Raw genomic sequence first — 134,857 nt, 5'->3', positions numbered from 1 at the left:
TTTAAAATAGAGCCAAGTGGCATTTGCCGAGTGGAGGTCACACGTGTACTGTAGTTCCCGGAAAATCCACACCTCTTTAACTTTGGGAATTTCAGAGCTCCCCTGAACCAACCAATCAGAGCTCAACTGCCTTAGCCAATCAGGGCTCAGCTGCACTAAGCAATCAAAACTAAGCAAATTTGAATCCTTCATTTGCATAAATGGACCTGATTGGGAACCTGGGCAGAAACTTTTGCTGTAAAACTGAAACTTCCCTTTGTTGTCTGGAACACATCTTCATTTTTCTCCAAAGGCTGTGTCTCCCTGGTTTGCAAACTATTCACTGGAATTAAGTCTGTTTTCCTCCTAATTTTTTTTCAGAGAGCTTTTGTTCACAGGAAGTTCAATCCATCTGCTTTGCAGGGGTGTGACTCTCCCAGGGTTTCTGTGTTCACTGTTCCTATCTCCCACTGCCTCTTTATCTCTGAGCAACAGACCCACTGCAGTCTCCCTTTCTGTACTGTTAGGGCTGATGCCCTCCACACACCAGGCCAGATGCATTCACGCACCAGACAGTGATTCCAAAAGCAGAGGTTGGAGGCCTGGTTGCTAATGTTGCCTCTCCTCATAGCCAGCATCTGGTGAGGGCCTTCTTGCTCCAGAGGGGAGGAACATCATGTCACATGGCGGAAGGCAGAAGGGCAAAGACGCAAAAGGGGGCCAAAGTCACCCTTGGATAAAAGCATTAATCTCACCCTCTAAGGGTCCCACCTCCCAACGCTGCCACAATAGCAACCAAATTTCAACATGTGTTTTGGTAGGGACAAGCATTCAAACCATGGCATGGGGGAAGCTCAGCTGGGGCAGCAGTGGTGACCAGAACAGGGAGGCAATGCTGGTTCCAGAATCTCACAGCCTTTGCAGCCCTTGGCCCTGGTTTGGGCACCCAGACTCTCTCTGGGATGAACCCTGAGGGCCAGGCAAATGCCTATTCTCTGTTTAAACAGGCAAAGGCCCACCCACTGCTCACAAGTGCAAGAACTTATTGCCAAAATAGCCCCTCATCTCAAGGCTTGGGCCTCCAGATACAGTCAGAGAGGACCCCACTAGACAGCTTGGACCCAGGACTTCAGGACAGTCCCCAAGGCCCATGCTCAAGTTCACAGTTTTCTAACCCAGGCTTGGGGGCCCAGAAGAACAGATAACTAAGAACAAGAAACATTGACAGAAAAAAAAATAACCACTTCAGCAACATTACCATTCCGCAGCACCCCTGGTGCAGGCCTCTGCTTTGCAGCCAGTTTATCTGAGGATAGTGCTCTTCACACCCACCGCTACTAAGTGGGAGTCTATGAAGACTTGAGCTTGGAAGAAGCCGAAGGACTTCTCTGCATGTTTCTTTCTCTCTGCCCAGCTTTGAGACACTTCACATAAAAGACTCTATAAAAATAAATTGTGGAGCATCCAATCCCAATAAAAATCCCAGTGGAGGCTGAAAACTATTTTAAAGGGTAGAAGGACATGCACTTACCTTGTTATGAATTCCCAGCTTCCTAGTCCCTGAGCCTAGCAGATGGCAGACGGCCAATAAATACTAACGGATTGATCCATTAGTGGGCTGCTCACCTGTCTGCAGCTTCAACAAGCCCATGGCTCTTCATGCACACACTGCCAGGAGAGAGAACCCGTAGGCTTTGACGGGAGAGAGCTGCTAATTTGGTGGGAGAGCCTGACAAACTCTTGAAAATAAATGTCCTGCCTTCTACTTCCAGCCCTAAAAACTTATTAACTGTAAAATAATGATGTGGCAGAAAGCGAAGGACAAAGACTGCCAAATTCTGAGAGAACCTGGATTCCTGCCTTTCTATCCTTCTGAATCACTCCTTGGTCTGTGCCAAGGCCTGTGCTTTGCAGCAAGAATACAGATGCCTCCATGGTACTGCATCATACTAGGTGGATGCATACAGAAAACACCTTCTTTGTTCCTTTTCAATGCCATTCAAACTCAATGCCCAGATGCATTTCTTTCCTGGTCCTGTGCATATAAAATCTCGGGCTGGTCCATAACTTTGGACACCTAGAATATTCCCAGTTCAGGGTAAGACTCCCTCTGACTTATCCAATTGCTAGGCTCCCTTCTCCCGCAGGCCTGGGTAAGGGGCAGCATCAGTTTCTCCTTTCTCCCGAAACTTCAAACCCATGCTCTACCCTCTAGACTCAGTGTCTGGCACCGCTGCAGCCAGAATCCCCCAGCAACAGGCCCTCTGAGCTCGGTCGATATTTTCAGCTGGCTGTTTCTCCTGAGAGGCAGTCTTGTGGTTTCTCAGGAATTCCCCTGCGGGAAATCTCCAAGTACAACTCCATTGCCTGGGTGATATTGCCTCTGGCCAGCTGCTTATAACACCTTCCCTTAGCTGCTCCAGGGCTATCGATGTGTTTATGTAGTTTGTGCCATGAAAAGGTACCAGACAAATGTGTAAGTGGAGGCTAAATTGCAGGCATGGTTTTGTGCCCCCAAAAGGGGGCTGCTCAGGGGAAGGAAAGGCCACCTTTGTGTAATTCATCAGCCACAGGAAGGTGCCTTTTGTGATTATCCCTATTGCGCCCTCTGGTTGAGCTGGGACTCTGGCTCCCTCTCTGTTTGGGTCCACATCACCCCCTGCAAGTTTTATGCAGGCCCCAGGCTGTGTCCTGCCTGTAGGTCTACTTGGCTACGTAAGAAGGGCGTCCACGCCATTGTCCTGACATGAGGATTGGCAGTTCACTCCTGGGGCAGGGGCAGTCCTCTTTCTCTTTGCTCTCCCGCCAGACACGTTGCAGCCATCACCTCTCGCCATTATGTTGCTCGGGCACATTCCAGACACCAAGCCCTTGCATAAGATACATGTCAGATCCTCTACACTATTTTCATAAAGTCTTTCTCATGTAGCTGGAGGTGAAGGAGAAGCACCTCATGCCTTTTGCCCTGAGGAAGGGAAACAGGTGTGGAAGAGGAAATGCCATAGGGTTCCAACAACTCTTTACAGAGGAATTTTCCACTCCTGGCCTCCTTACGTTAAGGGCTATGTGTGGGTGATCACCCATGCTGCTGGCTTGCCAGAGGGGTGACTCCTGAAGCATGAGTAGGTGCTAATCAAATAAGAAGGGACAGCAGGCTGTGTGGGCATCTCAGGCTGGAGCAGCGCAGGAGTGCGGCATATTGTAGGGCACTACCGGGAGCTCCATAGGACTGCGAGAGAAAGAGAGAGTTTGGAGATGGTCGAAGAGACGGCATTGGAATTGGAGAACTGGGTTGTAGCCAGATGCTGGGCTGTTTTGCATGCCGTGCTATGAAATCTGAACTTTAGCCCACAGGATTAGCAATCCAAAGATCTTAAGCAGCAGAATGCGTGTTCCAATGTGCCTGAGCACGCTGTGGTTGGGTGCGGGGCGGAGAGGCGCCGTGAAAGTAGAGACTTCTTTGGTGTGAGCTAAGATGTGCTAGGCAGTGCTCAAAGCATCTTCCACTCAGAGTGAAAGAATCTGTCACCTTTGTCTCATTGCTCAAAGTGGTTCCTAACACAGCCTTGAGAGCCATTCATTCTCCTTGGTTTATGTTTTATAGTCTTTTATAATGTGGTCAGTCAGGTGTGGCCACAAGAGGAGGCCCAGGAGAAGCTCAGGAAAACAAAATCTGTGACCCCCACAGGTCCTAGAGGCAGGTGGGGCACCAGGCAAGGCAACATGGGGAGTTATAGCAGGTGGGCAGGAGGCAGCACGCCACCTGAGCACGCCTCTGACACACAGACTAACCAGCCACTGTCCTCTAGCTGGCCCTGACACTGCAGGAGGCAGCATTCCTCTCCTTAGTCGTCCCAGGGCTCCTACCAGGCAATAGAAACCACCCCTAGAGCCCAAAGCCCCCTGAAATTATTCACACTAGCCAATCCTAACGGCCTGGCCTGCCGTTCCCAGGGAAACCCCAATAAAGGCCGCAGCCTAAGCATTCCCCTGCTCCTCCCTTCTGCCGCTGCTACGCTGTCCACCCCACAGGCCTCCTGTCTCGAGGACCTGAAAGTGTAACGGCCTTTGTCTTCCTGAACCTCTCCCGCGCCTCCCCTTGCGGCCACACCTAACTGACCGCGTCATAAAGGCATGCAGAACCGCCTGCCAGGTGCTTAGGGAGGCAGCATGACTGAGTGCGAAGGGCAGGGGCCTGCGTACCCTCAGTACCACTATTGTGAGCTCAAATTCTTGAAATTCTCTGGGCCTCAGCTTTCTCATCTATACAAATGATGCTCACAATGTATGAGTCAGAATAAACCGGATTATGCTGCTACGATAGATAAATCCTGAATCCCGGCCACTTGTAGCAGGGAAAGTTTACTTTCTGCTCTCCGCGCATAGCCAGTGTGTGTCAGCCGGCAGCTCTGCCCCCTCTCCCCGACCTGCACACAGCCTGATGGGGCGCTCCCGCCTCTGATCACATCAGCATCACTGTGGCAGATGGAAGGAGTGCTCGGGGGGTCCTACGCCTGCAATTAAATGCACCGGCATGGAACTGGCACGCCTGCCTCTGCCTCTGCTCACAACTCGGGGTCAGAAATGACATGGCCCTACTCCACCACAAGGGCGCCCTGTGTGACCATCACAGGTAGCTACCCCGCAGGGCTACGGAGAGAGTTAAATGTGGTTGTGACACAAAGGGCCTGGCACAGAACTTGCAACCTGGCAGGTTCTGACAAAGCTCTTCTAGGAAGAGCAGCCTCTGCCCGCAGCTGTGATTAAGACTCCCAGCTTCTCACTGACAAGTGTTTTAGGAAAAGTAACACAGCTAGACATCAGGCCTTCCATTTCAAAATCCCTTCAATATAGTGAAAGGAAATTTGGAAATTCCAGTGAAGGGAAACCTGCTGTGGAAACAGAAATCCCAAAGATCAGGATCGACAGATGTCTCTATCTTCGAGTTACAGACAGAGAGGGCCCTCAAGCACAGAATTTGGGGAAGGCAGTTGAGAATCCCTGCGTGTGCTAAAAGGCCTTCAGCTGCAAGTAACAGACGATGCAGGTCGGGCTGCCTTGTGAGTGAAGCGTGAGCAGGTTGACTGCCAAGAGCTCCAAGTCCCACTGCCGGGCAGGGCTCCAGGCTGGCTGCTTCAGCAGCTGTTTTGTCAGCAAAGACCCCAGCTCTCGCCTTCTTCCTGCTCTGGCATCTGTAGCACTGATTTCATTTAACTTCCTTTTAAGACTGGTTCTTCTTAAGGCCATAGAAAGGCTCAGAAGCTGTCCGGTGGGGTGAATAAATTATTGCTTCTGGACAGTTTCCCTAAAGATGTGTGGGGTACTTTTCTAAAAGTCCTCACAAAATATCTGTGTATTTCACTGGCTTAAAGTTAAACAATACTTCTATCACTAGCAAGGGGGGTTGCCCTGAAACCAACCAGGCCACCCTGGCAGGAAGGAGGAACGGATGCTGGATGGACAACTCATGGTCTGCCTGTTTGAGGACCTGAGCCAGAGGTGGAGGGTTCGAAAGCTGCTGATCTTTAGTAGCTTCTCATCAAAGAGACCGGATGACTTGGAAGAGCTTGACTGTCAGCCAACGAGTTTCATGAAGAACCCAAGGGGCGACCTGGTGTCCCTCCCTCTCCTGCTCCCCTGCAACCACGAGAGGTGCCCATGCACGCTCTGCTTCCGTTTCTCCCTTTGTGAGTCGGTGCTTCACTGGACAGCTAGCCTTAGGGTGCGTCCACAGAATATCTTGCAGATGAAGCCATGTCCTAGCACTGCTTCAAGGCCTTAGTGACTGCATCCCTTGTGGTGGAATTCAGCATGATCCCGCCTAAGGGAACATACCCCTCTGGAATGCCTCCTATCCAGATGTACCTCAAATTCAAAATGTACAAAACCAAACTGATCACCAAATGGGATATTCTCAGTTGTCCCCAACTCAGTTGATGACTTCCCCCATTCCTTCTCTGGAATCGGCAGTGGTTTCCAAAGTGGGCTCAATTCTCGTCTCTCCCACACCAGTCCTTCCTCCACTCCACAAGCCAAACCCATCTCTGTGAGTTGAGTTCTGATATAACAAACGCCTGCTGAAAAGCGGAGCCTCTGCGTGGGCAGTTGGCCCCACCCAGCCCTCAGCTCCCCTCCTGCCCCAGCCCCCATGCTCTGCCTGCGGCCTCCTCCCTGTGCCCTTTAATGCCAGCGCCGCTCCTCCCAGAGGAACGCCTGGCTGCCCCATCCAAGGCCCTCCCCTCAGGCAGGGTTCATATTTCCTTTGGGGGGGGGAAATCCCTGCTTTCCATACATTTACTTCTATACTGTCATTACAGCGTCAGTTCCGTTGGTCAGAGTACTATTTCATGGGTTTGTATTTTACTCCCTCCCCAGGAAGAAATCCTCCTCCATAGGGCAGTCACCGTCCACGTTCCTCTCTACCACCGGGCCTTGCCTGCAGCCTGCTATACAGTAAGTGCTCAATGAATGCGTGTCAGCTGAAAAGGGGCAAAGACATGGAGAGCAGTTCCAATTTTCCTCCTGCTTATTTTTCTCCAGATTATTTGACTCTGCAGTAGAGTCCCGTATTCTGCAGCAGTTATGTGTAGCTGAGGGATGGAATTTGTTTAGATACTGTACTTGGTGAATAACTGCTACAAGGGTGGCAGTGAAGGCACTGCCCCTGACTGTGTCGAGGGGCCCTGGGGCTGAGCACTCGCGCTCCTGGTCAGTGCGTCTGTAACTTGCCGTAGACCCTGCCCCGTTCGTATGTGGAGCAGCCCTGGCATGGTTAAACCCGAGCTGGGAAGCCCACTTTGTTTTTAATTAAACTGTTTTATTTTGAAATAATTGTATATTCATTTGCAGTTGGAAGACTTAATACAGATTATTTCCTTTACCCAGTTCCCCTCAGTGGGAACATCTTGCAAAACTGTAGTACAATATCTCAACCAGGATATTGACATTGATATAATCCATCCATCTTGCTCAGATTTTCTCAGTTTTATTTCTGCTTGTGTGTATGTGTGTGTGTTCAATTCTATGCAGTTTTATCACGTGAGTAGGTTCACGTACCCACAACCAGAGTCAAGACAGAACATTTGCATCACTGCCGCCCTTTCATGCCTTTTCTTCAGAGAGAAAAAGAGTGACTCAGACAAACGGCTGTTCCCAGCTCAGTCTCCCTTCCATCCCAACCTCCCCTCATCTCAGGGGCCCTCCCCATCGCTCTATCGCTCGCGTCACTGCCAGAGCTCTGCCCACCCCCTCCTCCATGGAAAAATTGTTGTCTTCCATGAAACCCATCCCTGGTGCCAAAAAGGCTGGGAGCTGCTGCTTTGCTGGATGTGTGGTTGCAGATACTTTATCCCAGTTTGTAGCTTGCCTTTCATCCTCTTAACAGAGTCTTTTACAGAGCGAAAAACCAACTTGCCAGTTTTTCCTTTGATAGGTCATGCTTTTGGTGTCAAGCCTAAGAACTCTTTGCCTAGCCTTGGAGCCCAAAGATTTTCTCCTATTTTTTCCTAAAAGTCTTACAGTTTTACATTTGCATTGAAATCTAGGATCCATTTTGAGTTCTTTTTTATATAAGGTGTAACGTTTAAGATCAATGATCATTTTTTGTCTATGGATGTCCAGTTTTTACAGTACCTTTTGTTGAAAAGCAATTCTTTCTCCATTGAATTTCTTCTGCACTTTTGTCAAGTATCATTTGGGGATATTTGTGTGGGTGTATTTCTGGGTTCTCTATGCTGTTCTGTTGATCTATGTGTCTGTCTCTTTGCCAGTACCCACACTGTCTATTATGGGATCTGTACAGTAAGCCTTAATATTGTGTACAGTGATTCCTCCCACTTGATTCTACTTTTTCAAGATAATTTTAGCTATTCTAGGGCTTGTGCCTTCTCATATAAATTTCAGAACATATTTTTATTTATATAATATTATGAATATAAAATAAAATTAATTTCAGAATAAACTTGTCTGTGACTACAAAATATCTTGGGATCTTGATAGGAATTGTGTTAGTCCTATAAATTAATTTGAGGAGGATCGACATCTTTGCTACACTGAGTTGGGAAGCGCACTTTTGCACTATAGTTTAGTACTGAACATGTATGTGATTTAGCCACTTCATACCAGTGTGCTGGCCCATAATAGGAGCTTAATAAATATTTATGGCCAGGAGGAAGGATGGGAAGGCCAAGTGAAGTCTTTAGTAGTCTGGATCAGTGGGCCTCAAATCTGGCCACACGAACGACCATCTGCTGAGCTTGATAAAAGTACAGATTTCTGGGCTTCATCCCAGCCCTGCTGATTCAGAATCTCCAAGGGTGAGGCCAGGGAATCTGTATTTTTCACACCCTCTATAGCTGATCTCAAGTGCAGCCAGGTTTGGGAATGTAGGATGTAGAGGCCAAAAATGGAAGCAGGGTGCAGGCAATGAGCTGAGTCCTGAATTCCTGCAGGAATACTCTTTTCTTTCTGACAGTTGCCCTGGAATAAAGCTAGTGGTGGCTGCAATCCTGTCCACCTAAGACAAATTAACATGTTCTTCATGAGCTACGGCTCAAAATGAGTATGGGGCCTGGGGGGAGCAGGGCAGAGGGGGGAGCTCTTTCCTATAAAGAAGAGAGCCAGATGCATTTTGAACCTGTATCCACCCATTTATTTTCCAAAGAGGAAATAAGCAACCAGTGTTCAGCAGAATGCAAGCAGTTCCAAAACTGTAAATACTGTTATTTAATCACTTCATTGCATACTTGATTAATTCCCTAATCTTGAGGCCTGTGAAACTGTGTAATAATACACCAAGGGAGCTGGCTTGACTGTTGAACAAGACTGTTCAAATCCCTGGAAACCTCTTTTTCATTAACAGCATAAGAAGCCAAATGACCTATAAGACTTTTATGTTATGAAAAGAACAGGAAAATGAGAAACAAAAGCACATAGAAAAGAGTTCATAAATTAGATCTTAGAGAGCAGGCTTTTTTAAAACCTTTGTTTTCATTTGGTTACTGTTTCTTTCTCTCTTTTTCTGTCTTTCTCCCCGCTCCCCCCCCTTTTTTTTTTTGTTCTTTCAGTCTCTTTATTTTCAATGTAAAATTTATTATACAAGTAATAAAAATATAAAAGTAAGGGAATTTTTAACAAAATAAAGTATATCGCCCGATCCCATCACCCACACACTGGCAAGTTCTCTGCCCTTGCTGAACTTCCCCACGGTTCCCGGTGCTTCTCCTCGTGCTCTTCTGTGGTCGTAACCAGCATGTAATTTGGAGTTATTATACCACACACTTTACTAAGGTGTGACTTCTTTGTAGTTATTTTATTTTCTTATGCCATTGTGCCATAATTTTCTTTAAAATTACTATCGTCTAAGTCCTTTCAGCCATTTCTAATTTGTTGTTTCTATGTAGAGCACTGCAATGAACATTTTTAAATAAATCAGTTTTTTTTTTCTTATTCTGGATTATTTCTTTGGGATAAATTCTTACGAGTAGCATTGCTGGATTGATTGAAAATAAGAATTTTTTATGGCTTTTGATATTTCTGAGTGTACCAGCTTCAGCCAAATTGTGCCAACATTGGATAGTTTTTTTTCAATTTTGTGAATGTAGTGAATGCAAATCAGTTTATTGACATTGCTTTGATTAGAATATTTTCTATGTTTGTCTACCATTTGTATTTTAATTATACACATTGTCTATTGAAATCTTTTATTGACCTATTATAAATTATAATAAGCTTTCTAAATATTATAGATATTAATCTTATTTTATTTTATTTGTTGTTATAGAGATGGGGTTTTGCTATGTTGTCCAGCCTGGTCTTGAACTCCTGGCCCCAAGCAATCCTCCCACTTTGGCCTCCCAAAGTGCTGGTATTACAGGCATGAGCCACCATGCCTAGCTACAGATACTAACCCTTATTCACAATTATACAAATGTTTTCCCAATCCATTGCCACTCTTTTTACATTAGTTTTGTCATTATTTTTGTATGTAAATTTAAACTTTTTTAATATTGTCAGCTTTGTAGTTTTTTGGTTACGATTTTTGTCAATTGCAGTAAGTCAGAGGAAGTATCATTTATCATTTTAGATCTGGTAAAACTAGAACCTTTCTTCTACCAGTTTTTCTCTGATGTGTTTTTTTAAAATACATAATTTTAGTAGAGGAAGTGAGCTTTGAATCTAAATCATTTTTCCAGCTCTCCCAGTTGTATTTACGAAGTTGTCCTCCCTGCCCCCCAGTGAGACCCCGACTCTGCCACGTGTTCCCCGTTACACAGCATCCAGTACGCTCCTGGCCTGTGCTCCAGCAGCACTGCTGCCTCTGTGCATTTGCCAATCCCACGTGGTTTTCAGTTTTCTCCTGCTATTGGCTATATGTCCTAATACCTGGTAGTGCTGAATCTACCACTTCGCTCTTCTTTCTTTATTAGATATTCCCATCTAATTTTTCCTTCATATAATCTTTAATAATCAGGTGTTAAGTCCAAAAGGAAAATCCTTTTGAAAGAACTTACAGCTATGTGGAGTTGTATAGGAAGGATACAGAAAGATATCAAAACATATTATCCTTATGGCCTTGGAGCCAAACCCCTTCACAGCCTCCTTCCAGGAAACTGGGGGCACTTTGATGATCGTAGACACTCCTTTGTCCATTGAGGAACTAAAACCTGCACACTGGAAAGTCACATCTGCCCTGGAAAGTTGCACCACGTGCCGGTGCAGCAGTGAGACCTCGCCCGCCTGGTTTGTCTCGATGGAGGAGGTTGGCTCTCGGCTCCTTTGACGAAGGGAAGCTGCCCCCCCACACGCCACCCCACTCCACACACAAACCTTTGCTGGACATAAACCCCCAAACTGAAAAGAAGTCATGGTCACTATTAAAAATGAGTCCCAGAAATGACAGGCATGATCTTCTTGAAGTTAGCTCTTAAAAAAACGGGGTCAGGCCCCTGGGCCCACAGGCGTCCTTCCCGGTGGCAGAGCTGGTGGGTGGATTCTCGGGACCAAGGTAATCTGAGGATTCTTCCGTCAAAAGGAAGTCCATGCAGAAACCCTCAGTCTCTGCCGCAGGAGACTGACTCACTCCGCGTTCACCTAGAACAGTAAGCGGGTTTTGGTGAGCAGCACAGCCATCTGGCTGGCAGCCTTCCCTCAACAGAACCGCTCCATCCCCTTCTTAATCCTCTGGACCACAGGTGGTTTTTAGCCTCAAAAAAGAGAAATATTTTGTGAGGAAAAAGTAGGACTCATGGCACTTGATGGAAGATGCGTGTGTGATACAAATTCACGTGGAAAGACACATTCTGGGGAAATGTAAAAAGGCACCAAAAGTAGAATCAGACAAATATAGTGTGAGTGTGACTCCACCCTCCCAGCTGTATGATCTTGCACAAACCAAACCCTCTAAGCCCATTTATGAAAGCAAAATAAGAATACCATTCAAATTGATGTGGGGATTACAGCAAATCACTTATAGAAATTACCTATGCACTATTACAGTCATAATGTCTAAAAGGACCAAACAAAATAATGTGTGATGCAGGTTTAAAGGATGCACTACTCCATCCACAGGCAAAGCCCTCTTTATATCCTCTGAGACTTCTCGCTACTTGCAGGGTGAGTGAGACCATATACACAGCAGAGCTCCTCAACCTTACGGGCGTTATGGAAACTTCTGGAGAATTTAAAGAATGTTAAGAGCTGCTTTTCCAAAGAGAAGAACACAAGTCAACATTGTAGATATAGGGTCCGTGGAGGCAGCGAAGCACATCTGGGGGCTGCAGCAGGGAGCCCAAGCTGCGAACTCAGACCTTGAGCATTCACACTTGCACACCCACCCTCTGTCTGCAGGGGAGGGGGGAACCTGCTCTCCTTTTTGCGCAGGATAAGTGACTGGGACAGGACGCTCCCTCGCTGCATCCCAAGCCATCATCCACAGCTAGGGCTAGTCAGTCCCCCCAGTTCCTGACACCCTCGCCGTAGGTGAGCACTTCTTCCCACCCCACCCCACACCTCATGTGAGGGTGCAAGTCCACCTGCCTAGTGCCTGCGTCCAAATGGAGAAAACCAACAGGAGTGAATGCGTAAAAACGTTGTACCGGCTCACTGAAGTAATTTCCCCCTTTATGATTTATGATAAAAATTGCTAACATTTTTCAAGTGCTTACACTAAACATTTGGCACGCACTGTCATCTAACCCTCGCAATGACAGCATGAGGTGGCTTGATGATCTCCATTTGGCAGTCAGCTGCGTCATAGACAGTTTAAAAGTCATTTTCTGAGACCTCCCAGCTAGAGAGGGTCGGGGCCAGGCTTCCAACCTGAGCCTCTCCGACCGCAACGGCCCCCCTCGCTGCTCCACTTTTTGCCCCTGGCTCAGAGGCGCTGGCCCCGGATCTCAGTGGGACATTTCATAAGCACTGACTTTTGTGGTCCCTGGTTGCTTTACGGTGGGCCCAGAAGATTGCTCAGCCTTCTTCTTTCGACTCCCCAGCCCCGAGGAGCCCCTCCAGGAAGACTGCCCCCCACGTATGGGCTGTTCCTTGCTTGTTCCACGCTCCTGGGAATCCACAGTGCGCTCCCAACATGGTTGGTGTCTCACTCCCCATAATGGCTGTGCACGGTTTTCAAAGCCTCTGAATCGTCCACTCTGTTAACTTGCTGCTTCCTATTTCAGATAAGAAGCGGCCCTTTTGTGCTATTTGAATTTCAGATATTCACTCTCCTTATCAGATTGCCTGCCACTGTCCTCTGAGGATCCAGTTTAATCATTCCTGGTGACTGAACTTCCTCTTACACAGCCAGGAACGTGGAGCTGGGACACAATGGGATGAAAGTGAACGAGCGTGTTTTAATTATACCTGACTCTTCACAAACCGACATCTTGGTAAGTTTCAATGCACTGTGAAGATGTGTTTACAGGAAAGTTTCTTGCACATTTAGCAGTTTTTACATATACTGTAGGTACTTTAACAGAATGCTGGGCATTACTGACATGTGGAGAATTTAACCTCCTCCCCGTCTGACAGTTTCTGTTGTGCTTACTCCCCCAGCGTCGTCCTCAGTGTGCTCTGACCCTAGCCTGGTGACCCGGGCCCAGCTCCTGGTGCATTAAAGCTTGGCTTTCCTAACACTGACCTATACCGAGTGGCTCAACAAGAAGGGTCCTGTTACCTGACACCAGGACTCTTCTCTGAAATAGCTCCAGCCCAGAGGCAGGCGGGAGCGGAAAAGGCGGGAATCCGCCCTTGACGCAGCTCCCCAGAAGAGAGAGAACAGGGAGAGCTGTGTGCCCACCCCATGCAGGGGCTGCACAGGCGGGCGCTCGACACGTGGGCCGTGGAGTGGGGCACCAACCGGGGACTGAATTCTGACTGTCACTTACTTACTGGGTGACCTTGGGAAAGCCCCAGATGTGTCATGTGTGAGGAGGGTGCTGACAGTCCCCATCTTGTGGGGTCATTGTCATGGAGCATGGACCATGGTAAGCACTCTGTGAAAATGGCCATGACAGTGAAGCAAGACCCCCAAGGGGATGCAGGGGGAACTCAGTGACACCCATGGACTGTCATCCCAGCCAAGGTGGACTGAAAACACTGAGCCCCACTGGAAGAGCTCAGCCACAGCCCAGCCAGACCGCGTGACACCCACCTGAGGGCACCGTCCTCCGGGTCCACGGGCTCCTCTAGGTCTCCCCACTCTCTCTCGCTCTCGTCAGACTCTTCCGGAGGCGAAGGCTCTGGGAGGGTGCCCCAAGAACAGAACTGTGGCAAGGGAATGGTCCACGAATCTGCCTCCAAACACTCTCCACAGGGCAGCTGGCCTTCGGCTGTGGAGCTGGCGGTAAGAGAAGGGGTTCCAGGTGGATGGCACGTGTTAACTTCCTCATCGTCCCTGTCCGGTTCAGGACTAGAAAACAGAAACCCATGCGTCTCCAGTCTTGATCAGAAATCCCTTGCCTGGCCTCCCCCTTGCCTCCCAGGCTGCTCGCCATGACGCGCCGTGAGACCCGGCCAGCAGCCTGCGAACGGCTCTTGCCAGCGACTGCTCTGGGCACCAGGAAGCAAACAGAGAATAAGGCCCAGCCTCTGTCCTCGAGGAGCCCCAGGTTCATGAGAAGAAAGATCAGTAAACAAATGCCACAGTCCAGGTAGTGCGCCATGGCAGAGGCAGCGCAGAGCCCCGGGAGCAGGGGGAAGACGACGGGCACTTGCCAGGGGGCACTGCAAGCAGCGCAGCGACCCGGCTCTAGGACTGACTCTTCACATGGTGAGCAGAGTCGGTCAGACCACGCACAAGTTTATTGACTTTTCTGGAACCTCAATTTTCTCATCTGAAAAAGCGGGACGGTCAAGAAGCTTACAGGATGGCTGAGAAGCTTAAGCTGCATAATTCTGATACAGCCCCTCCGCGGCCGGGTGCAGTGAGTTTTCAGCACACGGAGAGCTGTGCTTGCCGCTGTGACTGATGGCCGTTTCAACAGAGGAGCTGGATGGAAAGGGCCGGGGAGGGGGTTGGGAGCGACTGAGCAGGCGACCTTCAAAGCACTTTGTGCAGAGATCAGGTCCTTTTCTGAGCGCTGCAAACATGCCTATTTAGAGAGGCAGCCAACTGGAATGACATTTACTCCCCACGGAAGGACACAGGAGGCAGACGAATGGTGAAGCTCATTATCTGGCAATGCAGCCGCAGGCGCAGCGGTCAAAGACAAGCGTTCGGGGGGCTGCCAGGATCGCCACACACGCCTCTTGATTAGAAAGAGCAGCCGGGGCAGGCACCGGCATTTCGCACAGCGCTGCAGACATGCAGAGAGGGTGCTCAGAAAATATCTGGTGAAAGTCTGATTAGAGAGGATGAGAGGGAAAATCTAAGAGAAGAGCACAAAGATTTAGCTTTTTACCCAAACACAGGGATCCTGGTTGATCAGCCTTGTCCTCCATCCCCCCACTCCCCCCCACGCCTGCAAATCAAAGCGCTGGCTTTGTCAAGTTCCGCTGCCCTCCCTTCCCTTTCCCTAGCCCTTAAAAAACCAGCTCTGGTGCCTTCCTATAGCTACAAACCCCCAAACCCCCAGAGAGCCCGGCCCCTCCCCAGTAGAGCCAGCCAGAGCAGTGTCTGTCCCAAGCTGAGCTTCACTGTGACAGACACATTATTTCTGCTCATGAGAGCTACAGGGTATGTAAGAGTGCCTTTCATATAAATATATACACACTTGTGTGTATAAAAAAGAAATTATTCTGCAAGAACTAAAAAGGAACACTCACTTTCAGAAAAAAAAATTTTTTTAATTGCTGAGCATTTGGAGGGAAAATTGGTTTAAAAACTTGGCTGAATTGGATAGGAACTGCATTTTCTTGTAAACATAGGAAGAAAAACGTCCACAGAAGTTTTATCAAAGAATGGGCAATCCGGCCCATTGCCCAGGCTCAGGCCTGCACCCCTCAGCAGCAGCCCCTTCCCCCACCCTGAGCGCACTGAGCCCTGCTGCGGAGCCAGGTGGCAACAACGTGTGCCTATCGGCCACCCATCGCAGCCACCTGACTGTCCACGCCTCACCTCTCACCACGGCTCCCCTCCGCCCCTCCTAACATGCTCCCTGCTCTCTGGTTTCCATCAGGGGCTCCAGCTACCGGCTCTGCCCAGACAGAGACCTGGGACGCCGCCAGCCTGAGGGGCAAGCGGCAAGGCGGACTGTCCTGAGGTGGTTTGGTGGTCCCGATGGTGATCCTGGCCACCACCCCCGCTGTAAGTCAGGGAGACAACTGACTTTCCTTCTGCCCTTCAGCCCACCTGCCACTGGGCTGCCCTTGGAAATCCCACCTGGAGCCGGACTGTGGGTGCAGGGAAAACGTGAACAGGCTCAGGGAGGCCGTGTTTGTCCCACAGCAGAGACTATTTCATGGAGGGGGCAAGACTGGAGATTTGGGAAATTTGATGAAGACAGTGACATTGCTTTTACAGCAAGTCCTGATGTTTTGGCAGGTGGATTGCCAGGTAAAGAGTCAGAGTCCCTCACCCTGGGCCCAAGGCCAGCTCAGGGCATCTGGAGCTAATGCAGAGGACTGTCATCAAGACCCTGAAGGGATCAGGGTGCTCGGAGCTCTCTCTCAGCCCCTGGGTACATGCAATGACCTCAGCTTCCCCTTGTCCTGGTTCCCTGCCTACCAAGCTATGTGACAGAAGGAGCCTTTTATAAACAGATGGTACCTAGAGAAGAATCGAGACCCCACATGGGCCCCCTGCCCAGCCACCTCCCCAACACAAGCCAACTTGGCCCCAGAATGAGGATCCCCACCAAATCCTGCAACCCTTCAGCAGCCACTTTTCAGAAGAGGAATCCCAGTTCAGCTCGAAGGTCAGTGGAATCCTTCTGAATGTGCTGCTGGCTACTGGATATTTACTGAGAAAAGACACTGTGCCCAACTTCCCTGGACAGCTGTCCTTTAAAGATGTGGACCACCAAAATCAATCTCCACCTTTCAGGAAGACAAGTCAAATTAGCAGACAGAATTTCAGGCTTAAAATATGAAGGTGGCCAGGTGTGGTGGCTCATGCCTATAATCCTAGCACTCTTGCTGAGGCGAGAGGATAGCTCGAGATCAGCTGTTTGAGACCAGCCTGAACAAGAGCAAGACCCTATCTCTAGTAAAAATAGAAAGAAATTAGCCAGACAACCAAAAATACATAGAAAAAATTAGCCAGGCATGGTGGCGCAAGCCTATAGTCCCAGCTACTCGGGAGGCTGAGGCAGGAGGATCGCTTGAGCCCAGGAGTTTGAGGTTGCTGTGAGCCAGGCTGATGCCACGGCACTCTAGCCCGGGCAACAGACTGAGACTCTGTCTCAAAAAAAAAAAAAAAAGTATATGAAACTGTTGTCGGACACTGGACAACAAAGAGATAAGGATTGTGACCCCTGAAAAAAGAAAAACAAATTAGGTAAGCCCTATCTCCGCCCTGCCATCTGGCTGGGGGTTCTTTCCAAAACACTGTGTAGAATGGACCACACCAAACACTAAAGCGCAATAAAAGAAAAGAATGGGGAAGGAAAAGTAAAATCTAATCTTCTCCAGGAACACTCTGGGTTGTTAAGGTGCTGACAGCCACCTGGCCGTAGGGAGTAGCCACCTGGCAGATGGTAAGTTGTGGCAATTTTCTCGGAATTTCAGTTGATAGGATTTGTTCTTTTTCTGGAAATAGCTCAGAAACAGGAAAGAAAATGGACTTGTGGTGAGTTCCTATTGTGTGTTGGGCTCCGCAATAGCTCTCTCCATGTGTTATTTCTTTTGACCTGCACAGCACCCTGTGGAATTGTCATAGTCCTTGTTTATGTTTGGAAGCTTCAAGCTCAGGGAAGTCAACACTCCAAGCTACTAGTGAGCGGCCAAGCTGAAACCAAGCTATGTGATGGAGATGTCTGTGCTCCTTTTCTTTTAGACCGCAGAAGGGTTTGACTCACAAATGCCAGAAATGAAGAGGCAGTTGGCCAGGGCAGCCACCTCTGAACCGAGCTACAGACATTTCTAAGTGGGTCCGCAAAGAGCCATAATGCCACTTTGGAATCCTAATTCTGACGCCAAGCAGGTGCTGGGGGAACTGCATTCAGCAGTGGCTGAGCATGCTCCGTGCTCTTCCCTGCAGGGGGCAGTCACCAGCCACGTGTGCAGCACATGCAAGCTCACCTGCTGGAGGACAGGCTGGCATGGTTTGAGTCTGTCTTTGAGAGAGGAGGAAAGATTCCTCAGTGGGAAAGAGAAAATAAGGTAAAAATAAAGCCAGGAACTGTGAGCAGGCAGAACACTGTCATCACCAGAACCGCCACACGGAGGCAAGTGTGTGGGCAGGTGTTGGTCACTGCAGGGTCCAGTGCTGAGGACGGCAAGGCTGCCGCCCATGACCGCGTGGACCGCAGGGGGCTGCGCAACCAGCAGGGGTGGTTACAACAGGCTGAGGATTCAAGCCTCCACTGGAATGTTCTGGATGAGCCCTCAGGACTCTTGTGTGACTCAAGGAAGGGGAGGCCCCCTCCAAGAATGACAGATTTTGGACATCTGGCATACCCTTGCAAGTAGGAACACTAAGCCAAACTTAGTTCAATTCAGAAAAACAGAATGTGATGTTTCTTGCAAAAAAAAGTGAATGACAAAAAAAGATAGGAGGATATAGGTGTAAGGACTTGCGAGTAGAAGACATAAAGAGGTAGCTTTCTCCTCAGTATAAGGAAGCACTTTCTGATCAACAACTAGATCATGACAAAATGGGTCACCTCAACAGATAGCAGGTTCTGGATTTCTGGAGACACTTGAGCAAAAGCTAGGACCCCCCGTCTTCAGGGATGTTACGCAGCAGATTCCAGCGTGGGGTATAAAGTTAGAGTAGACCATGTTTATACTGAACAACCTGATATTCTGTGAGTCAGTGAATGAAGCAGTGACTGCCATGCTAATAATTAATTTAAGATACCATTTTTAATAACTATTGACTATATTAGATTAAAGGCACATGGCAAGTCAAGTTCCTGGCTTGTACCTAAACCCAGAGCCAATTTATAATTCAGCTTTTAGGGTCTCTATTCATTATTCCAAACCATCTGGCAGTAAAACCTTTAAAAACCCAAACAAATGTCCCTGTGCCTGGAAGGAAGTACAGTTCTTTTTGTATGTCCTGTAAGATCATGCTAATGGTTGTCCTTGGATGAATATCTGTAGGTTACTTCCTTTATCATTTTATCAAGTGGATCAATTACTGCCTAGACTGCGATTGTGAGGAACTGTAAGTACACCTGTGTTTGCACATTATCAGCCAATGACAATGAGTATCACTGATGAATGTGCTTGCCCACCCTGTTCTACTTTGCAAACTATAATAGTTTTGTTTGGCTGGTACAGTTTTCTTTTAAAAATTGTATCTGGGCGCTTTCAGGGAACATATGCCTGGCTCCTGTTTGTCGAAGCTCTCATCGGGCCTAACTGTTCTACGCACCTGCTTCATACTTCACAGGGATTATTGTCTCTATGGATCTGCCCTGGTCAGTCTTCTAGAATGACCACCCAGTAAGAGCCATTTAACCTCAGTGGCTTTATATAATGTCAAACACAAACCACTGTGTGCCTGCCTTGTGCCCAGGCATTGGGCTGGCAAATGCCTAGAAGCAGCACCTCACTTTGCATTTGTGCCCCTTCTTTCTGCCCCTAACGGGTTTCCAAGCACCTTGAGTATGTGTAATAAGTCCTTGTCCAACTGAATCAAAGAGTGTATTTTCCATCAGAATGGGACTGAGAACTAGAAATACTTACAGGTGGATGGGCACAAAAATGTAGACTAAATTAAAAATGGCTATTAAAATGAATTTTTCAGTCTGGTTTTTAAAGATACAGATGTGTGGGGTTTTTTTATTAAAAAAAAAAAAAAAGGTGGTGTAGCCAGGCATGGTGGTGTATACCTGTAGTTCCAGCTACTTGGAAGGCTGAGGCAGGAGTATTGCTTGAGCCCAGGAGTTCTAGTCTAACCTGGGCAGTATAGCAAGACCCCATCTCTTAAAAAATAAAAGCTGATATCAACAATAAAGCATTATATTAGCAATAGAAATGAGGATGCATACAAGAACTTCTTTCCTACTACAATGCTTTAAGAGGCCATGAAGGAGGTATGACAAATGTTTGTGTGCTGGGAGAAACCCCGAGGCCTGCCATCTGTAGACTCCAAGACATACTGGGGACAGTCATGGTCTGGGTACGGTTTGCTTCTCCAAAAGCTCAGAAGTTGTGGTTACAGCAGCCCCAGACATTATGCTTCTCTTGTGTCTGCCTCCCCTCCAAATGCCTAGAACCGTGCTGGGCACAGTAGCATCTGAGCAGATTTCTTGATTGCTTGAGTGTCATTTCTAGCAATGAAATGCATACAATTTATAAACGTGGTGATTCTTACCTTCCAAGTCTCCTGATATCACAAACTGAATAGCAGTTTTGCCTGACATCCTTTTCCAAAGAGGTCGCCAATGTTGATGCGTCCCTTTGCTGGTGAAGGTTGCATAAGTGAGGGTGGGAATCCGGAGGACGCATCAGGGAACTGGCCCAAGGTCTCGCTCTGTCTTGGCCCCATTGCACCTCCCTCATGGCCTTTTGGGAAGACTCCGGCCTGAGACCCAGGCCTTCCCCTGCGTCTGGGGAGGCACTGTCCCTCCAGTTGTCCTCTTGATCCAGGCTGGGGCTCCGCTCTGAGTCGGTGCCTGTTGCCCTGGTGAATGCTTTGTCAGCTGAGAGTATGGGTGTCTATGAAAAGAAATGCTAATTATTACTGGCTCCATGGTACACACTGAGCAAAATCTAAAAGTTGCTTCTTTAAAAACTAAAAAGCTTTTTTTCCCATGCTATGGTAGATCAGAGCAGTGACAAGATGGGCTTTGAGGTCCGCCTACCTCCGTTAGGACCCCCAGCTCCTCCACGTGCACCCACTGGGCCGGGGCAACACACTGGAGCACCTTACCTTGGGGACAAGGAAGCTCTCAATAGATGTGAGTGTTATTTATTTTTTAATGAAAAATATTTGCAAAACTTAGGCAAACATGAAAATGGGAGACAAATGTGAAAAACAATGACTCTTATCCTACTATCCAATAAGAGATTTTTTTTAAGTTTCTTTGTCTTCATCTGTCACGACTTGCCTGCACACACCCCCACCCCGATGCCCTTTCGTGGGTCTCCTCCCGCTTCTCCAATCAGGCTCCATTGACCTGAACTGCTCACATCCCCGTCGGCCTTGCAGACTCTGACTTCGATGGCCCACTATGACCTGCTGCCACTGCTCAACCCTCTGTAGAAAAATGGTCGAGTTTCAGTAGAAAACCATTCATCACCTACAGCACAACCTTCTAGCTTATCTGATTCCAGCCGTATTCATTGTTCTTGAGCTATTTTGCAACTCTATAAATAAACATGTCCTTTGAAATCTCTTTTGAACTCATTTTAACATCTGCCTGGCTCCCTCATTGAATGAGTTAAATGAAATCTTTAACATGTGTTCATTTTTATATCTGTACACGAGTCATGATTTTGCCTTTTCCTGAAAATTGTCTTTTAGCACTTGCATCCTGTGACCTCCATGCCTGACGTGATGGAGCACAGGGGTGGGCTCCCACAGCGCCCTCCCCTACCGCAGAAGAACCTTTACCTTTGACCCCAGCCTAGCGCTCTCCTCACCTTTTGGATTGCACATCCCCTGCCATGAGAGGAGCACACCCCCAAATGTGCACATTTATGCAATTATAAATCATAAACACTACTGATTGACTATGGACATTATAAAGGGATACCAAAAATCAAAACCTGAAATGCATGAGATAAAAAAATAAGGGAAAGGGCATGGTTTGTCATATTTTCACACTCCTTGGGGAGACCTCCACAATCTCATTTTTAACGCTTGCTCTCCTTCCAGCTCTTCACCCGCCGACTCGCTCCCCCGCCATCCTGCCCCTCTCCAAGGCTTCCGGTCCGTGCACCGGCTGCTCTCCCGTTCTCACCACTTGCCCACCACGCACACCCTCACTGTTCCTTTCACTCTGCCGAGTTCCCTGGGTCTTGCCCATGGGTGCTCCCAAACAAACCAGAAGACCCGGAGCTCCCGCCCCTGCTTCCTCTCTGCCTCTGTCGTACGGGTACGGTCCTTGCAGATACTGCGTTTTAATTTTAGTTCTTACTGAAAACATGAGTGGACCTCACGCCTGCTTCTGAGGCTCTGACTAGATTAACCTCAAATGGATGGCTGCAGATGAGATGTCACATGGGCACACAAGACTTCCAGATCAGCTTTCTCTATGTCCTTAGTAAATTCAGTTTTCTACCTCCATGCTCTCCAAATTATTTCTCATCTTCTCTCCCCTCGAGTCTCCAACAACTCCCCCCACCCCCCGAGCCTTGCCTGTTATTTCACAGTGAGAATGGACACGTTCAGATGAAACCCTCCATCTTCCCACAGCAAATCCCACCGACCAGCCGCAGCTCTGCCCCTGCATCACCCTTACCTACCCACCACCCACTTCCCGGCTCTAGTTCATGGTAGACTCTCAGATGAGTGTCTCTTCTCAGTTTGCACTTCTGCCTCCTTTCTCATACCCACCCCAACAAGCCTTCTGTCCTCACCACCCAACTGGAAGAGCTCTAAGCAGGGTCTCCAGTGACCTGTATCTTTCTAAAGCCAAAGGACAATTCCCTGTCCTCGTCTCACTATTTCTCTTAGTAACGTTCAACAAAACGGCCCCACCTCCTTCTTGAGAGCGTCCTTACTGGTTTGTTTACATGGAGTTGACCGTGAACTCCAGCCTTGCCTGGTTTCCCCACCACCTCCCAGGCCTGCTCTTCTCACCCACTCCCGTCTCTCTGGGCCAGGCCTCTCAGGGTTGGAGTGCCCCACGCTGACTTCTCAGCCCTCTTCTCCACTTTGTCTGTACTTGCTCCCAAGGTGATCTCACTTTTTCTGGCCCTGACCTCATACCTATTCTCCACAAACAACTGCCTAACAGACGCCTTCATTGGATATACTATAAACATTGCAGTTTTGCACAATCTCAAGTACTATTGCTTCCCCTCCATGCACCCCAAACTGCCTCCCTCCCTGTGAGCAGTCCCTCTCTTGCTAGGTGGTACACCGTTCATCCAAGGTTTGCTCACACCACACCTGGTTGCTGTCTTTCCTCATTCCCATATCTAACCCAAAAACAGTCTCATGGACTGCACCTCCCAGACACAGCCCAAATCTGACTCCTTAACAACAGTTCTGCAGCAGCCTGAGTCCAAGCCACAATAGTAACTCACCCAAATGACTGCTGGCACCTCCTGCGGTCCTCTCTGTAGCGTCAGCAACCCGAGCCATGCGGGCACCTCCCTGCTTAACCCTCCACCACGACCCCCAGCCCAGAGCCTTCCCATTGCAGCCAGGGTGGGAGCAGCAGAGCTATGGCCTCCAAGACCCTGCGATTGGCCCCTGCCTACCCTGCAGCTGCTCCCCGCGTCCACTCTCCCCTTCATCAACAGCAGTCCAGGCACACCTGTTGCTTTTGTCCCTCAAACCCCCATGTTATTCCTGTCCCAGAGCCTTTGCAGTCGCGGTTCCTTCTGCCTGGGATAGCCTTACTCCAGGTGTTTCCCTGGCTGCCTCCTTCTCATAACTGCCCATTCTAGCTATGGGCTAAATGCTCACTCCCCGGAGCTACTGGCCCTTGGTCTTCGATCTGATCACCAGAGCCACAGAAACAAATCAAAATCCCTCTTCCACATGGACGTCAGGTGGGCTCAGGGAAAGTGGGCCCCCCACACCTCACCCCAAACCCTTCCCACTAGCCTCCTCTGGGCTCTCCTGGACGGAGCTCCTCTCCAAGACAGGAGGACTTTTCCCTGGTATCTCCTAGATATCTCAACAAAAACACAGGGCCCGAGCCCCTTGGCCTGATCTTCATGTGCGTGACATGTGGCCCTGTCTCACCTGTTCTGTCACTTAACACCGTTGCCATCGTCTACCTTCTTTTCCAAACCAGCAACTTTCGGGCACCTTCCCCATAGCTCATCTCTCACCAGAGTCTGTATCAAATGACCTCTTGGAGTCCAAGCGTCAAGAGGATCTGGGTCACCAAGTCCCCTGTGCTGTCCCTAGTGACTGTCACCCTCAGTCACGATAAGTGCTCATTTTTATCCACATCTTACAGACAAGGAGTCTCATGGCCTAGAGAAGTCGGGCAGCTGCCAAGGCCTGTGCAGCTGAGCAGGGACAGGTGACCCAGGTGCCCGCCCAGATGCCCCTCCAGGACTGGGCCCTCCTCCCGCTGCCGGGAGGGACAGCTGCTGCTGGCTCCCAGCCAGCCCCTCCCCAGGAGCTGCGCTCAGCTCAAGCGAGCTGCACTCAGCCAGAGTTAGGTCCCTTCCCTTGGGGCAGCCCACACCCCAGCACTGGTTGACGCGGGGTCAAAGGCACAGGCTCTCCTGCCTCGCTTCAGGCCAGCTCTGAGGGGCCATCCCAGCGCCAGAGCTCCCTGTGGGCTCCGCGGAGGCCCCGGCTGCAGTTTCAGGCTGACCTCGCCTTCTGCCCAGCCCAGCTGCCCTCACTCTCACAGGCCATGTTCTCTATAGCCTGCCCCACAAACCTGCGCTCGGATCTCTGCCGCAGAGTCTATTTCCTGGGGCTTTGCAGAGGCCATGGTGATAGGTAATTTTATGTGTCAACTTGGCTAGGCCATGGCACCCAGATATTTGGTCAAACATCAGTCTAGATGTCACCATGAAAGTATTTTTTAGATGTGGTAAACATTTAAATCAGTAGACTCCAAGTAGAGTTTATGACCCTTCATGATGTGGTGGGCCTCACCCAGTGGAAGACTTTAAGAGGAAAGACTGGCCTCCCCCAGGGACGAGGGAGTTCTGCCTCCAGACTGTCTTTGGGCTCAAGCTTCTGCATCAGTTTTTCCCTGGGTCTCCAGCCTGCTGGCCTGCCCTGTAGAATTTGGACTGGCCAGCCCTTGCAATCACATGAGCCAGTTCCTTAAAATAAATCTTGCTCTCTCTCTGCGCACACACACACACACACACACTCACTCCTAGTAGTTCATTTCTCTGGAGAACCTAACTAATACAGGCATCAAGGTAAAACTCCCAAACGTTCTGTTTCCAACGCCTCTTTTCTCTGCACTAGACCACACATGCCTGTTTATGCTTTAGGAGAGTGGATATATATCCTGTTTTCCACTTCATTTCTCAGAATGGAAATTCTTATTGGAAATTCCCTTGGTCTACTCTCCTGGCTCCCGGCTCCCCCTCTCTTGTACCTGGGCTACCTGAGAGCCTAGCCTTGAAGTTTCACAGCCAAAGTCTCAACATAGGAACATTTACGGGAAGACCCAGATGTTGGTGAGGCAGAAGCAGGGAGGGGAAGGAGGCCGACTGAGCTTTTGAGGTCAGCTCTTCCCTGCCCCTGTGAGCGGAGGAGGCACTGCACCCTGCCTACGAGCAGTGCTGGGCTTCTCAGGTCCCAACGGACGGGAAGGGGGTGCCGGCGGGAGCCGGGTGAAGAGAACAGCAGACGCTGCATCTTACCTGCCGGCCCTGCTCCATGTCGGGCAGCGCCCCTGGAGGGGGTCGGCAAAGGAGGAGCGTGACTTCCTGCGGGGCCCCACGCAGTAAATGGAGCACCTCCTACGAGAAGCCAACATCTGCAGTTAGATCCGGGCTGACATCACCGGGGTCTCCTCCTCCGTGCTCCCCACCATCTCCCAGGTGCTGGCTCCCCTCCCTCCACCCTGATCCATTTCTCAGCTCCAGAGAACTTTCGGGAACAACACTGTGGACCTGGCTTCCAAAAATCCAGAGAGCCAAGGCTGGTGGCCTGTGGCTCCCACAAAGACGATGCACAGATACTGGGCTGGAAACGGCCAGGATCTGCCCAGGGCCTTTCCAGGGCAGTATCTGCCAACAGCAATGCCTTTTCTTCGGAGAGAGAAAGACTGACTCAAACAGATGGCTGGTCTCGTCTCAATTTCCCTTCCCTCCCCCCCTCCCCGGTCTCAGAGGCCATCATCATGTAGCCCCACCACCCCAGTCACTAAAACCTGGCACGTGGCTCTGAGCGTCCTGCCGTGGCTTGGCTTGGGCTCTGCGAACCTCTCACCTGTGACATTGCAGTGACCTCCTCTGTGCCCCCTGCCTCCTCCAGCGTCACCCACCTGCCTTCCCCCACACCGCCCAGGGTGGTCTTTCCAAAACGCAGATATGATCAAGCCCTGCTCCTGCTGCACCCTCCTCACCCCTGCTGGCTCACGCTGTCCTCAGCATTAGCTCCGAGGCACAGCACACAGGGTCTGTTCTTACCTGCCGCTGCCTCTGGCCCCAGCTCAGTCTACGCCACCTGCTCCCACACCCTAAGCTCCCGTCATGCTGGACCTCTTGCTCCAAGCCACCCTGTCGATGCCCAGGACACAAAGTTGCCTCGATAGCTCCTACTTCCCATCTAGACCAGGGTGTCTCAACCTCTCAGCACCACTGACATCTCGGGCTGGAGAATCCTTTGTTGGGGACACCTGTCCTGTGCATTGTAGGATCTTTAGCAGCATCTCTGGTCTCTACCCACCAGATGCCTGTAGCACCCATCAGTTGTCTCTGGACTTGGTCAAATGTCCCCTGAAAGGAAAAGTCATCCCTGCTTGAGAAGCGCTGATCCAGACCCCCTCAGTCCCTGCCCCGGCCGCCCAGGACTTCTGAGGGATGTGCTTCCTCCCTGGCTCCCTGGTGTAAGCACTGCAGCCCGGCTCTCCTCTCCAGGGACACTGCTGCTTCCTGTCTGGGAGCTCTGAGCCCGTGTGGGCCGTCTGCCTCTGTGTTCAGGCCCTCGCAGGGTTGCTGGCCCGGCAGCAATTCCCAGAGAAGTTCTTGGATCAGCGTATGGGTGGACGAAGGCGCGGCCTCCCCACCCAAACATCGCTGTTCTGAAGACGCCATCCCCGGCCAGCCCAGAGCCGCTCTCCCCCTTGTCCGTCCCGCTCTGTGCTCCTGGAGACACCCCCACGTGGGCTGCACCAGGCTTCCTGCTGGGCCCGGCCAGGAGAGCACGCAGGGACCAGAGACAGGGAGGGGCAGAGGTCGGCGTTACATCCTGGCTTTCTCCCCCAGGTTGCCACAGGATGGCTGCGTCCCCCAGCTGTGGTCCCAGCTCGTGCCAGCAAGTCCCCTCCACCTGGCTCTCTCTGTTTCTGGGGTTGGGTAATTGCTTTTTCCATTCCCTTCGGGCTTGGGGGGCGGGTAACTGTACCCCACTGTTCCCAGCCCTGGGCCTCTACATGCCCCCCAAGCGTCCCAACAACCTGCCTACACCTTTATTAAAAGCTCCTCAAATGACTCAGTTTTCTGACTGATATATATATATATACAGTACCTCCTCTCATTGAGATTTTGTGCTACAAGCATTGAGAACAGTTCACTTTCTACTCTCTCCCTTTCTTTTTTTTAAATTACGTTTTTTTATCACAGGCAGAACAACCAGCATAACATTCTATGGCAAAAGCTGTAAATTCAGTAGAGAAATGGGAAGGGGAGCAGAAACGGACGACTCAAGCCCCTTCAGCCCCCGCACCCACATCCCTGTTGTGTTTTAAGAGACATCAGCACAAAAGCCAGAGTTTTATCTTCAGCATCACCGATGACCCTAATGAGAAGCAAGCCTCACTCAAGGGCAGGTATTTAAGAAAAGAGGTGGAAAATTAAACACAGAACGTTCTGCCAGTTTCTCTCCGTGTGATCCAAGTGCAGGCCCCAGGTATGAGTCTCAGAGCCCAGAGCGCGCTCTGCAGTGGGCAGGCCCGCACGAGCAAGGCCAGGGCCAGCCGGCACTCGCAGCCTCACACCTGGAAGAGGAGGCCTTCCATGGGCCTTCCATTCACGGCCAGGATGATGTCACCAGCTGCGATGGCCCCGTTCTCCTCAGCTGGCTGCCCCGGAAAGAGCCTCTTAATCCTCACGAGATCACTCCTGAGGTGGCTGCAGCTCTCCTTCTCCATCTGCACGAAACTGAACCCCAAACCATTGGCATTCTTCTTCAGTTTGACTTCGAATTTAGGACCTGTATTGTGGGATGTTAATAAAATTAAACCCTTCAGTAGAGTACAAGTGAAATTGAGCAGTCTCAAAATGCAAATTGTCAAGCAGATGAATTATATCTGTTTTACATAAAAAGATTTCATTTGCTAATTTTATGACAGAGTCTATTATCCATGTTATAGATCAGAGCTGTACAATAAAATGTAATGTGAGCTGCAAATACAAACCAAAAATGTCACTTCAAAGTTTTCAAATAGCTACATTAAAATAAAAGCAAAAGACAAAAAACAAGCAAACAAAAAATAAATGCAAAAAATTTTAAAAACAATTTAAGAAGTAAAAGAAAACAGGTTAAATAAACTTTAATTGTATATCTTATTTATCCCCCATATATCTAAAATATTACTATTTCAACATGTAATCAATACAAAAAAAATATTAATGAGATATTTTACATTCTTCTTACAAACTAAGTCTTCAAAATCCAGTATATATTTTGTCCACTTTGTCCACTTTTCAAGTCCTCAACAGCCACGTGTGGCAAGTGGCTACCATAGTGGACAGCACAATTATAGACAACCAGCTACATTTATATGTAATGATACGGTTGATAGACACACACATGCCCTTGGCATTTAGTAAAGCTTGTATTACATACAGGCCTATTACTGCTTTAGAACTCTAGCCATTTTGCAGTGTGCTCGAAACTAAATTTTGCATAATTAGACCACGGAGACAATTGTGGCCAACTCCATGGATAATGTTTTGGCTGCTGTTTTGTTTAGCCATGTGGACTGACCATAAGACAAAACAGTTGCCTCTGGGCATCAAAGATGGACACAGCTGGGCACCTAGGTAGTCTGGTGGCCAAAGAGGCCTCTTGTCCCCTCTGTCTGCCCCCCAGAGCCCAGCTGGCCATCAGAGCAGAAAGGGACAGAGCACTGACGTGTGAACTGACCAGGGCAAGAATGGAGGTGTCTGAAGCAGGTGTGGTGCGTGACCAACTCCACCATGGCCAGACGGCCTCCTCAGCTCATTCTGGAGTCAGTTTCCCAAAGGCCCACCATGGAGTGTGCAGAGGGGTGAGGACAGAGGGGAGAGGCTTGGTTTAAGCACAAGTGTCCCCTCCGCCCCACCCCATCTCAGCCCTTACACTCAAGCTGCCTTGCACCTTCTGCTGCAGAACCAGAAAATCTCCATAAAGGGCCTGAAAAATGGCTAAGCTCCAAATCACGACGTACTAAGGAAATAAACGTTTTCCTAGCAGGAAACAAAATCACAAGGGAAGTGCAGAGGGGCAACCCATCAGAAGACATGCAATTATGCCCCTTTAAACTGACGGTGGGCTTGCCTTTTAAAATGATGCTAGTAACAAGGCTAGACTGCTGAACACCTTCCTCTCCCAACCGGCCCAGTCATTCCTCAGATAACTTTGTTACGAACGCCTTGGCTGGAGCCAAATGTGTCTGAAAATGCATGACCCTTTCACCCCAATTTCATACTAAATACCTATACACAAACATTAACGTCCCAGCAGTTGATCCAAAGACTGAGGAAAGCTTGGAGGCAGAATTATGCCTGATAGTCATTTTGGGACAGTGCATTTGTTCTCCAGAAACACGTTCCATTAGACTGGCCTCTGCCACATTAGAAAGCCGGTCACATCGTGATCGCTACTGCTGGCTGTCTTCTGAGAACCCAGAGCAGCCTTCCTGCTTTCCCTTTTGACTTGACAATTCAAAAGCAGCACGCGATAGCATGACAATAGTAGCACTGAATTCTCTCTCTTACCATCTGTCACCGAGACACAGCTCGAGGGCCTGCCAGGCAAGGCTGTTACCAAGGAAACAGCCGCATGTTCATCTTCCATCCTGTCATTAGCAGAAGGACACTGCTGTGTGGTCCTGGGGCCTCTTCTCTCTAAGACCAGTCTTGCGACCTAGAAGGATGGGGTAGACAAACCTGATTCACACTTCATATGGCAACCAGGAGGCACCCCCTTGACTCTGCAAATGCTTCTTAATTTTCCGACGCTTCCAGTCTGCTGCTTCATTCGAATCTCCCATCTAGCCTTTTGTCGGGATCCAGACCCTTATCTCCAGCTGCTATTGGACAAGTGCACCTGGAAGTAACATATGTCCCTCCTTTTCAGCACACTCAGTGCCAAACTCATCTTCCTCCCCTCGGTCACCCTCACTTCCCCTTCCTCATTCTACCCAAACATTCCTCTGCTTGTATTTGCTCCCTCAGACAGGGAACCATGCCCCATTAACCTTCTAGGGGCCACGTTTGGAGTGGCTCAGCTCTCCCGCATCTGGTTTCTAAGGCTTTTGGGTTTCCCATCAGAAACAGTTCCCCTGTGCTCCTCCTCCATCCCCTCTCCCACTCCAACGTCCCGCTAGGCTGCGGCACGCTCCAGGCAGTGTGGCTTGCTGGACCCTGGCTGTGCCTACTTTGGTCCACCCTCAGGACGGCTGCCAGTGAATTGGTCTAAACACAAACTGAGCATGCAGCACTGCTGATCAAAAGTCTCCAACATTCCCATCATCTAAAACCCAAACCCAGAGCATGGCATCCAACGCCTGTGCCAAACTGCCTTCCCCCTTTCTTTCTGGTTTGATGTCCCATGCTTCTTCCCACAACACTGGATACCACTGCCACCCAAAGTGCAGGGCAAGAACCAGAGGCTGGATATGACACAGAAGCTCTTTAGAGACGCCAAGCTTCCGTTAAGGGCCTTGGCCCTGTCTCCATCCTCCTGCTGCAGCTGTCACTCAGCACTTGGCCAGGATCCCTGAGTGACAATTTCTACCTTCTATCACCACCAGGAGGCCAGCCAAGCATCCTCTCTGGCCATGTTCATTAGCAAGGTCTAAAGAACAGAGGGTGCTAATAAATTGTGACTCTGTTCTCAAGATATGTCAACCAAAGTCACCAATATAAGTAAATTTCACCAGAAACCAGAAGACTGCTTTGGGAAAGGAGGCAGAAAGTGGCCAGAACACTTCCCAGCAGTCTGCTGGACGGGCCTCAGGAATCCTTCCTGTCTCTGCTGCTTCCTCAGTTACCAGGACAGCATGATGCCAACTCTGGGCACTAGAGCAACGAGAGGCTCCCACGCTCGGGCAGAGCACTGAACACAGTGTGGTAACGTCAAAACACCGCCGGGCACTGCAGGGAATACAGACCACGTAACAGATGAACAGCTCCACCCTTGGCAGCCTGGATTTCTACCTCGATTATGATGAAAAGAACCCCAGGATGGTCTGGCCCAGGCCCTGGTGGGTATGAACACAGGGTGATGGGAAGTGGAATGAACTGGGGGTGCGGTGGGTTCACCACGTGCAGAGGTAGGGAGGCAAGAAGGCCTGAGAGCAGATGGATGCTCTGGTCAGGGGGCTCCAGCAGCCAGAGCCAGGCTGGGGCCGCGCTTCCCTCCACCCGCTCTGCTCTGCTGTCTGACTCCAGAACCCAGGCAAGCCGCAAGTGAGTTTTTCAAGGCTATTTTTAGGAGGTGAATTTTTCTGCCAGGAAACATCTGTCTGCTACCTCCCAGGTTTCACATCGCCATGGAAAAAGTGCTGGTAAGAGGAAGAAGTGAAAGAGAAAAAAAACAGATGAAGACAAAAGTCTTGTTTTGTTTCCTGCCTGCCTTCCCCCTACCCAGAGGCAACTGCGGCTTCTGATGGTGCCCAGGAAAGCTCCAGAAGGAAGGGCAGCTCCCCAGCCAGGGCGCACTCACCTGCCCAGGGCCCTTGAGGCACTGCACAGCCTGCTTGTGGGTGAGGCCGCATAGACTCACTCCATCCACCTGCAGGAGCCGGTCACCTGGGAAAGGGACAGGTGTCATGTCCCCGGCGCCTGGGGCTGCAGAAGGACCCTTTCTGGAGGCCCCTGCCTGGTGCCCGCCCGACGCAGCCTCCAGGGGCAGGGCAGGCAGCAGAGGGGCCAGGTGTCCACGTGGAGCCAGCAGGAAGCCTGCCTCTCAGAACACCCTCACGCCCGCCTCCCGCCTCCCGCGGCCTGAAACAGATCAATGATATAAAAGCCTTTCTATTATTGGCTCACAGAAAGGTTGAGCCAGCTCTGTTCAACCTTATCCTATCTCCTGTTTTCCTGTGAAACCATTTTTGAAAGTATTTTCAAGTTGCTTAGATATTTATATCTCCAGGATTTTTCTTCCTTTTTTAACTTCAAAAAAGGTCATAGTTGATGCTGGGGACATTGGAATACCACGGGAAATGGAGATAAGAACCTAGGTGCTGCTTTGGCCTCAGTCCCGGCAGTTCTGGAGAACAATCAAAATGACCCCCTTCCATCAGAGCGGTGGGAGCTGAGGAAGGGCAGAGAGAAGGCTCACGGTGCCCCTGTGTACGAGAGTGGGGCACCAAGGCCAGCTCTGTCCTCCAAGGGAAGCACTCGGTTCTCCCATGAAGGCCGAACAGCAACGTGCTTCTTTTAAGTCTTCTGTTATTTTTATATCCCCTTACCCTTCCCAACGTGCCACTGCAAACATTCCACCCATGTTAACCTGTCGAGCACGTTCCATCATCGCCTGTCCAGGTGAGGAAAGCACAACCTGGAGAGGCAATCATCGGCACAAGGTTTCCGAATGGGAGCAGGGCCCGGCCTGGAGGCTGTCCCTCCCTGCCCAGGCTCTCTACACCGCGGGATGCAGAGTTCCCACCACGGCTCCGTCCCTCACCCTGCAGGATCTGCCCTTCCTTGGCAGCCGGCCCTCCGGGAACAATGGATTTCACGTAGATCCCTCCATAGAGCACGCTTGTGTTAATGCCTCCCTGGAAAACACAACAAAAACTCACCACCCGTCTGGCCCCTTCCGGGGAGCCCCCACCTGTCCACCACTTGATCCCACAGCCTCATCTCCATCCGGCACTACCTTCTGAATTCACCTGTTTGTTTAGACTGTATTCCCCACTGCACAGTAAGGTTAGGTGTTCACCAGAAATAGAACAACAGACTAGAAGCCATGTGAAGGAGCCGTGCCATAGCCCCAGCCCCGGCCCCAGCCCCAGCCCCAGGCCACATGGGATGCACCACGGCCTCTCCATAGGTAGCGACCAACAGAGGTAGATATGGCTCGGGCCTGAAGGCTTGTGCCTGGCATGTCTGGTGTACTTTGATGGGCCAGAGGATCTGTGCATTTTGCATTGTAACAGACATCGCCAGATTGTATCCCAATGCGAATATGGATATACTTATTCACATTTCTCACAGCTTTGTATGACGGTACGATTTTTCTGCATCCCACCAGCTATATTTGGCCAAGCTGGTAGATATAAAGTTTAAATTTCATTTTAATTTGTATTCCTGCAGCTTTTTATGGGGGGTTGAGTGTTTTTCATTTGTTTAATGGCCATTTGGGTTTGAGTGCAACATTTCAAAAATTATTTTTGAGATTAAATTTCCCCAAAGAAAATCCAAGTTTTTTGCCAGCCAAAGGAAATCACCAACCTCTTCTCAGCATATATATATATGTATGTATGTATGTATGTATGTGTGTGTGTGTATATATATACACACACACACATATACATATTTATTTATGAATAATCCAAAATTTATCATGTTTTTCAGATAAGAAATAGCTATGTTTGGTGTCTGATAGGATTGTTATGCCAAGCCAAGAATAAATTGACCATATTTGGTACCAGCCTGTTCACTCCATGTAGACTTATGAGCTTTATTTCTTGGTTTCTTACTTGTCCCCTTAAAATCATCTACAGATAACAAGTTTATTGCAGGCCAATGGTCCAACTTTCCCGGTACTCTTGTTTCAGGTGCACAGAATTGTCACATAGGAAAGCAAAGAATGTTCTCCATTCACTGGTCTCTTGGGTTTCCTTTGGCATTTCCTTACCTGTTAAAAATTCCATTCTGTTTCCAATCAACAGTTAAACCCAACAGTGAGGTTCCTGAAATCCAGACCCATTCTAAGGTCTCAAGGTAACGGATAATTTTCAGTGCTCAGTAATAAACACGGCACTTTCCAACCTCTGACCTCTGGGTCCTCACCAGCTTTGTGTGTGCTATTTTCTAAACCCTTGAGTAACCACAGTTACATGGGTAATCTCCCTCCTTGAAGGTCTCCTGGGTACAGCCCAGAACCCACATGCAAAGTGCCAGTCCTAATGGAGGCCCAGCTGGTGGCACTTCGTCCTGGCCTAGGAGGTCGAGCATGAGGCTCACCCTTATCCTCCCCTAGATGATAGTGGACTGAGCCCCTCACCCTTGGCCAGATGGCAGCGGACTGCCCCACTGGCCTTTGGCTCGTGTCCCTGAAGCCCCACCCTGCTGCACTGTCCCTGCAGTCCAGCCTGACCTCAGAGTCAGAACACGTTGCCAATTCCTCCCACGCTGCCTCCCACGTTGCTGGAGTTCCTTAGCGCCTGCTCCGCCTGACCCAAGGTTTCCCAGTGCCTCTCTGTTGTCTTTGAACTCATCCCCCCACTGCAGGGCCCCACTGACCTTTTAGGTCACCACTTGCACTTGTGCACAGAGAGCACGTTACTGAAGGTTGCCATCTGAGGGCAATGCCCACCCCGCCTCCGCCTCCGGATAGACATCTGTTTAACTGCTTTCTAAGCTCGCCTAACAACTCTTACAGTCACGCTGAATCCAAGTGTCCCATCTTCTTTAACCAGTTCCACGAAGTAGATTTCACCAGCCTTGGTCTCTGAAGGTGATGGAGGACGAGAAGAACCAGCATCCTGCCCCAAACAAACAAAATAAAAGAGGCATGAAGGCACGTGCCCTGTCTGAGCAGATGGCACCTCTTAGCTCTGACCTGCTCTCAGGAGCAGGCAGCACTGCAGGCCAGACAGAGCACAGGCTTCAGGCTGGGCAGCAGGGGATCATTTCAGCTTTACCAGTTCCTCTCCATGGGGCCGTGGACAAGCCTCTCAGTCCTTCGAGACTCAGTTTCCTAATCCACAGAACTGGCATGAGGTCCCCTCTTCACTGTGTGATTGTGAATGATGCCCAGCACCTAGCAGGGGATAGAGAAATACAGGTTCCCTCCTTTCTGCTCATGATGCAAAATCCATATTAGAACTGAAGCTATCCAGGTACTTCCTGGTGGCTTCACACCTGATGCCAGCCAAGTAATGGTTTGCTGGATACCAGATCCACAGCAGCTTCTCGAGGCAAAAGACAACTTCAGAAGGACTTTTGATTATTCCTAGCAAGAGTGGCCATGCAAGATCTCTACCTGACAATGGTTGAATGCTTTAGGGAATGACAGAAGAGAAAAATTATCTACCATGTACCAGGCATCTTGCTTGGTACCGTAACAATAACCATGTATGACTTACTCATTCATTTGTCTAATCATGATTTATTGAGCACCTATTATGTTCCAGGCACTATGCAAGTTGCTGGGCAGAGAAGTGGTAAGACAAACCTGTCCATGTTGAACTACTTTCTAATAGGATAGAGACCTTTAATGAACAGATTCCCAACCAATTAACCAATAACCAATGTGATAACAACTGTGATTGTGACAAAGTGTGTGTTGCCCCCTGAGGAGGCCGAGGGTGCGCTGGGCTGGGCTGGGCTGACCACCACTTCCAGGCAGAGAGTGCCTGGCTCACTGCTCCTGCCCCACTGGCCCCTGTGCCTAGAAGATGGGTCTGTTGTCCTATCTTGTCCCTTTGCTTAGTGCATCCCAGTCACCATATTGGAAAACACTATTAACACACAGGAAAACAAACAAGCTGAAGAAAGCTGAAAAACTACTAATGCAACAGAGGAGGTTCCAAAGGGATTGTAATAGTAACTGACAAGCCTCGGTTCTTCCAGAGACTTTGCACACCCATGGTCTAGGGAGGTATTTGGTCTAACTTTTACAATTCAAGGAGTAAAACCACAGCTGAGGGTGAGACCTAACATGAGATTACAAACTCAACCACACCACAGAAGGTTACCTGGCCACACAGCTGGCCACGTGACCCAGAAGAGACTGGATTTGGATTGAACGGGGACCTCTGTGGCCTTGGAGTGCCATTGCTCCCTCAGCCATCGCCAGAAGCCAGCCTGCAGGTTCCTGGTCACAGAGGCCCCACCCTGAAGGCCGCCTGCCCTCCTTCCTGCCAGAGGAGACCTCCCAAAGGGCAGCCCAGGGTGAAGGTTTCTGCTCTGGAGGCCAACCTGTGGACTCCAATCCCAGCTCTGCCCCTTACTCCCTAAGGGACCTTGGGCATGTTCCTTTGCTCTCTGTGCTTCAGGTACCCCAGCATTAGTGATAATAATTGTCTCACAGGACTGCCAGGGCGCCTCTCTGAGCAAGCATATGTAAAGTGATCAGGACGCACCTGACGTACAGGTAGGTGGGCACACAGGGATGGCAGCTGTTATCGACATTCTCTTGCTGACCCCCTGCACCCGTTCTTCATGGGATGTGCTGTCCTGGTGAACACCACGGCCAGTCAGGAAGGCACTGACATTCAGGGAGCCTACTGCATGCCAGACCCTGGTGACAGGTCTGAAGACACGCCACCCCAGATATGGCACCTCGGCATATTGAAGACATTTAAGAAACAGCACGTGCAGGAAGGTTTCCTCCGTAGCAGGTCATAAAACCCAAGGAGGATTTTCTGACCTGCCCCAGAAGCAAGGCACGAGACCCTCAAGTGAGAGGTGCCTCCCTTTGCCAACAGGAGAGGAGAGCTTATCTCTGAAGACACAGGGACACAGAGAGGAATATGGACAAACAGGCCTTGCGGAGTCCCCTGGTTTATGCACTCCTGCCCTGGTCTGATCATGTTTCTCCACAACTCTCCACGCTTCATCAGACCTACTATGAAATGGTGTGAACTGTTTCTTCAGGTCTTCATTTCCTTATGAAGGTTCATCAGTGGTCCCCAACCTTTCTGGCACCCAGGACCGGTTTCATGGAAGACAATTTTTCCATTGACTGAGGGTCGGGGGGAGCAGGGAGCAGGGAGGCAGAGCTTAGGTGATGCCAGCGATGGGGAGCAGCTGTAAATATAGACAAAGTTTTGCTCGCTCATCTGCCACTCACCTTCGGCTCTGCATTCTGGTTCCTAAGGGCCACAGACCAGTAATGGTCAGCGGCCTGGGTGTTGGGGACCACAGTGTTATATAAAATTCATATTAAAGAAATTTGTGTGCTTTTCTCTTATTAATCTGTCTTCCAGTACAGGGGCCCCAGCCACTGCACCTAAGATGGCTAGAAGGAAAGGACAGGTTTCCTCCCTGACGCTGGGCACAGCCCCTTTGTCTCCATGGCTCTGTGGCCAGGCATCACTACCTCTATTCACAGATGAGAGAAATGCGGTTGAGACAGGTGCTATAATTTGCCTGTTTCAGCCAGAGTCCCACCAGGAATGGGAAGGAGCACACACCCAACCTGGGTAAGGGAGGAGAATTCATGCAAAGCTGCTTTCAAAGGTGTGGGCAGCCTTTAGAGAAACCAGTAAGAAGCAGCTGAGCACCTTGGGGCGGGAACACTGGGGCGTCACCACCCTGGAGCCCAAGAGGCAAGAGGAGGGAGTGGTAGGTGGGGCCTAGGGAGTCCTTCTATGGCAAAGACCACCTGATGGGAGCTGTGCTTGTCAGTAGAGGGACACAGCCAACCTGTGTCAGCACAGGGACCGTGGCAAGCCTGTCCTCACCTTCCCCCAACTGCAGGCTCCTACTGGGGCTTCTCCTGGGCAGAACCAACCAGAAGACAGGGAGCTGACACAGTCCACGCATGTCACCACGCAGGGCCCAGAGAAGAACAGAGAGGCTGGAGATGGTCTCGAGGGACCAAGGGAGCCTATGCCACTCAGCGTCCAGGGAGACAGAGGAAGGAAGGCAGAGCTGGGACTGAGGTATGTCGCCCTCTGTACACCTAAGCCGGACCTCATCTTCTGCCACAATGGGTGGTGATCAAGGGCAAAGCCCCCAAGTTGCCAGCTTGAGGACCAGCTAGAGGCCAAGAATAGGAGAGGCCAGATTGCCAATGCCTTGCCCTTGGCAGCAACCAATTTTCCATGTTGTTATTATCAGTAACAGTTATAAACAGGGTCCAAGGACACTCCGACGCTGAGCCCTGTGGCCCAGGCAGTGCGCTAGGAGCTCTGTCTTCTCCCTGCATGTTCTTCTCCACAACATGCAGTGCAGGCATTTACTGCCACCTTACAGATGAGGAAGCTGCAGGTCAGAGGGGTTAGGTAATTTCCATCCACCTGGCATGGCAAACAGAGAGCAAGGAAGGACTGGGGAGCCAGGCTGTTGGATGCCTCAGCTTGCTCTCTTTCCTCCAAATTCTAGAAAGTAAACCCTAGGGATGATTACCTTTACTGGCAGCGGGGAGAGCTGAGGCCCTAGCCTGGACATTAAGCTCTGCACCCGAGCCACTCCTGGTTCTTCAATATTTCCGTCCTGGTCTTGTGTGTGCAACGACAAGCTTCCCTGGTGCCTGTGGCTCAGGATGTCTGTAGAGAAGATCCCAGAACTCGCTGTGCTATTCTTTTGTTCATTTGGGGTATTTCCACAAACGCCTATAAAAATAATCCAAGAAGAAGTCAACAGCTTAAAAAGCCTGGCTTCTCAGTGGCATCTCTGTGGGCACAGAGATTTCCTCCAGTGACAGAGAGATCTTTTATAGCTGCTGGGAACAACATGAATTTAGCACCCGTGAAAGACGGTGCATTTAGAATAGAGAAAGGGAAGATTCAGGATGCGATTTTGAAACCTGAATAGAGATTATATGACCCAACTATGAAAACACAGGCGTAACAGAAGTTAATAATGCCAGCTCTCCCTTCATAAGCTCTTGCCATATGCTGGGTGCACATACATGCACATGGAGGGATACACACACACACACACACACATACACACGTGGTGGGTACATATTCATGTATATGTATACATTCCCATTGTCTCAACAGACTCACCAGGAAGGTGTTATCCCTGTTGAAACATGAGAAAACAGAGTCAAAAGGATTAAGTAACTTGCCCCAAATCCCAGTATGTGGTGCTGTCTTAAACCCAGCCTCTCCTAGAGACCCCACTGAGCACATCTGTAATCACCAAAGACCATTCTGGGGGGCTCGGTAGTAAGCAGATGGCAGGCCCCTGTGGGTGAAGGCTGGACCACTGATTCCTGTTTACCCCAGGTTTGACTCTTTTTTTTTATGGTGTTTTGGCCTATTTTCCTTCCCGTTTGCAAGAGGTCCAATTGTAAGATGGGGGGGTGACTTAGTGCAGCAGCCACTGTTCTCGACTGTCCAGCTTGTACTGTGGCCAGGTGGTTGTGCAGAAAAAGATTAAACATTTCTTCTTCAGAGCGTCTGGATCAAACTTGTCCCAGTTGGAGAGAATGCGCCCCAAAGGGGTGTTAGGAGGGATTTTTGATCCCTGTGCTCCCATCTTGTCAAAACCAATGCGAAGCCGGACACACAGGTGTTCCAGCGCAGAGCCCTCTTCCCCAGACAGAGCGATCCGGGTGGGTCACAGCACCGCGTGTCGGCTTCGCAATCTGGTTCTCGGTCATTGGAGTGCTCTTGGCCAAAGAATGACCAGACACACCAAAAGCAAGGTAAGCATGAAAACGAGGTTTACTGAGGAAGAGGGAGATAGGCTTACAGAGCAAGAGCAAGACACATTCGCCACAGACGACAAACTGTTACGACTGTAGTAACAAGAGGCCCAGGTCTGACTCGACCTGGCACAGGACAGAGAAAAGAACACGAGGTCACGATCAACAGGTAAAACCTTGGGCAAGGTATTTAACATTTCTGGACCGCAATTTTCTTATATCTAAAATGGAGATAATATCAGTAACAATATCATAAGGTTGATGAGGCTTAGAAATTATACATAGAAGATTTTACATATGTAGAGAAAGAGATAAAAATATATATGTATATGTAAGAGAGAACATATTCTCTTACACATAATATGCATGTGTATATGTCTACAGCTCTCATATATATATTTACATATACATATATATACACACACAGCTTAGTACATGTAGAGCCTCAGTAAATGTATCTGCTATTAACATGTTAAGTATTAGCTGCTCAACAAATATATGTGGGAGAAATGCATAATAGATTTTCTTTAGACTGGATATATAAACATACAAGTAGATTTACCACTTTTGATACAGGCTCATTAGCACCCACAGAAGTGCCCAAACTCACATGCGGAATGAATTTGATTTGAATGCATTTGATTTAATGAATTTGATTTGAAGTTATTCCAATCTAAAGGTATTCAACAGGGAGTGGCAGGGCCACTGCTTTGTAATGCTGCATTCTGGCTGTTTCATTCACAGATTCTGCTGTCACTGTCCTGGCAATACCGTAAGCGTCTGTGCATTTTTTCCCACACCCTCTATGAGAGATGAGGATGGGACTAATGAGTGAATTGAAAAGTCAAGCTGAGCAGCTTGTGTCCTGCCTACTGGCCGTGAGCTGGGAGACCTTCTGTGGGTAATTAAAACTCAATTTACTGTAGACCACGATGGCTGCGCATGATGGGCCTGTTAGCGGTCTGATCCGACCTCCACCCTAGACCGGCTGCCTCCATAGCAACCTAACCAGATAGAAAGTCATGGCGGTCGAGTCCCTGCCCGTGGAGACCCAGCTAGTGTCACCATGGAAACATCTTCCTCCAGCCGTGGCCCAGCTATGCAAGGAATATCTACTGTGATGAAGGCAGAGATAACAACAGATGACTGGGGCCCCACAGTGAGAGGACGTGTCATTTCCAGCCATTGTGGGAAACTCATGCTCTGGAATTCTAATATGAGGCTGTGGATTGAGCATTGCAGACTTTGGGTGCCAATTTTTGACACCCGCCATCATAGCGTGTCATCATTGAACTACATTGAATTGTGATTCAGTCACCCACATTGCATTTCCTGACAACAGAAGGGACGGTTTGACTCCTGCTCTCGGTGCAGGGAGTAGACGAAAATGCAGGGGTTGCTAAGCTGCCCCAGGAAGAAGGGTGGTGGTGCTGGGAAGCCCCACAGAGGCAACGAGCAGAGGCAGCGAGCAGAGGCTGGCCTCACGAACATGCTGAGGCCGCCCCTGGGGCAGCTCGGACCACAGGATGAAAGGCACATGGTTGAGGTCCCAGCAATGCCACCTCCCACCCCCCATGGCTTCCGGCCCAGGGCAGCTGCATGGCAGTGTGTACATATGGAAGTGTGAGAGAGTGTGCCTAGTTTTCAGTGGGCAAGGCATATGGGATGCTTGCATTTAGGAACTGGAAAATGCTGGCTGGTCTGACATGAAGCATTTCTGTATAGAAGGGAAAATTGTATAATACCCCTAGAGTGCGAGGAAGCAGTTTATGAGCCTGAATGTGCAGCCAGTCTGCTGTTAGCTTCCAGGTTCATCCAACCAAAAAGCAACAGTGGTCCCCGGTAACTAGGGTGGAGGGATGCTATCCTCCCACCTTCTACCTCCATCAAGCCCCCCAAACCTGTCCCAAATAAACATAATAATATTACTCTTTAAGCAGTTGTTGCTCTCTCATTTTTATCTAAATGATGAAGAAAAGCATCTTAAAAAAAAAATACTTTGCTCTTTGGGTTGATCTAGAACATGCACACCAAGTAAGAACAGCAGCTTGCTATGCAAATTCAGCTTCAAGAACAGTTCCCTGTCTCCTTCCCAGCTGACTGCTACACCTAAACCCAAACTATGTGCAAATTCTGGAGCAGCCACTTTCAATAATTACTTGGGTGACAATAAAAACATCCTCCCTCATGCAAGGAAAGTGGGCAGAAGAACACACAATGGTTGTGTCCGGCCATGTCTCATAAAGAATTAGAATAGGTTGCTCACTTTCAGCAGAACAAGCAGCAGTGGAGCCCATTCTGCCCCGGAATGGCGAGGCTCACTGATTTGTGCCTCTGCATTGCTTCTTCACAGCCACTCTCACAGGCAAAGCAACACAAAAGACCTGCATGGCCTTGCAGACCTAGCACCTCATGGTAATAAGAGACTCCTGAAAACAGACGAGGTTCTTCAGCTTCCGAAAGCAGGTGAGAAGGTGAGAACATACCTTTTGTCTGAGAAATGATTAATTCTATGTCGTCGGGAGAATTCTGAATCATTCTAACAGCCATGCTGAATGTGAAGCCCTCCAGACTGATGTGATTCAGGGCTAGGATCTTCCCTCCTGGAAAAACAAAACATCTCAATAATCCCATTGAGGAAGTGAGACAGAGAGGTTCCTTAACGCAGCATCTCTGGCAGTTTAAAAAGAAGATATACCTGGTTTGATGCTTTTAGCTTTTTCTGCTGGTCCCCCAGGTATAATGGCAGATATGAAAATGCCAGGGTCAGCTTGGCCTGCATTCTCTCCCTCATTAATGACAAAGCCTGTAATCCAAGGCGATATTTGATAATAAGATAATGATTTTGCAGCTCAGAGAGGTTAGGTTATTTGCTTCAGATCACACAGCCACCAAGTGGCACTAGCTGATACTTGCACCCAGATCCTCTGAGGATCCTTTCTACTCGGCCGTGCTGCAAGGAGAAAAGCGGATCTCCCCCCATTAGCTGAGGCCCGGAACACAGCCCGCCGGCGTGCACTGGGCTTCGCTCCAGCAGGTAACCAGAGCTAGTGAAGGGGTGATTCTCAACCCAGCACCCTGTCTCAGTGTCTTATTTGTTATGTGGTTTTTAGGGTCTTAGTATATGGTCAGTAGTAAGAGGTGAAATGACTGTTCTTCTCTGTCACTGAGGAGCTAAATGGATTAGGGAAGGTTGTTACATGGTATTAGGGACAAAAGGCTTTTTCTATATTGTGCTTAGATGCACCCCAAAAACGTATCAGGCCTAAAAGGAAAACATTGAAACCAAAAGTCCCATTACTCTATAGGGACAGTTAAAGGGGGGAAAAGGGGAACGATCACTGAAAATGGTGAATTGGGAGAGCAGGGCCAGGAGAGGAGGGTAGAACAGTCAACAGGGAAGACGGCGCACACCTGCCTCTATGCCCGGCACTGCAGACCCGGCCTCGCCGCGGGGGCCCTCTTACCAAAACCGCGCTGTGGATCGCGCTTCAGGGTCACACACACGATCTCTCGGCCTGGTTCCGCTGTAAAACTCTTGCTCCTGTTATTCTGTGACCCTAGAGGTGGAATGAAAGCACCATGTTGTGCTTTTCCCCAAAATTATTTGGGACCTGATACAAAGGAGTGAACAGTATTCAGTATTTCTAGCACATGCGCATGCACACACACACACATGTGCATACACATGTGCACACACTCATTCCTGAAAAGCAAAAGTAGTTCACATTTACCCAGCAGTGACCCAGGAGGGTCACTGAACACACACGTCCAGTGAGCCTCACTGCGTCAGTGCTGGTTCAGTCTGGGCTTAACCAGCAGGAGCAAGGGCAGGGTAGGCCATGGTGCTTGTTTTCTGCGTGACTTACATAGCTTTTTTTTTTTTCTGCATTGGCCTTGGGACAAGACAGAAGATGAACAGTGAAAACTAAAACACAGGGATGAGACAGCAAAGCCTTCCCATCTTGGACCTCTAATAATCAGTGGGTGACACGGCCAGCAGGCCAGCCTCGGTGCCCTGGAGGGCCCCCCTGGCTTGGGTTTTGGAGGAACCCCAGACGGCGCCCTGAAGCTGTTGCCTGCAAGCTGGAGTCCTGGGCGGGGCACTGCCGTGCTTGCCACAGCACACACAGCAAAACCCCCACATGGCGACCACGTCTCCCCGGCAGACAGTTCACGGCACAGGGCTGCCTGGGGGGATTCCAGATCCAGCCCCAGGCTTACTGCTCATCAGGCAAAAACATTCTCCCTAGTTATGGAATCTCTTTGTCCACGCAGGGAGGACGTGTGACAGAAGGGAATACTGTCTACGCTGCATACATTTTCTGGTGACTACTAAGAGGTGATCTTCTGGGCCCGCATGGAGAAGCTAAAACGGAGGGTGCATTTTCCTAAACACACCGCTCAATGGCGAGTATTGTTCCTTCTGGGCCGGAGTGCTGAGAGTCTCTTCTCCAAAGCTAACACGTCTCAGATCCACATACCCACCCAAAGCCAAATGTTGACTCTGAGATTTCTTTCCAAACATAAAGAGTTTTGAAAATAATTTCAAAAACCTAAGGTTGTGAACAATGTCTAGGAAGCAAAATGAAGTGGTGGCAAAAGATGTAAAGCAAACCTCCCCCTCAAGGTTTCGTCTCCTGTACCCCAAACCCGGTCCCAGCCAGGCTCATACCCGTGCACGGGCTCTGAACAGGTGGCTCAGAGAAAGGGTCGCAAGTCGTTGGCTTCTGGATCAAACAGGCAGTCTCCGGCCGCTCCCGGCCAGTGCAGGGGCTGCGGGGAAAGACAACAAGGTACAATAACGGGCCCCTAGGAGGGAACTTCTCGGCATTTCTGAGCATGGACGGCGGCCTGGCAAGGCAGCTCACGTCCCATCAGCCAGCAGATCCCCACACAGACCCCACGAAGGGCCGATCTGGGTACAGCCATGCACCAGGAAGGACGGCTTTAGAGCATTTCTGTCTCAGAGGGGACACTGCAGCCACCTGGGCTTCATACGATCCTCCCACTATCCTCCTTCGGGTAGGATATGTGGCCCTTCAAAACCTCCGTTTCGTCATCTATAAAACAAGAATAATATTCCCCTTCTCCGGGCTTGTGATGGCACCAAAACGAGTTGGTGCGTATAAAGCACCCACACTTCCAGTGGGCCCTGGTGCTTTGTCATTTCTCTTGCTTTCAGCTGAAGGCCCTGAGGCTGCACACCGTCACTTACCTGCTTTACCCTTGCCGGCCTCTGTGCCGGGCCAGGAACAGGAAGCACTCACGCAGGCATCCACCTAGCCTTGGCTGAAGGTGCAGCACTCTAGTAAACAAAGAATGTTCTAGGCCCTAGGAGAATGATGAATCAAGTGGGGACCCTGCCCCGCCCCAGGGTCAGCTCTGCACAGAGATAACCTACATTCAGAGACGAGCAAAGTAGAGAATGAGAAGAAAAGCTGCAAAGCTGTGGGTGCTCAGAGCCCTGGGAAAAGGCGGCCCTCAGCTGCAAGGACAGCCAAACACCTGAGCAGATTTCACTGCCCTTGGTCACCCAGGCTGTCCCCACCCTCAGTGAGGCCACACCTGCCCCACTGCTGCAGGTGGCTGGACCATGGCAGGGGATGCAGGCCTGGGCAGTTTCCCGTGGACACTCCCCTGTACCCCTGGAGCTGTGACACCAGGAGCTCTCAGCACAGAGCCTGCACTGCTCAGAGGGGCCGGAGCCAGCAAGGGAAGAACAGGCGTGACGGGGGAGAGGTTTGGTGGAGGGGCGGGATATGGCATGGAGCAGCTCCTAGGAGGTGAGGGATGGCGCCTCATTCTGCCTTTGCTCCTGTCTGTGCTGTGCAGTGCAGCGAGATCAACCCACGTCGACAGAGAACCCACTGGCAAGGCGCCAAGCATAGCAGGGTGTCAGGTGTGTGCCCCGCCCCCTGCCCCACCCAGCCTACTGCCGGATGTGGGGTAGAGGCCTTTCCTGCCTGGTAAAGCTGACCCAGGTCCCCAGGGAGAGGCACAGGCACAGTGCCGCGGGCTCAGGGGAAGCAGGAATCCCTGCAGCCCGGGAGGAGCTGAGAAGGCTGGGAGGACGAGGGGGCATTTGGGGTGGGCCTTTGGAGGAAACAAAGGGCTCTTCTGTGCCTGGGTTTCCACGGCCCATGCGATCTGGGCTGCGCATGCAGAAAAGCCAATTACCACCAGTCGTCAAAGGACGACTTGTGTATGATTCCACTCCTACGAGATCCCTAGAGTAGTCACATTCACAGACAGAAAGGACAGTGGTGCTGCAGGGACTGCAGGGAGGGGAACGGGGAGCTAGCGTTCACTGGGTGCAGAACTTCGGTTTGGGAAGATGAAACGAGTTCTGGGGACAGACCTTGGCGATGGCAGCACAACGTGAGGGGACTGCACGCCACTGAACGGGACACTTCAAAACGCTGCTCTTGGGAAGTTCAGTGTTTAATAACGCAGATGGATAAAAGCACGTGGGTGTCGGGGTAGGGGGGGCACGGGGGCTGCCCTAAACGAAGCCGTGGTGTGGAGGTGCCACCCCTTTGCCTGGGGCAGTCGGGAAGTCCTCAGAGAAGCAGTGCTGTGAAGCAGGTGGCCGGCTTCTAGGTGCGGGACGGGGGGCGGGAGTTGTACCTCAGGGGTGCTGAATAAACGACTGCTCACCACTGGCCCCAGCGCTGGGACCCCGCCTCCTCAGTGTCAGAGCCGGCCGGCCGGCCGCCGGCCCGTCCTGGCCTGGGCTGGTCACGTGCCCCAGGCCCACAGCGTGGCCCACTGTGTCCCACACAGAAGCGGCGCTGGCCCCTCTCTGCCAGCCTATGAGCACCATGCGGGGTAGGGGGGGGGACCGTGTCTGGCCTGCTCACCCTGAACCCTCAGCACCTAGCCCAGGGCTGGCACAGCACACAGTGAGCGCTCAGTTAATTTTTCAAGCACGACTAACGAGGCCTTTGCTCCTCTCCCTCTCACGGAGCCCAGACCCCACCCGTCAGTCAAGACCTGACGTCCGCCAGGCGCGGTGGCTCACGCCTGTAATTCCAGCACTTTGGGAGGCCAAGGGTGGAGGATCGCTTGCGGCCAGAAGCCCAGAGCCTAGTGTCATGTCCCCAAGCAGGCCTCCCTGGTCCCCTCGCGTGGGAATCCTCTCACCCTCAAGGGAGCCGTAACGCTGTCTGTTCCGCCTTCCACTCTTCCCCCGTGCAGCCCCCTGAGAGGGCTGTGCTCCTGCAGACCACGGGGAAGCACCAACACCAGGGCACTCGCCACAGGCCCGCCCACGGTCAGCGTTTTATAACACGCTTCATTCCTACAGCCACCCGGGGGTGGGTATTACTATAATCATCACTGGACGAATGAGGAAACTGAGGCACGAGCATGTTAAATAACTTGCTCAAGACCACACAGCACCAGCCGGCTGAGCAGGCGTTGGTGATGGGCTTCCGTGACCCCGGGATTGCCCCAGAACCCTGTCACGGAGGACTCTAGGTGGGCTCTGACACTCCCCGGTGGATCTGGGCCCTGGCTGCCCTCCACAGCCACTGTCATGACCCCTCCCCTGCACTGACGTCACTGCTTCCTGAGCTCACTGTCTGGCTCACTCCTTTTTCCTGGTATCACCTCCACAAATTCCACCTGTGCCCAACTTGTCTCAAGCTGTGCTTTTTTTTTTGTGGGAGTGGGGGGTGTCCTCCAGATGGCCAAGGACTAAAAAGGAAAGTTCTAAGGTTTCTATTTCACCCAAAGGTTACTAGTAACTTCTGAAGGGAGTTAATAAGGGTTGTGAAAGTTTGGCATTCATAAACTGAACCATTAGAGCAGGGCCAGAGTCTACGGGGGACTCCAATTCAGTGAGCATCACAACCCAACCATCGGCACCCAGGGGCCAGCACGTGAGTGAGATCATCCTGGACTCTCCAGACGAGCCCAGCACTGCTGAGTGCCATGACCCCAGTCAATGCCACATAAGCAGGAAAGTCCTCCAGCTGAGCCCTGCCTGAGTTGCTAACACACAAAATTGTGAAATGGAATAAAAAAAATTTTTCATTGTTTTAAACCACTGTGCTTTGGGGTAGTTTGTTACACAGCAATAAAGGCTCAAAACAGTTTTGCTTGGCCATCATTACGTTAGCAGTGGATAGTGATGCCCATTCGCATCAACAGAATTTGGGGCAATAATTTTCTAAGAACTATTTGGTATAGATATAGACATAAATTTCGGGTCGAATGAGTCATCCATACCCCCCTGCTGAAGCAGATGTATAACTCGTCCCAAAAAACAGCTCCTACAGCAACCTTCATTGGTCATGTGCTGCCTGTGAACCTGTGCTATTTATATAACGTGCAGTGTAAGTGTAACCCAAATTCTAAGCTATTTTTAATTATGAACCATTGTTTTATCATGTAAAGTTGCACTTATAAGTTCGTTATTTTCACATACAAATTTAAATTATGAGCAATCTATCAGTCAATAGAGAAGGCAGCGTAGTGTGGAGCTTAGGAGTCCAGGATCCAGGGACAGCTGCATGGGTTCAAATCCTAACCCCTCAGTTTCCTCTCCTGTAAAGTGAGGGGAGCAACAGAAATACTTCACAGAGTTGTGAGCATTCAGTTAGTTGATGTGGCTCATGATGAGGCTGAATAGGCTTATTGCAACTTGTTTATTTTGTGCTCCTCAATTTCATATTATCACCTAGTTCTTTCTCCACCAAAAGATGGGAGCAGCACAGTAGGAGGAACAAGATATTTGTCCTATAGTGTTTAGCATAGACTCAGCCTTCCACAAATCTTGGTGGAATTGGTTGACAGTTACCCAGTGAATGTATACTTTCCTTAGATGTCTAACATCCTTTAAACAACTTCATTAGGTACAGACTGCTCCAGAACGCCAAGCACATGGTGGTGTGGGCCCAGAGAACAAATGCATCAAACCCACCTGGCTCCCATGCTTTCTGCGGCAAGCTCCTTGCTGGCTTCCACGTGGAAGTTATCCAGCGATGTGCTCAGCGGGCCTCCTGCAGCGCCCTGCAGCCCGGGTGCAAACAACTCGTTTTCTGAGCACGACAATCTCTGCATCCAAGTGAGAGGCTTGCACTGGGCCTGGTGTGCGGGACTCAAATTGGCCATTTGCACAAACTTATGATGGTCTGAATTTGGGGAGAAAAAAAAATAAACACATACACAAGGATGGTGCTGGACCCACTGCTCCTGTGCTGGTGACACATCCCCAGCCCCAGGCTCTGCCCCTCTTTCTTTTCCTGCACTGGAAGGCCTGCTATTTTGCCTCTTGCCTTGCATCTGCCTGGGAATCCAGGTTCTCCTAATTAGCATTTGCTAATGAAAGAAACCTCAGAAACAGAAGAAGGAAGACAAGATGCTCTCCCTCCTCGTGTAGCTGACAGGACTCTTGGAGCCAAGGAGCCTGTTCTGGTGAGAGCAGGGACATCAGGCTCCAGCCGAGCCGCCTATAAATTTAGCTGCCCCATCCCCTTCTGCTTCCTGGCTTTACAGATCTGTCCTCCAAATGCTCTGGTAACAAACGGGTCTTCAAATCACCGGGCCTCCCAGGATTAGGCTCTGACCGGTGGAGTATAGTCTTTAATCTCTGTACAGCTTAGTTTGCCCTGGCAGTAATATTTAATGTAAGATCCTATTTCCTGAAATATAACTGTATATCAGATGTTTCGAGCCCCCAGCTTCGACACGACCGTTTCTCCCCTCATGCAGAAAGGTTTAATAAATGACTCTGATGAAGTCCTGAACTTGAGGCCATGGATGTGAGTTACTCCCCACTTCACTATTCATATTGTTCATTTAAAAAACTGAGACTCAATACATAGATCCTCTAAGTTAATGAGGCTTTACACAAAGACAAGTTAGTATTCTGAAAAAGGAAAATGATGACTATATTCTGGCCATCTGCTCCTTGCTAAAACCAAAAAGGAAAGAATGGTCAGACACATGGTGATTGTGTGGCTCTAGTTTTCTCAGTGTGTGTGTGTGTGTGTGTGTGTGTGTGTGTGCGCGTGTGCACACGTGCACATGCATGTGTGTGTTGAAGTGCCTCCACTTCAAGGGTGTCTGTGGGCATTTGTTTCTTCAAGCAGAACCCATCTCTTTCCTACAGTGGTGTCTGATTCATTGCCGGGGCTGTGCCCACCGAAAAAGCTAGCCTTTAAAAAATACTTTTTGAGAATTTTCAGCGTGCAGGAGGCATTATGGTACTATCACTCACATACAGTAGGCAAGAAAGAATGGAGGAATATAAGGAACTGCAATATGACTGTGGCTTTTGCACACATTGCACAGTATCTTACCGTAAAGCTTGGGCTTATTCAAAAACAGCAACAGCAGTAACGTCAACACCAACAACTAGTATTTACTGAGTGCTCACCACGTGCCAGGCACAGCAGGAGGCACATTGTCTACCTCATCTCATTTAATCCTCACAATAACCCTACAGGGTAGATATAATTGCACCCGTTTTACAGATGAGGAAACGTGTGGCTAAGAGAGTTGATAATTTGCTCGTGGTCCCAAGGCTAGTAAGTGGCAGAGCAGAACTCATACAAACCGCTGACTCCACAGGCCACGCTGGAAAACAGGGGTGCCAAGGGCAAAAAGACAAAGACAGCAGCAGAGGAGACTCATCTGAGAATGACCAGGTTTCTGTCCACCAGGGCCCAAAGGTATAGTGACCTTAGACAAAATCATGATGGAAATTAATACCCACAGGGAGATATTATAGGCAGAGACAGTAGAGCAGGATCTCAGGCAGAGAGGTGAACAGGTTTGCAGCAAGACTGTACCGAGACTGGGGTCGCAGGAAGGCGCTGTCCCTTAGGGGCAGGGGACTTACAGAAGGCAGCAGAGGAGTGAGAGCCCCAGGGGTCTGCAGGAAGCTGGAGAGCATCAGGGGACTGAGGAGGAAGCTCAGTTGATAGGACAGGGGCCTCACAGGGAGGTCAGGAAATGAGGCCCCAGACGTCAAGCACTTGGGGTCACAGACGCAGCATGCAGCAGCAGGCTGGTGGGCGGGGGCAGTGCTGGTGTCATTACTAGCCCTCAGCTTCACGGGATTGATTGGGTGGGCAAACAGTGGAGGAGGGGAAGGTGGAAGAGCCAAGAGTTGACAGCCTTTCAAGAATGGAAGAAAGGGCTGCCAGGAATGTCCCAAAGCACTGACAAACCAAGGAGAGTGGATGGGTCCTGTCCCCTAGCCATGGGTGACTCATAGCATAACAGTGGCACCAGGGAAATAGCTGACAAATGTCTAAATCCATCTGAAGGTCAAGGGCTGAAGTCCAGCTCAGTTACAGTGTTTTGGGGCACAGGGTAGAAGCATCCTGGAGCCCCCAGGCCACCCGCGGGAAAGGGCTGAGCCTCACTCTGCTGGGCTGACAGATCCTGCCTGATTTAGTCCTGAAATTATGCACTTGTAAAAGCTCAGTGATTTTTCTTCCTCCCCAGGGAGCCAAATATAACTATAAAGTAATATGTTTGTTGAGACAATTCACAGAAGAATGACTAAGAAACATTTGGAAATTGTTTAACTTCTCAACAACCAAAGAACTGCAAAATAAAGCAACAGTGAGAAATCATTTTTACCTATCAAATGAACAAAGATAAACATGGTTATATCTATGCCAGGAAGAGTGCATGACACATACAGGGTGATACAGGGCACGAAAGTGGCATTTGGGGAGACAGCAACAGCCTTAAAAATGCCCTGGCTCTTGTACGCTACGATGACACTTCTGAGTTCTAGCTTAAAGAACTGACACAAGATACAGAAAAATATTACTTCCAATGATGTTTATAGCAATATTATTTGTTGAAAAGCAAACTAAATATTTAAAAGGGGGAAGGGTTAAATAAAAGATGGTATTTCCACACAAATCACCCATCCATTCATCCCAAGAGCATGTACTGACCGCTCCCCACTTGCCACACCTCTGCTCCGTGCTGCAGCTGTAACGGCAGCCCCTGCCCTGACAGAGCTCCCAGCCTACTACAGACTGGAGGCACTCGTCCCCACAGATAAAAGTGCCAGAATATTACAGGGACAAGGCAGAGGTCTGCACAGAAGAGGGAGTGGTCAACTCCATCTGGGGCAGCCAACCAGAAAGCCTTCAACAAGGAGGTTGTCCCTAAAACATATTCATAGAGAATCAGGCTTATCTTGGTAGTCGGAGCCTGGCGGGGGTTAGGAACCTCGTTCAGGCAGAGGCCATGCTGAGCCCAAAGGCCCTGGAATCCGAGCCTTCCTGGTGTGTTGAGCAGCCTGCAGTGCGGCTGGACAGCAGAGGGAAGGAGTCAGGAGTCGGGGCAAGAAGTCAGTCAGGGTTGGGGCCAGATTGGCCAGAGTCTGATGTGCCATCCTAAGAAGTTTGGGCTTGTCCCCGCAGGCAGCAGAGAGCCACTGACAAGTTTTCAGTATGGAAGAACATAATTGGATTTGTCCTTTCAAAAGGTCACCCTGACGGCTGAGAGAAGGATGGTGAAGGGGACATGAGTCCAAGCAGGAAGCCCATTTGAGAGTGTTTGGTGAGAGGCGGGGTGGGAAGAGAGGGTGCAGGTCCAGACCCTCCCTGTTTTCTGCAGGGAGAGTGGGTGGTCCCAGTTGAACAAGACGAAAATCGAGTCTTGGAGGGAGTTGCGTGGGGGGAAGCGATCAACCGTGGATGCGCTGAGCTTGGGGACTGCGTGGGGCCCTCAGGTGGTGTTGCATGCAACCACTGACAGTGGGGTCTGCAGAGAGAGTTTCTCATATGAAAATATTTTTAACTTTTTATAAATTTATATTTATTTATTTATTTATTTAGACACAGGGTCTTGCTCTGTTGGCCAGGCTAGAGTGAAGACACTTTTTTTAAGGCAAGGAAAAATTGTCTAAACTAATCCTTTTAATGCGAATAAATGTTAGGTTCCTAAAAACTGCTAAGATGGTAGAATTTGTGGTTTGAGGAAACAGTCTATTATTAGCAAAATAGTCCTAGAAGGACTAATTTCACAAGTGAGCTCATGGAGTCTTTATAAATATCTTACAGTCACTGATATCCTGGCAATAAAATATTGATGGTGTTTCATACACTGTTCTCAGCAGTAGCAGGTAAGTCAGATATAATTATTTAATAATTTACATTTGTCATCTCCAGCTCCTTGGAAATACGTACCCTGAAACCACCACCGTGTGGTTTCAATGAAATGTTTATATGTGTATTTGGTTCTGCTGCAAATAATATGCTACCTTTACTTTCTGGGTTTGGGTTTGAATCTGAAAGCTCAACAGTTTTGTTTCCCAGTTGATCCTGACTCCCGGACCAGTGCCCAGGGCCAGTGGCGCAGCTCCCGCAGGAATCGGCTAGCACTGAACAAAACCCCCACGGGCGGGAGCCGCTGTCACCACTCTCACACTGAGCGCGGACCGCCGGAGGTCGCGCTGGAAATACCACACACACTGTCCCACTGGAGCGCAACACAAACCCACGAGATGGCCTGTGTGTTCGAAAGAGCACACTAAGGCTCAGAAAGGGGAAGTGAGTTGCCCAAAGTCACGGGGCTAGTAAGTGGCACTCCCCTAGTCTATGGGACTCCATGGGCCACGTTCCAAGTCAGTACTGCTCAAACTTTATGTGCATCCAGATCACCTGGGTTCTTTTTAAAAAGCAGATTCCTATTTCATAGGACTGGAGTGGGGCCTGAGAGCCTCCATCCTCAGCAAGCTCTCAGGTGATGTGCATGCGGCAGGTCTAGGGACCACGCTCTGAATATGAAGGGTGAAAACCACCATAGTATATTGTTCCCTTTTGTCACCGAAAAAGAAAGAGTGCTTAGACATCAAGAGCACCTGCAGAAAAGCCAGCACTCGGAGCCAAGTCTCTCTAGCACTCAAGCCCATGCTCTGGCTAATTATGCAAGGCCACAGTGCAGGGCCCCGAGAGCCGCAGGTTCAAATCCGAGCCCCACCACCTAGCAGCTGGCACAGTACTGAACTTCTCCAAGTATCAGTTTGCGCCTCCCGGTACTGCTGGCTCCTGCCTCATGGGGCTGCTTGACGACTATAATTTGAGAAAACAGTATATTATGAGCGTAAACAAGATAATTCATGTAAGCATTTAGCATAATGCCAGGGAAATGTAGCAATAACAACAGTAAACAGCTCCATAGCACTTCCTAAATGCTCAGTAAATAGTAACTAGTCTAGTGTGATGTGTGGCCATATTTTAACCAATAGTCTCTTTCTTAATTACATCAATAATACATGTTCATTGTTGAAAGTGTAATAAATACTGAAAAATATAAAACAGAGGAAATGATCATGCCTGCATACCTAACTCACAAAAGTAACAAATAATGTAATATTTTGGGGCAGTTCATTTCTGCATTCTTCCTTTCTTGTTTTATAACATGTTAATATTAACCAAATTAGTATCATGTGTCTATGCCTGTGCTGGCCAATACACTAGGCAAACATGGTCATTTAAATTTAAATATAAAGTAGTGAAAATTAAATAACATTAACGATTTAATTCCTCAGTTCTTCTTGCCACCTTTCAAGTGCTCAAAAGGTACATGTTAGTAGCGACTCCCATGTTAACAGTACAGACATTTCTGTCATTGAAGAAAGCCCATCAGACAGTGCTAGACACGGTCCCATCACTTGCTTTTCCTCCCTTGGCACTGTATCATGTACAGTTTCACACAGCATCACTCTCCCAAGTCTGATTTTACTGTCTAAATTATACAGATGTGCTGTGGTTCATTTAACTGGTCTTCTATTTTTGGATACTTAGATTGTTTCCAAATGGTCCCTTTATAAACGATGCCCAGTGGACATCCAGGGACATCAATTTTTGTGTACTTCTCTGTTGATTACCTTAGGGTCAATTTCTATCTACAAGTAAAATTATGTGGCCAAGAGGACATGAACTATTTTTAAGGTTTTTGATATATATTCCTAATTTCACTCAGAAAAGACTGTACTACATCAATTTTCCCTCCTAGTGTTATTTATTTTAGCACTTGCAGATCTGAGAAAATAAAATCTTATTTCATTTGTGTTGTCATTTCTGTTGTTATTGGGGAGATTTACAACTTTTTAGAGGTTTCTGGATGAATCGTATCTATGTATACAAATTATTTTATGAGAGAACAAACTTGCCAAAGTGTATGTTGAGAATATAGCATCTACTCACCCGTTAAAACTTGGGGAGGCCGCCCAGAGCCCGTCTGTGCGTTAAACCCGTGCTGGGCAGAGCAGAGGCCCAGTAAGTATTTACAGGTCTTGACTGAATCGGTGACAAACGTGTGCTTTTTCCCAGTGACGCTGCTTGTGATGGTGAACTTTCTTTGCTGAAGGAAGCAAACACAGATTGAGCACACTGACAATCCTCACCCGTCCACTGAAGCGCAACTGGCCAGAGAGCAATGAAACGCTCAGTCCCTCAGGTCAATGTCCTGAGTACCCGCAGTGGCAGATGCTGTCTGACTATGGCCCAGTGTTTTCCTTAGATTAGAGAAAATCCCTCTTTTTATTTTTTCCTTCATTCATAAATCAAATGTTTATCAGGCAATTGCTATTTGTCAAAGAACGGGTTGGGTGAAAAGAATAGGAATTGAGTCAGGTACATCGGCCTCAGCAAGGAGAGACTATAACCCTCAGTGTGCATTATGAAAAGGCCACAAAGTATTCCTCTTGTTTTATGACATAAATTCAAAGATGTTATAACAAAAATCTTAGCTATTAGGGTATAGAAAAGATAAAAGTACTTGTGTGTGTCCTAATATTTCTGGCTACTATATGCCAGGTTCTGTTCTAAGTGCTTTGTAAGTATAAACTCATTTCATCTTCATAGCTACTGAGTGGGGGAAGTTCTGTCATTGTCCTTAATCTACAGATGAGGAAACAGAATAGTCCTCATAATGCCATGGGAATTGAGGTCACACCACCAAGAAATGCTTCCCTACATGACCCCTTCAAGGCCCACATACAAAGTGACAGCACTTGCCCAGCCCACTGTGCTAAACTGGGGAGGATTATCTACCTGGGGCTGTCTGTATGCAGCTTTGTGGGAAAAAAGTCATAACTTACTGCGATATATAATTCTCATAAGAACAATAAAATACAAAGTAATAGAGGTTATATTAAATACAAATTTATATATAACTTCCAAATAAAATCTCTATTCTAGCTATTCTATATATTTTAATAAGAACATCGAGCTTGCTCCTATAAAGGTAACATCATAAAAACAGGCTGTGTGCCTGAAAGTGCTCCTTGAAACTCCTGATCCCCTGTAAGACTGATCCCTTAATTCCTCATAGTCACCATTGCTAAGAAACTCCATTCACACAAGTCCAATATCAACAAACGGCAGATAACTATTCATTGCTTTTCCTCTGAGAGATTCCTTTTTACTGTTAACCTAATTTTAGATAATTTGATCATTCTCTAAATACTCCTGTTATTGACAAATGTAGTGCTCGGCCTTTTTGTGCTAATGTAAATGGATTCTGAATCCAACTGAACTGTGCCACATCTCGTATTGCTTAAAATAATGTACTTTCTCAAGCATTCATAGCTGCTATTCTACTGGTCGTCATAATCCAATCGACTGTTTCATCCACACTTTTCCAAAGTTGAGTATTTGCTTGAAATCCATATACTTTGTCAGTGCACACTGGCATGCTTTTATACAGTCCCGACAATTTCATGTAAGCTTATTAGGGTATTACAATTTTTTAGATAAATAAGTCATTTTTTTAACCTAATAACCATTCTTTAACAAATCTGAAAAGGGAGAATCATTTACACATGGCACAAGCACACACACACATATGCACACACACCAAAGTTTCTCTTAGCTTATAAGCTCTCAACAAAGCTCTCCTTCTGGATGTCAGTGCTCTAAGGTGCTGAACGCCACGGAGAGTAGAATACCAATCCCATTTCTTGACATAAAGCTGGAAACAGTCTTCGCTGTAGTGGTTTGGATTTTTTTTCCATTTATCACCATTTTAATAACATCATTTAATGGGAAATTCATACCCACAGGCACACTTTCACATAGGTAAGTCCAGCCTCAGGGCTTCCAGCACCAACATGAACACCTTTCCTTACACACTTACGATTGCAGCAGGAACACAGGAGTTGCTTCTCGAACATCGGGTTCGTCAAAGCATCACTGTGCCGTATTTCATCTCTACGAGTTTTATTGTCGTTGCTGTCTGTTCACCTTCTTGTTTGTTTTTATATGTCTTTGCAAAAGGTTAATATTCTTCCAGGAAGCCAGTAAGGCGAGAGCCCCAGGCTCACGTGGGTGGGCCCTTGCTTGGGAGGGGCCCTGGCAATGTGACCGCATGTTCTCATGAAATGTGGAAAGGAAGGTGCTTTCACCACAATCAGTTAAGACCACAGATGCTTCTTTCCACTCCCCTCACACCAGGGCTGCTGGGTGATGTGGGAGCCGGTCCCTCTAAGGAGAAGTTGACATGGGGCCATAGTTAGTTCAGATGATTGATTTATGTGGTTTGCAGTCTCTTCTGCCATAGTTACTTTGTTGACAGCCATCCCAGACTACTCCTTGCATTTCATCCCAGACTACTCCTTGCACTGGGCCAACTCACCCAAAGTCCCAGCACAAAGGTTCAAGGCCAGGCCATGTGAAACTGACCATGCCCTGCAATACCCAGCACCTCAAGGAAGTTTGAAATGCACAGAGCCAGTAGCCAGTCTGTGGGAAATATTTGCAATCATCAGAAACAAAAAACTATCATTTGGTTCTCCAAAACACCTCATCAAGTGAAGTTCTGCCCTATCAGGGATATACTGTTTAATTGTATATGTTGCTTATCAACATACCACATGGTATTTTTCTTTTTTTGATGAGAATCACATGAAATAGAATTTGTTGGATTTCCTGCATTTGTAGCAAAGAACCTTGTAGCAGCACTACAAAGAGCAAATATGTCTTTGTTCAAAGCTGCATGTTTTATGCATCCTATCAATACTATTAATAAAAAAAAATTTCAATCAGCCATGCTAGAAGAAAAACTATATTTCTATTCTCTCTAGAGAAAATGATATTACAAAAGTGTCATTATATGGAAAAATAATCAAAGAGTAAGCCACCAATAATTTGAAAGTAAAAAAGTATTATAGACTTTGTCAGGGAGTTTATAAAATATTATTTTCTGGCTTTTGTGATATTTGCAGTATTTGTTCAACTTTTAAAAACTCCTAAGTTTTTGTGACATCTTTTCTCATTCTCAACAAATAACCCTTTCATATGCTAGTTTGTATTCTTTTTCTTAAAGAGGATCCTACATAGCCTGTATCTGTCTCTGCTTCCATGTATTTCTCTTCAGAGATTTAACTAACTAGTGGTAATAACCAAGAATAGTTACTAACATGGCTAGGTTCATTCTTCTAGAAGGAACACTTTTTTGATTGAATAATTCAACATATCTATGAATCATCTTCTTTGAAAATGGCACTTTCTCTAATTCCTTTGCTACCTCCCTGCAAGCTGGCAGGATGAACGATCTGGGATTGAGGCGTTTTGGCTTCAGCTATTAATAAAACAAAATTAAAACCAGCTTCCTGAGCTAATTATCCTCTTGCTCACAGTTCCCCATTTTGTGCTTGTAGAAGCATAAAGACTTCAAGTCATTTTCTGTGTAAGACGCTTGGTTTGCGGCAAGCAGCTGGTGACATTAGTCCAGATGACTTCTTCGCAAAAATAAGCCGTTCAGGGCAAGGACGAGGATGACCGTCAGGGAATGGAAATCCTGTGCGCACAGCTACTCAGTTTGACTTGTGACCCTGATGAATTCCCAGCTTTAATCATGAAATTAGTCAATTCATTTAATCAAGAAATCCCCTGGCAGTGGGGAAAATAAAGATCTGTAAAAATTAAACCAATTTATATAGAAAGTACTTACTTAAGCGGACTATTGAACTTCATGGCTTCAAAAAATATAATTTTTCAAAATTACTTTTTAGGTTATTTTACAAGTTGTTTTAAAACAAATTACTTTGAAAGTTGTGAATAATTAAACATGCAGTAAATAAGAAATAATATAACAATATTGAATTAAATAGTTAAAATTCTTCAAATAATCTTTCAATTGAATTAAAGTAATTCAAGTAATTAAAATTCTGAAAAATTCACAAATGCAAATATTGTTTTCTAATCTGTCATGGGATTAGAATAAAAATAAGTAAATAAATATTGCTGTCATTTAAGTTTGGTCAAAATTATTTGGGAAAAAGCCAGTTTTCTGATAATATGAAGACCACTTTAATAAACTCAATTAAATTATACTCAATTTTTATTTTTAGATGGAAGCTTTTTTCTAGAGACAAACAATAATTTATTATGAAATTCTATCAAGAATTACATTTTGACATGTGTTAATTTCAAAAGCCAGGATGGAAGAAATGAAAGAAATATTCAGAATATGAATAAAAGCAATTATGTTCTACTTCGGGAATTCTAACATCAAATAATTATAGAAACAATGATTTAGTTAGAAAAATTTTAAAACCATAACAGCAAACTAAATAGGGAAAAAAACAATTTTTTCATGGGCCATAGATGAACCTCATGCCTTAAAATGAAGTCACACAAATACTGACCGGAAGACCCACAGGACAGGCAGAGACAGTCGGTTGGCACTACCAGGTTGCCAGTGCCACATTGATTATAACTAAATTCAGGAAGCATAAATATGCATGCAAATAGTGTTCAAATAAGATTTCAAATGTTGTATATTTAATGGAGATTTTCTGTTTTTAAAAAAAGGCTTTTAGGCCTGGTGTGGTGGCTCATGATTGTAATCCTAGCACTTTCAGAGGCAGGGGCAGGAGAATCGATTGAGGCCAGGAGTTCAAGACAAGCCTGAGCAACACAGCAAGACCCCATCTCTACAAAAAATAGAAAAATTAGCTGGGCGTGGAGGCATGCGTCTATAGTCCCAGCTACTCAGGAGGCTGAAGCAAGAGCATCACCTGAGCCCAGGAATCTGAGGTTTTTCAGTGAGCTATGATGATGCCACTGCACTCTAGCCCCAGTGACAGAGCAAGACTCTGTCTCAAAAAAAAAAAAAAAAAAGGCTTTTAAACTTGCAATGGCTATCAAAAGTTTGCAATCCTCAGTGTCCCGTAGCACACCAGGGATCTCAGCACACTGTGTACAAAGGGAAAATTAAAACACAAAGAACATGCTTTAAAACCTTGCAGATTCTACCCCACCTACAGTACACTCCTCCTACCCCATCTCCCACCTCCAACCTTGCTACCAACAGTGATGGATTCTCCAAACTAAGAGAACTTTCCCCAGAAGGAAAATGTAGCCCTTTATCCCCATGGCTGTTCACTGGGGTGTGGGGGGTCCAGAGGAGGGATGGGAGGGAAGAAATAGCCTCCTGGGGATCTCCCAAGATCCCTTGGTAGAACTTCCTGCAAACACCCTGCAACACCTCATAATGCAGGTCAACTGACAGGCTGGGAGCATATTTTGTCAGGAGGAAGCCACACAGCCTATTGCTCCTTTAAAGGGGTAACAGATCAAAGGAAAATGAAGCACAGGTCATTTATCAACTGAATTACACTCACGTAAGTCGAAATCTTCCTGGTTTCTCTCCACTGAAACTGCAAAGTTGCAATTCTGCTGCTGTGTTTCACTTCATATACTATGACACCCTTGGCACAGATCCCCAAGGCCAGCTCCCCGTCTGTCCTCTTCTTCTCTGGGAATACCCGGTGAACCAGCACGCCGTATTCCGGGAGCTGCTGAGTGACCTGGAGCAAGAAAAAAGGCCAATTTAAGCACACTGGTTTACAATCATGGGCCTCAGGCCATTCCATGAAACACACATTGATAGGTGGTCTGAAAAAAATAAAAAAGGGTAGGACTGTCAAGTAAGTTTAGGAAACATTGAGCTAAACAAATTTCCTTACTACCCATACAAAATTTCTCTGCCCCTCTGATATGATAGCAATTTTCTACTTTTTTTACCCAAAGGAATATTTTTCTCATGGAGCACCTAAAACAACACTTAGAAGACAGTTATTATGAAAATGATACAGTAGAATAATAATATTCTGAACAAGTTTTTAGAATTCAGACTCCTGTGGGCCATCTCAAGGTAAGGATTTCGTTTCCCAGTTGTGCCAGTCACCGTCTTCTGCGGTGTTTTCTGATCCAAACCCACCATGCTACAGACGCCAAACCTGACGCTCAGGCACAGGGAGCGACCTTCCCGACCGCCAGCATCGCTGCTGGATCAACAGGAGGCTTCAACACCTGCAGAGAAAATGCCCATTCACTTTGGCCTTTCTCACCTCATTGCAATGCCTTGATGGGGTTCCTACAGCCCAGGGTCTTGCCTCAGTTTACCAGGTTAGGAGACTAAATCTTGCCAGGGTCCAGGGGCCAATGGGAGCTGGAGACTACAGTAGACCAACCAAATTCTTAAGAGACCGGAGTATAAACCTAACACAAGGCTTTTATGTCTGAATGGTAGTCGTGTCTCCGTCCTGAGTTCTCCCACCTTGGTCTTCCCCAGGAAGTCTCCAGTCCCGACCAGAAGGTTGATGCGCCTGGACCCACAGCAGGGACTCTTGCTGCAAGCATGTGAAACCCTCTCCGAAGGGTTTCACTGGTGAGATCTGTTATACCATTTCTACCCCTCAGCAGCGCCACGTCCTGTCCCGTCTCTCCCACCCCCAGGCGGGGTCACAAAAACAGGGACGGGTTATGGCTTTGAGAGCTCCTCTCTCAAGCTCCTCCCCCCTTCCTCTCCTGCTGCTGAACAGTCTCCCAGACAGGTCCTGCTGCCTGCAGACTCCACAGCTCCTCACAGGGTCTGGTCCAGATCAAGCTTCTGCACCCTGAGCCTCCTTTTAACTTTGGACAGACCCCGTCATTATCATCGTTGTTGTCATCATACAAAACGGTATTTACTGAACACTAGTGCTGAAGCATCCAGTGGGCAGACTGGGCATGGGATTCAGGTCTGACAAAGCACCCCAAGACAATTACATAAAGCCTTTTAAAGAATTTGATGTAATATTTCTAAAAAAAAAAATTTAAGCATTAATAAGGAGTCTTCATTGGAATAAAGGATGCCTTTGCTAAACTGAATTTCACTTTTTCAATTGTTCACTATTAGTTTATATTTTTATTTTATTTTTTAATTATACAAAGAGAGATATGATACTTTTCAGTACTTTGGGCCTCAAAATTCTTAAGCTGCTAAAGCACCATGTTAAGCATTTCCCATGCATTATAGCATTATTACTTAATCTTCACAACAGTCATAGAGACACATGTAGCTCTCTCTTTTCAAAGGAAAAAATGGAAGAACAGAAGGGTTAAGAAATCTGCCAAAGTTCCCACTTTGGAGCCAGGAATGGAAACATGGAAATGTGAGTTTGTTTGCTCCTGAGTCTTCACTCTTAACAACTAAAATACTTCATGGATATCCATGAAGTCTGGAAACATAGGTGAACACACCTAATGCCATCAAGGGCATCTTCAGTCTACCAAAAAAATAAAATAATCATGTCTGCCTCCGTTCTTTATCTACCTGGGAGTCCTCTAGAGCTGCAGTCCCCAACCCCCGGGCCACGACCCCAGAGCTCCACCGCCCCACCCGCCAGCCCGCCTTTTCCCCATCCCGTGGAAAAATTGTCTTCCATGAAACTTAGGATTGGGGGGTCCGCACAGCAAGAAGTGAGTGGCAGGCGAGCGAGCGAAGCTTCAACTGTGTTAAACAGCCGCTCCCCAGCGCTCGCATCACTGCCTGAGCCCCGTACCCCCCCACCTGACCCCCCCACCCCTGGAAGATTGTCCATGCGTGGAAGACTGTCTTCCATGAAATTGGCCCCTGGTGCAAAAGGGTTGGGGGCCGCTGCTCTAGGGTGCCTCCCCTCCCCACTCAGCATTGCCATGCTGGTTTCTCCCTCAGAGGGTCATTTCATCTCCGTGTGCCTAGGCCATCTCACTATGACACCCTGACCTCCCCAAAACGGGCAGCAAAGCTGAGGCTGGAACCAGGCGCTCCTGGCTGCCAGCCATGCCACACCCTTGCTGTACTGAATACCCTGGAAACAAGTGGCCTGTTACCCCCCGGTGTTCACAAAGAGACTCACCACAGTTCATACTCGTTGACTTTATAACTCCACTCCTGAGAATCTATCCCAAGAAAATACACTGAATAATCAAGACAAAGCCTTCTCATATTGCTGTTCAGCACAGACTTGTGGGAGTGGGCTGGGGAAACCAGCTCCTTGGCGGCAAATGATTTCCTAAAAGCAGTACTGCCTTAGGATGGACTATCAGGCAGACTTTACAAAGATATTTATAAAGCATTTGTAATTATCAGGGAACTGCATTTGTTATAATACTAAGTGGGGAAGACTACAGGGTACAACCAGCATGATTTCAACAGCAAAAAAGTTTTTTTAAATGTTTTCATAACCTATATCCCTAGTGATGCGGGAAAATGGTTGCATGGTTGAGGAACTCTGGCAGACATTGAGTTTCTGAGGTTAATATGCCAATATAGTTGTGACTGTGCAGACAGAGTGTGGCATTCAGCAGGACCCAAACTGGACTCCTGCCAGGGCTGCTTCTGGTGCAGGCGGGTGGGTCGGCAGAGGTGGTCAGCAGAGCCGGGGCCAGCTGCGAATGGCTTCCTTTTGGTTTGCTTTGTTTTCTTTTTTTAGTGAAAAAGAAGAGCCACAGAATCCGTAATTAATAATCTAGTGACTGTAGAGAAGTAACTGGGTTCTGCGAGGGGCTCTGAGGATCCAGGGCCCGCTGGGCACCTATAGCCTAGCAGGACAGACTGCAGTGCCAGGTGTCCTAGCACCAGACACCAACAGCGCTCAAAACGTTCATCACCACTAACCCTGCCACTCCACTCACGGAGTGTATCATTTAGAGATTAAGCTACAATTTAGGTAAAAAAATGCTCAGTATTATTTAAAATTGTCCCAGATTGGAAAAAGCTTATATGTCAAACAATAGAGTATTGAGAGAAAAAAATTAGGGTACATGTGTTCATTCAAAATAAGTTTTCAAAATGTTAGTGATATGGGATTATATGAATACATAAAGTGCATATATAACATAAACTCAATTTTAAGTACATATGTATTAATATATGCACATACATACAGACGCACAGAACAAAGAGAGAAGGATTGATGTGCCAAAATGTAACTGTGCTATCTCCAGGGAGAAGAATTATGAGAAACGTTTACTTTTATAATCAGGGAGGGAAAAAAATTTTAACAAATCCCCACCCTAACGAGAGCATCCCAACGTGCCCTGCAGGTGATGAAGCCCTGTCTGGGTCATCCCTGCACCGCAGCAGGGACACACGGCGTCCACAACCCCAACCCGTCCAGCAAGGGGAGCCGAGAAAGCCAGGGTGTTCCCTGACACCGATAAAGACTGAATGCAAATGAAATCAAATCCATTCAGTGCTTTCCGTAAATGATTAAAAAAGAAGGTTTCCTGTATTTTTGCTTCTGAGACTGCTGGCTTATTTTATAATGATTTTTCATCACTCAACCAGGGAAGGAGGGAGGGACTCCAACAATGAGTCTAGCACACAAAGCCAAGGCTTGGGTGGAGGCCAGCAGGCAGCATCCATCCTGCAGAAGCTCCCCTGCAGGGCTGAGTCCTTGGCCTGTAGGTTTGGTTCTGTGGCTCTGCGGCCCTGTGGTCACTCACCATCAGATGGCTTTGAAGTCCCCATTGGTTCCCTGTCAAGGGAATGCTGTATCCTCTTGACAGGGAACATACACGAAGGCTGGACTAAATACGGAATGCACTGAGCCTGTGTCCGTCTGGGCGTCTCACATGAAACGTTTGCAGGCTTACCCCATGCTAGGTGCAGGGACAGTTCTGCAAAACAACTAGACAAAAAGCAAAGGCCAGACATAGTTTGTCTGTTCCGCTTTCAAATGCCAGTCTCTATTAAAGACAAGAAAACTTGGGCAGAATATTCCTACCCATCTTAGGAGACTCATGTACAGAGAAATATGAAAATCCCCACGTTTCCTTTTAAAGCTGCTCCCCAAATCTAAAGGCCCAGCCCATAGTCCATCCTGGGGAAGCTGGGGGCCTCCTCCCACTTGTCCCTTAGCTGCATCTTCACAGGCAGAGCGGCCACTCCCTCTCTGGCCCCACCATCTTGACATGGAGTAGCTGGTACTGTTCTCTCTCTCACTGAGCATTATCAGCTTGCAAATCTCTGGGTACACGGAAGTCCTGCCCAGGAGACCCCGGACTCCCTGGGGGCAGGGAGCACCTGCAATGCCTGGCCCACAGCGAATGGAGGCCGTGGAGTAAGCAAAGGCTGTTCATCGCCGTGCATGCCTACAAATATGGGGGCATTGAAGTGCCACTGCTTTTGTGCAAAGGGTGAAGACTGTGGACTGAAGCCTGGGCCACACCGGCTGTGCTATGCTGAGGACAGCTGCCGGAAGGCTGCAAACTCTGGGTCTTCCAATGGCTTTGCTCTGACCCACACCCTGACTTAGTACTTCTGTCATCCTGTGTGACATCATGAGAAATGTGGTCTCCCAGTTGCAGAAAAGTGTCTGGGATGCTGCTCTAAGATTAAAGAAAGGCCCTACCACACCCACCCCAGCTCACTAAATCCTACCTATCTTCGGGTCAAGGGCCCCTGCTTCCTGAAGCCTCTCCTTGCCCTCAGAGCGATGGGGGCTTCCTTCTTCCTCTAGCTCAAGGCCTTTGCTCATGCCTCCTTGTGGGTCTGAGCACATCTGGCCCTCAGAGAAGGTTCCAGAAGAGATTGCTAACTGCATTCCCTTAATGACCAGCACTGCTGCCAAGGTCTGGAAGGACTTACCGTCAAGAACTGCAGCTCAGCATCCTCTCCCCAAAGTGCAGAACCGAGCCGGTGTCTCTCCGAGACTTCCGCTTGGACCTGGAGAGCAGTCATTCTCTCGATCAGACTTGCTGGGATGTAATCTTCAACTCGAAAGTACGCCTGACTCTCTACCTGCTGGAAACAGGATGCAGAGGGAAAGGGACGTAAGCAAGACAAGCAAGACACCATCTGTGCACTCTGAGCAGAAAGAAACCTTGTCTGCAGTCACGATCCAACGAGGGTGCCAAGCAAGGATGCTTCTTTGAGGTGCCCACCTGGGATATCATTTTCTGCTACATTAGAAGCAATACCAAACACTATGACGTGAACAGATGGAGAGACGAAAGAAGCCACCTGTTTCCAAACCTCTTCTGCATACCAGGTGGTCTACAGAACTCGTTAGGCCCACAGCAGTGCCATGACTATGGCAATATTATTGCCACGGCCAAGATGAGCAAGGAGAGAAGTCATTCAACAAGGCTGAGGTCACGCAACTTGTAAGTGACAGAAACAGTATTTGTTCACCCAAAGCCTTCACTCATTCCATGATGCCACACCCCTTCCCAAAAGGCACAGTGAAACCCTGGCCCTAAAACTTTGTTTCTTTTTATTGGTTTAGCATTTCTCCACATGTCCACGTGTGCTCCTGGCATATGGTCCATCTCTTATGAGGGGGAGTCTCAGCTGTGCCACCATCTCTGCACAAGGAGGGGTTCAAGAAGTAACCCCCTGAACAACGAAAGACTGTACACCCCCACCCCGCTCCAGGTCTGAACCTTCATCAAGCCTGCTCTGCGGGGGACTGAGGCTATGGCCCCCCTAGGAGAGGCTGGGAGATTGGATCATTTGCTGCCTGATAATGGATTCCCTGAACACAGACTCCAGGGCAAAGAGAATTATGCAGAAGTTCACGGAGGAGCGATCCTGGGGTCCACTGTACAGAATGAGAAAGTCAGGACTGGGCAGAAGGAGCAGCCGACTCTGCCTGTGTGTTTCTGCATCAACTTCTCCTGGTCTGAGTGGGCCACGCCAGCCTCACCCCGGGCAAGGCGTTTCCCCCAGTTGAGCACAATTACCCATGAGGAAAGCAGCAGGTACTGGGGGAATCTGGCCTTCTCAGGGGCGGGCGTGGATGAGTTGACCCAATGAGGGGATCTGCAGGAAACAGCATGACGTCCACTAAATGCCACACACTCCTGGTGTGGCACAGGCCTGTGCCCATGTGGCCATGGACTGAGAATCCTGCGGGTTGGTGCTGGCCCCATGCTGGTTCTGAGCTAAGCTCAGAGGCACAAAGGGAAAGAAATTTCTCAGCAATCTAGTGCGTAAAAAAGCATTTAGAGAGCTATTAGAATGGCCAAAATCCAGAACACTGACAACACCATATGCTGATGAAGATGTGGCGCAGCCAGAACCCTCATTCGTTGCTGGACAGGAAGGCAAAATGGTACAGCCATTTCAGAACACAGTTAAGCAGTTTCGTACAAAATTAAACATATGCTTGCCATATGATCCAGCAATCATGCTCTTTGGTATTTACCCAAAGAAGCTGAAAACGTATGTCCACACAAAAACCTGCACATAGATATTTATAGCAGCCTTATTTATCATTGCCAAAACTTGGACACAAAAGGTGTACTTTACTAAGTGAATGGATAAACTGTGGTATGTCCAGACTAGGGAATATTATTCAGCACTGGAAAGAAATGAGCTGTCAAGCTATGAAAAGACATGGAGGAACCTTAAGAGCATGTTCCCAAGTGAAATATTCCAATCTGAAATGGCTACATACTGTATGATTCCACCTATGAGACGTTCTGGAAAAGGCTAAGCTATGGAGACAGTGAAAAGATCAAGGGTTTGTGGGGAGGGAAGGATGAACAGGTGGAGCACAGAGGATTGTTAGGGCTATGAAACTACTCAATATGGTACTTTGAACATTTATTATACAAATTGGGTCATTATTGTCATACTCACCTAAATCAGAGTCGAGGAAAATGCACTCAGGGCACAGAGCACCTACTCCAAGAATTAAGTTTTTCCACAAGACCAGTTTTACCAAATAACTGCTCAAGTGCCCAGCCGTGGCTCTAAGACTAGTTTCACCTACCACTGTCACTCGCCAGCCACAGCCTGCCAGCTCCTGAAAGCTTCTCTCGTGCAGATGAGCTTTCTTTCAGAACAATATGTAACATTTCTCTTTGTAATAAAACTCCCCAACTTGTCTACATTCTTTGAGCATACTGAAGACCACTCAGTCTGTGCGTGTGCCTCAAATTGCAATTCTTGCTTCCCAAATAAAATATTTTAAATTTAGAGATCGGTCTCTATATTTTACTTGACTTTGACAATACTGTAATGGTCAAACCTATGGAATGCACAACACTGAGAGTGAACCCCAATGTAAATACGTGCTCTAAATGATGATGACATGTCCATGAGGGTTCATCGATTGTAACAAATGTACGTTCTGGGGCAGGATGCTTACCAGAGCCCCTGAAAAATATTTTATAAGGAGAGACTGGGCATATATATGTAGGAGCAGGGGGCAAATGCAAAATCTCTGTACTTATCACTCAATTTTGCTGTGAATCTAAAACTGCTCTAAAAACTAAAGTCCATTAGAACATTAAAACAGTAAGTATTTGGGATCTTTGACCCAGCATCTCATTGCTAGGAATATACCCAAGAGAAAAAGTCAACATGCAAGTAAAAAGGCTCCAGACTCAGGTACCTCTACATCTGTGTCACTGATAAAAGAGAAGGATCAGAAGTAACTCGAATGGTAACAGGGACAGTCACCATGTCCATAGTGCTACTAGGCGAATGCCGCACAGTAGGAGAACGAAGAAGTAAAGGAAGACGCGGCCCTGCGAAGGCGCGTTGGGCGTGACTCTGAAGGATCCCTGGGAAGGCCACGGAGGACATACGCCCTTCGGTGAGAAAGTGGAATGCAAGTCGAACGTGGAGATGTTTACAACGGTATAAAAATCCCTGCATGTGAGAATGTGCCCAGAGAAAAGTTGTTCTGCTGTGACGATGTGATTAAGGAGATTTATTTTTATACTAAATTGTCTTTGTCTCCCTCTTTAAAATGCAAATGTAGTCATGTCACTTCCCTACTTAAAATTCTTCAGGGGCTCCCAATCTTTCACAACAGTGGTTTTCAAATTATTTTTTCCAGCACCAGAACCATTTATCAAACAATATATAAGCCCTTTAGGAGGGCACACTAAGTCTTCCCAGATATGACAGGTGGCACCCACCTGGCCTCGAAACCACCTAAGCTCGGGCTGCCCTGAAATACCTACAGGCCAGCTTCCTCCTCCTGCTCACTCAGCAACACAGAGAGGGGCTTAGCGGAGGGGTGAGGGACTTCTGAGGCCTCCTCCAATGCCTTCTGAAGTGCCCACCACAGCGCCTGCCACACAGCGAGGCAAGGCCCTAGCAGTGAGTCCTGGCTTTGCTTACCTAACCTCACAGAGCCACAGTTTTCTCAGTGGCAAATGAAAATAGCACCAGTTTTTCAGGGTTGATACAAGGATTCAATGATGCCAAGCACGGAGCAGGCCCTCCATAAATAGGACTGAGTGAGTAGACTGCAAATGAACAGGTTTGTGTAACCTGCCTTTACACACAGGAGAAAGGACAAAGGTCTGCTTTGAGGTCACATGGGGGCAGCAGAGAGCATCTCAGAAGTGTTCTGGTCCCAGGATGCAGGGAGAGGTTGAGGCTTGGCAGGATCTGGGGTTGAGGGAGCAGGAGATGGAGGAGGAGATCCTGCCGAGGCAGAAGCTGGGTGAGGTCAGTCAGAAACTGGACAGGCACGAGGGTCACCAGAATGGGGTGTTGGAGATGGTCAATTTTATGGGCCTTAGGGTGTCCAGATATTTGGTCAAATATCTGGGTGTGTCTGTTAGGGTGTTTTTGCAGGAGATTAACATTTAAATAAGAAGACCAAGTAAAGCAGATTGCTCTTCCTAATGTGGGTGGGCCTCATCCAATCCACTGAAGGCCTGGATACAGCAAAAAGGCTGACCCTCCTGTAATAAGAAGGAGCACCTCTCTGCCTGTCTTCAAGCTAGGACATAGGTCTTCTCCTGCCTTTGGACTCAGACTTGGACTAGAACTACACTGTGGGCTCTCCTGGGTCTCCAGCTTGCTAACTGCAGATCTTGGGACTCCTCACCTCCATCACGTGAGCTAGTGCCTTATAATAACTCTCCTGATAGATAAGAGAGAGAGATAGGGATATCCTATTGGTTCTATTTCTCTGAAGAACCCAGATTAATGTAGGCACACATGACAGGTCCCCCCACCACCTCTTTCCTGATTCCTGGGGCAAGTGGCTGCATTGGGCTGATTCTGAGCCTGAGTAAGGGCATATCGCTCAGCCTCCCCAGCTGCCTTCAGTGGACCTGGCCTGTAGTCCCCACCAGCGCTAAGCAGTAGAGTTAGAATCAGGTTTGACATTACGTCTGACTCCACTGACTGAAGGTTAGCTGTTGCATCATGTTATATTACAGCACTCCTAATTCTGGAGGAGAGAGAAGGAAAGGTTACAAACAGCAATTGCTACATGCCAGGTGCCGTATATGCATTCCCATCTTCTACCTTTAGAGCAACTTTGCAAGAGATTATTATTTTCCATTGTGCCGATGAAAAAGCCGAGGCTCAGAGAGATAACATGCCCAAGATCATGAGCTACTACTTGCAGGAGGCAGAATTTGAACACAGTTCCTTCTGACTCCAAAATTTCGGCTCACATCTCTGGCTGTGCAGTCTGCTAAGGATGCATCAGTGCTGGCCCTGGGAGATACCCTGCCCTGTCTGCCTTAGCCACACACAGGACTGGACTAGGGGTTGCAGAAAGAATGTCAACTGATCCACTGGGTAACCCTGCCTTAGAGCACTCTCTTCCCAAAGCCCCCAAAGGTAGCAGCACTAGAACAACAGGGAGTTGGCTTAGTAAGGACTAAGGTCCTTGTTAAGGACCCCAGGCCTGGGGGCTGAGGACAGGAAGGGGTTTAAGAGTTAGCAGTGACAGAGCTGGAGCCTTGTCAAAAGGGCAGGGAGGAGGTTAAGGGGATAAGGCCAATTCTGGGGAACAGCTCTTCTAGGCCAGGGTGGTGCCAGGGGCAGAAGGTGAAGTCCTAGTCCCCAAGGATTAAGGTGGCTCCAGGAGAGTGGGAGGCGGGGGATGGTAATTCAGCTAGCGTTCTGCTGACTTTCCTGATGGTGACTTTTGTCTGCAGCATCTCCCAGCCCAGGAGCCTGTACTCCATTCATTCCCCCACACCTGAGATCAACAGCTTGTGAGCAAACTCCCTGTGTTTCAAGCTCCACTTTAATGCTGGAGAAATGACAAAGCAAAACAGACAAAAAATCTTACCCTCAGGGAGTTTCCATTCTAATGAAAGAGAAAAACAATAAGACTCAAAAATAAAATGAATGTATCATGCCTGGTGTTGAAAAATGCTGTAAACAAAAACACAGCAGCGGGAGGGTCTACAGAGGGACACGGCAGCACCCTGAGGCTGTGCTGGGGAGACAGCAAGACAATATCGGGGAGGGTCTGAGAAGCATCTTTCAAACAGCAGAGTGCAACGCATCAGTGAGCTATGAAATCATTTTAGGGGCTCATAAACAGCATTTTTTAAACTAGCTGGAATAGAACAGGAGATATCAAAGTGCTTCACATACAGAAAGGATGCACCTTATTTCCTGAAATTGTTGCTTCAGTTCTGTTACATGTACGTGTGTGTCGGGTTATAATGTCCATTTATCATGGGTCATGGCACAAAAAGTTAAAAAGCCACTGTTCTCAAAGACCCATTTTTAACTTTTGACCTGCCCTTTCTCTTTAACCCCGTGACCGGGTCACAGTCTTGCCACTCCGCCCCCCACGCACTGCTCGAGGAGGAGGAACACAGCCGTATGACGGCGTCCACAATCGCGGTGGCTGCGGCTTTGCCTTCTCAGACTCCGGGCGTGTTAGTCTGCCCGGGCTGCCGTAACCCATGCCACAGGCTGGGGGCTTAAACACCAGGAAGTTACTGTCTCCCAGTGCTGGAGGCTGGAAGTCAGCAGGCTTGGCTTCCCCGGGCCGCTCCTTGGCTGGCAGACGCGCATCGCTGTGTCCCCACAGGGTCTCCTCTCGGTGCTCCGGCTCCCTGCTGCCTGCTTGGCGCGTCCAAACTTCCTCTTCATAGGACTGCAGGCAGACTGGATTAGGGCGCGCTTCACTGCACCTCATTTCAACTTAATCGCCTCTTTCAAAGGACCTAGCTCCAAGTACAGTCACCTTCTAAGGTCCTGGGAATTAGGCTTCCACCTATAAACCTGCCAGAGGGCATGATTCAGCCCTTGGCGCAAGGCCAGACCCAGATGACCCAGCACACTAGAATTTTGGCAAACATGGCTCCTTTGTTCACCAAGGATATAGCATCACTGACCACCAAGTACTCACTGGTGATGGACATATATTTTTGGCCATGTACAACTATTCACCTTCTTTTTTGGAAACGGGCAATCAACCTTCCTCCCTCTTAGTCCATGCACTTCGCTTCCTGTGAGCTCCAGCTCTGGCTCCTGGGGTGGCCATGTGACCCACGCCTAACCAATCAGAATATAGCATCCCCCTCCACCGTGATTGGCTTATGGTGGGCACATGACCTTATCAGAACCAATGAGACAAAGCCCCAGGATTTCCGTAGTTTTTGTTTCCGAGAGGGACTTTCCCTTTTGTGCTGGGCTGAAACCTGGAGAATGGAATTGGGAAGCCGCTGAAGGCAGACCTGGCAGAGGACAGCGCAGCCCAGAGACACAGGAAGCCGGGGTCCTGCTGACATCGTTTGGATCCCTGCACCCATCAAGGCCTACGGTAAGGACCCTGGGGGCTGAGGAGACAGGAGGAAACTCCCAGGTAAAAGAGAGAGTGATAGGGCTGGGGGAGGCTAAGGGAGGACCTGGATGCTTCGGTTTTGCAAGCCAATAAATTATATGTTTATTCAAGCCCATCTGAGCTTGCTCTCCTATCACTTGGAATGAAGAGAGCGCTGCCTAATCCCCTGCGCTGACCCAGGGTGTGGGAGAGACGCTGCAAAGGGCCCAGTGGGTAGTGGGGGGTTCTGTTCACTTGTGGAGCCAGGAAAGCTGTGGGGTTGGGGCTGGCCTTGAAAAGTGGGTACGGTTGGGATGGACATGCAGACGCTATGAGAAGGCACTCAAAGGCCCAAGGACATGCCAGGTCTTGGGATCTCAAGGATTGAAAGGTCCTTTGGAAGATCTCTGGGTCAAATGGGTGGCAGTTAAATGTTTTAATTTTTTTCTTTCGAGTAGTGAATACCTCCTTCACACAGCCCTCTTGGAGAAGGTCATCTCTTCTCCAAGCTAAGCATTGCCCAGTGACACCCAGCTTTTATCACATGACAGTAGTGAGTTCCCTCCAAAAGAAAGCCCAGCATGCTGGCCTGGGAGGTCACCAGGGAAGAGATCAGTGGGACTTTTGCCTCCCTTGCTCTTTCCTCTCTGCCCCTACAGATGCAGCCCCAAGACGAACTCCACATTTAGATACCATAACACACTGCCTGGTCTCTGTTGAGGTCTGTTGCCAACACTTTACCTCTCATCCTGGACGTGGGCAGGGGACTTCGTGAACCCAAAAGCAAAACTGCACTGCTCTCTGTAGCAGCTCCCCTGGTTGGTCTCTTCTTCCTGCCTGGTGTCCACATTTTGAATCCTAACTAGGTAAATAAATGTATTAGCATCATCTCTCTCTACTTTCAGGCATCTGCAAATTAAATAACCAGTCACCTCTGTTTAGTCTCTGAAGATTATAACAGAACCATCATGGGCAAGTTAAATCAAAGAAACTTACATGTGATTCTGCTGCAGTGGCAAGGGCTTGGCCAGCAAGGTTAGAGCTGCCATTTGAGAAGAGTGCATCCCAGAAGAATCAGCCCTGGCCTTAGAATCAAATACACCTGGGCTCAAATTTAGACTTGCCCACTTACTAGCCATCTGAACCTCAGATTGCTCTTCTAAAAACCATGAGCAATAATATGAACCTCGCAGTGTTGCTGTGAGAGTTAGGGGAGCTAACATGATGGAGAATGTCAATGCCAGGTACAGGGTGATCTCTTAATAAAGGTTGGCTATGATGGTTGATGGTGATGATGATTATGATAGGAACTCAATAAATTAGTAAATTACTATTGTTGCAGGGATCTATTAGACTAGAACTATATTATAATGCACAAACTTGATTTGTTCATCTTTGTATCTCCCAGAGTCCAGCAAAGAGCACTCAGTGAATGCTTTTTGGATGGATAAGTGGATGGGAGGATAAATGGAAGTCCAGATGGGTAGTTGGGTGGATGGATGGATGGATGGATGGATGAATAGATAGATGTAGTTTACCCCAACCTCAGAGGTAGATGCTATCAACACTTCTGAAAGACATAGTCTCCACTTTACTAACAACTCCCCCATCCCGTAACTGTTTCTCCAGTGACCCCACCCAAAGACCCGAGGTGTCGCCCCTACCTCCTTTGGGTAATTGCCACATTCAGCCTGCAAGGCGAGGACCCCCAGCTGCAGCAGTGTCTCATCATTGCAGCACAGCCTCTCCTCCAGGATATCTTTCCGAAGCTGCAGGTAAAACTGATGCCTTGTCAGGCTGTGCCTGAGAAAGAAGTGTAGGAATAAAGGTGGCTGGAATGCAAAGGGAAGGGAGAATGCTAACACCAGTGGGTTTTTTCAGTCTGGGACATTGGGAACCTTGGGAAGATGAGATACAGCCCAACGGAACCCAGAGGTCAATGCCAATAAGACAAGTGTGGTCTCCTTCATCCATCCACACTATGCCTCCTGCCACTAATGAGGGCTACCCTATCCAGGCACTTCAGTAAACCCATGGAGATGTTTGTTGCTGTGGTTCAAGTGAGGAAAGTATTGAGTTTGGTGTTGTTTCTAACAAGCAAAGAAATAAAGCAGCAGTGATCCAACTGCAAACCCAGGTCTCTCTCCCCAGCCCTCATCACTGGGCTGCTGGGCTATATGTGGAGGGAGAGGGCATGTGGGGTCAGGAAGAGAGAACTCTGACCTTGAGTGGAGCGCATGTGAAACAAAGGGGCAAGTTCTCATTTTGACCAGGCACTGTCTCAAAAAACTGATTTTTCCCTCTTGTTCTATCAGAATCCAATCAACAGAAGATCAACCACAGTAACTGTTGTTATTTATATGCAACTTAACAGTTGCAAAGTACTTGCCTAGCCATGACCTCCCAGTCAGCCTGGACATACTTAGTCCCTTAAGGAAAAAATGAACAGGTTTGCAGCACTCACTGGAGCAGCCCATAGTGGCTGACAAAGAACTTTATCCTCAGGAAGAGTGTGAAGGTGTTCATGGAGGTCTTCTGGGGCTGCTCTCTCCAGCCTTCAGGGGCTATTTCGCACAACCTGGTCTCATTGTCCAGGAAAAAGAACTCTTTGCCTGAAATGGAAATAGAAAGTGGAGAAAGAATGGAGCAGGGAATGCAAGCAGCCTTTTCCCCAAATGGACATGCATGCTGGGGGGTGGGAAGCTGGTGTCCAGAGTGGTTTAAGTAGCAGTCAACACACAGCGCGCAGACCTCCACCCACTCTGCCCTCCGCCCTTGCTGCTGAATTCGACACCCACACCTGACTCCCGCTTCCCTTAGGACCAGTTCTCCCCAAAGGACGGGCAGTTCCCCTTTACAGATTGGCTGTGAAACTCGCCCAAGTTGATCTATATCCAAACCCTGGAGGTGGTCACTTCTGAATGATATTCCCAGGAGGCCCCTAGCTAAGGAGTTGTAGAATTATCCACAGGGGAGGGGCTCAGGGACAGCCACCTGATTGGGAAGAGGCAGGTAGGGGACAAACTTTGAGGTTGTACTCACAGAGCAGGCATACTGGTTTTATTTAGATTGGACATTACAGATCAATAAAAATGTTTCCCAAAGATGCCCTTTTTGACACTTTACAAAAGGTTGACCAAACATCAATTGATCACATCAAAGCATATAATAGTTGTTCTTTTTATCTGGGTGAGGGATCCTTCAGAGGTCTGATGAGAACTATGGGGAGATAAGGACATCTCCGGCCAGGCCTCTGTCGTACACTGAATAATCACACAACACTCGTGAGCTTCTCCTACAGGGGCTGGGAGAATAGAGGGCCGCTCGCTGGACAGGGAGAGCCAGGATTTAACCAGAAAGCCAATGATCCCAACTCAGCCTCCACACAGTGGTTAGAGAGATTCAGCTACAGCAGAGGGATATTGAGTAGATGGTATAAAAGTTATCAACACCAAAAGGAAGTCGCTTATGTCTAACCCTAATAAAATGGAGCTGGGAGGCCATGAGGGCGGGGCACTCACATGCTATGCCTATACCAGAAAGTATCACAGGAAATGTTCTCAAACTGCAGCTTACTGCATGAGTGACACAAGGACAGCTAGCCGCCCACACAAGAACACTTGCCTGACTTTCTGTCTCCACTAATGAACTGACATCAACTCCTGCCTCCATAATTAATGATCTTTTGGTTGTAATACAACTTACATGTACTTCTCTTTTCTGTCTACAAAGGCTTCCCTTTGCCTCAACCTCCTCAGATGCACCTATAGTTTGCTATAGCATGTGTATCCCAGATTGCAATCTGCCTATTCCCAAATAAAGTCATTCTTTGGAGTCTCTCTCTGTTGTTATTTTAGGTTGACAATGGAAATAAAGAGTCCCTAAAAGAAGGGCAGAGAGGGAGGAGGGTGCAGAAACACTTTCTCTTGGATATTTAGAATGGAATCTTAATTTAGGCTTCTGGGGTTGGGGTGCCGAGTCCCCATTAGTCCTGCAGATGAAATGGAAATCAAATTAGACATTTGCTTGTCTAACTTAAATGCACTTTGATTGATCGACCAGATCCATCCAGCCACAGAGACCTACATTATCCTACACTCATGATTTCATGACCAATCTTCTGCACTTCCTTGATACTTTACACGTGAGTGCCTGAAGCCTTCATCATGCTAACCAATGTCTGGGTGTGCAAACAAATGAGGCCCCCGAGTCCCAAGCAGTTTTCCCAAAAGGAATATAGCTCAGGCATCCAGACACCTGGGTCACTAGAGGCACCTGGCCAGCTGTGGACTCCCCAAGAGATGCTTACCTTTCATGTAAGCCAAGCCAAAATAGGTGATTTCCCCAAGGTTGGCAAAGGACATCACGGCGTTGAAGACAGCTCCTGCTGTTGACGCCATGTCACATTTCACCTCCAGACACTGCCCACTCAGCAGGACCACACAGAGGTCCCTGAGCGCCAAATAGGATTTTCCTTTTTTGGTCTGAAAACAGTAATAGTATCAACTGTAACAATAACTATAAGTCATTGAGCCTTTAGCATGTGCTATTTAATAATTACTGTGCTAGGTACTTTTCTTGCATTTAATTGACAAACAACCCTAAGAAATGAGTATGTTAATGATTCCTATTCAGCAGATGAAAAACTGAGGCTCAGAGATGGTAAAGGACTTGCCCAGGGTTGCACAGTCAGGAAGTGGCAGAACCTGGGTTGAATCTGAATCTGAGCTGTCGGCCAGGTTCCGCAGGGCCAGGAAGGCGGGGAGGCAGGTCCGACCAAGGTCTTTCCCCTGCAGGAATCTTGGCTGCCCCTGGGCTCTGCTTTCTGGCAGGGCTGCCCAGAGCCCTCATCAAAGAACCATACACCCCTGGCGGTGTGTCCACCAACCTGATACCGTACCCCCAGGTCCCTGCAGAACACCAGGTTAATGAACTCTAAACCTCAGAGAGAAACTGGGCAGATGCAGATCCAATGAAGAGAGAACTGGGCAAGGGGGTTACTTGGAATCTGAAGATTGGTCAGCAGGGCCAAAGACTTGCACCAGAGTCTGCCTTCTGCCTCTTCTGCCTCCTCAGATCACTGCCGGGTTCATCTGCCACCACAGCCCCACCCTGACCACGGTGGCCTCGGCTCAGCCTCCCAGAGAGTTCATCCCCTGCAGCTACACAGGCTGTTCTGCCTGTGTCTCTGCACACACTGAACCCACTGCCCCAATTCTCTCCCTGCACCTTCTTCCCCATGTGGCAAAGTCCCGCAGGTCTCCAGGTCAGGCTCAGGACCCCTGGTCTGTGGCCCTGCCTGAGCACCAAGCATCCCCTGTGTCTCAAAGCCCAGGCTAGGGCCTGGCCCACACCACCCCCGGGAAATCCTCCTTGGAGGCCAGTCACAGGCAGACACTGGCATGTGTGGCTTTAGTGCCACCAAGAGCATGCCTGCAGCCACACCCTGACCCTCCTGGAACCAGGGGCAATCCCCACACTCCAGGGGCCAAAGCTGATCTGAGGACCCTGTGGGAGGGGGTTTCAGATGTGACACCAGGCAGGGATGATCACACAGGCACTCTGAGCCACCCTGGTCTCCACCCCCACTGCACACCAGAGTCCCACGAGGAGTATGGGGGCTACCCCCTAAAATGGTCCCATCAGTCTGGTACACGGCCCAGGAAATCAGTATTTTTTCAGATCTTCCCAAGGGGATTCTGCAGGGCCAGGGAAGGCTGGGAGGCAGGTCTGACCGAGGTCTTTACCCTACAGAAATCCTGGCTCCCCTTGGGCTGTGCTTTCTGAGAGCACTGCCCAGGGCCCTCATCAATAAATCACACACCCCTGACAGGCCTGTGCTTGGATCTAATGCTCTGAAGCTGCCGTCCTGAAATTCTTAATAATCATGTCTTTGAATGTGTATTTTCTAAGGGAAGTCCCACAGGACAATGGAACATGCACACACAGCTTGGCTCCCGGCAGACCTGCCTCCCACCTCCCTGGAATGAGTTCTGGCTGCCAACTCCCCTGCCCCCTGAATCCCCAGGCCTGGCCCTGCCATCCCCTCCTCCTCCCCCTCCCCACACTGCCCTCCACCCAGGGCAGCCAAGACTCACATTTCCGCCTAGCTACACTCCTCCTCGGGGGGCTGGTGCAGGAAGGGTCCCAGGCAGGTGCACATGCCCCAAGACATCTCAAAGTGGCCACGGCAATGGCCCACAGCAGCAAAGCTCTTTCTAGGGGCGATTCACCAGGCACAAGCCTCTCAGCCACCCCCAATCCAGGTACTGAGCACATCTCCATACAGAGGCTGTAACCCCTTGTGAACCCCCCATCTTGGGCAGAGAGCCATGGAAGGGAGCTGTTCACGCTGTGAATATCCTTGTGCCCAAAGGAATGTGACATTAAATAGCAAACAAAAGAATACCATGGCACACACGTCAAGAAAAAGATAAAGAACGTGCCCAGAAAAAAAAGAAACAGTCTCTATTTCAGTCCCTGTGGTGGCTGCTTTTGAACACAGGGCACGGCACCCTCATGCTGCAGGTGGCTGCTCCGCAGGAGCCCGTCTGACAGTGTTTCCCACGGCACAGCCACGCCGTGCGCAAAGGGACCTGTTTTGTTTTCAACACCCACAAGTAAGCAGAAGGAAAGGGTGCGTGTACCCAGGACTCCTCGTGGAGGGAGAGAAAAGGAGTTGCACAGACCAAGGGCATCAGGGACAAGAAATGAGGGGCTAAAGCAGCAGAGGGCAGACAGTCCAGCCCAAGCTGGACACCCGGGGACAGAGCGACACAGCACACTCCAGGTAAGGAACCTCCCCTTCTCCAGGTGGGGGCTAAGGTCCCAAACAGTCTTCCTCTTGGGGGGCCCTCAGTCACCTTCATGCTCTCTGGTATCTTCATACGCACGGAGGGTCAGGAGCCCCTCTAGGATCTAAATAGGCTCCTACACCTCGTGGTGAGATCCAGACGCTCACACTGGGCGGAACTATGCCAACAGCACCCGCCCCCCAGAGTCCTGGTACCTAGCACTGCACAAGCATTCCTGCACAGAGGGGGTGGCTGGCCCCCCATCGCAGCAGGTGTGGCCCACCTACCTGGTGGGTAGAGGAATCTGCAGTCACCTAAGCCATGTGACCTCAGGGGGGTGAGGAAGGGGTCCCCGGGGGAATTTTCCCTTCCTCCCTACAGCTGAGGACAAGTGACTTGAAGGGGACGGACACAGGTGGGACTGGCCTGAGGAGGCCGTGGCCCTCTGACCCACAAGCCCCACACAGGAAGTGCCCTCAGAAGATCATGGACCCCCAGAGTGAGGCACCCTGATACCCCCAACCCGGACACCAAGGCCTCTTGGGTTCAGCATTTTCACACTTTGGGTAACTTAATCTTTGCATTCTTGGGGTATGAAAATCACCCCATTTCATATTTTTTGTTCTGGCGCAGGTGGACCAGGCCATGGCAGGTGCCCGATCAGACCAGTTTGCCCAAATACCATCGGGGCTCAGATGTCAAAGAAATGATGTTAGCGCACTGCAATGGAAGTCTCCTTGGCAGCGGAGTGCATGGAAGCAGGAATTTGATGGCATTTTGCTGGAGTGAGCCAGGGAAGGGCCCCCTGGGTGCCCTTCTGTGAGGAAAGGACAAGCGCTGGGTGATGCAGGACCCTGGGAGAAGAGGGGCACAGAGTCCCCCCGTCCCCATAGCCCTGCTCCAAGGGGCCCCGAGCAGAGGCCCTGAGAGCCAGGCTGGCAAGGCAGGTGCTTCGGGCTCGGCATGGGGGAGACATGAAGGACACACACCCAAACACTCAGCACCAGCTGCAACTGTCCCCGTCTCAGGCTGGGCCCTGAACAGTAGGGATGTGGCCTGAACCTGGACAGCTGTGTCCCAGGGAGCTCAGGCTAAGACCAGCCACAGGGAACACCAGGGCAGCGCATGCCTAGGTGCTAGGACAGGAAGGGGACGGTCCACTCAACGTTTGCCCTCCCTGCAAGAGCCCATGTGGCTCCTTCCCTCTCTTTGTCCCCATCTCTGCTCACACACACTCCCCAGAGCTTCCTTATCCCTCCGTCTTCCCCACCTGCCGTCTGCAACCTCTTCCCTTCTTCGCTGGTCCTTTGCCTGGCACAAATCACTACCTGGCATTGTTTTATGTTTACGCACTTGTCTGTCTTTGTCTCCCCTGCTAGAATGTAATCTCCACGTGAAAAGGACTGTGTTTTGTTCAGGCATAGACCTGGGGTCTAGAATGGCATCTGGCTCGTGGACATTGCACAAATACTCCCCAGCACAGCAGGAAGTGAAAGCTGGCTGAGTCTGGAAGGGCAGCAGGACTCGGCTACAAGTCACAGGGGCTTCCTCTTAAAGGCCAAAGGACTAGAGGCAGGAGTGGGAAGTAGCCCCAGCTCTGCCAGGAGCCTGGGGGAGACTGAGGGCCACCCAGGGCGTCCCCTGAGTGAGACCCCAGTGAGAGCACAGTCGGCCGCCCTGGCCTGCCCACCCTGAGGCAGGTTGGGCACCTCCCTGGCCACCCTCCACCCCTGCCCGGTCTAGCCCTGTAGTTACCACAACTGATCCAGGCAGATGCAGGGTCACGGGGGCCTCTCCAGCCAGCAGGACAAACTCTGGCCTGGAAAACTGGAGGAAAACACTCAGTCACTTACAGTAGAGAAGAGAGGACAGGGTCCAGGCTGTGGGTCTGGGCTTCCCACTGAGCTCACCTCCTCACCCCCCGCCAGCCTGTGTCCCCCAGAGCCAGCAGGAAACAGGCTGAGCTGCGCTGAGGCCCCGCGGGGCTGGGTACCTCAGGGCAGAGGCCTTGCAGGTGGGGAGGGAATTGGCAACATTCTGGTCTTAGGTCGAATACAGGGATGTCCAGGGCAAGTTGTAAGTTTCATAAGTCATATAGCATTACATAGTCTTTTATATGTGTCCAAGTATAAAACATATTGTTATATGTAGTATAAATGTATATTGTATGCAATAAAAAAGATTCTTTAGAAACAAGAATACCTTTAGATTTAGATGAGATAAAATATTTTCCTGGCTCTGGCTGCTGAATTAGTGGTGTGCACGGGCAGCGCTTGTTCTCAGTTTCACAGTACTTCACGTGTGTGTCACACTCGGGACTCAGGAATGCTGCTGTACCCGTCGTTATTTAAACCCACCCATCACCTTTTGGGGTGCGTATTCTCAGCCCATTTTACAGGTGAGGAAATCACGGCTCCAAGAGACCAAGAAGCTCATCCCTGTCTTACCACCAGCAGGTAACAGGGTTGGGGGGGCTTCTAAAGTGCCCCCAAGGGTACCCAGCAGGTCTCTTGTCTCAAGAGGCCAAAATTCCAGCCCTCAAGTGAACTGAGTCCCAGGAGTGTCCCCAATAGAAGTGTCTCTAGTGACTGATCAGGAAGAAAATCCAAAAGAGGTGAACAAGGCCCCTCAGACCCCTCGTCATCCCCCCACTCCACCCCAGCTCATGCAGGCCAGAGCGTGGCCTTGGGGGACAGGGCTGGGCAGGGAGTGTGGGAACTCGAGCCACAGAGGAGGAGGGATGTCCTGAGGCTACTTGAGGCTCATCTCAGTGTCTCATTAGTTGAGGTGACTTAGCTCACTAGCCCAGACAGATAAATGCCTTCTGAGGGCAGCTGGGAACATCCCAAAGGGTCCCAGATGCCGAGACAGAGGCCCGGGGTGGGCAGCCTCCCCTGCCCGGGGGCCTGTCCCAGCTCCCGGGACGCTGATCCCCTCCCCGTCACTGTGCACTTGCGTGGTCATTAAAACCGTTTCTCGGCTAATCGCGATCTTGAGGAAGCGGTGCTTTATTCCAAACACCGAGAGGTCAATATGGGGTGGGGGAGCCAGGGCTGTTTCTGGCCGGGCCCTCTGGCCTGAGGGTGCATCCTGGGGCAGTCCCTGAGCTACCCCCCCGCGCAGACTCCGCAAGCTGACCCTCAGCAGGGCCCAGCCTGCTGCGAGGAGCCGAGGTCCGGGAGGCACAGGCAGCTGCAGGAGCCCCCAGCACCCACCCTCCAGCCAGCCCGGCCTTCGAGGCAGGACCAAGCTGGCCTGGCCGCTCTCTGGCCTCAGCACCCCACACAGCCCCGGCCCTGTTATCCTCACTACCAATGTTCATGGAAGAAGACCCAAACTCTGTGAAATAATTTAAAAAGGTCTATTCTGAGCCAAATGTGTGTGGCTGACCTGGAGCACGTGGCCTCAAGAGGTCCTGAGAAAACGTGCCCCAGTAGCTGGGTCACAGCTTGGTTTACACATAGATGGAGACAGGAATTACACGTAAGACTCTAAGTCAATACATGGAGGGCACACGTGGATTTGGCCTGAAAAAGTGGGACATGGGGGGGAAGGGGTACAGTTATAGGTGGGTTTAAAGATTCTTTGATTTGCAATTGGTTAAAGAAATGAAGCTTTGCCTAAAGGCTTGGAATAAGGATGTCTGTTAATCAGAGACAAACCACCCGACATTCACCTAAACTCGAGAGCTCTGTTGAGTAAATTGATGGCCTGCAGGTGGGGTTTAAGCTTTGTCTTGCATGGCCGTAGGCCTGTTAATGGGTCACAAAGGACATCTCCAAGAAGGGAGGGGGCGTGATGAGGTGTGTATGACCTCCCTTCTCACAGCCAGCAACTCAGCTTTAGGGTATTTCTGGGGTTCCCTGGGCTAACGGTGTCCATTCAGTCCGCAGGGGGGCTTAAGATTTTATTTTAGCTCACACCAACCAGAAGGGAGACTCGTTCCCTAAGGAAGCCCTCCCTGCTGTCCGGATCTGCGCCCTGCATTTCATCTGTTGAGAAGGCCCCTTCCAAGTCCAGCCGCCTTGTCAGCTCTCTCACACGGGCCACGCTCTGCTACTGCCCTGCACGCCCACGGCTGCCAACTTGCTGAGAGGTGGGGCCTAGATCCTCAACCCTCTATCCTACCCAGCATGGACCACAGAGCCTGCCCCAGTGGGGCTACTCAATACCTGTGCCCTAAATTGCAACTATCGTATTTATGTTAGTCCAACCCAGAAGGCCCTGCCCGTTTTCAGCTGCTGTTAGCACCTCTCTGAGCCATGTCCTTCACCCCTCTTTTGCTTACCTTGCCCTTTCTTTGCAGGAAACCCATTTGAGAAGGAGTTGCAGGCCGTGAGCTTTCTGCCCCCGAGACCGTGGATCTGGAGCTGAGCCGCTGGACCTCCCGATTGTCCTGGGAAACTGCCCCTGGGAGAGCACTGCCAGGGATGGAGAAAGGGTGAGTGACGCACTTCACAGTGGCAAGCGTTTCCACCCAGTGAAAGGCCACCACTGCAGACGCTCAGCTGGGCAGGGTGCACTCATCGCTTCATGTCACCTTTGCCCCATCTATGGGGAGTTATCACACCCACTTTTCCAGGGGGGAAGCTGAGGCCAGAGAAGTCAGCTGCACAGCCATGGGGTGACGTGGGGTTGGAGATGCACAGCCACCGGCCTCGTCTTCCCCATCCCATGACTCTGCCTCTCTGCTCGGGGTGCCGTGACCCCAGGTCTGGAGCAGGTCATGGGATCACAGGGTGTTCCTTAGAATTTTATACATTATTCAAAATGTTTTGACAACAAACATACATTGTTTATCAGATTGGAGGAAAAACTGGTTTTGGGGGAAAATAGAGTTTTAAATGGCAGGAAAAACCATTGCAAGGCCAACTATACAATATCCAGTCAAGGCCCCAGCTGCAGATTTGATATTAACTCTGGCCAAAGCCGTTGTGTGAACCATGGAGAAACCGCATACTGTCATAGCCCTCAACAAACCAATATGCAAATAAATAAATTCCCCAAACTTCAAAATACCCAAGGTTCCCAGTCCAGGAAGATGTGGGTCCATGTAGGTTTTGATCCAATTTTAAGATATGTTAGACGATTGGAAAAACAACCACAGTTCTTCTCCCTGGCCTGTGTCCTTTGCAATGAGACTTTGCATCCTCCTCCTATCAGAGATGGAGTCCACTGCCCTACCCCTTGAATGTGGGCTGGCCGTGAGGCTTCAGTTAGCCAACAGAATGAGGTGGAAATGGTGGAGGGCCAGTTCTGAAGGCTCTATGCACTTCTGTCTGTCTGTCTGTCTCTGCTCTGCCACTGTCGTGAGAACAGCCCCAGGCTGGCCCGCAGGTGGAGGAGAGCCAAGGCTCCCAGACGACAGGCAGCGGGAAACCCAGGAGTGAAGCCGCCCCGCAGACAATTGCAGAGTCACAAAGGCTCCTGGCAGAGTCAGAGGACCTCCCAGCCGAGCACAGCCTAAATTGCCAACCCCCAGAGGCACAAGCTACATAAATAATTGTTGCTTTTAGCCACTGCATTTTGTGGTTCTTTGTCATGCAGCATCGTGTGGCAATAGATAATCCCAATGACACCGAGGCCCGTTGTTCTACCACTAAGCCGGCACGTGGTTCCCAGAGGAGACAGGTGCCCCAGTAGCACCGTTGCCACCAGGTCCATCCCCTCTTGGTTTCCTATCTGCTTAAACGTCGCTTCTTCATCTGCTAATGCAGTCGGGTTGGCATTTTCTGGAGGCGTCTCATCAATAATCAGTCAAGAAGCAGGATGCGGCAGCCCCCACACCAACATCACAGCACCCTGGACACCTTGCTGCTTACCGGTTAACAAAGTGGCTGCAGTGACTGCATGCTGAGGTGCTCGAATGGGGCTCCAGGGAGCTCTGCGTCTCTGTGCTTCTTTCTGAAACTAACCAAACGGCATGGTGGAGGGCATGGGTGGCGGCCAAGAGCACGACTTTCCTGAATCAGGCAGCCCAAAGTGCAGGTGGCATCGTGACTTACTAGCTGTGTGACCTTGGCAAAATTACCTAACCTCTCTGAGTCTGCTTCCTCATGCAGAAAATGGAAGTGGAAGTTACAGAGGGTTGGGGGCAGGGCTACAGGGGAAGATAAAGCCTGATGGCAAAGAGCCCCTTGTTTTAGGAACAACAAAAATAAAATTAATTTTTTAAAAAGTTCCAATTTAGTTGAAAAGTAAAGAACATTAAACGATTTGAAAATTAAAAGCTACTCTTTTAACACGTCTAGAACAATAACACAAAACTAATTAAAGGAAGATTTTTCTTTTTCTGTTGTTTGTTTTCATTTGTGTTTACCGACTTGGACAGTTAAAACTTAATTTTTAAAAAATTGACATTAGATATGAATAACTCTGTTAAACTGTATCGCCGAGTGAGACTTCCCTGGGAGCTCAGACAGGCCCTAAGCTCAGCCCTTCTCTCCAGGGGCTTCCTGGGAGAGTGGTGCTGCCGTGGGCTGCCTCTGCCCTCCCAGCAGGACGCGCGGCCCACGCAGGCCGGGGACAACAGAACAGGTGCCCGCAGCACACGCCCACCTCTGCAAGGGTGCATACACTCCAGCGCCCGCGCCGCTGGGCTGGCACTGCTGGCCTGATGCAGCCGCTTCCTGAGCAGGTAGCTTCTGTTCTGCTGCATGGAGGAGCTTTCTTCCACGACTCTTCTCTCCACCTGAGGGCCAAGGGCATCACACATCCGCACCCCAAGGTCGGGAGGGCATGCAAACTGGCTGTCAGTGTGGAACTGTCTGCCTTACACGGTGAGAGCTTAAGGACGCGTTCTCTAGCACCCAGAACGTGCTCTGTACCCGCCTCCCACGTGCACCCTCCCTCTCCCATAACTGTGTACTCACGCACACCTGTGTCTTTGCTCCTGCATCCCCTCCACTGGCTTGAGTCTCCCCGCAAGCTCCTCTGTGTCCACAAGACCCAGAGTTGTGTCCTCTCTACTTTTAATACTCTCCACCTCTGCCCTCCCCACGTCACTCTCATGTCGCTCTGTTGCACCACACTCCGTTGAGTCCACCCCTCGTCCATCTCCCAGCACGGTGTGCTCTCCCAGCACAGCGCCCCGAGAATGCCGAATGAGTGATTCAAGTCTACTGTGTGGGTTCCTGCCCGAAAGGCCACAGGCCAACACAGTGTTTACCCAGGGACAGTGACACACCAGTGGGTGGCAGACTCTAGTATCTTTTGAATAAATATACTCTGTTTCCCCCACCAAATCCTCTGCCTCAGCTAACAGGAGCTACATGTTCACATGCCAAGAGAGAAGGGGTCCAAGAAGACCAGGGTGGGATTCTCTGACTGTTGGCAGCATCTGCCCAGCTGTCCCCTCATCCCCATCCACATGCCCCCTCATCAATCCTGGTGTCAGTTGCCCCTGGACAAGTGCAGCCACCTGGCTGGTCTCTAGCCTCTCCTCCCTCTGGTTCCTCTCAAACACAAGCCTCTTACATTTTGTGTCATGGGCACCTCCCCTGCCCCACCCTGTCCCAGCCCTGCCCTGGTCTTGAGAGGGACTGACTCTGAGGTGCCCTTCCTGCACTGGAGCTCCCGTGGGGTCAGCTGAGGCTGTCTCCAGCTGAGACCCTCCGTGCTCAGCTTGTCCCCCGCCTAGCCTCCCTCTATCACTGCCCTCCCCAGGAGCACATTCTCAGTGAATAACTGGCACAGGAATCCGTGTCTCTGCGTTAGCTCGGAGGGAACCCGCCCTAAGAGAAGAGGCTCCCATGTGCTAGGCCTTTGCTGGGCACTGGGCAGGAGTGCACAGGGCTGCAAGCAGCACAGTGTGACAAGCACAAGGAGACCCTCCACGGGTACAAGATGGGGGGGCACGCAGGGGCAGCCAGGGACCGTGAACAAGGTCAGGGAAGGCTTCTGTGCAAGGCCTAGAGTTGAATTTTGATAGAACTGAATCACGGGTTATGAACATGACTGTTTTGTACAAAGAGGCACTTGCAAAGCCATGTTAGGCATCGGGGCTTGCCCGGAGGTCTTCACCAACACGCCCAGTGGAACTGCAATGACAAGAATGTTCTAGCTCTGCCCTGTCCAGTAGGGTCGTCACCAGCTACATGTGGCAATGGAGCGTTTGAAATGTGGCAGGTGTGACTGAAGAATTGAATCTTTTATTTCATTCTAATTAATCATAATTTAGCTAATTTGAATTTCGATAGCCGCATGTGGCCAGCGGCTACCTGGCCGGACTGTGCAGTCCCGCACTGACCTCGGAGATGGTGCCCAGCACCAGGCCAACGAGCCGTCGGACGTGGAGGCTGGCAGGGGCCGGGTACACAGCCACTTCTTTCTCGCGGACCCGACAAGCTTCCAGAACCGAGTGCAGCGGCCGCCGCCTGCAAGGCCGGTCTTCGCACATGGTCAGCAGCAGGGAGAGCAGGGGCTCGCGCAGCTGCAGGGGCTGGAGCGGACAGGGCGGGAGAGGAGCGTGAGCGGCCGGAGCTGCCGCCGCCCTGTCCCGCGCCGGGTCGGGGGTCGCGGAGACCCAGGGAAACAGATGCTCCCGTTACCCCCAGAACAGATGACTGCTGCTTCTGGAGCATTTAAGGACGGACACAGATTCATCACTGAGGCCACAAAATGCAGGGCAATGATCTCTGCATTGGTGGTGTGTCATTTGCCGCTTTCTAATCCTTCAGCCCAAACCTGTGCCTGGAATACGATGGAAAATCGGTGGATTTGCACCTGTGCCAAGCACGCCGGAGCAAACCAGAGGTCAGCCTCTCATTCACACTCCCCCGGGCAGCCTGGCATTGTCTCCTACTATTTAGGTGGGTCTCCCTGGGCCTCTGCCCTGGAAGGTGAGCTCCAGGAACACACAGACTGGCCTCTTCACTTTGGAACCCCCACAGTCAGCACAAGTGCCCAGTCACTGTTGGCTGAACTTTCTGTCACATGTACATGTCAAGCAAAAGAAAAAAGAGGCATCTTATAAGCACTTCCCTCATGCATTTAAATGACTGTGATTATGTGGGCCAGGCCTCAAATCCAGACTCACAATCACACCTTTTCTCACCCTCAACCCACACAGAGTCACTGCCCTGGTAAAGGCTGCGCCACCTTTTCTTGCCAAGGAGCATCAGCTTTGAATGCTACCTCCCTCCGCAGGTGGCCAGGCTACGGAGTCCTGCATCCGCAGCAAACGGGGGCCTCTTACATTCCTGGGACAGCACAGCCACTCCAGATACAGTCCCTGCCCTCAGGAAGATCACAGTCTGATAAGACAGACGGTCACTTAAAGGGACAAAGACCGTACAGGATACACAGGACGTGGCAATAACACAGGGAAAGGGGCCTTGCCCACCCTGAGTGGGGAGGGGGAGCTGGGGATGGAGCTTGGACTAACTCAAAGAGCACCCTGTAGTCACCGGCAGGAAGGTGGGGAGAGAGCTGCGGAGCAGGGAGCGGTGTGTGCAAAGGCGTGGAGGTGCATGGAGCTGGCCTGTGTCTGAAAGGAAGGGGGCTGTGGGCAGGACAGAGGCCCGGGGCAAAACGACAATGCAGGGGCCCTTGCTCAGAATTATTCAGGGTCCCAAGACAGTGGCAGCAGGGCATTAAAGCACTGGACCCTGTGCCATTGCACAGGCCACACGCCCATGAAGCACAGACCCAGTTCTGGGCTCCAGGTGTGTCTTGCTCAGAAGCCGGAATGTAATCCCGTGAGTCGTGAGGAGCTGCCAAAGATTCATGTGAGAAGGGTCGTGAGCAGTTCTCTGTTTTAGAAAGAGCACCCAGGAGGCACCAGGATGTTGGATAGGAGAGGGCAGGTGTGAGCAGGAGGGAAGGCAGGAAGCAGGCCGGCCAGGTCAGCTGGGCAGGGTTCTCCAGGATGTGCTCTTGTGGCACCAGTTTCTAAGGAATTCTTATAGTGTCAGAAGAAAATTTACACAGACACACGCACACATATTCTGTAGTCAAAAATTTGTAAAATGCTATGATAAACAAAGTTTAAAAGTTTTAGCCAGGCTTTGTGGCTCATGCCTGTAATCCCAGTGCTTTGGAAAGCCAAGGTGGGAGGATCACTTGAAGCCAGAAGTTCAAGACCAGCCTGGGCAATATAGCAAGACCCCATCTCTATAAAAAAATTTTTTTTAATTATCTGGGCATAGTGGCACATGCATGTAGCCCCAGCTACACAGGAGGCTGAAGCAGGAGGATTCCTTGAGCCCGGGAGTTAAAAGTAACAGTGAGCTATGAGCGCTGTAATGTTGTGTTGAGTAGGATTCTGAGGTTGCTTCTGCACTAGCAGTAAGGAGTGCTGTAATCAGTTGGCAATACCAGCCTAGGACCCAGGAGGGGAGCATTCGCAACAGATGCTCAATAGATGTGGCCTCTGCTCAGGAGAAAACCACTAAATAAACCCCAAAACATAGCCTGGCAAGACTTGGAGTATGTTGTTTACAGACCTGGTTTGGCGGAACATGAAACCCTGCTGCCCAGTAGAGGGTCATTCCTAAAGAATAGACGTGCATCTGCCCAAGAGAAAAGCACATGATTAGGTTTCTATCATCTCTCTTATTCCACGGTCCTACAAGCAAAACACAAGTCAATTTCCACGTGTGCAGACATTGTTGTCTGGCTAGCCCAACACCATCTGCAACTCCTTTAACTTTTGCTGCCTCCTACTCTAGAGGCTAGAAAGCCAGAAATTTGCTTTCTAGCAGAAAACATGACACCTAGTTTTGGTGAAATATGTAAGAGAAATCTGTTAGGCTTCTGAGAAAGCTTTTGCTTTACTGACAAAAAGAACACATGTGACTGGTCTCACCCTTCTCCCTTGTTCCTGCCTTGAACACTGATGTGATTGATACATGGAGTCATAGCAGCCCTTCTGTGACCATGAGGCAACAAACATAAAGACAAAAAGCCAGCAGCTGAGGAGGGTAGAGTGGAAACATCTACCCTGGATCTTTGATGACATTACCCAGCTGGTGGTCAATCCCTAGACTTCTGTGGAAGTAACTAATAAGTACACCTGTGGCTCTGGCTTCTATATTTTAGGCTCTCTGTTTCTTATAGCCAAAGGCATTTCTACATAACACATTACAGTTCAGCCTAATTAAAAAGCCTCTTATTGTGTCAGGAAGCAACATGGTATAATGGGAAGAGCATTGTCTGACTTCTCTGAGCCTCAGTTTCCTCACTTTAAAATGAGTATCCTGCCCCAGTTCTCAGAAGGATCAAGTAAAAAGTACCTGGAGATGGTTATTATCATTATTATTATTATTGTTAACTGTTCTTACCAGACCTAGAGCACTTGCAATATACCTTGCCTTGTTCAAGCCTTTTACTTACATGAACTAACCTAGTCCCCACAGCATTCCTATGCCGCAGGTATTTTCATCGTCCCCATTCTGCAGAGGAGAAAACCGATGCAAAGACGAGCCAGGAACCCCAGCACCAGCGCCCTGCCCCGAGCCCCTGGGCTCTGTTGCCTCTGGATCATACTAGTCCCCATAAATGGCAGTTCGCTGTTACTGTGGGGCTTCTGTCATAACTGACAGGGCACGTTCCCCTAAGACATCTGTCCTCAGGAAGCGATTTTGGGGACTTTGGAAGGAGACATTAGAGTAATGGAACATGGCGAGCAACGCACCCGGCTTAATGCGAGTGGTTCGGTTTTCACATCTCGAGATCAAGACGTGTGTTCAGTTTCACCTTTGCCAATTAATTAACTTTCATCTTTGTCTGAAATTGTGCCCCTAAACCAGCCCCACCCCTCGGATGACTGCGACTAGACACCATGCAGGAAAGCTCACACACCGCGGCCCCGTGTCCAGGGCAAGGACCCGGAGAGCAGATGTAGGCGCAGCAGGCTGAGCACTGCCAGGGCCCCTCCACACCTGAAAACTCATCTGGGTTCCAAGCGCTCTGGCGAAACGTGTCCTAAGGAAGCCTGGGCCACAGTGACAACAGGCTTCATCCCAAGTCCTAAACCCAGCCCATTGGCAGACGCTGCCTACCAAGGAGTGGTGAGAAGGGTTTTGAAGGCTACTCCCGGCATGGTAGGAAAGAGCACCCTGATTGGCTGGTGATGTCCGCCATGAACATGGGACGGGGTAATGGCAGCACAGGAGACCTGCAGTTAGAAACCTGCTCACACCTTCCCCCTGACCTGCACCTGGGACCAAGATGCCAAGCAGTAGGGGAGATATCTCAGCGCACTGGTTAGAGCAGGATGCTGGCTCGAGGAGAGGGGTCAGGGTGCGTCCTCCCAACCTCAGAACGAGGCCCATGGCTGGGGAAGGACTCTGAGCACAGCCTGTGTCCTGGGACCACTCTCCTACTTGCCAGCCCAACCCCCACAGACCCACGCCAGGTTGGATGAGGAGAGGAGCCTGTGGTGCGTGGAAGGGAACAGCAGTGAACAGCACTGAGCGTTGAGATGCGGTAAGAGGTCGCTGACCAGGTGACCCTGCCTCCTGGCCTGAAACAGGGCTGTGGCTGGTGGCTCTGGCCCCTTAAGGCCCACTGCACATGCCATGCTTCACAGGCCTAGAAGGCTAAGCCACCAACAGAAATGGCTATTTGGTCCGTTAAGAGCTCAGTCCCTCCCACACTAGCCCTCTTCCAGCTCACACTCACCCTCGTCTTCCTGGGCCAGACTCTCAGCAAGACACTTACCCAGCTCTTAGCTCGGCCTGTTAGCCTTGGAACTCTTGGTGCCCTTGTGCCTCTGCCTAGAGGATGGTGGGCAGGAGGGAGGAGCATATTTTTTTGTAGCTCAAGGCTGCTCTGAACAGAAGAGTGACTAGACCTTCACAAGGTACTCAGTGAAGTACACTGGGAGTACTCAGTGAGGCCAACCTGGCATCAAAAGGGTGATGCTTGTTTCTAACTGGGGAGTGCTGAGAGCCCTCAAGATCTGGCTTAGCTCAAGTTCTTTAGAAAGCAGAGCCTGATGGCCGGGCGCGGTGGCTCACGCTTGTAATCCTAGCACTCTGGGAGGCCGAGGCGGGTGGATCACTCGAGGTCAGGAGTTCGAGACCAGCCTGAGCAAGACCCGTCTCTACTAAAAATAGAAATAAATTATATGGACAACTAAAAATATATATAGAAAAAAATTAGCCGGGCATGGTGGCTCATGCCTGTAGTCCCAGCTACTCAGGAGGCTGAGGCAGCAGGATCGCTTAAGCCCAGGAGTTTGAGGTTGCTGTGAGCTAGGCTGACGCCACGGCACTCACTCTAGCCCAGGCAACAAAGTGAGACTCTGTCTCAAAAAAAAAAAAAAAGAAAGAAAGCAGAGCCTGAGGCAAGGATTACCTACTGGCCCTTCCTTAAGGAGCTGCAAGCCCAGGGCTACGAGAATAGGGAGAAAAGGGGAAGAGAGGCAGGGGCAGATGTGACATGCATGCAGGGTCAGCATGCTTGCCACCATCTTGCAACAAGCCACAGAGCACAGCAGGAAATGCAGCAGACAGGGCTTCCTAGCACTCAGGACTACTCTGGAAGGTTTTCAAGGCTTGCACATCTCAGAGCCTCCTCATCCAAAGAGAGAAGAGGGAAAATTTATTCTCTTAGTTCCCTCCCGACTCTCAGTTACCACTGGTTAAGTTTCACCTCATAGGAAACAACTCCCCTGCATTTTCAGGTTGCAGTAGCATGCCTCTTTAGCAGTCGCACAGAAAGCCAGATCCCAGGGCTCAAGAAGTGGCATCTCAGCTGAGTCCAGGGGTGGGAGACAACTGGCTGTAGGTGGAGCCAAGAGACCCAAACAGATCCAGGAGGCACCTAAGTCTGTGTCTGACCCGGGAGTCCAGTGATTCACCCCCAGGACCCTAGCAGTGCAGGAGACGGTGCATGGGACTGGCTGGGGCTGGCTGCCAAGGGGGTGGGGGTTGATTGCTGGAGCCAGAACCACTGCCACCAGGACTCTCATGCTTTCACTGTCACCATCTGTGGAGACATGTGGACCCAGATGAACCAAACCTGGAAACGCTGAGGCCCCATTCTCTGCTTCTCAGAGCCCAAAGGAAAAGCAGCCCCAGTTCCAGGAAGCCTGGTGAGAGGAGTGGCATTGCCAGATGTGTGCTTTCCCGGAAAGGACAGGAAGAAGGAACAGAGTGCCTTGATTAGACACCCACCGTGCCCTGCCAGAGCCGCGGGCCTGCCTTGCATCATTCTCTCCTTTGAACTCCTTCATTTGAAAATTGGAAATAATGTTTATGCTGAAACTTTTTGCTATTCAGAAATAAAACACGTCCACTGTAGGAAAAACCAAAAACCTCCACTGATGTTGTCATGCAGAAATAATCACTGCAGACACTGGTGTATGTATTTTTAGAACTTCCTCTCTCTTTCTCTTTCATTTTCTCTATACAAACTCAGATCACACTGTGTGTGCATATACTGAATTTCTTTTCAAGTCATTGAGCAAGTTCCTACAACCTCATTTTAATACTACCTTGTCTAAAGTCCACTCTCACTGACCATTTACCTTGTTTCCAATTTGCCACTAATGTCAACAATACAACAATCAGCATTGTTGTAACTAAATCTTTACTCATGCCTTAGGATAAATTCCAAGTTGAGGACTTTTGGGGTCATTTTTAAGGTTTTGCTCCATGCTGTCAATGGTACCAATATGCCAGGCCATTTACCCACAGCTTTTTGACACTTCTTTTTGCATATTGATAATAGCCTGATCAATTAAGTCACATTTACCCACTTCACAGATGTAGAAATTGGGGCTCAGAGAAGTGGACTTGCCCTCATCCAAGGGCAAGCAATGCCAAGCAGCTGGCAAGGAAGCCTGGGAGTGAAATTCTTTCAGCCCACTTCACCTTGGTGTTGGGAACCAGGCTCCATGGGGCTGAGCTGGGAGCTGGGGATGCCACCCCCCGGACAGGCCTTTCCCAAGGGACAGGACACAGGAGCCGCAGAGATGCTGTGCACCTTACCTGAGACACATCCAACTGCTCATCATCACTCTGTCCCTGCAGTAGTTCGGGGGCCTTGAAAGGAGCAGCCTCTATGTGAGAAACGTGGCCTTGGAAAGAAAGACTCCCAGCTGCAGAAAGCAGGGCTGACCAGGGGCAGACCACGTAGTCGGAGGAATCTGAAACCAAGCCAGGGACGGGGTGTAGAGATGGCGCCACCGTGCGGAGGGCCAGCCACGGAGCTGTGTCCGGCAGGTGCCCCAGCAGCTCCAGGGTCATCCTCGGCTCTCTGGGGCCTTAGGCGTCCCTCCCGGACAGAGTGAGGCGCAGCTTTCCCAGGAGAGGGCGCCGGAGAGACGTTCTCCTGCGCTTTCTGGGGGGCCCGTGGCGCAGGCATGAGGCCACCTGGTTGTTGCGTTCTGCACCAAACTCGTCCAGGACCGGAGGTCTCTCTGCCACTGCAAGGCCTGGCCTGGCCATGTGATCTCCCTCCCGAGTCTACACGTGGCTCCAGCCCTCTGCCCACACCAGCTCCCAGCTCCCCTGAGCCCACCTAAACCCCAAAGTGTTACCCCGACCCCACTCCCTCCGTGTGCTCCCCACCTGGTCACTGGGGCCTATGGCCTGGGCGCTGCACGCACAGCCCCTCCTGCCGTTCTGAACACACCCAAGGGGCTTCCCTTCCAATTCTGCACCTGCCCTCAGCCCTAGGGGATCCTGTAGAGTTTCCTTATATCTTAGATACTCTGTTACATCCCAGGTAAGAATTCTTTATATTAATACCAACCTCCCCTGCTCAGAGCACAGCCTGGGTCTGCCTTCTGATGGGGCACAGCTGGTGCCACATCTGCTGGACAGAATGCGGGTGGCCTGGGTGCCCGCCCTGCCTCCTGTCTCCGGCTGTGCCCAGACATGGCACAGGTGTTGGTGGAGGCCCAAGGAGCTGCATCTGGTCTCCCACTAACCGCTGCCCGGTTTCCATGCCTGGAAACGCTGCAATACCAGGCCGAAGCAAGGCCTTTCTTTCAACCCCGCCACGCGGCAAGGGTCCGAGAGACAGGCGGGCCCTCCCACGCAGCTCCGTGGGTGGGTGCCCTTTGCCTACTCATTCTAATACCTGGCACTGATCACAGAGCAAGAAGCGGCAGCCAGAAACGTGTTTGTTTGGGAAGCTTCACAGACAACTCCCCAAGACAGAACTGCCCCCCACACACCCCTCACCATTGCGAAGGTCTTCCACGATCTGCTCCGCAGCCAGCAGCAGGAGGGACCAGGTTTCCTCCTCAGACAGAGCTTCGCCCCTGACCTGCAGGGTGCTGGCCAGTGTCACAGAGGCTGGGCTCATGCCTGCGAAAAACCACAGGTGTGACAGAGGCCCTGCAATGTCCAGGGACACGTCTGGGCCGGTACTTTCCACTCCAGCCCAGCCAGGCATGGTGCAGCCACTCATCATGGTGTGTGGACACCATGTTTTCATCACCTGTGTCCCCAGGGTTGGGCACAGGGACAGGCCGTGAGAAGGGAAGCCGGGAGCCGGCGTGAGCTGCTGCAGACGGCTACCTGTGCCTGGGCCGTGCGCTGCCATCCCTCCTTCTCTGCCTGGGAATGGGAGGGAACCATTTTTGCCTCCAATATATGATTCGTGTCTTTTGTCCCTGGCTGCCACATGCAGAGCCGGGTTCGATGCCAGCGCCAGCGCTTTCTCCAGCACCTGCCTGAAGAGTGGCCGGACTCACGAGAAGGAAGACCCGGAAAGGGGCAGACTTGTGCGAAGCTGGAGGAGGGGCGAAGAGGGCTGGTCTCCCCTTCCCTTTCTTCTGAGAAGCCTTTAAACCAAAGCTGACATTTAAATGTCTGTCTCCCTGACAAAGCTGCCACCCACTCATCTCCAGAGCCCCGGGTGCTGGTGGCGAGTGGCGCTAGAAGAGGCCAGGCAGGCTTTTCCTAATCCACTTACGTCCTCACTGATCTCTCTCTAGAGCTCCAGCAGGGCGGACGTGCAGCTGGGGGCAGGGTGGGCAGCATGTGGACACCCATCCCCCAGCAGCCTGCTGATCTGGGCTCCACTCACCGCTGCTCGGCTCCCACGGCCTCTGCCACCAGCCCCGACCAGCCTCCTCCAGCCGCAGGAAGGGAGGCAGCGTCCAGGAGAAAGGCCATGCTCTGCCACCTCTCTGGGCGGGGAGGGAGCTGCGGCAGGACCTCCCAGGAAGCTTGACCTGTGAGCTGTTGTCTGTCACAAGGAGTGTGTGGAGAAGGGACTACCGTGTCCTTTTTCAGGTAGGAAAGCAGTCCAAGGCGGCCAGGTAAAGCGATGGAGTGAAAGCTGAAGCCCAGGCCCTCTCTTTTTCTTTTGTTTTATTTTTGCTTTCCTTTCCTTTCTTTTTCTGTCTTTTCCTTTTCTCTCCTTTTTTATTCTTCTTCATTTTTTGTAAACTGGTTGAGACTTATGGACGAGGCAGTCCCACTCTGCCACATTTGTCTAACTCTCTATAACCACAGTAAAAGGTGACAATGAAGATAAAAAGAGGGGGGCACTGAGACTGTGACAGAAAATCTGTAAATCCCGAAATTAAGTATTGAATGGGTGGGTTTTTTCCGATTGCCTTAAGACTGGAAAGAAATAGGCATTACAACCTTCTGGGCTGCCATGGCTAGTTGAGACCATCATCTCCATACAGTCGTTCCATGGAGGGAGAAAAGCTTTCCAACAAATAGTGCTGGATCCCTTATGGAAAAAACTGAATATTGGCCTAAACTTTACACCTTATATTAAAATTAGTTCAAACAGATCATAGATTTAATGTAGAACATAAAACTATAAACTTTTAGGGGAAAAAATAGGAGAAAATATCTAGGATTCATCACAAATAAGGAATCCCCAGTAAGGTAAACAGCCCACTTCTCATCAGACGCCCCGTGGAGGCCGGAAGGCAGTCGGATGAGATGCTCGAGGAAGGCGAGGTGTCAACCAAGAATTCTGTACACAGCAAAGCAATCCTTCAAAATTGAAAGAGAAATTAAGACATATCCAAATAAAAACTGTGAGAATTTGTTGCTCACGGACCTTCCCTCCCAGAGATATTAACAGGCATCCTTCAGGCTGAAATGAAAAGACACTAGACAACAACTCAAAGCCACATGGAGAAATGACAGGACTAGTAAATGTAATGACACCAGCAAACATAAAAAACAATAAAGTGTTTTTGGATTGGAACCTTTTTTCAAAGGAAAAGGGGGCATCCAACACCTAGAAAACCGCATAACCAATTAGGTTGGCCAATCAAACACCCTTCTTGCTTCTTAAAGCTAAGAGCTACTTGAGGCTTGAAGTTTCCATTCTTGTTATTGGAGGTGTCAGGATCACAGCTTCCACACCGAACGCAACCCTGTCTCAGGTGTCAGTGACAGCAAACTACTCATCAGCCTTTCCATTAAAAATCTGCCCTGCTTGTTCCAGTGGACGAGCACAGTCCCTCTGCAGAAAGAAATGTGTGTGTCCACTTTTCCGTGCCGGCTCCCTGTCCGGCCCCAGGATGGCAGGTGAATGTGCAGACCTGGTGCCGGGGACAGCACGGACGCCTGGCAACCCCCGGAGCTCTGAACGTCCCTGGCAGGCCTCGCCACAGCCCTCACACCAGCTGCCCTTTGGACAGGGCCCCAGTGGAGAGAGGACCACTGGGGGGCACTCCAGGGGCTCTGCCGCAGCCCAACAGCCCTCAGGAACCAACCTGGACTCACAATTAACATTGTTATCTCTGTGTACCATGGTGAATGCCATTTCAGAGGCAACTGACACTAATAACAACATTAGCAAACACTTCCATAGAGTCTACCATACGCCAGGCGCTGTTTGTATTACATGTATTAACTCATTTAAGCCTCATGACAGCCTTTTGAAGTAGGGCTGTGGTCCATGCCCACTTCACAGATGAGGAAACTGAGGGACAGAGAGGTCAAGTGACTGGGCCAGTGTCACGCAGCTGGGACGGGGTTTATCCTCCCAGTCTCTGAGGCAGGTGCCTCCTCGCTATGGTACGCTGGCTGTGGAAAGGGCGGGAAGTGCTTTGTGGAGGCTGTAATCTCAGGCTGTGAAACAGTTATCAGCCTTTCACCAGCGCTCCATGATGCCTCTGGGCTTCTCTCCAAGTTTCTCTAGACAGCCTGGGCGATGCACGGCTGCATCGTGGGCTTAAGAGTGGATCATTAACTATACGGTGGGCTCAGGGATCCCGCCACACAGAAAGCCGGCCCAGCAGACAGTGAGGACGCTCTGGGAAAGCGTCCAGCCAGTGGGCGCTCCTTTGGGGGCCTGCACTGCCCACCCTTATCTCTCAGGCACCTTCTCAGACCTCACCTCCATGGACTGACCCTGCGTGCTGATGCCCTTACCCGAAGGCTTCTGTGGCCATCTCGTAATCCAAGTCTCCTTTGCCGTACCAGACCCCACCTGCCCACCCAGGAGCTTCTGTGCCCCCCGCCCCCCATGAGTTCCCAGGCTGCGGTGCCTCCCGTCTGCCAGGACTTGCTTTTGTTCGGCAGCCTCTGCCCGGTCTGGCTCGGGCTGGAGTCTCCTCCCCCGTGCTGATCGTTAGTGCTTCTCCTTGGGTCTCCCCCGCCCGGGGGCCACGGGACAGCAGCCCTGAGCTTCACCTGTGAGGCTGTCCCAACGCCCTTGCTGCAGCCCGTCCTATATTTAACCAGTGCTCATCAAGGACCTAGCATGCTTCAGGCTCTGCGCTTGAGTAGAATGATGAGCAACGTAACATCCCATCCTGTGAGCGTCGGGACTGGGCAGAGGGGAACAGTGCACGGGGGTAAGCAAATAAAACAATCCCACAGAATGGTAGGCTACGAAGGGAAGGGAAGGGAAGACAAGGTAACGCACTACAGCATGCCTTTGGTGCGGGGGACACTTTAGCTGAGTAGTGAGGGAAGGCGTCTCGGGGAGGTGACATCGGAGCTGAGACTGGTAGGTTGAGAAGATGCCAGCTCTAGGACAAGCTCTCTGCGCGTGGGGAAGAGCAGGCACAACATCCCAGGGCTTAGCAGATTCTGCGGGCAGAGGGAAGCGCTGCGAGACTGAACGTGGGCAGGGAGGTGATGGAGGGGGCGTGGAGGGGAGGGGCGGCGTTGGACGGCTGCACAGCGGCCACCTGCAGGCCTCTCAGGTCAAGGAAAGGAGCTGGCATTTTTGCCTAGGAGCGTCAGGAAACTTGGCCTAGCTGCCGGCTTGCAGAACACATGCAACCCACACTGTGCAAAGCCAGGCTTCGTGACACGGTCTCCAGCTGAGCATTAACTAGAGGGAAGTGACTGTGCCTGAGGGCCAGCAGTCTAGCACCTCAGCTCACCTACACTCACCAGTCCTGTAAGTGGGGACAGTCTTAATCAGGGCAAGGCTCAGTCTGCCCCACCCACCCTCAGGAAGAACCGCTGTGCCCAAGCCCCCTGGAAAGCTGCCAAGAGCCAGCTGCTAGGCCAGGCCACCTACCCAAAGGCAGCTCCTTAAGGATCTCTGTTACTCATAATCATATATTGACCATATGGTGGCTTTTGGACTGTAAGATTTTGGTCACATTCCAGTTCTTTGTCCCCATTCACCTCCCCTCCCCTGCCCTCCACCACGGCACCTTCGGTGACCTCTGGCCTTAACCTGTGGCCGGTTAGCGAGCTTGACAACCCTCTGGAACGCCCTGGGAGACACTCCTGTCTTGGGACAGAGCTTGGGCCAAGGTCTCTGGGGTCTCTAAGGTCCTTCTTGGTTCTGGAGTTCAAAGTGCCACTGCCCACGAAAAGAAGGCAGGGAACCAAGGGAAGCAGAGGGGACAGGAGCAGGGAGGGGACAAGGCACACAACTCCTGGTCTCGTGGGGACAGGCAACTGGGAAACTATCCTTCCTTGAAATACTCCTTTATTTCTTCAAACTCCTGGTTCCCTCTCAGGTCCTCAGTATTCTTTCTCCCTCTCACTGTCCCTGAGAGGTCATCCCTCAGGACTCTATCTCAGGCTTGTTTCTTGTGGCTCGTATAACAGACTTGGTGGCTTAAAACAACAGAAATTTATTCTCTCTCACTTCCAGAGACCAGATGCCCAAAATCTGTTTCACGGGGCTGCATCAGGGTGTCTGCAGTACCTTGCTGTCCCCTGAGCCTCTAAGGGAGAATCCATTCCATGCCGCTTCCAGTTTCTGACAGCTGCCAGCAGTCCTTGGCTTGTGGCCACACCACTCCACTCTCTGCCTCCATGGTCATATCACCTTCTCCTTTTCTGTCTGTCTTAAATCTCCCTCTCCCTCCCTGTTATAGAGATACCTGTGATTATATTTAAGGCCCACCTTAATTGCATCTGCAGAGTCCTCTTTTCCATATAAGGTAACACTCACAGGTCCCATAAATCAGGACGTGGGTACCCTTTGTTTCCAAGAGGGGTGTTACTCAGCCTACCACAGACTCTTTCAACATACTCTACTTGTTGTCTGAGAAAGACATGAACTTTGGGAGGCTGAATCCTCAGCTCTCAGACCTTGGGCGCAGGGCACATGCCTAACCTCTCTGAGCCTATTTTATCATCCAGGCAATAGGGCCAATAGTAGCAGCCACCTCATGGGACCGTTGAGACGATTCTATTACAGTGCTCAGCATCTGAAAGGTGATGAGCACATCTCATTGCCGTCTCTTTCCATGTCTGCTCCAACCATCCAGAGAGGGGTTTTAAGCATCAGGGCTGCTGAGCAGCTTCCATGTCATTTTTAAGACAGGGTGTTGTTTCCAGCTGTCTGCCAGGATTGAGGTGCTATCAACATCCCATTTTCAACCTTAGCAAAATACCTCAAATGTCTCAATGTCCCCCAGATAGATGCCCTATGGGACGTGTGGGGGATCCAAGGAATCAAAGTTCTCAGAATGGTCCTTTCCTCCCTCCTCCTTTTGGTCCTGTGTCTGTCTTCTTTCCCTCTCCCTTCGGGCATCCACTAAAAACCATCTGCCCACATTAGACCAAAGATCTGAGCAAAACTTGCCAGAGGCAAACTGCATCCTTCCTTCTAGGAGGAGAACACTGTCTTGCCTCATCTCGGCACATTTAAAGAGCTAAAGGCAACAGGGCTCTTACCTTCCAGAACTCTCCACAGTGAGCTCCTCAGGACCTGACCTGCAGGGAGGATACCTGAAATTGCACCACCACACCTTGTCCATACACCTCTGCTCCATTGTCCACCCCTGCCCCTGATTTGAACAGTGACTGCAGCACTGACGTAGTATGACCTTGAACAAGGACACTCTCAGCATCTCATTTCCCCATCCATCAAAGGGGGATGATACTTCCTGCCTTAAGAGATGGACATGAGAAATAGAACATCAGGTTTAATGGGAGAGAGCCAACCAGCAGACGCCCTGCCTTTCCCCAGCACCCCAATGCAGACTCTCCCATTTGCAGAGGAGAGGATGGACACTAGTACAGAGAAATATTTGCAAGTGTTCAGGGCATTTTAGAGTAGGGTTTCTCTCATCTTCAATCTTTACATACTATTTTCCTGGTATTTGCCACATGCCTGTCTCACTTGGACAATTAAAACAAGTTTTTGCACTGTTTGAGGACGGCATCAAGAGGACCTGTCTCGTTTTGGAGAAGCCACTGAGTGTCTACTTGCAGACGGCATCTGGGCCCTGCTGCCCTAACTCTGCAACAGCAGCTCCCACCTGGATTTCTGGGTTCCTGCCCTGCCAGCCCAACCTGCAAAGACTTCCCGGCAGCTGGGCGTGCTTGTAACCCCAGCCACTGGGGAGGCTGAGGGAGCAGGATCACTTGATCCCAGGAGACCAACCTGGGCAAAAACTGAGATCCTATGTCACCATTATAAACAAATATTTAAAAAAATAAAACTTCCAGGCTGTCAGCCCATGCCCTCCTCCCCAAAAAACCCAAGTTTTTTATTTAAATGTATTTATTTTAAAATGAATCCATATATCATTATAGTAAATGGAAAAATTGTATCATTGGACATAAATAGAAGATAATTATAACCATTTTATAAAAATTACTGACTTCTTGTCAGATAATATTGCCTACCAAAGGCTCTGAGCCTGGGGTCTGATCTTTCATAATGAAAAGATCAATTAGTTTGAGAAATAAGAAAAGTCTATTTCTAAGCAGATTTTCTTCTTGTCATAATCTAAAAAAATTGAAATAAAATGTCCAAAACATAATTCAATGTTGTTAATGCAGTTTACATTCCACCTGGCTTCCATGGTCCTGCCTGTCCTTTGGGAAGCACCATTTCATCCTTTTTTAAGGCTTCAGGGCCCATTATAATGTAATCTGTCCTCAGTATGAATTAATTGAATCCTGACCAATTATACTTCATTGTAATAACTTCTAAGGAGAGTAGCCCTTCACAGCCCACTGAGTTTTCATAAACTTTTATGATTCCCACAAAAACCCTTTAAAATAAGAAAGGCAAAAATGGTCCCCACTTCCAGATGAGGAAACTGAGAATTTAATTGACCTAAGGTCTCAGAAGTCACATGGCCAATAAGGGCCACTGAAGTTTCTACAAGAGGGGAGGATGGAGTTGTGAGCTAATTAATTGTAGACTAATGAAAGCTCCATGTTTTTAATTAGTATTCAATTTATTTAAGTTATGAATTTAAAAAGCAACTTTGTCTTGAGCCTTTAAATACAGGTTTAAAGTATTACACTCCATTAATCTAGTGATTTACATATAAAAAGAACCATTTCACATGATAGTTGATTAATGTTTAATTTATTCGTAATATATTTGTCAGGGTGTTCTCCAGAGAAACAGAACCATGTGTATATATATGTGTGTTTTCTTATCTTAGGGAGAAGGAAGCTAAGAAGGTCACAGCCCAGGGGAACAAACTCACTGAAAGTCTGACACCTAATCTTAGGATTATAGAACACACCCCTCCCCTCGCACACCACATCAGCATGACTCCTGTATAATAACAGAAAATGGCAGCTGGAAAAGTAGCAAGACTAGATTCTATTTAAGAAGGAGTTTCTAGGGAAACCTAAAGGCAATAGAGGAGATAAAAACAACAATAATAGAAGAATTTGAAGTCTCAGATACCTACTGTATCAGTCAGGTACTCCAGAGACAGAACCAGTAAGGGAGAAAGAGAGAGAAAGAGATGGTTTATTATGAGGAATTGGTTCATGGATTAGGAAGAATGAGAAGATTCACAATTTGCTATCCACAAGCTATAGACACAGGAAACTCCGTGTGTATAATTCAGTCCAAGTCTGAAGGCCTGGGAACCAGGGGAGCCAATGATGTTGGAGACCTCAAGACCCTTCTATCAGTAATTAACAGATCTAGCAGGCAGAAAATTAGTAAAGATGCAGTTAAACTAAACATACTGTCAATCAACTGGATCTAATTGACATCTATAGACTATTTTATCCAATAGCAGCAGAATACACATTCTTCTCAGGCTCACATGGAACATTTGCCAAGATATATGGGCCATAAAACTCACTGTAACAAATTTAAAGTACACAAATCACACAAAGTATGCTCTCAGTGGAATTAAACTACAAATCAATAATAGTTATTGACAAAAATCCTCAACTGTTTGGAGATTAAACAACATGCTTCCAGATAGCACATGGGTCAAAGAGGAAATCTCAAGTGAAAATAAAAAATGTTTTTAAGTAAATGAAAATGAAAATGCAAGTTACCAAAATTTGTGAGATGCAGTGAGAGAAGTGCTCATGTAGGAACTTACTTATAATATTGAATAAATATATTGGGAAAGAAGAAAGATCAAACAAAAATCAATAATCTAACCTTGCACCTTAGGGAAACTACAGAAAAAGAACAAATCTAAGCCTGAATAAAGAAAACAAATAATAAAAATTAGACCAGAAATCAACAAAATTGAAAACAGGAAAACAACACAGAAAATCAGCAAAACTAAAAGGAGCTTATTTGAAAATATCAATTAAGTTGATAAGCAAGATAACCAAGAAAAAGAGAGAAGAAACAAATTACGAAAATTATACATGAAAGAAAGGCCATCACTACTGACTCCATGGACATTAAAAAGATAAGAAAGGAATATTATGAACAAGTCTATGACCACAAATGTAATGACTTAGATGAAATGAACCAATTCCTTGAAAGACACAATCTATGAAAACTCACACAAAGAGAAATAGATAATCTAAGTAGGCCTATACCTATTAAATAAATTGAATAAATAATGGCCTTCTGAAACATAAAGCATCAGGCCCAGATGGTTTCACTGAAGTCTACCAAACATTTAAAGAAGAGATGACACCAATTCTCTACAATCTTTTCCAGAACATAGAAGCAGAAAGAACACTTCCTAACTCATTCTATGAGACTAGTATACCTCAATACCAAAACCAGATAAAGATATTATAGGTAAGTAAAACTAAAGATCAATATCGTTCATGAACAGGATGCAAAACTCTTCAACAAAATATTAGCAAAACAAATCCAGCAATGTATAACATAACATATACCATGGCTAAATGAAATTTAATCCAGCTATGCAAGGCTGGTTCAACATTCCAAAGCCATTAATGTAACCCACCACCTCTAAAGGCTAAAGAAAAAAAATCATATGATTAAGTTAATTGCTGCAGAAAAAGCATTTGATAAAATCCAACACCTATTCATGATACAAACTCTCAGCTAACCGGAAATAGAGAGGAATTTCCTCAACTTGATTTTAAAAAATTTTATTAAAAAACCTACATCAATATCTTACCTAGATGAGAAACTGGATGCATTCCTGCTAAGATCAGGAACAAGACAAGGATGTCCCCTCTCACCATTCCTACTCAACATTATATGGAAAGTCCTAGCTGATGTAATAAGACAAGAAAAGGAAATAAATGAAATGGTATATAGATTGGAAAGGAAGAAATAAAATTGTCTCTGTTCAGAAATGACATGATGGTCTATGTAGAAAATCCCAAATAATTAACAAAAAACCTCTTGGAATTAATAAGTGATTTCAGAAACATTGTGGGACATAAAATTAATATACAAAAGTCAATTGCTTTTGTTTTAATTAATATCAGCAATGACAACTGGAATTGAAATCATAAACACAATATCAATTATTACATTACCACCCAAATTATGAAATATGTAGGAATAAATCTAACAAAATATGTACAGGATCCTTATAAGGAAAACCACGAAATTCTGATGAAAAAAATTTTTTTAAATCAGAATGAAGGAAGAGTTATTCCATGTTCATAGATAGAAAGACTCAATGTTGTTAATACGTCAGTTCTTCCCAACTTTATTCATAGATTTAATAAATTCCCTATCAAAATCCCAGACATTTATCTTATGATATCAACAACTGATTCTAAAGTTTAAATGAAAAACAAAAGAAAGGCAGGCATAGTGGCTCACGCCTGTAATCCTAGCACTCTGGGAGGCTGAGGCAGGTGGATCCTCTGAGCTCAGGAGTTTGAGACCAGCCTGAGCAAGAGCGAGATCCCATCTCTACTAAAAAGTAGAAAGAAATTAGCTGGACAACTAAATATATATATATATATATATATATATATATACATATGTATATATAAATTATCCTGGCATGGTGGCGCATGCCTGTAGTCCCAGCTACTCAGGAGGCTGAGGCAGGAGGATCACTTGAGCCCAGGAGTTTGAGGTTGCTGTGAGCTAGGCTGATGCCATGGCACTCTAGCCCAGGCAACAGAGCGGAGACTCTGTCTCAAAAAAAAAAAAAAGAAAGAAAGAAAGAAAAGAAAAAAAAAACAGACAACATAATACCGAAGAAGAAAAACAGAGTTGGAAGACTGACACTGTCCAACTTCAAGAGTTCCTATGAAAACATTAATCAAGAGAGTGTGATGCTGGTGAAAGAGTACACAAACAGATTAAAGGAATGGAACTGAAAGCCCCAAAATAGACCCAAGCAAACACAGTTAACTGATCTTTGATAAAGAAACAAAGGCATTGAACTGAGATAGTCTTTTCAACAAATGGTCAGCAAGAGCAAGTGAGGAGCCAAGACTTTACCCCCACCCAGCTGTAATGAGACACCCTTCTCTCCGCACAGTCATGCTAGAAGAGGCCAAGTGGGGAGCAAGACCCTCATTCCCACCTGGCAGTGACTTGACCCCATGCACAGAGTCAGTAGTGACCACATGATGCCTGGACTTGCATCTTCACCCGGTGATGACAATGTGCTCCTTGGCCTCCAACTGGGATGGTGTCAGGGGACTTTCCCGCCATGCAGTGGTAGCAAGGCACCCCCTGAAGTGTCACGTGAGGAGCAGTAATGAGGTACCCTTGACTCTCTCACCAAGGGTGGCGTCAGCAGAGGACTAGTGGAGAAGCAGAGCACTCACCCCTGAGCAGCTGCCCTGCAGGTGACAATGGAGCCTGAGTGGGGAATCCAGACTTCCACTGTCACCTGAAAGCAATGAGTCAGAGTTCCTGTCCTGTCAATACAGTGCCAGGAGCATCTGCTAAAAATGAAGATCTACATAAGGAGCAGTCTCATAACATAATACCCACACATCTATGATTCATTAGATATTACTCATTGTATCAAGAGCCAGGAAAATCTTCACATGAGGGAAAAAAAGACACCAGAAGCCAGCCCCAAGATGACACAGATGTTAGAATTACCTGACAAGAGTTTTAGTGAGCAATTACAAACACAACTAAAATAAATTAAAAAATAGTCTCAGGGAGGAAATGTAAAGAACCAAATGGAAATTTTAGAACTGAAAAACACAATAACCAACAAACATTAAACACTCAGTGGATGGGCTCAGTGGCAGAATGAGAAGACTAAGGAGAGACTCAGCAGATTGAGGAGAGAACAAGAGAACAACCAAGTTGAGTAACACACATCAAAAGACTTTTTCTGCATCAAAGGACACATCAAGAAGGTGAAAATACAACCCATAGAATGGCAGAAAATGTTTGCAAATCATCTTTCTGATAAGGGTCTAGTATCTGGAATATATAAAGAACTCTTACAATTTTTTTTTTTTTTTTTTTTTTTTTTTAGAGACAGGGTCTCAGCTCTGTCACCTAGGCTGCAGTGCAGTGGTGTGATCATAGCTCACTGTAACCTCGAATTCCTGGGCTCAAGTAATGCTCCTGCCTCAGCCTCCCTAGTAGCTGAGACTGCAGTAGTACACCACCATGCGGGGCTAATTTTTAAATTTTTTGTACAGACTGGGTCTTGCTGTGTTGCCCAGGCTGGTGTCTACCTCTTGGCCTCAAGCGATCCTCCCACGTCAGCCTGCCAAAGTGCTAGGGTTACAGGTATGAGCCACCACACCCTGCCCTACAATTTAACAACAAAAACACAAACAATTCAATTTCAAAATGGGCAAAGGACTTGAATAGATATTTCTCTAAAGAACATATGTGAATGTTCATAGCAGCATTTTCCAAAAACAAAATATGGAAACAACCCAAGTGTCCATCAAAGGATGGAAGGATAAACACAATGTAGTCCATCCATACAATGGGATATTATTCAGCCATAAAAAGGAATGAAGTACAACATGGATAAACCTTGAATACATTATGTAAGTAAAAGAAGCCAGGCATGAAAACTCACATATTATGTAATTCCATTTATATGAAATGTCCAGAATAAGCAAATCTATCGAGACAGGAAGTAGATATAGGTGCAGCACTTAATGGGAAGTGCTCATATGTAGTGTATATTTAAAGAAGTCTCAAAACTTAATAGTAGAAAGCAAACAATCCAATTCGAAAAATAGGCCAATGGTGTGGAAAGACATTTCACTGAATAAAATATACCCACGGCAAATAACCGCATGACAAGATGTTCGACCTTACTAGCCATAAGAAAGCAAATTAAGTCTATAGTGCGATATTGTTACTCACCTATCAGAACAGGAAAAGACCAAAGTGGCAAAACCAAATGCTTGTGAACATGCAGAGAAAACTAGATTTCTCATGAGTTGCTAGTGGGTATGTAAAAGCCGCTTCAGAAAACAGTTTGTCAGTTTCTGTAAAAAACTAAACATACTCTTACTATACAATCCAGCAATTTCACTTCTGTGCATCTATCCCAAGGAAATGAAAATTAATATCCACACAAAAATCTATATGTAAATGCTCTTGTCTTATTCATAATAGTAGCTTTATTTGTAATAGTCAAAACCTGTTAACAACAAAAACGTCTTTCATCTGGTGAATGGTTAAACAAATTGTGGTACATTCATACCATGGAATGCTACTCAGCAAGAAAAAGCCAACAACGGGTACATATAACAACTTGGATCTCAAGGGCATTAGGCTGAATGAGAAAAGCCAGTTTGAAATGTCACATACTGTGTGACAGATTGTGGGGAGGGAGGGAGGGAGTGATTATAAAACAGTAGCACAGGGGAGGTCTTTGTGGCAATAGAATCGTTCTGTATCATAATTGTGGTGGTGGTTACACATGTTAAAATGGCATAGAGAGAGCTTCACACACATACTATACCAGTGACAAGTTTCTGGGTTTGACATTTCACTATAGTTAGGTAAGATGTCGTCACTGGGGGAAGCTGGGAAGAGTATAAGGGATTTCTCTGCACTGTCTTTGCAACTTGCCGTCAACCTATATTTGGAAATCAAATGTAGAAGAAAATATGCAACAGACTAGGAGAAAATATATATAATGGTTAAATGACTACTATTTACACATCAATTAGGAAAAAACAAATAATTTTCATTTAAAAGCTAAGAAATAACTAGGTGAAAAAAATACAACTACTCAATAAATATTTAAAAAGATTTGCTACATTTCTAGTAACTCAGGGAAGGCAAATTAAAACAGCAATGGGGATTTATCAGATAACTGAAACTTTAAATAATTGACATTAGCAAGGTAGAGGCTGCGGATCAGGCCTTCTCATGGCCCTCATTAATAGGGGAGTTAAATTGGTGTAGATTTTTTAAGAGCAATTTTAAACTTTGATAAATTAAGAACATTCTTTTTTTTTTTTTTTTTTTTTGAGACAGAGTCTCACTCTGTTGCCCTGGTTAGAGTGCAGTGGTGTCATCGTAGCTCAAGTGACCCTCCTGCCTCAGCCTCCCTAGTAGCGGGGACTACAGACATGCACTACCGCGTTCGGCTAATTTTTTCTATTTTTGGTAGAAAGGGGGTCTCACTCTTGCTCAGGCTGGTCTGGAACTCCTGGCCTCAAGCGATCCTCCTGCCTCGGCCTCCCGGAGTGCTGGGATTCCAGGCGCCACCGCGCCCGGCCGAGCCTTCCTAAACGTACAGCAAGCAGCGCGCACAGCAGGGTGCTGCCCAAGGATGCTGCAGCTGGTGCCCGGTATGAGGGTGACCAGCGGCTGGGCGAGTGGCTACTGAAAGCCTCCAGAGGGCCTAGGGACCAGACAGGCCTGGAGATGCCCCCTTCCCGAGAGCGTAGCCCCCTCTCCTGCAGCGACGTCTGAGGGGTAAACCTCTGGCTGAGGGGACTCGGGCAGGGCAGGGCTGTCGGTGGGTTTCCAAACTAGCCCAGGTGAGAAGCGGCTCACCCTATCACAAACCCCACAGAATGAATGCTTTGTTTAAAAAGTCTCCTCGAGGGGTGAAGCAGTTTCTTTCAGCCAAATAAATCCATGCAGAGCACGCTATTAAACAATAGCAGTCAGCGAAGGGGTCGTCCTTAACTGCGAGTGTCACCGCGAACGGATCCCAGAGCCCTCGCCTCCCACAGACAGGCAGAAAGCACGTGCGCAGGCCGGGGGGGGGGGGATCTGCCAGCAGCCCGTCCCGAGTGGCTTGGGGAGGCGACCCGGGCTCCAGCGCCTCTCCCGGCTTCCCTGGCAGACCCCCTCCGCGGAGCCGTGCGCAGAGCGCTCCAGCCGGCAGGGACGCGGCGTGAAGGCCAAACTGAAAGTGACTGCTTCTGTCTAAGGAAAAAGGAAAAAACTTCGCGGGCCCAACACTAGCAGATAACCAAGAAAGTGGGATTAAGAAAACTCAGAAACAGCGATGCGTTATTAAAGGCTACGGAGCTCCGCCCGCCTGTGTTGGAGCCGCGGAGATGCAGCGGATGCAAGTGGAACAACGCGAGGCGGACTTTCCCTCCCCTCGGCCCGGACGGTGAGCTCCGTGCTCAGGAGGCCACGGCGAAACGCCTGACTCGGGGGTGGCTAACGGGGGAGGCCGATTTGTAAAGCAGTCTGGCAACACGTGTCCGGACCGAGGGGCGCCCGGCCCCAGCAGGTTCTCCCCGTTCGGGGAACTGACGCTGAGAGCCCGCGGGGCGAGGCGCGCGGAGGCGCCGGCCGTGGTGTTATTGGTAACCGTGAACCCACGCAGTGCCAGGTGGTCCTCAGGGCTCCTGCTGCCCTGGCTCTTCTCAGATCTTTCCACACTCTGAGGTTACCCACGCTCACCCCCTCATCCACCTCCGCAGACATGTCTCGAGCTCGGGCTCCTCTTCTGAGCTCCCGCTGGTGTCCCCACCTGCCTTCCAGACAACCCCCTTGGATGCTCAGGACTGAATTCATCCCCCCTCCGGCTCTTCCTCCTCCAACCATCCTATGCAAATAAAAGGCATCACCACCCACCTAACCACCCAAGCCAAGCCTTCAGGCTCATTCTTGTCCCCTTCTGTCCCTCAGCTCCTCATCCCTTTAATCACCACATCTGAAATCCCTCTAAAATCCATCCGTTTCTCTCAGGCCCCACCGCCACCGGCCTGGTCTAAGCCACCAGCACCCCTCCCCTGCAGGGTCACTATACATCCTCCCAAACGGTTTCCCCCAGCCCAGTCTTGCTGTTGCCCCAACCCCTTCTCTGTCCTGCAGAGTCCTGTTCCTAAAACACAGATCTGATGTGTTCCTCTTCCACATGAAAACCTTCAGTGGCTTTGTATCCTCCAGGATCAGTTCGGACCTTGAGCAAGACTCACAGGCCCTCCGGCCCCTCCTCCAAACTCAGCTCCAGCCACTTGCCCTGCCCTATGGCCTTTTTCTGTGCCTTAGATGTGCCACCCGTCCCCACCTCCTGTCCTTCCTCGGGCTGGTGGGGACCCACCCATCTGGAGCTCCTGCTTCCCCTGCTGGCTGAGTGACTAAGTAAGTCAATGAGTGAGGAAGTCCAGAGCCACCTGCGCTCTGGGCCAGCACGATGCAGAAATGACACTGAAACAGGAAATAAATGAAATTCGGAGCTGGCACTTTTCTCAAATGTCCAGCGCATTTCCTACCTAGCCAGACACTAGTTGCCACCTCCTTAATCTAGGGGAGACTAAGTTCTGACAGATTAGTCTGAGATCTGCCACTTGACTGGCACCAGCCCACCGAGAACAGGTCCTTCCTCACCACCCTACACGTCTCCTTCCTGCCGTCCTTCTCTACCTACTCCATTCCAATGGCGCTGGGCTATCAGAGCTCAAGGAAATGTAGGAATAAGGAGGCCTATGGCAGAGACAAGAAAACAAAACAAAACAAAAGGGGGGGGCAATTAACAATAGAGCTGCCAGTGACCAAGAGCAAAGAGCAGACCAAGCCTGGGAGCAGGAGTTAGCCAGACAGTTTTAGAAGAGACCCCTGGGAGGAAAGCAGCTACCAACACTGACATCCCAAGGCCAACAAAACCCAGGAAATGGGAGCAAGCAGCAAAGCGCAATGGCTGAGAGAGCAGGCTCTGGGGTCAGAGCTGGACCGGCCCTGCCTCACCTTGGGCAAGTCATTTATTCTCTTTACTCGTCTGTCCCTCAGTTCCTGTGTCTGGCACGTGGTCATTTCTCAATAAATGCCAGCTATTCATATTGCTAATGTGGAGGACATGGTGAGGCCAGGGACAGGGGAGAGACAAACTTGCAAAACTAGGGCTTGAGAGTAGAAATGACTTCATCAGTGGGGCTGCAGGTGGCCTTGTCCTAGGCTGCACACCTGGGAGCTTGCTAGAAATGCAGACTCAGGCCCTCCCCAGGCCTTCTACATTTTAACAAGAGCAGCAGGTGATCCATCTGTACATGACCAGTTAGAGATGGCACTGCCCTAGGTCCCGTTGGCTTGTTGGGAAGAACAAGTTACAGTCAGGCAATGGCTGTAGTTGGAATTTGGAGGTAGAATTGCTGTGTTAAGTAACCAAGGAGACCCCTAACTGGGGCTGGTCAATGGTCCAGTGGACTTGGGTAAGTACTCCCTTAGATCAGAGGGGAGGAACTTGGTGGAAGACTTATCAGGGGCTGAACTGAGCCCATAAACCAGGACCTGCTGCCTGTCAGGTGGGCTTGTGTGGCACTGCACACCAGGAGCCTGAATGAAAGGGCACTTCAGAAGGGCAGAATATGCAGTAGAGGGGTGACCACCAAGGCCCAAGAAAGGAGGACCAAGGGGGAGAACTGGTTCACAGGGCTATTTCCACTCATGCTCCCAACTTCCTGGCCCACCAAGAGCACCCCCTTGGCTCAGTGGGACCCTCTGAGCAGGTCCCACCTTCCTCTGTAAACTCCAGTGCAAGGAGTGTGACTGATGGAAAAGCAGCACCCTCCAGGAGGGTTTGTATCGCTTTCCAGATATCCCTTAGGCTTGAAACATCCGAGTAGGGAGTTGTATTACATTCAGTTTATAGAAGGGCAAAGTAAACATTACTTTAAAAGTGAGAGGATTCATGCAGAATAACTTAGTCGGAATGAATCCCACTGGGCTGGATACTGCAGTCCATCCAAGCAACATTCACTGAGCACCAATGTGCCAGGCCCGGAGGTCCAGGTGCTGGGAATTCACAGACTAGGCCTCCTGGCCAGGGTGTGCGCCCCGCCCACAGGCGTCTGAACAAGTCCAGGCACTGCCTTTCAAGCCTACAGAGAGCCCTGTCCTCCTTTGTCCCGCGTTTGAATCCATAGTCATCTTTTCCTGGTATTCTTTTCAAAAAGTCCAATGTTTTAGTGAGTGACATTTTTGTCCCTAGAGAGAAGCGAGTATTCTTCCTATTTCCTCCCTTTATGCCCCTTCGCCCATCCCCACTAATCCCTTCCTCCTCACTGTGTGTTCTGCCTTCGTAAACCTCTCTTGGATCCTGTGATATGCTGAAGAAGCTTCCTACTGACCTGTGCAAGCCAATTGTTAAATTTCTAGGAATTTTGCAAACTGGTTGTTAAACGGAGCTATTACCACAAATTAAGTTATAGCAACCTCTAATTAAATAAAGTATATTAACAATATACTCAAAACTCACCATTTCTTAATTATTTTACTGCATTTTACTGTTGTCTATACTCTTGAGCCTACTGCAATCGAATGCATTTCTCTGGCAGAAGTACTACATAATGATGTGCTAGCACACATCACTCCAACTTCGTGTTGGGTGCTATCACACTGGAAGCTGTGATTGGCCATGGTAGTAGTATTTTTACCACAGAAATTGGCAAAAGCTACAAATCCGGGCTTGGATTGTTGTTTTCTTTATTATCTAGACTAAGAAAGTAATGGAGAAAATGTTAATGCATATTAAACCTAAAAGTGTGTCATGTCTGTAGTTGTTACATGGTGAATAAATCAAAAATTGAGAAATATTCTTCCAAATTCAAAAGCTATTATTTGGTTCAGCAAATAAGTCACTCATGTTATTGACAAATGAGTGAAGTTAAGACAGTCATCTTCATGTTTTCACTTTTTTCTTACTTGTCAATGTAAACAAGAATATCAAACAACATTCATGTTAGAACTATACTCATTGGTCAGTTGCAAAAATAGATTTACCTAGGGTGCAAGCATTCAACAAAAATCAACAAGTTCATTCTGTGAGAATCAATGGGCTATATGGAATTTGCAATAAAGGGCATTTTATATTTTATTACTTATAAATTGTACAATATACAGCTTTCAAATCAAATTTATAATGAACTTGTACATTGACACAGATGTGCGTTTACTTGGTTTTTCACAGCGCTGGCAGCACCAGCTTGGAGGCTCCCTTCTCTGCATGCCACTATTGTTCCCTTAGGTTAGGCCATCTGCCACCATTCCAGGTTTGATCCCCTCTTATCCCACACCCACTGCCTAATATCTAAATGCCATAGTGACACAGCCCTTATTAACATTATTGGTGGCTCTCGAGGACCTTCGAAATCCAAGCCACGGAAGGCCTTCCTTGCTCTTCCCTTCACCTCTGCACCTCCTTTCTCATCAGATGCTCACATTCACACTTCACTAAAGTTAGGCCAAACTGCCTGCTGTTCCCACAATACTGCTTTACTCATTCACACCACTGGGCCTTTGCACGTGCTTGTCTCTGTTTGGAATGCCTTTCCTCAACTTCCTCCCCGGCCTCCTCCTGCTAGTTCCCACTTAGCATTAAAACCAAGCTCAAGCATCACCTCTCCCAGGAGCCAGTGCCATCTTCATTTCAGCACTTGCCATCACTGCAGGTTGTCATGTAGGTCCACCTTTCTGAGCCTCCCTGCCCCAAGCTGGAAGATCCTCTGGGCAGTGATGTCCTCCCAGCATCCAGCACGTGGGTTGGCATCAGGAGATACCCAGTAAGTGCCTGTGGAATCAATAAACTATTTAATGGTTTCAGCTATAGCCTATAGCAAATCACAGGATTTAGTGAGGAGAAATATACACATCTCATCTCTAAATTCAATTGTTGCTTACCTATTGAGCACAATGTACACTATTCAGGGGATGGGTACACTAAAAGCCCAGACTTCACCACAATGCAATATAGCCATGTAACAAAACTCCACTTGTACTCCCTAAATCTATTGTAACTTAAAAAAAAAAAAAAAGCAGTTGTTTAAACTGTTGAAACAGTTACCTTTAAGCATACATATAAAACCAGAGAATCATTGACTTTTAAAAAATTTTCCATTGTTTTCTGGAAGTCAATTAGACATGGCCAGAGACTCTACCTTAAACCACCAATACTCTTTAAGCAATCACCAAAACATTCATTTCTGAAAGACAGTGACAGCCACCATTTACTGGGCTACGCTTATGCTCCATCTCCGTGCTAAGTGACTAACACATGTCGCCCCATGTATCCTCAACAGCGCTGTGACTCATGGGGCATTATTATCCCCATTTTACAGATGAGGAAATTAAGTCTCAGGAAAGTTAAAATATTTGTTTGAATTTGCACAGATGCTGAAAACCAAAGCAGTGATTCAAACAAGGGTTGATCTGATTCTAAAATCCATGTTTTCTCTTATGAGTCCGTTCTTTACTTCTTAAAAAACAAATACAATGTCTATCAGGCCTAACCAATGGCCTGGAACAAGTAATACCCAAGATAATACTACAAAGGTCACTGGCTCAGGGCCTAGTTCAGCCCTAGTATCCTTGTTCCCAATACCCAGACCCAGTAAGGGTTTGTCCTTTCCCCAGCCCAGATTTATAGGAGAAAAGTGAATGACGCCAAGGAGTACCTGTGTCCTTTGTCAAAGGCTGCATCCAAGAGTCTCCATGACCCAGTTTAGGACTTCATCATGGAACAACTTTCCAAACACGAGCAGGGATCTCTTGCAAGTCTGTCTGCTGAGCTGCCACCAGTGCTGTTGCTGCTGTCTTTGTTTACTGTTTGTCACTAAGCACTTGCTGCCCAGCAAGTGAGTCAACAAGGCCCCTTCCCTTTCCTGCAGCCGATCTCATTCCCGGGGCCTGATAGCAGGCACCGCCAGCCCAGCAGCCTGTGTCCTTAAAGCCGGTGACCGAGGAGAGAGCCAGTAAGAGCTCAACTGGATTAGGTGCCCCTGAAGGCAATGGGATTGCAGCTGAGCAGGGCTTTTACACTGATGTCTCTTTATCTTTTGGACCAATCAAAAGAAAGAGCCCTGCAAGAAACTGGAGGCCAGGCTCATTTTCATCACTTCAGCCATGCTTCATGCCCTTTAACGGTGTCAGACTTTGCACCTGCACCCAACAGGGCAAAGCACCGTGCAAGAGCACAATGAGGAAAGGATGACCTGGATCTGCCCATGGCAAGGCAAGAAGAATGTGATTGGAGAAAGGGGAAAAGGAATTCTCACACTCCATGGTACTTGGTTCAGAAAAGAATCAGCGGAGGTGGGGACAGGGAACAGCAAGGAATGGATCAAAGCTTTGTAGAGGTGGGGTTGACAGAACAGATCTTTTGAGCCCTTTAAACCAATAGCAGTGTCAAAACTGAGAACTATTTCTTTACAAAGAAAATACAAATTTTTGCTTGACCAAAAAATAAAATAATACAACTTGATGAAACCCAGTGCCGGTGAGGGCATGGTGAAAGAGCACTCTCGGAGGCCAGCAGTGGGAACACAGACCAGCACAACTTCTCTGCAGGGAATCTGGTAATATTCATTAACCGTGTAAATGCACATATCCTTTGTAAATCCAACTGCTAGGAAGTAACTCCTTGGACATTTCTGCAAGAGTTCACCCAAGCATCTGAAAAAGGATACTCATTGCAGTATATGTTTGTAATAGCACAAAATTGAAAGCCACGAAAATGTCCATCTGTTGTGGTTAGATAAATAAATTGTGGTTCACACACAGTGGAAAACCAGCTACCTAGTTGTGCAGAGGAAGGAGGCAGATCTATGTGTGCCGACATTTAACAATTGCCAAAAACTGTTTTACATAACAAAAGGTGTGGAATAGCCCAGAATGATTCTTTTTATTGAAAATAGCTATGTAAAAACCAGGTATATGTATGTCTGTACACATATTCTTTATCTGGAAGGAGTCACAAGAAACAACAATGGTTGCCTTGGGGAGAGAGTTTTGAGTCATTACTTAGTCAAGGAAATTATTGTTAATTTTGATGTTTTTCTCTCCTCTGCCCTTGTGTTCTATTGTTTTTTAAAAAAACCTAAAAAACATATTGTTTTACAAAATTTATCTTTCTCCTGCTTACAGCTGCCTATAATGGGATTCCCTGCTAACTAGCAAAGTATTTACAACACAGTATTTTCAAACATCTCTTATTATTTCTCCTAAATTTGTCTATTTCTGGAACTTGGTAGAATGCAGATTTCCAGGCACCACCCTGCACCTGCTGAACCTGAATCTCTGGGGCAGAGCCAGAACATCTGCAGTTTCAGCAGGTGCCCAGATAATTTTTATTTAGTAATTTGTTTAGGCCAACCATGAACAATTGAAGAAACTGAGTCCCAGAGGGAGAAAGTGAGCTCCTCTAGTGGTGCTGCTGGTTCACAATAGAACAGAAAGCGACACCTAGGTCCTCTCCCACCCAGGTAAATGCTGATCTGCTTAGTTACCACCAACTTCATCAATTCTGTCAGAAATCTCAGCACTCAGCAGTGATCCCCCTCTACGGTTGCTCTGCTAACATTTCATTAAGTCATCTTCAAGCAAGGAAAAAAATCCTAACTCAGCACTGAAATTTTTGAGATTGTATATTTTTAAAAATTCAATTGCTTCACTTTAAAAAGTGTGTTTATTTATATTTATATAGCATTCTTAAAAGTAGCATATATACTCAAGTGGAATTCATTACTAACAACACCGATTGCTAATTATGCCCTTGGATCTCCAGAGGGGGAAAAAAGTTGTTTAAACTGTTGAAAAACTCAATTAATTTCCTTATATCCTTTAATCAATTTTTTTCTTTCCTTTAAGAATTAATTGAATGTGTGTGTGTGTGTATGTGTGTGTGTGTGTGTGTGTGTGTGTGTATGTGTATTCACAAGGAACTGGCTCCTGCAATGATAGAGGCTGAGCAGTCTACAGCCTGCCCTCTGCAAGCTGGACATCCAGGAGACCAGGTGACAAAGTCCCAGCCTGGGACCAAAGGCCTTAACAGCAGGAGAGCCGATGGGCTAAGTCCCAATCAAAGGGCAGGAGAAGACCGATGGCCCAGCTCAACAGTCAGCCTGATAGAGCAAATTCTCCCTAACTCTGCCTTTTGTTCTACTCAGGCCCTCAACAGATTGGGTGATGCCTACCCACCCTGGGGAGGATCATCTGCTTTACTCAGCCCACCAACTCGAATGCTGGGAAATGCCCACAACAATGTTTAACCAAGTATCTGGCTACCCCATGGCCCAGCCAAGTTGACCCATAAAATTAGCCATCACAAATCTACCTCTTGTCTACTTGGCACCCACATGCATGTCTTTAAGCCATACTTAGTATCCAAATAAAGACAATAACATAGGCATTATTCCACAAAACATGATACAACTATCCTGTGTACAACCGAAATGCAATAACTCCTTCCCCAGATGCGGAGGTAAAATCATTGAGTGATGTTTACTCTTCTCCTTGATATACTATAACTTAAATCGTATGATGTAACATTAACAATATTTAAATACTATGGTATAAGGTCAACATATACCATGTTACATGATAAGAGAATAAGGAAGGAAAGGAAACAAAGATATTTTGTAAACACACAAATATATTTACAACAAAATAAGGAGGGAATACTCATGACAATTATAGTCTTCATTTCTGTAACTGGTCACTGTAACTGGTGATTGCTGGTGTTTGTAATGATCTTCCACTACCCAGTCTGTATTCCCTTTGTTTTCAGCAAGCAGTGGAGTGACCCAAATCTTCATTCTTGAGGTGTCTGAGCCATTACAGTCCTGCCTGAATTGGGTTATTTCCATTTTCCATTTACCTTAATCACAGGGCATGGTGACACTGAGAGATGGCCCACAGGAGCTCCAGTGCTCCAGATGTGCTCTTTCTCACTCCACTGCAGAGTATGGTCTGTCTTAGTCCACTTTGTGTTGCTATAAAGGAACATCTGAGGCTGGGTAATTCACAAAGAAAAGGGGTTTATTCGGCTCACACATCTGTGGGCTACACAAGAAGCATGGCACTGGCATCTGCTTCTGGTGAGGGCCTCAGGCTGTTTCCACTCATGCTAGAAGGTGAAGGTGAAGGGGAGCCAATGTGTGCAGAGATCACATGGCGAGGGAGGAAGCAAGAGGGTGGGGGGAGGTACTGGGCTCTTTTTAACAACCAGCTCTGGTGGGAATGAACAGAGTGAGAACTCATTCACTCCCTGCCCCATGGAGGGCATTATCTATCCACGAAGGATCTGCCCCCAGATCCCAAACACTTCCCATTAGGCCCCACCTCCAACATTGGGAGTCCAATTTCAACATGCAATTTGGAGGGGACAAACTTCCCAACTACAGCACAGTCTGATTTCCCCCTGGTAGTCAGGATCAATCACGCTGGCCAGCACAGTAACTCCCTTCCTTTCCTCTTGATGCAGAGGTATGAGGAGTCCAAAGTGGCTGGATAGCAGTCTAAACTTCCAGCTAAGTGGAATCATTATTGTGTTCCCTGGTGGAAGCATTTCTTCCACTGGAACTAAAACATCTCTGCTAGCATAGCATAAAGTCACAAAACCAGGAAACAAAAATTTTGCTAGTGGGTCACAGGGGTTAATAGTGAGTGGTGCCCCTCCCATTTCCACCCTTGATTTTTGGACCCGTGAACTCTGGCTAAGGGAGAAACAGCACTGTATATTGAATGCTTATTCAGAGCATATACTGCCTCTGGAGAACCTTGCTCCAGCCCTGCAAGATACCACTGCCTCGCTGGTGCTGTACCTAAGTCTTCAAAAGGCCATTCCACTGTTCTACCAAACCAGCTGTTTCAGGGTGAGGGAGACTATGATAACGCCAGTGAGTTACACGAGCGTGGGCCCTTTGCCACACTTCTTTGGCTCTGAAGTGAGTTGCTTGGTCAGAGCAATGCTCTGTGGAACACCATGGTGGTGAATCAGGCCTTGCACAAGTGCATGGGTGGTAGTTTTGGCAGAAGCATTGCATACAAGAAAGGCACATCTGTATCCTGAGTGTCATCTCCTGTAAGAACTAACAAAATATTTTGGCACCCTCTGGCCCAGTCAAGTTGACACACTAAAATTAACCATCACAGCCCAAATTTATGTCTATAGCAAATTTATGCCTAAACATATGTCCAATGTTTAAAGCATCATAAATTACAAATAATTAAATCTAAAATAATAAAGTTTTATTATTCTAAATAGACTCCAGGACATATCATACATTTCTGTTGGGAATAGAAATAATGGTACAGACACTCTGGAAAACAGTTTGGCAGTTTCTGAAAAAATTAAAAATATTTTTGACAAAAATTGAACTTCTGGGCATTTATCCCAGAGAAATGAAAAATTCTGTCCACACAAAAACTTGTACATGATTTATGTCAGGTTTATTTATAACAGCCAAAACCCATCAACAACCAAAATGTCCTACAGGAGGGGAAGGGTTAAAGCAACTGTGGTACGTCCATACCATGGAATCCCACTTACCAATAAAAATGAATGAACCATTGGTACATGCAGCAACTTGGATGGATTTCAAGGGTATTATGCTGAATAAAAAAAAAAAAGCCAGTATCAAATGGTCACACACAGTATTTCTCCATTTATGGAACATTCTTGAAATGACAAAACTATAGAGATGGAAAACATTAGTGGTTGCCAGGGGTTAGGGATGGTGAAGGCAGGTGTGACTGTAAAGGGATCTTTGTGACAATGGAATAGTTCTACGTCTTGCTTGAGATAGTGGCTCTGCAAATCCACACAAGAAACAGAATGATATAGAACTGTACACACGTGTATTGTACCAATGTCAATTTTCTGTTTGGATATTGCAGTGTAGTTAGGTAAGATGTAGCCACTGGGGGAAACCAAGTGAGGGGGACATGGGTCCTCTCCTTTGCAACTTTCTGTGACTCTATACTCATTGCAAATAAAAAGTTACAAAATGCACAGAATCCGTGAGAGAGAGGGTGGCTTGGAGGGCCTGTGCCTGCGGTAGCTGCCCGCTTGCAGGACCAAGGGGCAGCAGCCTGGGCATCGACCAGCAGTCAAGTGTCCAGGCCTGTGGGAAAGCAACGATGAACCAGGCACAGCCCTGCCCTTAAGAGGCTGCCCTGCACCTTCTGCCACCCTAAGTGATGACTCTGCTTCTGTGATGTCTTGCATAGATGAAAGCCCAAAAGATCTCTGACAAATCAGCAGAGAATCGTTCCATACAATATAGGGGGAAAGATAGGGCACGAGAAATGCCCCAGCTGGGGCGAAGGCCACACGAAGAAGCAGAGCACACCAAATTCAAGTACAGAGCGGTACGTGCAGCTCCGGCCGTCCTTCACCCAACTCCATCTCCTGGAGCCTCAGCTCACCTGGTCACTCCACAGGGTCTGCAGGGCTTTTCCTTGCTCTTGAACCACTTCTACATCCTCCTTCTGAAACCGGAGCCCCTTGAGGTCCCATAACGAGATGCCCTGCTTCATCTTCTGCCATCTCCTACTGACTCCTGAGGAGTAGCCCACTCAGGCCCAGGTAAGAAGACCCCTCCACCTCTGCAGGTGCCTCTGCCCAGTGGGTGAGCAGTCCGTGGACCATGGGTTCATGCTGTCCCATCCCCCGTGTCCCTCTTCTAGGCGCTGCTCTGGGCATCTCACCCAACCAGCACTGCGCTGGCTTCCAGGGCCTTCCCTGGGTCTGTCCTCCTAGTGTGCATGTGGCTGGAGCGTGGCTGTGGGGACCCAAAGCCCCTCACGGTGTGGGGCAGAGGTGGAAGAGTAGTGGCCCTTGGCCTGGGGCCAGAAGTCCATAAAATCCAAAGAGTCAGAATTTTCATTTCACATTTAATCTTCCAAGAGGTTACAAAATATTAAACCAAGAACTTTAGACAAATTAAATCTAACAAAGTTTAATTAAACAAAGGATGATTCTGAACAGGAATAAGTTCAGAGCTACTGCAGGGCTGCCACAGAGTTGGATGGTATTTATGGACAGAAAAAGGAAGGTGAGGCACAGAAAATGGAAGGGAAGTGCAGAAACGGCTGGACGGTGACGGCGCCTGTGCGGGCCTTGTTTGAACAGGGTTTGCGCAGTTGTCTGCCTGTGACTGGCCGGAACTCTGCGACTGGTACAAGGGTAGGTTACAGTCTGTTTACACACCCAGTTAGGTTACAGTTCTCTATGTATGGAGAAACCTTTAAGCCAAACTTACAATATATAAGGAGGCAGCTTTAGGATAAACAGGATAATTTAACAGAAGGTACATTTTTCAGGTAAGACAGACGTTTTATTTAAAGTCTGGTGGCTTGACTTGTAACTTTTAAATATTTAGACCTTGGCCAGGCATGGTGGCTCATGCCTGTAATCCTAGCACCTTGGGAGACCGAGTAGAGAGGATTGGTTGAAGTCAAGAGTTCAAGACCAGCCTGAGCAAAAGCAAGACTCTGTCTCTACAAAAACTAAAAAAATTAGCCAGGTTTGGTGGTGTGCACCTGTAGTCCCAGCTACTTGGGAGGCTGAGGCAGGAGGATTGCTTGAGCCCAGGAGTCTGAGGTTGCAGGGAGCTAGGCTGACGCCACTGCACTCTAGCCCAGGCAACAGCAAGAATCTGTCTCAGTCAATCAATCCATCAATCTTTAGACCTAACATACATGCACTTCCATTTGTGTTCTTGCCCTGGGCCCTGCAAATGTCAGAGAGGGCCTGTTCCTAGTCACTGAGGTGTCATCTCTGGGCTCCTGTGGTCCCTCCTGCCATGGTTCTCTACAATTTCAACACATCTTTGACCTCCTTCCCACCTCAGCCATCTGCTCCTGTTCATACCTCAGCCTTTGTCATTGCACATAACCATACCACCTCCAAGATTTCACTTCATCCTAGGCTCAGACCACCTGCCAACTCCTATTTTTCCAGCTTATTTCCACTGTTCACCACCCACCCCTGTACTTCCTTCCCTCACCATCCATCCAAGGTCCCTGTGGCCAGAACACCGCTAATCATGCAGCAAAATCTGCATTCCCCTCCCTCCTGGGCAATACTCCCAGACTGCACCTCCCAGCCTCGCCAGCGGCAAGGCATTGTCACGTGACAGGGCTCCAGCCACTGGGGTTGGGTGGACCAGTTGTGCTCCCCACACACAGGAAGGGAGGCCGAAATGGCAGTGAGGATGACCATGGTGACCTAGAGCCCCCTTCAGCCTGGGACCCCCAACTTCTGCCCACCTAGAGCATTTTCCCTGGACTGTTAAGAAAAAACAAATCTATTTAGTCTGAGCCTTAGCATGTTGTTATGTCAGTTGCATTCATACAGCCCATCCCTACAATCACTGCCCTGCATGTGGCTGGGAGTGTGAGCTACAACACGGTGCAGTAGTTAAGAGCAGGGCTTGTCCACACAACACTGCCTGGGTTCATATCCTGGCTCTGACCTTGCTACCTGAGCAAGTTGCTTATCCTGCCTGTGCCTGTTTCCTCATTTGTGAAATGGAGATAATAATAGTATCTATGTGTAGGTCTGTTTGAGAGTTAAGTAAACACTGTGTGTCTGCTACCATTGCAGAGGGCCTCGACCCACTGCCCCTCTCATACTTACCTGGGGAAGTTAGTGGGGAATTAACTCTAGTCAAATTCAGTTTCCACCTACTCCCCTTTGTGTCCAAGCAGCTGAACCAAGCTGAAGAATAACAGCACAAACCTGTGCTGCACTCACTGGTCCCACACTATGCTCACAGCCACAGGTCACAAGCGGCCCTCACAGCTTCCAAGATCCTGCTACATTTCCTAGTCACTCTCCATCAACTCACAGGCCACGGTCACGCCTCCTCCTCGCCCCATCCTGAACAATAACCTCAGGCTTCACTGAGGAAGGAGGAGCTGTCACAGGAGAACTCCTTCAGTGGCCCCCGCATTGACTCCGCCCACCTCCCTGTGCTCCCCTCTCCTCTTCCTTCTCAGATTGGGCTTTCCCCGCTGCAGCACTGCAAGGGCTCCTGTCCAGGGTGCCAAATCCAAGAGTCCGGTCTCAATTCTCATCTTACTAGACCTGCCAACAGCATTTGGTCAGTCCTTCTTCCTTGACACGCTTTATTTCCTTGGAATCCAGAATGAATCCTTCTGACTGTCTTCATAACTTGCTGGCCACTTCCTCCCCCTGCCCACTTCCTCCTCCTCCTGCTGACCTCCAAATGCCGGGATGCTGTGGGGTTTCTCCCTCTGCCCTCTTCTCCTCTCTGTCTGCACTCATTCCCTAATAAAATCATCAAGTCTCATGGCTCTAGCTACCATCTACAGGCTGACGAATCCCAAACTCATATTTATAAAGAGCGTCTACGTCTCCAATTTAAACTCTGGATTCTTTTAACCAATTGGCACAGCTCTTCACCCTGAAGCCTAACGGGAAATTCATATTTAAGCATATCTGAAAGAAAATTGAATTGTTGATTTCCAAATCCCCCTCCCAAAAAATAAACCCTTGCTCTCTCCCCAATCTAATTATCTCAGTAAATGTCATTACCATCAACCCAATTTCCCAGTCCAAAAAAACGAAGAGCCACCTTCGACTCCCCTGGGTCCTTCACACTATCTGTTCTGTTTAAAACGTGCTGGTCCTGATGCTCCACCCTGCCCTGGACGGATACCAGGCCTCACCTGAAGCAGCTTCCTGGCTAGTCCTGCTCCAATAATCGACCACTCCAGCCCATTCTCCACTCAGCAGCACAGTTGTCCTTTTAAAACCGGAGGCCGATCATGTCATCACCTTGTTCAAGATCTTTCTATGGATTCCTGTCAAGTCCTCTGTGATATAAACCTGGTTCCCTCACTCTCCCTTTGTTTCCTCTACTCTAGTCACACTGGCATTTTGGCCATTTTTCAGAGGGTGCCAGATTGCCCCAGGGCCTTCGCACATGCTGTTCCCTCTGCCTGGAATGCTCTTCCCCACAGATCTTCATATACTTACGTCCTCACTTCATTCATATCTCTGTTCGAGTGTTGCCTTCTTAGAAAGGCTGTCCCTCAAACAGCATGTCTGCATCAGTCTGGATCCCCTGGCTCCTGAAGTTCCCTTTGTGGCAATTATCATCCTTTGCTTCAATACTATGTATTTATTTCTTGTTTATTTTCTATCTCCCCAGTGACAGACACATGAAGGCAGGGACCTTATCCATCTTGCTTACTGCTTCTACCAGGATGTTTTCAGCTGCGTGTGACAGATGAAACAATGAGAAGTGACTTAGAAAATCAAGGACATCTGTGTTCTCACATCAATGCACATTGAGCAGCTCAACAACATCAGAGCCCTGGGTTGACATTTCTGTTCTCATACTGAAGAATGGCTGCTGCAGCTCCAGCCTTCACATCCAATACAACTATGTCTGAAGTAAAAGGGCTTTAATCCTCACATCTCTTTGGAATCTATTCTAGAATCCCTAGCCAACTTCTCTGCTTACATCATGGTCCATACAAGTCCAGGGCCCACCCTTTAAGCAAAGTGGACTAGAATGACCATGGTGTGCTCAGTCTTGATTTCTCTCTAAACAGGACGATGACCTCGGCTTTCCAGAACACATGCCCCCTGATATGCACAAACGGGGTCCCCAAGACCAAGGAAGCAAAGGGTGTGAAGCTATTAGGTGAAAAAACAAAAACGTCTGCTCCAGTGCTGCACCCCCGACACAGGGGCTAGCTCAGTGCAGACGCTCACCGAATGCACGCTGATTGGATGATCGAATATCTGTGCCTTTACAGACTCAGAGGACCCAGCCAGCACCCACGAAACGAGGACACCGCGGAGAGGTGCTTTCTCAGCCTAGTCTTGCTCGTCTGTTAGAGCAGTCCTGTGAGGTCAGTGCCTCTTCCCTATTCTTCAAAGAGATTAAAGCTTGGAGTGTTTAACTGAATTGGTCAAGGTCACCCAGCTGAACAATGACTAGGGTGACAAAACCCATGAAGAAGTTTGAAAGTGGCAGAAATTACAGATTCAAAAGAGAGCAATGACTGATGATGATGGGTCTCAGAGAGAGCAGGACCAGGAAGAATTTGTTTTAACCAGGCCCTATTAAGGGTAGAGGCTTTTACATGTAGTATATGATTCCATAGGCACACACACTAGGAAGTGGAGGGTATTATCCCCATTTTACAGAGTAGGAAACCGAGGCTCCAGGAAGTCAAATAATTTGCCCATGGACATAGCTATGAAAGATGGTAGAGTTAGGGTTTGAACCCCAAACAGTCAGACTTCAAGAGCTGTGTTCCTTCCCCTAGAAGAACCAATGCAAGCAAAAGCCTTGGAGAGGTGGAGGGGTAGTTCTTTCTTTGAGGTGGGATGGAGAGAAAAAAGTGGGTGAAAGGGGATAGAAATGTTGGGGCTGATGGGGAGGATTTGGACAATCTCATATCAGATGGCCTCAATCTTTTCAGGAAGTTGCACTCAAAGTCATCTGCCGATGAGTATGACGAAGCTCAGAATGAAAAATGGAAATGATTTGGCGTGAACATGGGGAAGACTGAGGTGGAGATGAATTTGAGAGGGAAGGGGAGATGGGGAGCAGTGGGAGGCCCAAGGGGCTGGAGCTGTGCAGAGGGCCAGAGAATCAGGAAGGCCTGAGGGAGGCCCAGTGCGGGGAGGGGTGACTGGCTCAGTGCCTTACACTACATGTCCTGTCGGTGGGGGAGGGCAAGATTTGTAAAGGGTTAAGTCTGAGCAGACCAGACACCCAGGTTTCAAATCTGGAGCAGATGGTGCCTGGGGAGTTATTGAAAAAGACCAAGCAGAAAGGAGGCTTTGTATACAAAGGAAGGAGGATCCCACTAAGTATCAACGGAGGGCCTGGACCACGGCCAGGCAGAGCTGGGCAGGGCAGGCCTGGGCTGAGCTGGATCTGAATGTGTCCAGGAAGGACAGTGAGGCCAGGGAGCTGGGGAGGGAGATAGAGCTAACTGAGACTGGTAGACCGGCCAGAAAGGGCAGAGGCGGGGCCTGGGACCCCTGCTTTGCTTACCAGCCCCCGGGCTGCAGGGCTACAGTTTGACTTCTGCAGAGCTCACCCGGAAAATACAAGGGCAGCTACAAACGTGTGTGATTTGGGATGATTGACTTGGTTAGTGTTTCTACTACCTGCTCAGATAAACTTAGGATATTGTTTTTCTAAGAACCATATCTGCAAGGAAAGCACAGTCTTTCCTAACGTTCCTATGGCGAGGTCCACCGGCCAGCCCTGGGAGTCATGAGCAAGAGGCTGAGGGAGTGTCTCATGGCCGGAGCAGGACCAGCCACCTGTGGCTCAGACTCTGTGGTGCAGACACCTTTCCCTGGCACATTGGCTCAGGTGGCTCTCCCTGCAGGTACAATGAGCTCTTGGAATGCTCTGGCCCAGGTGGGGAAGAGGAATCAGAGCTCAGAAAGGAAGCAGCAGTGAGTCAGGCCAGAATCAGAGATCCAGTGGGACCAGCGGTGCAGACAGACACAGTGCAAGTGAGCGCCCACGGGGAGCAGGGCAGGTCAAGGCTCCCCACGGGAAAGCTTGTGGACGCCAAGGTCCCATGGCCTTTCTTCTCGTGACAACACATTCCAGTTGCTGGCAAGGTGCTAGGAAGAAACCTCTCGAGTGCCCAGTTGAAAAAGGAAGTGCAAAATTCAGGAAAAGGGGCCACTGTTCCATGGTTTATCTGCCACTGAGAAGCGGAGCTCTGAGAGGGCACATCCTTTGTCCTTGCACCTTCCTCATCACGGAGCGCAAGACACCCTCTGGATTTGTTCAGTGATAAACGGGCCAAGGCACGTGATCCTCCCACCGTTTCTCACTCAAGTATTTTCTTTGGCAAATGAGACCGCTTTAATCCACAAATGGCCCATGATGGCTTTGGCTCAATGTGCTTGGCGCTACCTGACTCCTGTTGGGTTGTGAGATGAGAACACCGTGCCACTGGCACAGCCACACCGCCCGCCCTGGCATGCCGTCCCTGGCGTGCCGTCCCGCGCCTCCAGTAGCCCACCGGTCCGGGAGAGAGAAACTCTGCCTCCCCAGGTCTTCTCTCAGCGCCTGCTGTGGCCTGCGTTCTGCCTGACTTCACCGTTACGCAAACTGAGGCCTGGCCTGAGAAAGCGCGGCGATGACATTCATCCCCGTGGTTCAATCACGCTGTCGTCACCCATTCATCTCCTGATAGTCCCTGGCTACAGGAACGTAACCTGTCTGCTGAAAGGAAATGCTTGTGAGAACTAAATGAACAACTGTGCGGCAATCCATGGCATATCTTACGTGCTTAATGTAAACTGATGGTTATCATTACTGTTGTATTTATTTTCATCTACATTATCCTCTATTCAGACTGTGCTGGTATCGGCTCTGTGCCAGGTGCGCTGTGCAGAGCAAGCCCGGGGGCCCGGCCACGAGCCTGTGCGAGGGCAGCCTCGTGCCGGAGTGCTCTACACACCACCCTTCCCTATCGGCCGCTACAGTCCGTTACCTGTGAAAAATCTTCTCAAATAAAGCATTTCTTTTTAAAAGTCTAGAAATTTTTATATTCTCTTGGGTCATGTCCTCTCTGTCAATATAATTTCTTCCTTCGGACTAAATAGGGCTCCCCCAAGAGCGGGGAGGAGGCCGTAATGAAAGACGGAGTGCTGTGCATTCTCTGGGATGTTTTTTCTTTGCCTTTGTCAAGTTGCAGAGAAGAAAGGCCATCCATGAACAATGGCTGTCCCCTGCCCAACAATGCAGACCCAGCACGCCGCATCTGTCCAGTGACCACGGCACCCAGTGGCCACCACTGGAACTACACTCCACCTCCTGGTGAAAGTCAGCCAGTCCTACTCTGCTGGGGTGACCTGGAGGGCTACTTGGTGAGCCACACTGCCTGCTTAAGGCGACCACGTCTTAGACATTAAAGAGAAAAACAACATGGTCCTCAGGAGGCAGCATGTAACATTGATTAGAGCCAGACCTGAGTTTCGACTCCAGACTCTGCCTGACTGATGAGCAGGGTGAACTTAGCCTCTGTAAACCATTTCCACCTCTGAACTGGAGTCATAGTCACATTTATCTCATGAAGTTGGCATGAGGATAATGTGAAATTCCGGATGTGCTAGTTTCATACATGGCCGGTTCTCTCAAAATGTTAGTGCTGTCACCCGAACATCCTCAGGTCCCCCAGCATGGGATTCAGTGTCATTCATCCATAGCCCGTTCAAACACCAAGCCCCCTCTTGCTTGGGTCCTTGAACGTTGATGTTTACTGCACATTTCTGGACCCACCAAAGAAAGCCTACACATGCCCACAAATCAGTCCCCATCATGACGCCCTGGTACCATCATAGCTTAAGGGGCACAGGCAGTGCACACCTCACCTCTACCTGCTCTCTAAGGGGCCACCTAAAAAGGGACACATTGACAGCTTTGTGGCAGAAGGTACAAACCCCTCCCATCCCTGTACACAGGCCCGTTCCTGATGCCCTGGCTCCGCCAGTGTTGTGAGCATTACCTTGGGCCAGAAAGAGGCCCCTCACTCACTCTGCTGTGCCCGCTCAGGGAGAGCCCTGCCAGGCGTGCCGGGGCCCAGTGTGTCGCAGAGCTGTAGAGACTCGCAGTTCCCACACACTGCTTTTCTCTCCCTGGAGTGGATGTGAAATGACAGCTACATGCCACCTTCAGCACCAATATCCCGTCAGACACTCAGTCCTGCTGCAGAACACTGCTAACTAGGTCTGTCTCTTTCTTGCTTTTTGACAAATCCCTATTCAGGGGCTTGTACAGATTCCTCAAAACCTGTCCTCCATTGGCCTAAGTGAATCCCAACTGAGGCTATACTTTGTATCAGTTATCCATTGCTGAGTAACAAACCAGCCCCAAACTGAGTGGCTCAACATAACCATTTTATTTGCTCATGATTCTGTGGGTCAGCTTAGCTGAGTGGCTTTTCTAGGGTCACACATGTGGCTACTTGAATCATTTGATGGTTTGATGAGGGCCTGAGGGTCTCAGATTGCCTCCCTGACGTGCCTGGCAGTTGGTGCTGGCTGTCAGCCGGGTCCTTATCTCCTCCTGTCTCTTATCTTCCACTTGGTGACTGAAGCTTTGCAAGAGGACAGAGGTGAGAGCTGCAAGGCCCCTTGATGCCAGAGTCCAAAGTCCTGCAGTGCTGCTTCTGCATTCTAATTGGCTAATGCTAGTCACAGGAGCAGCCCAGAGTCAAAGGAAATATCCCGCACAGGGAGGCAGGCTTTTTGCAGCCCTCTTCCCAAGCAGCCCACCACACAATTGTAGTTTTTGTTGGTCTGTTTACCTTCCTCAGTTGGTTCCTCATCCTTCATGGAAATTAGTGACTGTAAGCCAATACTCAGAGGGGGAGGAAGGGAAGGACTTCAGCATCAAAGCCACTTATGTTTCTTTTCCTTCCTCATCTCTTGTCCTTGTCTTAGTTCTGCCTCATTTCCTGCAAGTGTTTATTGCTTGAATCCTTCTTTTCCTTCCTAACCTTAAAGACACCATTTCAAAGCCAAAAGCTATAGCTCCATCACTCCGAGAGCCTCCTAGGGACCAAGAATCAGTTTTCCAGGGGCAAGGTCCAGAAGTGTCATAGTGACCCAGTGACAGCAAAGAGGTAATAGATGTGGGAGATGATGGAGAGAGGCCGTCTTTTAAAGGTTCTTAAGATCCTTTGTTTGGAAAGAGTGTTGGAGAGAAGGTAAAGGAAGGATGGAAAGAACCTAAGGCCAAGGCAAAGTAAGGGCATTTACAGTGCTTGCATTTAACAGTGCTTGTATTACATTTCTAGATCAATCTAGGGAGAACTGACACGTCTGCAATACTGAGTCTTCCAGTTCATGAATGTGGTACATCTCTCCTTGTATTTAGGTCTTCTTTAATGTCTTTCAATCAAGTTTTATAATTTTCTGCTTTTTAATTTAAGGCATTTAAGGCTACCACATTCTCTAAATACATCTTAGTAGTACCTTTTTGAAGAAGTGTTTGGCTACAGAAGTCACTGCCGACACTCTGGATGAAGAGCAGAAGGGTTATGTGGTCCGAATCAGCGGTGGCAACAACAGACAAGGTTTCCCCACCAAGCAGGGTGTCCTGCCCCCTGGCGTGTGTGCTGGCTGTTGAGCAAGGGCATTCCTGGAGGCCAAGGAGACCTGCAGAGAGAAAGCGCAACTCTGTTCAGGCTTGTAGTGTGGATGTCAATGAGAGTGTTCTCAAGCCTGTTATTGCAAAAAAGAAAAAAAAAAGAGAGAGAGAAAGAGAGAGAAGGAGGAGCAGGATATTCCTGGACTGACTAATAAAACTGCGCCTCATCACCTGGGGCCCACAGGAGCTGGGAGACTCCACAGACTTTTCGATCTCTCCAGTACGTTGTGATAAAACTCCTGAACAAAGAAAGTCAGAAACTCAGGGCCAAAGTACCCGAGGGTCCCTGTCTTGTTACAAGGCATATCTGGTAACTCAGACAGCAGTGTATTGCTCTGAGGAAACGGCATACAAAGGAAAATAAGGAAGAGGCTGCAGAACATGCTAAACTTTTTGCCAAGAGAATGAAGACCAAAGAAAAACACCAGAAATGGATCACCAAGTGACAAATTCTGTCCTCGCTGAGAGCTTCCACTCATGCGTAGTCCAAGTCCAGTCAAAAATAAGACTTTCTAAGAGTAACAAATAAATAAGATCAGACATCCAAAGGAGAGAGAGGGAGACCCATAAAGATTTCAGATATTTGAATTATCAGACACTGATTATAAAACCATTTTTAGTTGATTTCAGTAAATGAAAGACCTTGAAAATGTCTACAGAGAACAGTGAACTACAAAAATTAAACAAGTGAAATGTTAAGAACACAGTAGTTGAGCAAATACTTTGGACTTGTGTAGTGAGCTGAGTCCTAATGGAGTCTGGCAGGTTCATGACGTCAAGGGAAACTGGCTTTTTGTCAGATCATCTCCTGCAGTTGCAATGTTAGGATCCAAGGGCATAGTGTAAGTGGTTCCAGGCAACTAGGGTACCAAACACTGGCACTAACATCCCCAGCCCAGGGGCAAAATCCTTATTCCCCATGGGCAGACACCGCATACTGCTGCAGGTTTGCTAACTTTACTTCGATGTGACCTTTCTCATCTGTGGCCCTACGATCTTGAGGACCCCCATCCAGGAAGACTAGAAAGCACTATTTCCTAGACATGCTGGACAGGGATGAAAGAATTGACTGTGTCTAGCTGTTGAAGGCTAGCTCAGCCATTAGAGGGAAAATGGAAACAACTAGCTGGGCCACTCATCCCAGCTGTCTCATTCTGCTTTGCTGGGATGCCTCTCTCACTCTTTGTCCATCTCCTGACCCTGTAACAAGCCCAGGAAAAGAGAGAGGTTACCTAACCCTGAGGTTGAATACTTAGCACGATAGTCCTCTACCTGGAGCCATGACATTAGAAGCATTTGGGGGTCCCGAGCTGTCATGGGACAGACAGAGGAAAGGAGAAAAATAATGATGAGATAACCCAGGACATGATTCCAAATATTCTTTGAATGCTTAAGGAAAATCGTTTATTTCCATCAGAGTAATTGTGGAGAGATTAGAAATACATTGAAGTGAATCTTGGGCGTAAGGGCATCTCAGTCCTTCTGCACTACTCTGCTCCCCGCTGTGGATGCCGGGAGGCCCACGTGTTGTACTTCTCCATTCTCATCCCCACAGGTCCCAGGGGCACCCGTGTTCCCTCCCCTGGTGAGATGGGTAATGTATGTAGCTGTGCCGGCTTCCACTCTGCGTCATTCCCCAACACGACACTGAGTGGGGATGCCAGCCACGAGCCAAGCGGAGTATGGTAAAATAGTCCATCTAGGCAAATCTCCACCTCTTCTTGGGGTGATAGGTAAAAAGCCAGAAAATATCTTGCCTTGATATTATTTACTGCCCTACTTTTAGTCTGTCTTGGACAATGCAATGCAACCACTACCAAGAAAGTATTCCTTACAACAGCCATGAATCCCTTGTTTCACTTGTTCTTGTTTTAGAAGCTTACCCCTTAATTCTTCCCCCACCTATTTCTTCTGCTCAGTGTCCTACAAGGACGAATTTTTATGATTCAAAGTACCCTACATCCTCCAGAAGATGGCCAGTGAATACCATTACAACAGGGTTATTGGCACCAATGGAAAATTCATAGAGCACGAACATATTTGCATGCAAGAACACACATGTTAGCAGTCGTCACCGTCTATGTTTAGTTGGGAAGCAATTGTTCTCCATGCCTCCATCAGGGTAGAGAAGAGGAGGAAGCACAGGTTTCCATGAGGCAGCTTCCAGCATGACCTGACCTACCTCGACCCTTGTGTGCTAGGTCATATCTAGGGCAGACGCTGACACCAACCCCTTGTAGTGCACTCTCTGTTTCTTGGACTTCCCTCTTTTTCTCCCTTCTGACACTGGTGCAGAAGAACCAATAAGGTCAGCAAGAGAAAGTTCTTAGTGATCTCCAGGGTCCTCCATCCTGGGCCAGGATTAAGGAGGAGATGAGGTGCAGAGGTCAGCAGCTTTTAAATAGGCCAAAGTGGTGTACTAAGGGACTCTGGTCTGGGGACCCTGGATTCTGGAGGAACTTGATAAGATCCCGAGGTCTTACCCTGTCCTCACTGTTCCCAGCCTTTATTTTCCTGATGTAAACCTTCTGGTACATCCAGTGGGTTCCTGTGGAGACACTATGTTTGAAAATACTGAGAGTCGTCTTGTAAAGAGTAATCACTGAGAACTGCAGTGCCTTGGGGCAGGACCCAGAATGGTCAGATCCGCTTGTTGCTGACATCAGGACCTCCTTAAGGGGTCTTCAGCTGGTTTGGAGCACTAGAGATAAGGAGAGGTAGGAAGAAGATTTGAGAGGGTACAGAGCATGGAGAGGGAAGATGAGCTGCCTAGTACTTCAGATGTGATGGGACAGAATTATCAGGGAGGGAGACTAATGGCTGGCTTGAACAGGGTTCCTGAGGAATCCAGCCAGACACGAAGTCCCCAGGACAATGGAAAAGCCCCATTTCAACCCCATGCTGAGTGCTCTCTCAGCTCTTTCTTTGATGCCTTAGGCACTGCATCCACACCCCTCTTTCATACCTCCAAGGTGACAGGTAGCCTCCTCCAGTGCCTTTTATTCCTGGCTCCAGGCCAGGGAGGGTCATGTTCAAACAGGGAGACGTTTCCATGGAGCAAGAGGGAAAGCACACATCAGGCTCCGCCCTGAAACCCAGGTCTCTGCCCTGTGCCTCCACCCTGCACACACACACACATATATATATACACATATGCACATACACACATACAGACCTGCACCCAGTACACATGCACACACATGTACATATGCACATACACACATAGCACGTACACACAGGATGAGGAACTGCTTCCCTTTCCCCCATGGGAACTAAGGCCTCTGGTTGTTCCTGCCTGTCCTGGAGGAAATGAAGTCAGGCAAACTAGAAAACACCCCTCCTTCTACCCAGTTTTATATTCAGAGAATTTTTTGTTTGCTTCTTTCTTTAAAGATGGGGTCTCGTTAAGTTTTCCAGGCTGGAGTGCAGTGGCTATTCACAGGCATGGTCATGATCACAGCTCACTACAGCCTGCAACTCCTGGGCTCAAGCAATCCATCTGCCTCAGCCTCCTGAGTAGCTGGGACTACAGGGCACACTGCCACACCTGGATCATATTTACACAGTTTTGAAAGAACCTAGGATATGAGGGCAATTAGCAGCAGGTGATGATTTTTCTTGTTGTTATTTTTCTCTACTTCCCAAAGTGTAGTTTGGCTATATTTCTTGCAATATGCACATACACATGTATATACACACATATACAATATATACTGTATATATGTACATACCATGTACAGATGTGTATATATTGTATATGTGTGTGTATATACCATAAATATACGATAGGTATATACGTATGTGGTATATATACACACTGTATATAATATATAGTGATCTCCAGTATTATATCACATAATATATAATGTACAATATATTACATGATACACATTATATGGTATGTGTTTACATGTGTATATACACACATACAGCTCGTATGCAGATACACGGTGCCGCATGCTCTGTTTGCCCCTGCGGAGCCACTCTCCACGCTCTTGCTGTCGTGCTGGGCGCATCCTCTGCGCAGACTGCGGCGCTGGGCTCCGCGCTCCCGCCCGCGGCTCTGTCTGGCGGGGGGCGGCGGGGGGCAGGGGCGGACGCAGAAGGAAGAGGGGTCAGGCCTTTACCCCCCCTCCCCCCCATTTGTTGAGGGCGGTTTGTGTCCCGCAGGCCGCAGGCCCCGAGCTGCTCCGTCCTACGGCTCCTCGCGGGCGCGGAAAGCCGCGCCTCTGCCCCGGGCCGCCCGGGAGCTCCCGGCTGAGCCAGCCCCAGGGCGCGGCACCGCCCCCGTGCTTCCCCCAGCCCTCCTCACGCGCCA

The 134,857-nt window shown here is 48.7% G+C and overlaps 1 protein-coding gene and 2 long non-coding RNA genes across 3 annotated transcripts; 2 read left to right on the top strand and 1 right to left on the bottom strand.

The window, feature by feature from the left end:
- Positions 1-14,389: 14,389 nt before the first annotated feature.
- On the bottom strand, positions 14,390-115,137 carry FRMPD2 (FERM and PDZ domain containing 2). The gene is made up of 30 exons (XM_045568234.1): positions 115,039-115,137; positions 113,986-114,155; positions 94,843-94,968; positions 93,643-93,800; positions 89,149-89,214; positions 86,952-87,143; positions 85,262-85,394; positions 84,526-84,613; positions 82,992-83,124; positions 80,459-80,530; positions 76,219-76,393; positions 74,374-74,521; positions 73,574-73,712; positions 65,006-65,161; positions 59,730-59,915; positions 54,307-54,463; positions 48,045-48,255; positions 43,791-43,891; positions 42,583-42,675; positions 41,814-41,921; positions 41,602-41,718; positions 37,867-38,072; positions 34,170-34,274; positions 32,249-32,342; positions 31,286-31,371; positions 29,335-29,482; positions 27,351-27,565; positions 25,051-25,149; positions 19,901-20,244; positions 14,390-14,843 (listed from the first exon to the last, which is right to left on the bottom strand). Exons 2-30 carry the CDS (start codon positions 114,026-114,028, stop codon positions 14,795-14,797), a joined length of 3,948 nt encoding a protein of 1,315 aa, XP_045424190.1. The 5' UTR covers positions 114,029-114,155; positions 115,039-115,137; the 3' UTR covers positions 14,390-14,794.
- LOC123649921 lies at positions 40,000-43,058 on the top strand. The gene is made up of 3 exons (XR_006739192.1): positions 40,000-40,016; positions 41,469-41,589; positions 43,027-43,058. It is a non-coding gene; the product is annotated as an uncharacterized LOC123649921 (long non-coding RNA).
- On the top strand, positions 71,765-75,727 carry LOC123649920. Its single transcript, XR_006739191.1, has 3 exons — positions 71,765-71,909; positions 72,569-72,775; positions 73,539-75,727. It is a non-coding gene; the product is annotated as an uncharacterized LOC123649920 (long non-coding RNA).
- Positions 115,138-134,857: the final 19,720 nt, after the last annotated feature.

The sequence above is a fragment of the Lemur catta genome, chromosome 14 (assembly GCF_020740605.2).
Source record: "Lemur catta isolate mLemCat1 chromosome 14, mLemCat1.pri, whole genome shotgun sequence".
Classification (NCBI taxonomy): domain Eukaryota; kingdom Metazoa; phylum Chordata; class Mammalia; order Primates; family Lemuridae; genus Lemur; species Lemur catta.
Note: the sequence above shows the minus strand (reverse complement) of the source record. Positions and strands in the feature narration are given on the sequence as shown.

Coding starts and splice junctions, on each gene's coding strand:
- FRMPD2 (XM_045568234.1), bottom strand. CDS start 114,028: ATGGCAAGTGCTGAAATGAAGATGGCACTGGCTCCTGGGAGAG. Junction 42,676..43,790: donor TGTTCAGAGCCCGTGCACGG/GTATGAGCCTGG, acceptor TTCCACCTCTAG/GGTCACAGAATAACAGGAGC. Junction 34,275..37,866: donor TCTCCCCGCTGCCAGTAAAG/GTAATCATCCCT, acceptor TGTTTGGGGCAG/GATGCTGGTTCTTCTCGTCC.